This window comes from Trachypithecus francoisi, unplaced genomic scaffold (assembly GCF_009764315.1).
Source record: "Trachypithecus francoisi isolate TF-2019V2 unplaced genomic scaffold, Tfra_2.0 Lachesis_group15, whole genome shotgun sequence".
NCBI classification, from domain to species: Eukaryota; Metazoa; Chordata; class Mammalia; order Primates; family Cercopithecidae; genus Trachypithecus; species Trachypithecus francoisi.
Window position 1 is genome coordinate 27,137,136 of NW_022681460.1, and position 144,179 is coordinate 27,281,314.

The following is a 144,179-nucleotide window of genomic DNA, read 5'->3' on the forward strand; positions in this document are numbered from 1 at the left end:
CTCCAGGTTCAAATTATTCCACTGGAGAATACTACCAAATATTTAAGTAAGAATTAGTATTAATTTCAATTCTACATAATGTCTTTGAGAAAACAGAAGTGGAGGAAACACTTCCCAACTCTTTTTTTTTTTGAGACAGGGTCTCACTCTGTTGCCCAGGCCGTAGTGCAGTGGCACGATTTGGGCTCACTACACCCTCTGCCTTCTGAGCACAAACAATCCTACCATTTCAACCTCCCAAGTAGCTGGGACTACAGGTGTGCCCCATCATGCCCGGCCAATTTTTGTATTTTTTTGTAGACATAGGGTTTTGCCATTTTGCCCAAGCTGGTCTCGAAATCCTGGACTCAAGAGATCCTCCTGCCTTAGCCTCCCAAGGTGCTGGGATTACAGGCATGAGCACTGCTTTCAGTCCCAACTCATTTTATGAAGCCAGTAGTATGCTAATGCCAAAACCACATAGCACAAAGAAGGAAAACAACCAACTGATCAGTATCTCTCAATCTCTCAAGAATTTAGACACAATAATCCTGAACTACATACTAGCACACTGAATCTAGTGGTGTGTGTGTGTGTATATATGTGGTATTATATATAAATGATATTTTATACATATTAATATATATAATGTATATATATGTAAAATGACCAAGTAGGGTTTGTTCCAGAAATACAAGGCTGGTTCAATATTAAAAGTTAATAAATATATCTATAATATAATAACAAAAGATACATTTATATCACTAGAGCCCTATAAAATAAGACTGGATACTAAAGATTATTCAAAGAAATAATGGCTGAAAACTTCCTAAAGTTAGTGAAAGACATAAACCTACCAGTTCAAAATATTGAGTGAAACTCAAACAAGATAAACTTATTAAAGAAATCTATGCCAAGACATATCATAATGAAACTTCTGAGAGCTAAATAAAAACAAAATGAAATAAAATCTTAGAACACACTGTAGAGAAGGACTGTGTTATCTATAGAGGGAAATTATTAAAGTTAATTGTTTTATCTGAACCTGAGAAAGCAAGGAGAAAGTGGTACAACGTTGTTCTGGTTTCAACCTCAGTAAAAATATCCACAGGAAGGAAGAAGTAAAGACATTCTCAGATGAAAGTAACCTAAGAAAGTTTCTTGCCAGAAGAACTACCCTTAAAAAATGTCTAAAAGGGTCCAGGCGCGGTGGCTCACACCTGTAATCCCAGCAAGATCGAGACCGTCCTGACTAACACGGTGAAACCCCGTTTCTACTAAAAATACAAAAAATATTAGCCGGGCGTGATGGCGGGCGCCTGTAGTCCCAGTTACTTGGGAGACTGAGGCAGGAGAATGGCTTGAACCTGGGAGGTGGAGCTTGCAGTGAGCCGAGATCGCATCACTGCACTCCAGCCTGGGGGACAGAGTAAGACTCCGTCTCAAAAAAAAAAAAAAAAAAAAATATATATATATAATATATGGGTGTTCTCTAAGGAGAAAGGAAACACTAACAGAAGGAGGCTGGGATTTCAGGAGGAAGGAATTTAAAAAGGAAATGGCTAAAAATAGGGGTAAAAATTATAGACTGTATTTTTGTCTCATGAGTTTTTAAACCATGTTTGAAGTTGAAATGAGAATTATAACATCATCTGATTTGGTACTTAAAATATATAGAGAAAATTTTGAAGACATTTATATTTAAAAACATGGTGAGCAAAATAATCTAAATAAAGGTATGGTTCCTACACTTCACTCAAAGTGATAGGATGTTGATACTAGTAGACTATAACAAGCGATGTCTGAACATGCCAATGAGAGCAACCATTGAAAACTATACAAAGAGATACATTGAGAAACATCCTCGATAAACTAAAGTCGTGTTCTAAAATATGTGAAGAGAACAAGAAATGTGAAAAAGAGGAATAAGAATAAGAAAAAAATGAAACTCAATCTAAACTTCACAACTTAAAGAAATTAACTCAAAATGGATGATAGATTTAAATACAAAATATGAAACTATAAAACTTTTAGAATATAATATAGGAGAAAATGTTTGGGACCTGTGGCAAGGGGAAAGGTTCTCAGACTTGACACTAGAAACATGATTCATAAGTGAAAAAAATTAATAAATTGGACTTCATTAAATTAAAATCTTTTCCCCCACAAAACACTGTGTGAAGAGGTTGAAAAGACAGACTACAGATTGGAATAAAATAACGGCAGGTCACATATCTGACAAAGGCCTTATATCAAGAATCTATAAATAACTCTCAAAAGTCAACATTAAAAAAATCCCATTTGAAAATGGGCAAAAGATATGTAAAAGCATTTTGTAAAAAATGACACATGAATTGCATGCAAATGAGCACATTTAAAGATGTTCAACATCATTAGCCATTAGGAAATGCAAATTAAAACCACAATGAGATAATATTATATATCTCTCAGAACATCTAAAATACAAAATAATTATATAGTTGGCCCTCCATATGCGACACTTCTCATTTTATATAAGGGACTTGAACATCAGTGGATATGGTATCAGTCAGAGGAGAAGTCCTGGAACCAATCTCCTGTGAATAGGAAAGGCAGACTGTAATAACAAATATCACTGAGGATGAGGAGAAACTGAATTTCTCATGCATTGCTGTTGGGAATGGAAAATGGTGCAGTCACTCTGAAAAATAGTCTGCCAGATTTTACAAACCTAAACATGTAGTTATAGTACAACTAGGAATTATTTTGGGGGCATTTATCCCAGAGAAATTAAAACATGTTCACACATTTATTTGAATGTTAATAACAGTTTATATAGTAAAATACTGGAAATTACACAAATGTCTTTAAATGAGTATGGTTGAAAAAGTTCTGGTACATCCATACAATAGAATACTACTCAGCAATAAAAAGTAATGAGCTATTGATACTATGTAATAATCTGAATGAACTCCAAGGGCATTTTGGTTACTGAAAAAAATTAATTTCAAAATATTACATACTGTATGGTTCCATTCACATAATAACCTCTAAACTACAGAGATGGTGACCAGATCAGTGGCTGCCATAGCACAGGAACATAGTGGGGAAGAGGAGACACAAAGAGGTAGTAGAAGGGAGTTCTTTTGTGGTGGTCAACAAATCTGTATTTTGACTATAGTGGCAATTACACAAATTTGTACATGGAAAAGGGTGCATAGAAACACACACACATGGCCGGGCGCGGTGGCTCAAGCCTGTAATCCCAGCACTTTGGGAGGCCGAGACGGGCGGATCACGAGGTCAGGAGATCGAGACCATCCTGGCTAACATGGTGAAACCCCGTCTCTACTAAAAAAAAAAAAATACAAAAAACTAGCCGGGCGAGGTGGCGGGCGCCTGTAGTCCCAGCTACTCGGGAGGCTGAGGCGGGAGAATGGCGTAAACTCGGGAGGCAGAGCTTGCAGTGAGCTGAGATCCGGCCACTGCACTCCAGCCTGGGCGACAGAGCGAGACTCCGTCTCAAAAAAAAAAAAGAAACACACACACATGCACACACACACACAATGAATGCAGATTTTTAAACACTAATGTGTTAATGTTTATTTCCCAGTTTTGAGTTTTTACTACACTGATAAAAGATGTCATCATCAAAGGAAGCTGAGTGAAGGCTGCATGGGACTTTTCCATTTTTACAACCTCCCATGAGTTTATTCTCAGTTCACAACAAAAGGTTTAAAAAATGTGTTTGGTATATGCCAACTCAATGAACCTAAGAAAATTTTATTTTCTTTCTTGGTGAATATTGTGTTGTTTTTATTTAAGCCTGGAAAGCATAAATTTTTTTTTTTGAAATGGAGTCTTGCTCTGTCGCCCAGGCTGGAGTGCAGTGGCGCGATCTGGACTCACTGCAAGCTCCGCCTCCTGGGTTCACGCCATTCTCCTGCCTCAGCCTCCGGAGTAGCTGGGACTACAGGCACCCACCACCACGCCCAGCTAATTTTTTCTGTATTTTTAGTAGAGACGGGGTTTCACCGTGTTAGCCAGGATGGTCTCCATCTCCTAACCTCGTGATCCGCTCGCCTCGGCCTCCCAAAGTGCTGCGATTACAGGCGGAAACCATAAATTTCTATGTGCAATTGCCGATTAGAAAATTTGGCACTTCTGTGCTTGGAGAATAAAGTGGCATTAACCTTGCACTTCCAAACAGTTGATGTGGGCAAGCTACTAGGGGAAGAACAGCATGTGCTGAGGTTGCTTATGGCACTGGCTACCAGAGTAAAAGAGCTGAAAATTGTGATGTCTTCATATAAACTCAGAGACCCATACAGCCAGTGTTTTGATAAATTATTTTCCTACTGCAGGAATCACTGTTTTAGATTACACCCCTCCAGAAGTCATGGATTCCAAAATGGAGCTTAAACGTTTTTAGGTTACTCTCATTGTATACGTTGTTTACAAGCATGTGATTCCCATTAGTTCTCCTTCCTACTAATAGCAGATAAGTAATCACCCTTGCCACCCACTAAATATTCTGTTTTGTGTGTAGTTACCATTTTTTTCTATTTATACATTTAAAGTGTAATAATTTTAAAATTATATTTCCAATGGGAAACACATATTGTGATTTAATACAGAAAGTTTGAATCATAAATTTGATATTGGGTAAAATAGGAAAGATAATTTAAAAATTTCAGTACAATCAGAAATCTGCAAAGATTGGAGAGATAAGGCTTTCCCAAAGAAATTGATGGTGAAAAACATCACAGACAATTTTCTTTACTACTGGTAGTAGGTGGATGCCATCTAAAAATAGTAGATATACTGAGAGGCATATTTAAAATAGCTTTATTATTGTGTAACTGCCAAAGGTTTGATACTTTATATCTTTCAGTGGATAAAATCCTGAGAATATTACATAAATCTTCATTGTTTTTTGTGAGTAACATAAAAACAAACTATTCAAACAACCAGAAAACATTGTATTAACAAAAGAAAAAAATATTCGCTAGGAATGAAAACCACAATTGAAAAGCCAAAATTACTTGATAATTAACTTAAAGTCTATTTACACTAACAACAACAACAAACCCCAATCAAGCAAAAACTTGGTAAATTCCACACTGAAGTTAAGGTCAAACTTGTGTGAAGCTTAACAATAAACTGACAAAGGCAGGGTGTGGTGGCTCATGCCTGTAATCCCAGCACTTTGGGAGGCTGAGAAGCGGCAGATCACGAGGTCAGGAGATTGAGACCATCCTGGCTAACACAGTGAAAACCTGTCTCTACTAAAAATACAAAAAAAAAAAAAAAAAAAATTAGCTGGGCATGGTGGCAGGCGCCTGTAGTCCCAGTTACTCAGGAGGCTGAGGCAGGAGAATGGCGGCAGGAGGAGCTTGCAGTGAGCAGAGACCGTGCCACTACACTCCAGCCTGGGGGACAGAGCTAGACTGTGTCTCAAAAAAATAAAAAATAATTAAAAATAAATAAAAAATAAACGGGTAAACTGAAAAAGTCATACTTATTAAATGATACCCAACGAAACAATTCTAACATTGAAGAAGGATAACCTGGAATGATTGGCTGAGAGAAGAATCATAACCTTGCTATTTATTTTACATTGGAAATAATGGACACAAATAATTTAGGAATGTAGTTATTGATCTCTGTCCACTAATTTTAAAGTGATAATTTATACTGATATAACTGGTAAAAATCATTTTTTAAAGATAAATGAGATTTTAAAAATGAATGTAATAACGCATATAGATGGGTGTATGCATGGAAACAAATCTGTGATGCTGACATTGGCGGGAAAGGTGGCATTTCTGTATCCTGCATGAGTCAGCAGCCCCGCAGTCACTCACTAATAATATCTCCTCTCAAAGAGTTTGTCTCTTAGTTTTCTTGTTTTTTTCTTTTTTCTTTCTTTTTTTTTTTTTAATCTTTTTTTTTTTGAGATGGAGTCTTGCTCTGTTGCCCAGGCTGGAGTGCAATGGTGTGATCTCAGCTCACTGCAACCTCCAGCTCCCAGGTTCAAGTGATTCTCCTGCCTTAGCCTCCCAAGTAGCTGGGATTACTGGCGCCCACGACTAACTACGCCTGGCTAATTTTTGTATTTTTAGTAGAGGCTGGGTTTCACCATGTTAGTTAGGCTGGTCACAAATGTCTCTTGGTTTTCTGTGTGCTTTACTGAGCTGGAAAGAAATGCTGGATTTCGTTTAATATTAGTAGAAAAAAACATTTAGATGTTTATCTTTTTAGATTAATCCATAAGGAAATGGGAGATGAGGCCAGGCATGGTGGCTCATGCCTGTAATCCCAGCACTTTGGGAGGCTGAGGCGGGCGGATCACTTGAGGTCAGAAGTTCAGGACCAGCCTGACCGACACGGTGAAACCCCGTCTCTACTAAAAATACAAAAAATTAGTCAGATGTAGTGGCTGGAGCCTGTAATCCCAGTTATTCAGGAGGCTGAGGTGGAAGAATCGCTTGAATCTGGGAGGTGGAGGTTGCAATGAACTGAAATCCAGCCACTGCACTACAGCCCGGGCAACAGAGCAAGACTGTCTCAAAAAAAAAAAAAAAAAGAAAGAAAGAAAGAAATGGGAGATGAGTTTGAAAACTTGCTCTTTGACATATGTATTTGCTGGTTTAGGCAGAGAAAAACACTGATCAGATTTTCAATTATTGGAATTACTCTTTTTAAAGTGGAGAACTAAAAAACTTTCCATAACAATGCCTAAAACATAGGTTAAAATGCCTAATTATTGTTTTGCCTAATGGCAAACTGGTTCTCAAAGTTGGCTTACTCAGCCAAGACATTTTAAGGGTAACTTCTCTGTGAAAGCGAAATTGTGAAAGATTTCATTAGTGAATTACATTTCACTTTTAATTCTGTGCAATAAGATTGCAACAGAATTAAAGTGTGAGAGCTGTGAAGTTTTTATCAACAATAAAATTTTGAACACTTAATTCAACTACACAAAATTAAAGTCTATGTAATTTGTTATTTTTCCTCCTTCAAAAAGGCCCTTCAACTATTGTTTTCCTAGGACAATAGAAGAGACAGCCTTATGATATTTCACATGTTGCAAGTCCTTTGGCCTTTCGTTATTAATTTAATAATAAAATTCATATTATTTTATTATTAATAAATATTAAATAAATATTTAACAAGATTAAAATCTTTAATTCTTCTTTAATTCTGTTAAATAACAGAATTTCTACCAGCAGTCATCTGAAATATTACAGTATGCTATATCTTTAGTAGTATTCTGGTCATCTTGTCTTAGTGATTATATTATAAAAATTTCAAAACAACAAGAAAACAGTTTCAATTTGTGTGCACATTTTTCAGTGGATTCAGGTTCTGAAAATATACTGACACCAGAACAGAAATTACTGTACCATATATATTCAGGTCAGCTCAAGGTTTTGAAATAAGTAAATTTAGTGGAGCTAAAATCCTGCACTCTTAATCCAGCTGTGACTAAATGAAGAGTCAGAGAAGAAAAACAATTTTTTTTTTTTTTTGCTGATAACGAGTAATTAAAATATGTAAAAATTTCATTAATTCACTCTTCCCCTAAGTGGCCTGAGGTGATCTATGAAAATGGTTTGTTACTCACTTGACCCAGAAAACTCCACAAAATCATGCAAACCAAGACGTTCAAATCTTTGTGTTCATTTTAAGAACACTCGTAAGTCTGGCCAGGCCATCAAGGGCATGCACATACAAAAAGCCACTAAATATGTCACTTTATAGAAACAGTGTTCGCTATTCTGATGTTACAAGGGTGGAGTTGATAGCTGTGTCCAGGACAAACAGTGGGCTTGGACACAGGGTCAGTGGTCCAAAAAGAGTGCTGAATTTTTGCTGCACGTGCTTTAAAATGCAGAGTTATGCTAAGTGAACCTAAGATTGTAGCAGAGATTCTCTGGTCATCGAGCATATCTAGGTGAACAAAGCACTCAGGGTGCACCGTTGGACTTACAGAGCTCATGGTCTGATTAAATCCATGCATTAACTCCTCTGCCACACTGGGATGATCCTTACATAAAAGAAACAGATTGTTCCTAAACCAGAAGAGGAGGATCCACTGGAGAAAAAGATATCCCAGAAGAAACTGTAGCAACAAAAACTTATGGTGTGAGAATAATAAAATAAAATACATGCAGACAAAAGTTAAAAAGAAAAAAAGAAATCTTGTTAATTTTTTTTTTTTTTTTAGACAGTTTCAGGCTGGAGTGCAGTGGCGTGATCTTGGCTCATTGCAACCTCCCTCTCCCGGGTTCAAGTGATTCTCATGCCTCAACCTTCCGAGTAGCTGGGATTACAGGTGTGTGCCACCACACTTGGCTAATTTTTGTATTTTTAGCAGAGATGGGGATTCAGCATTTTGGCCAGGCTGGTCTCGAACTCCCGACTTCAAGTGATCCACCCACCTCTGCCTTCCAAAGTGCTCAGATTACAGAGGTAAGCCACCGTGCCTGGCTGAAATCTTAATTCATGCAACGTAATCTCTGCTGGCATTTTTCTAAGTGCTTGGCATAATCAGTGAATGAAGCAGATAGAATCCTGGTTTGTTTATAAACATTTTCAAGTTGAAACCCTTCAAAGTTAAAGAATTTTCTCTTAACAATGGACTGCTTTAGATACTATCAGAGACCTTTGGAGGACTATTTTTCTCTCCAGTTAGAAAAAACTTTCTGGAAACAGTCAAGAAACACTGATTTAGATGCTCTTTAATTTCTCTAAGGACCTAAGTAGTTAATCTGAGAATCAGAAGGCTCTTAGGATGAGTGTGAAAGAAGTCAGTTGATAGAATTGGGTGACCTCCAGTGATACCTGTCTGGCACAGATCCATCTGGAGGCATCTCCTCTTCCCACAACAGAAGGAAGTAGCTGTGTGGCAGAAAGTTTCTGTTCTCAGAGCCTGACCTTTCTCACTGGACAATAGAGGGTCAACACTGGATATTCTTGCTCTTGGGGTTCCTTTTCCTGTGCTGCATGCAGCCCATCACCCCACCTGTAGCTGGAGCTCAGGATAGGTCGATTCCATTTCACTGCCTTTACTTATACTCACATGGCATTTCTTTCTCCATGAGACTGTATTTATTCTTACCAGTGCAGTACAGGTGTTCCCTATGCTACTCTACCTCATATTTATAATGGCAATTTTGAGTAATTTTGTAAGTTATAAAAATGGTCCTACTCTTTAATAATGTGCCCATTTTTTATTTTAATTGAAGAAAAATATATTTTCTAATTTTTGTTTTTATTGTCAATTATATGAAAGTATAGATGGTTTATTTTATTTATTATATTATCAGGTAAAGTTTTAGGTTCTGGGGATAGAGTCACAAGAAAATGACAATAAATGGAAAGTGGAGAGAAAAGAGAGGATCAGTCCCCACCTCATCATCTTTGTATCTTTTCCAGTCTCTCACAGTGAGGCCTCTGATGGTTTCCTATAATTTTTTTTTTTCTGAAAATATCCCAGATGAGAGCTCAAGCTGCATGGAGCCTCCATTTATTTCAGCTTAGTGGTGATTACTCTTCTAGTTGCCTACCAGAGGGTCCTCATTTGCCACTGTAGTCTTTAGGTTCCAACTTTAGTAAAGATGTGATGTGCTGGTAAAGACCTCTCAATTCCTATTTCCAATGGGCCTACCTCCATATCTCAGGCTGTATCTCTTTTCCTACATGCTGGTCCCTAGGACCGGGATTCTTGATCTTGGATCTTGCATTTGCCAATTTTCCCTTCCCCCACCCCCCGCCCCGGAACTCTTTATTTCTACCCTGGCCTCTGCAGAGTCAGGTCTCTGCTGTCTTAGGAAGAGATCTCCTTGAGGACAGACTGCGTGTCTGACCTTTGAGCGCTGTCCACCCTGGAGTCCTTGATGTAGTGCTCTTCCTAGCCCCTGAATCTGTCTGGGAAGCCTAGATGCTTGCTTTTGCTAAGTAGGATACCTCATAAATTCATTTAGCTCTGGCTCCATGGGCTACATGGCCACCATCTTTAACTAGGTGGCATGCCAGGTCTCAGTATCTCTCTCATTACTTCTGCTTTTCTAGGAAGAGTCTTTATTCCCAATCATTTACCTCCTGATTTTTCATAGATGGAGACTTTTGCCCCCTACATGTAGCTTCCTCTAAAGAATATTGTGGGTGCTTCTCTGGCTTTCATTACAAATGAAGTATTTTACTACAGATATCATTAACTCAAAAAATCCTTTACTGGGTTAATTTTAAACATAAAATTTTAATAAAATATTTAAATAAACAAATATATAATTCAGGTTAGCCAATTTGGTATTGAGACTGATCAGCATTATGTAAGAAAAAATCTGCAGATCCCAAATAGCTGGATGAAATTTGTTTAATGATACTTCTAAAATTGCCATGAGTAAGTAATTGAAAAATAAAGCTTCAAAAAGAAACTGGCAGCAGAACACAATTACAGTCACATTGCTTAACAACAGGGATCTGATCTGAGAAACGTGTACTCAGGCGATTTCATCACTGAGCGAAAAACCTAGATGGTATAGCCCAGTACACACCTAGGCTTGACTGTATTATCTATTGCTCCCAGGCTACAAACCTGTACAGCATGTTACTGTACTGAATACTAAAGGCAATTGTAACACAATGCTATCTGTATATGTAAACATAGAAAAAGCATAGCAAAAATGTTGTATGATAATCTGATCATCATATATGTGCATTGAAATTGTTTTGTGCAGCATGTGACTATAATTTTGAGTGAGGTTTATATTGGAAATTACTGTATGCTTGCTATGGTTTGAATACGTACCTCCAAAATTCATGTTGAAACTTAATCTCCAATATTAAGAGGTAGGGCCTTTAGGAGGTAATTGGATTATGAAGGCTCCTCGCTCATGAATGGGATTTAAGGCCCTTATAAAAGAAGCATCACACAGCATTCAGCTGCTTCTTGCTATTCTGCTGTTTCTCCATTGTTGGCCCCTTCTGCCATATAAAGACATAGCAATGAGGCACCACCTTGAAAGCACACAGCAGCCCTCACCAGACACCGAATCTGCTTGCAGCTTGATCTTGGACTTCCCAGCCTCCAAAACTGTAGAGAAATAAATTTTCGTTCTTCTACAAGTAACCCAGTCTCAGGTGTTTTGTTATAGCAGCACAAATGAGTCTAGATAATATTTCAAGCGAACTGCTCTTATTTATTCTGGAGTATATGTAACTTATGAAGTGTGAAACTATTCTCTGATTCTTTTGAAGATCGAGGTCAGGATTCAGTTGATGCTATAGACGAATATTGCTTGGTTATTTATTGGTTTTACTTCAACATCATGTCCTACCTAAAAATTTATATAAAATCAGAGCATAGGCATTAAAAGTGGAAATATTTTGTTAAAGCCTTGTTCACAACTTCCTGAATTTCATGAAACCATTTAAGTCAGGGGTGATGACTTTTAATGATCATTGAAAGATGAAATCAACAGAAACTCTCAATGAGAGCAAGATAAACATTTGTGTCATGTATAAAATGAACAAAACAAAACTGAAAAAGAGCTGGTCAATTGTTTTTTTTGTTGTTTTTTTTTTGTTTTTGTTTTTTTTCCTTGTCTTCTCTTCCTTGGGAAAAGAAGGCTGGAAAAAGAGCCTGAGCTAGGAGTCTGAAGAGCCATCTATTTAACTATTATCTTTAAAAATATTTATTCTAAATATTATCTTGACTACTTAATTTTTCCTTCTTACTTAGAAATCACAATGCCTGCCTTGAAATTTGTTAAAAGAAGCAGACAAGTCATGGAATATTAATGTGCTTTGCAAACAATAAAGTCATAGATGCACAGGGGACATTTATACAGGAGAGCAGAACATGAGTGAGCCCAGGCTTGGATTCTGTCCCTGTAACCTTGGCAGTCATGCAGACCTCTTTGAATCTCAGGTTTCCCACCTCGAAATGAACTTGTTCTGTGTTCGTAGGTCCCTCAAAATCTAGACCGTTACCTACTTTCTAGATTTCTCCATAGCTTCATATAAACAGATTTTTTTTCTAAGAATTTGTTAATTTAACCTATTGGATTACTAAGATCATTGAAATGTGTATCAGATTTTAAGTATCATGATTTTATTCCTACTAAAACAAAAGAATTATTTTTTGTGATGAATATGCATACAGTAAAAATGACGAGAAATCATTTTCGATACTTGTCTGAAGAACCTCCCATCCCCAATTTTTGCCTTTTTTGCTTTGCAAAGTACATTTTCTTGTAGGAACATATTTCCAGGGTAAGATGAACAAGTCATAGTTATGAGTTCTTTTTTTTTTTTGAGACAGAGTTTCACTCCGTCACCCAGGCTAGAGTGCAGGGGCTTGATCTCGGCTCACTGCAAACTCTGCCTCCCAGGTTCACGCCATTCTCCTGCCTCAGCCTCTCGAGTAGCTGGGTGTCCAGACGCCTGCCACCACGCCTGGCTAATTTTTTGTATTTTTAGCAGAGACGGGGTTTCACCGTGTTAGCCAGGATGGTCTCGATCTCCTGACCTCGTGATCCGCCCACCTTGGCCTCCCAAAGTGCTGGGATTACAGGCATGAGCTACCGCGCCCAGCCAGTTGTAAGTTCTGATACATATACTTGCCATTTAAGAAAAACATGCCGAATTTAAAGCAAATAGTACTATAATAAAAAAATCTGGTTTTCCTGAAAATAATTTTATGATGTAAATGCAATTCTTAGAAGTGAAAACTTTTTTCAAATAAGACTTTTATCAGACTCGATTAACAGTTACATGGGTGCAGAGAGGATATCAGTGTACGAGAAGCCATATGGAGTTTTGGGTGGCCAGGAGCAGGAAGTCAGGCAGGTTTGGCTTCAATTCTACTATCTAGGGATATTTTGGAAGAGGCTAGAGTGAACTGTGTACATATTTGAGTTTAGATTTCATAATACACTCAACTTTACTGGAGTTCACTGCAGAAAAGGAGATAGAGAAAAATGTTCTCGATGTATACAAATGCCACAGACTGTTGTTTTTACGCCTACTTTATTTGATAGCTTCTAATGGTTGAAGATTTCAATATCAAGTAATTGTTTATCACAAATGTGCCTAAAAATAATTTTAAAGATCTTTGTAGGGAAGCAGAAACTCTTTGAAGTCCAGATGTTTTCTCAAGATAACTAAATCTGGTAAAATCACCTATGTAGAAGTAAATAATATTTTATGGCCACATCTGCAAAATGAAATATGATCATCTTCATTGTCGATATAAAAACAAATGAAAGTTTTGGGTAATTTTTGATAAAATGAATTACACAAAGCATCATTTATATTTTTATATTTGGCTTTGGGACATAAGGCAATATGGAGAACTTATGTGACACTGACACAAACACAAACACACACTCGCACACACACACATACACACACAGAAACTCAAGTACTCCTCTCTGCCTCATTCTTATTCCTTTCCGAGATCAGCCCATAATATCAGTAATCCTCTGCTGAACTAAAATAATATTTTTGCTCCAAAAGTCTGCTAGGGAAAACATCTATTAATATATGTTTTTAAATCAAATATTTCCAGAAATGCTTAGAAGTTCCTTTAAATCTAGCAATGATAGCATAATAAAGGGTATATTCTAGGGAAGAAAATGCCCACCTAAAGTAGAAAGTTACCAGTTAAAAATCACAAAACATCAAAAAATATTTTCAAAGATTATTTCCATTTACCCAATAGGTTTTTCTATTTAAAAATTATAAAATATTTAAAAAGAGAAAACAGAACATTCAAATAATCTTAATCCAGTTTTACAATCAACGAGTTGGACTAGATGCTTTTTTTTTTTTTCTCAGCTCTAACTATAACTTTAGTCAACATAAAAAGATGTTAAAATGTGTCCCACTGGTTCATTCAACTGTTAGTAGAAAAAAGTGGCTTAAAATTGTGAAGCCTAAAAGTATAGCCGTTCTAATTTACAGACAACAAAGGCAAGTCCTAGGAAGAAAAGTGACCATCCGAGGGCATCCATCCATTCAGAGATCAATCATTGTCACTGTTTTCAAATCTGCCTGATCATCAATATTTTGCTTTGTTTTGTTTTATTTTATTAATGGTTCTGGAGTCCCCATCCCTTCCCCTGGAAATTTTGCTTTAGTAGTTATGGGGTGAGATCAGAAATTTCATTTTTTAAAAGAGATCCTCAATATCCTAAGGAAATAAGATCATACCAGACTATTTGGGAAACAGTGGTGGAGAGGAACAGATAGGTTGCACAGTCCTTGGGCAGGCTCTCCACTGTCACACAACAGCATTTTCCTAACACATCCGTCATTTTATGACCCAGGGTTCCACTTTCCTGGTGTTTTCTCCCCTCTAGCTGGAAAGCATATTGTGAGAGTGATATTACTTGGTGTCTAGTTTACTTTTCTTTGATAGCTTCCTGTGGAAAAGGATCTTCCTGAAGGAAATGAGAATTAAAAGAGTAGATTTATAGACCTTAGTTACCATCCGATCCAAATCACTCTAGACCTTTAATTCCACTTAAGTTCCGAAACTGTCCTTACAGTAAAGTATGAATCTAGACATCACCATGCTATAGTCTTGAACCTTTCCAGGAAGTCTGCAATTTGAAAATTATTTTCTTTACCTCAGGTCATGGGGTACAATGAAGTGAATTTCTCTAAATGGTTCGAATACATCATAAGGAGATGGCTCTTGGAATACGTTTGGCATAAGAATTTCTTAGTAAAAGAAAAGCTTAAATAGAATTATTATCTAATAACAAAACATAATTGGTTTTACATAGTGACAGTAGAGAGCAAAGTTCCTTCTAAAATCTTCCATTTAGAATTCCAAGCTCCTCAACATTCATATTTCTGTCAGTTTTCAATATAGATTTTATGTGTTCGCTGTACGCAAACTGTAGCCAAAATATACATTTCTATTCCTGATGCTACTGTGGATGTCAAGGTTTAGTTTAAGCCTTTTTTTGTAGCAAATTATGAGAAGTATAATTCAGCTCTCAATGAAATATTATTCCTGATCTTCCTTGTTAGTAAAAAAGTAAATTAGTTTGTTATCTATTAATTTTAAGGAAAAGTTTAGAAAAAAGAAGAAAATAATAAATGACTTACCTCTAAGTATGTATGACTCCATGTTAAAGCAGCTAAACTAAAAGCTTACCACAACTTTAAGAAAAACTAAAATTCAACATAATTCAGTTTCTTTTTGCATCCCATTTAGGAAATGTTTGTTACTGAGGCTGACAAAATAAATTCATTATTTAATCATGTCATTTATAATGCAGTCTCATGATACTGTCTCTGAGGATCAAATATTCAGTTAAAGCCATACTAGACTACCAAATAATATATAAAAATTTATGAACATTTTATGCTTGCTTTACAAGGCTGATCTATTAAACTGTGACATTTTTATTTAAAAAGAATAAACAAGGATATCAATGGTATTATTTTATCCTTATATGGTTTTATGTGTGCCATAATCTACCAATGTTAGATGTGTGCATAATTCTTCTTTTTCAATGTAGCTGGGGGCCAAGGAAGTGGTTAATTAATATTTGTACTGCAAATGCCTTAAGTGGATACCTATTAAAAGGTATACAAAATATAAACAGTACTGTATATTTTCAAAACTTTTAAATAAACACAAAGAATATATAGGTATACATGTTATAATTTCAAAGTCAACACTAGCACATAAGTTTTTCCTATCTAAATACATACTAGGATACTTCCTATTTCAACACATGCACCTACAAACACATGGCCATGCACATAACCTTACTTTCTGCCACTTGCAAGAAAGAATATACAATATTGTACATTGTTTCAACTTATATCGTATCAGAAAATTAATGAGGATGGTATTAAAAAATTCTGACCTAAGAAATCAAAATACAGGAAGATAATTATTCCTTAGATTAAAAACACTGAAGACTGATGGAAAGTTAAGATTTAAATTGCTTGTCGGAAGAGAACAGGTCTGCCTATAAACACTCAGAATGCTCTGTTTGACAAGTGGACTAGAACTTCTGCAATATAGTAGTCCAGGCCAAAGACTTAAGCCATCGATGCTTCGGATCGCAGAGAAATGGGGTAGTTGTGGGTAGATCTTCGCAAGGCAGGGGGTGCAGATGGAGATCTGGATGCCCATCTGGAGGGGAGACGACGATGTGCTGGTCTAGCAGGTCGGGAAAATCCTTTTCCATGTGAGGCGTTCACTGACATGGATTCCTAGGACGCAAGTGAAAACATTCCTCACTCTCTGACGACCAACAATAGGCTTCATATATGATGAGTCTCAACTATAAAATTAGTCTCTTAGTAAATTTATAAGAAAGAAAAAGTATTGAAAACTAAAGAAGGTACTTGTCTAATATTTGTGGTTTTGAATGTTTTAAAGCAATTCAATTTTAATACGGAATATGACATTTGATAATCTTGTCCCTTTCCTCACACTGACAAATTTTAATACAGTTAATCTCTTTGTAGAACTAATGATGAGCTCAGGATTTAAAATTTCAAGTTATGTAACTTGAATATCATGGAAATACAGATGTTTCTTACTGGGCGATGAGGATGTTACAGTGTTATTTAAAAATAAAAAGAAAATTTATAGAAGAAACCATTCATGTCAAGTTATTGACACTTTTAGAGGTGATAAGCAAAAGGCACACAAACCAAATGATTAATCTGATGCTTTTTTTCACTGGCACTACCAAAACCTTAAAATTATCATTAAAATACTTTTAAATACGTCTTCATTCTAATTACTAATACAAAATTGCTATCTCTTGGGCATGTTCTGATGAGAGAAAACCTTTTCCTTCACTTTTCTTCTTTTTCTTTTATTTCCTTCCTTCTTTCCTTTTATTTTAATGGAAAAAAAAGCCTTCCTTGGTCCTTAAAATTAAAACAAAAGTACAAAGCTTCCATGACACACTTTATACACTTGGTTCTTATTGACCCTTCTTAGATCCCACAAAGCCTGTGCTCTTTCATATGAGCTAGGCAGTGAGGATGGCCTCCTATTTCTACTATTTTAGCCATGGTCTGACAGTAACCTGCAGTTTCTTTTTCTTTTTGGAGACCTATTTTTTAGATTTGTTCCCACAGGGGGAAGAACAAAAAACGAAAACAAAAGCTGCTCCTATGGATCTATAGTAGAGGACCGCCCTGCCAAACTCCCAAAGAATGCAAAAAGAGAAATCAATTCGTATTATTTCTTGTTAGTTAACGAGAATTTTGTTTGGTTATCGTACAGCTATATCTATTTCCCATCTTGAGCTACAGGACCTTGAAGGCATTGATGGGCTCAACTAAAAAGCAGAGAAATATAAAAGCAGGATACTTTTTGCACCTTATAAAGACAGGCAAGATTTCTCATAAGATGGATGATAACTGATATTTTTGCAGAGTTTGAAATCCACATAGTAATTTTTTACACCAGAAGGAAGCAACTTGCATAATAGTTTAAAACCATGCTGCATACCCACTGCATTCTATGAAACTAGGAGTTTTGAAGTATTGGTTAATAATAACAATATATCACCTCGTAACTTTTTGTTAGGTTCTTAAACATTATATGAGTAAAACAGAGTGTTGTATAACTCTTCTTTGTAAATACCAATTTCTTTGACTTCTTTTTCTCCTATAACTAATGAAGATTAAACTCATAAATAGACAAAAAAGATAACAGTTTACTTAAAATGTCCATTTGAGTGGGGTTTTTTGGTCAATGTCTATGCTAAGAATACATAGAAATAAGAATAACCTTATTTATATATACTATCTTTTAGTTTCACAGATAAGAGGACTCTATTAGGTCCTGTTAAATGATGTGTATTTCCCATATTCATATTAATGTGACTAATCCTATGAGAAAGAACATGAGTCAAATGCTGAGAATGACTGAACCAATCATAGTTAATAACTGAAAAGTGAAAACGATTTTTAAAATATTTTCCATACACTTAAAAAGAACCTTTAAAAGAATGAAATTCTACAAATCAAGAAATGTCCATTCTGAATATTTTTTCAAGAAAGAACAAACATTTGATCTTCTTCAGTTTCCTAAATCCACTTACTGTATTTATGTTATCTCATTTCAGAATTTTTCAAAAGTTACAATGTACTATTCTCAGTCTTAAAAACTATACCTTCAAGGTTCATGTTGAGTTACATTTATTTACAAACAGGGTCAAGAGGCTAAGAAGAGTCCAAAACTTGTGCCCCCATTCTGTTTATATGAATGGGACATATAAACAGAATTCAGAGCCATTGCTAATATGGATGCTACCAAATTATGTTATTTGCTTTCTCACCTCTGTTATCTTTTTCCGATCTATTCCTTGCTTCACTTCCTGTTCCCCCCACACAGCTGTCTTTTGCTGAAACTCTTGTTCCATTTGGAGCATTTCTAAATGCTGACTTAATGTGACACCACCACTGCCATCAGAATTACATTTGGTCCAGTTATCCCGGAAGCACTTAGAATTTTGCAGTGCAGACTCTGTTGCTGTCTCATAAGTTTTCAGCAGCTTTTCCACAACACCATAATTTGACCTGGGATCAGCTGACCTTGGACGGCCAGACAAATTACTCGGTCTCCAGTCATGCTCGTGGAGCATATTCCGATAACTGCGAGGACTTAGGTGTCCCTGCATTTGTCTTACTAGGCCTGTTGTGGATTTCTTGGTGGGATTATCAGGCACATTTTCCATGGGCACAGGCATGCGGGCATTGGTTTTCCAAATACCAGTCAGATCATTACTTTGTGATATGCTACCTGTGTGAGTAGATGAAGTATCACAGGGCTTGAGATCCTCCGACGATTCTGAGCAGCTTTGATTTTGCTGTATTGCCTGACAATTTCTATCTGTTCTAAATACAGTTCTGTTAAATTCATCAGTCTTTGCTGCCAGCTTCTCGTTCCTTGTAGTCCTTTCAAAGCCACAGCTGAAGTTTCTAAGTGGGCTACTGCTGTCTGCCACTGAGGAGTTACAGTCATTACTTACATGAAGATCGGGATGAGATTTAGCAGGGTGATCTGGGATCACCATTTCATATTTTGGATTACTGGGGGTAGAGCAGGTTTTCTGAAACCATGAAGTAGAGGGGCTCCTTTTTGCACCTATCCCAATGTCATATGACCACATGCTAAGTCCAACATCCTCATTACTTGGAGGCTTGCTATCTATTTTGACTTCTGGTACCAAAGAGGAAAAGATGATACCATCTTTCAAAGTTTTCCCTTCGTTTGGATACAAAATAGACATCTCACGTTGTCTCAAAGGGAAGTGAGGGTTGTAATTTCTTTCACTTTGACCCTCATGGGGCACCCAGCTGTTGTGGTCTAACCTTTCCTTCCATTTTTCATAGGCTTGTTCAGAATCCGAGCTGGGAATATTTCGAGAAGTACTTCTTGGAGGAGGAATTGGTGGAGTTTCATTTCTTTTCAAATCGATTGTATCAATTCCACATTTTTTCGCAGAATTGCTCCCGAGCATATTGGTACAGCTCAGATTCTTCCTATTTTTCTGTTTTTCTTTTTCTAAACTATTTGGAAGAATGCACGGGTCATTGTTGATCGTGGGGTCCCCATGAGGTATATCAGTTACATTTGGCATTTCCTGGAGAAAAGAATCTGACTTCATCCTAAACAACAATAAAACATGGTGTATTAGTTATAACTTTATTTAGAATATGCTCTCGAAAGCAACCATGGCTAAAGCAATGAGTTTCTGCTATAAGAAAAGGATTCACAACTCCCTCATACATCATTTTTATATAAATCTCCCAGTTAAAAACTTCAAGTCCTTTTATGGTAGAATGAAGTCTACCTTTCAGTGTTATATTCAATGCTCTACATACTCTGACTCAAACTCTTTCCAAACTCCTCTTTCATTTTCACTATTACCTGAGACTTCATCTACCCTCAGATTAAACTATGTAGTCTCCTGGGTTTCTGCTACTGGCATTTCCCTTTCTGTAGCTTTTATCTTGCCATTCCCTTACCTCCTCTCTGCCTGCTGAATTCTTATTCATTATGTAATGTGAGCTCAAGTTCTTCTCCTTGAATGTGAAATAACATTTTAAGTAGTCAGATAGAAATCTGAATAAAAGTGCAATGAGACATGAGTAATTCCAAATGGAAAGTGTCATTTAGGCTTGAAAAAAAAGTAAAAATTTTTTGGATGACTTGAGTAAAAAGCATATAGGATTAAAGTAAAAGGCAAAAGGAGTAAATACTATGGCTATTCGAAGGAAAATGAGTACTTTGATATGGATGAATTATAAAGCAGAGAGGGGAGGATAATGAAAAATGAGAGAGAAACATTAGGTCATGTCAAATTGTAATGTCTCTGAGTTACAAATATCTTGAACCTTGTTCTGAAGTTCATGGGGTGACAATAAGAACTTTATATTAGGTGTGATTTGTAAAAGAAAATTGTTAAGTCTTTTCTGGGTTATATTAAATAAGCTAAATATCACAATTCAAACTTAATCACATTGATAAATATAAATCATATTTATACCTCTTCAAATTATAAAAGATTATGGTATAGCCTACAATAAAATGTGGATAAACACCTGTTAACAGAGAATAGAAACAAAACTAAATGGCCAAATAGAGGACAAAGTTACGTTTAAAACAAGACTGGCTAAAAAAATCTACTGCAAGTCAGCACAAAAATTCTTTCTGAGCTTCCTAACAACTAATGAAAAATAAGGGAATGCATTTGTGTAGCTTTCTAACTGAAGCATACTGCCCCACGAGGAGAGATAAATGTTGATCCTAGAATAATCCATCTTTACTTAACTTGTAGAGAATTCCAATGTATTTGTTAATTTGGCCAAAACGTACTGTTATAAGTATATATTGTTTCCAAATGGAAACAGCATTTTTTGTGGCATGTGTACATGTGTACATATTTATAATATGTTGTTCTGAAAAGTATGTAGGCCTCCATTATATAAATACTAATTGAAATAAAATAAAGTGCTCTTAAGCATAAATATTTTAGTAGAACATGATTATATAAGCAAAATGCCACACTTTTAAATCTGACATCGTTCAATGATACATTTAACTGAATAAGCCCAGTTGCACACTCTCATTGCTCAAATGCTCAGAATGAGTAAGAACTACTTTAGAGGTTACTTAACTGATTTTTTATAGAGGGTCTTCCCTAATTAAACAGCAAAAAGAGTAAAGTATTACTAATAGATTACAAAGGGAATTGGAAGATTTGCTTTAAGAATTAGTGAACAGAAATATACAATTACAGTTTCTGGCCTGGTGTAGTGGCTCATAGCCCAGCCTGTCGGTAACACCCACCGTCCTGTGGCCTATCTATCCAAACAGCTAGACCCAACTGTACAAGGCTGGCAACCCTGTCTGCGTGCGTTAGCAGCGGCAGCCTGCCTAACCCAGGAAGCAAAAAAGCTCATTAGAGGCAGTAATCTAACAGTCTTCTCCACACACCGTCTTCAGGATCTCATCTCTCATAAAAGTATTAGCCACTTAACTCCATCCCGGCTCCAACTTTTCCATCTCTTATTCATAGAAGACCCCACTGTTACTTTAGAAGTTTGCTCCTCTCTAAATCCAGCCACTTTACTGCCAGACTCTCTTAAACCACCCCATACTAAACATTCTTGTCCTGAGGTTCTGGAGGCTCAACCCCCCAGCCACCTACACTTGCATGACCAGCCCCTTCAGAATGCACAACTAACCCTATTTGTGGATGGCAGCTCCTTTATCAACCCTCAAGGAAACAGACAGGCAGGATATGCAGTAGTTACCTCCTCCACAGTTTTAGAGGTAAAACCCCTACCACAAGGGACCACATCACAGCAGGCAGAACTCACTGCACTAACCAAGGCACTCCTACTATCAAAAGGAAAAACAGTAAACATATACACAGATTCTAAATATGCTTTTCTAATCGCACACACCCATTCAGTCATCTGGAAAGAGAGAGGGTTTTTAACCACCGGCGGTACCCCTATTATTAACAAAAACCAAATACTCAAACTACTAGATGCACTGTCAGCACCTTCCAAGGTAGCCATTATACATTGTAAAGGGCACCAAACTTCATCTAACCCGGTAGCAGCTGGCAACAATTTCGCTGATGTCACTGCCAAGTCAGCCGCCGGATTTTCCACCCCTAAGCCTCCTTCTGCCTGTTTTCTCTCCCCCCAGTATGCCCCTAATTACATTCAGGAAGAAAAGGCTAAGCTATTACAAAATCCAACAGCCAAACTAACTACAGGTGACTGGATATATATTGATAACAAACTAGTTATTCCTGAAACACAACTCCATACCATTCTAACAAACATACATAATTCTTTACATATAGGACCCAAAGCCTTATATGATTTCCTAAATCCCCTCCTTCACTGTCCAACACTACAAAAACACTTACTTACAATCAACCAGCAGTGCTCTACCTGCCTAAAGGCAAATCCTCAAGGCGCATTGCGTAATCCCCATCCCAGCCATCAACTCAGAGGACACCAACCAGGTGAAGATTGGCAAATTGATTTCACACATATGCCAAGACATAAAAAATTCAAATACCTCTTAACCCTTGTGGACACCTTTTCAGGGTGGATCGAGGCCTATCCTACCACAGGAGAAACCGCTAACATTGTTGCCTCTATACTCACTGAACATATTATTCCTAGGTTTGGCCTCCCGGTCACTCTTCAATCCGACAATGGTCCAGCATTCATCTCTAAGGTAGTCCAACAGGTGGCAGCCCTCCTACACATCACCTGGAAACTCCACATCCCTTATAGGCCTCAGTCTTCTGGTAAGGTAGAAAAGGCTAACGGACTCATCAAACAGCAGCTCACCAAACTCTCAATCGAAACCCGGCAGTCGTGGGTAACTCTCCTTCCCTTAGCCCTGACCCGGCTGCGGGCAGCACCTCAAAGCCCAACAGGCCTCAGTCCGTTCGAATTAGTCTACGGACGGCCCCTAACCCTCCAACAAATACCTTCCCTGCCAGCCCCTTTGGCGAACTACCTCCCATATCTCACTCTTCTCAGACAACTCCTAAGACAACATGCTGAGTTAGCACACCCTCCTCCAACAGACGCCTACAACCCACATCTCTCCCTCAGTCCCGGAGACCAAGTATACATAAAAGATATCCAAGCCAAAGACTTACAGCCCAGGTGGAAAGGCCCATACATTGTCCTCCTGTCTACACATACAGCAGCAAAACTCCTAGGACACACGCATTGGATTCATATTTCCCAGCTAAAAAGGGCCCCCACCGGGAACAATCAGTGGACATCAGTTCAACTTTCCCCCACTCGCCTCAAACTTACAAAACTTTCTTAACTAGTTCATGCTCCCTGACCCCTGGGGCTTAGCTCGCTTTCTCACCATCCTCTACATAAACCTGTCAGACTTTCAATACATAACCCCAGACCCATATCTACCTCCAGGCAATAGTCCAGAGCAGTGGTTTTCCCGTCTCCTAACCTTCATTGAACATCTCCAGTGGCAAGGGACACTCCGTGACTACACTGAAAATGAAGTCTCATTTTATACTTATATTGCTGTTTCACTCATACACTCAGACCTTTGCTATTCCGCCTACTGTATTGCAATTTTTTTCTCATCACTGAAACTTGACCACAAGACAGCCGAACACACTCAGTAGTACATAGTTCTGCCAGTTGTCTTCCTTAAGGCTATCAAACTTCTCTCCGCACAATAGAGACCCCCTTCTCATGGCTCACACTTATCCGCCAAAGGCTAAACTTAACCTACACTGTGAATATAACCAATCTCTCCCACTGCTTCCTCTGTGAGGCTTTAGAAGGCCCCCGCCTAGTGGTAGCCCCCTGCCCATGGCCTTCAACACAACTCGTCTCTCTCTAAAACTCTTAACCATACAGCCATTAACTGATCCCTCTATGTCCCCGTGTCCTTGCTCCCCAGTCTAACTTTATACAGCCAGGCAGAAGTAGCAGGGCTTTTCCAGCAACTTTCCATGCCATTACGCCACTTCCGTCAAAAACGGGCTGTTTTCCTCCCTCTAGTTATTGGAATCAGCTGAAAGCCTGGCCTCCCTGCAGCGCCGAACTACCTCAATAGCCCAAGTAGCTGCCCAAAACAGGCGAGCCCTAGGCTTGTTTACAGCTGAAAAAGGAGGCACTTGTCTCTTCCTTGGAGAAGAGTGCTGCTATTATGTTAGCAAGTCAGGCCTAGTAGACACTAACATTCAAACCCTCAATAAAATAAAAAACTGAGATACAGAACCTTAATACCTCAACCTTGCTGGGACCCTCCTTCTGGGTTTTGCCCCTATTCCAACAAATGCTTCCATTCCTCGTTCCTATACTAATACTGTGCCTTATTTTATTCTTCATCCGTACGTCCAAATGCCAACCATGGGCCCCGACCTTAACAGCGCCCCTTAACAGCAGGAAGTAGCCAGACAGACCACGGCGCCCCTTTATCAGTATTACCAATAAAAGGTTGGACTGTTTGGATGAACGGAGGCAAGATGGTGCACTTCCGGGTTCTTCATCCCCCCAACTTTTCCCGCCCGCGCGAAAATGCAGCTGGCGACCCGGGAAGGTGCAGACCAACTAGGCATGCGCCAGGTGATGTCAATCCGAAGAGACCAAGATTTACCTGGTCGCACCTGTGGAACACCCCCTGACACGCCCGTGCCCCGCCTATTGCCCTCCCACTCCTAGAAAAGCCACTCCGGACGAGTGCCACGCACGGACTTCCCAGCTTCCCCACTGCGGTCGGGACTGTCGGAACTCCATCCGAGAGCTCCACGGGCGACTCTGTGGGCCTCATTTGCCGGAGGCGGACAGACCTCTCCCTACCCACCTTCTCCCCCTGAAGCTAGGTGACCAAAATAAACTTGCAGTTTTGCTCCTACACTTGCCTAATCGCTGGTTCTTTTGTGCCCGCTCTGGTGGTCTTAGAAAAACAAGTCAGTATTACTAATAGATTACAAAGGGAACTGGAAGATTTGCTTTAAGAATTAGTGAACAGAGAAATATACAATTACAGTTTCTGGCCTGGTGTAGTGGCTCATGTCTATAATCCCAGCACTTTGCGAGGCTGAGGCAGGGGGATTATTTGCGATCAGGAGTTCGAGACCATGCTGGCCAACATGGTGAAATCCCATCTCTATTAAAAATACAAAAAAACTAGCTAGGCATGGTAGTGTGTGCCTGTAGTCCCAGCTACGTGGGAGGCTGAGGTAGGGGAATCGCTTGAACCTGGGAGGCAGAGGCTGCAGTGAGCTGCGACCACACCACTGCTCTCCAGCCTGGGAGACAGAGCGAGATTCCATCTCAAAAATAAGCAAAAAAAAAGAAATTAAAGTTTCTATCTCCCACCCTAGATAATACATTTTGATAACTCATTAATTCTTACATGTAAGGAGGAGGCAGTTTGGATTCATTAACTAAAAACAATATTCTTTTTTATTTACCCATTTAAAATAATAATATGTACCAGCCTACCTTCTATGGTTAGACCGCTTTCGAATTTCCTCTTGAAAGCTGCATAATTCTTCACTAACCTTCGCAAGTTCTTCAAGAGCCTTTACACATATAAGCAACAGCCTGTTAGCACTTTGAAATGTAAATATTTCTTTAGAAACAGTTCTAGGCCAATCACATCTTACTTACTGTATTGAGGGCGCCAGAACAGCTCTTACTCTCTTCCTCAGAAGTCCTCAGGACAGGCCAGGCCTCACATTCCTTTTGGTTGTCTGTAGCCAAAGCATCCAAAAACGCTACTTTTGATTTTTTTGTTGCTTTTTGTTCCTTACACATTTGATTTCCCCCACTGACTAAGCTCTGCTCTGTTTTATTTTCTTTTCTCAGACCATCTTCGTGATTTATCCTTATAAATTCACATTGTCCTAAATCGGGGTAATTTGGGGAAGATTCTATCATTTTGTCTGGAATGGTCTTCTCTTGGTAAAGATCAATGATCTTAGCCCGTTCATTCATATTGATTTTCCTCCGAAGCTTTACTTCCTGGCAAAGCTGTAAGAAAAAGAAAACAAAATTAAAACTTCTTTTCCCTTAATTCACTTTGTTAATATTCTTGATACTAAGCAAACCACTTTGAGTTCTCTTTGCCATATTAAAATATACTTCCTAGGTATTAATGCTTCGGCCTCTAAATAGTGCCTCTAAAATATGGATTAGCTGGAACAAGTTTGATGAAACATAAAGGCTACTTTTAGTAGGGCAACACATGGATGCTAATTCTTTCTGACTAGCAATCATTCATTCAAAAAAATGAAATAAAACTGTATTTGTATATAAATACAGAAACACTGTCACAAAATTAGAATGATCTGAATCAATTACTGGCCATACTATATAATTGTTTTCAGAGAGAATCAAGAATTTAACATTCAAGTCATAGTTTCCAAATGTCTGGTCCCACTTGTACACTAACATTTAATTGCCTAAATGCTTGACAATCTCATATAGTAAGTCAACTTATTCTGTTCCTTAAATAGTCACTTGTCAGTCAAAAGATGTTTCCTTTGGTTGGTCAATTACATTGGTGAGGGCTAGATATTACTGAGATTTAAAAAAAAATGTCAAGGTGATACACATTTTTAAAAAGTTTCTCATCCAGATTAAAACAAATATGACAATACACCACGTGATATAATAGTATTGCAAAGCTTTGATCATATATTAGTCTGTATTAAAGTAGAACCCAGATTACTTCTTTATGAGATCTTAGTTAAACCTGCACACATTCATTCAGTTCACTTCTGAACAGAGGAAAGAAATGGCTTTCTCTTTAGGCTTGAGTCATGTAAAAGCTTGTCAAACTTCAAAAGAGACTGTCAAATGACTATCAAAGCAAATGACTCTATATTTAACAGCCGCAATCAATATCTACACTACATGTATTATTCAAGTAATATAACAGATTTATTGCTGCTTAATACATACCAGTAACTCAGCTGAGAGAAGCACTAGAGTTGATGCCTGAAATATATACAGTGCATTTATTTTTCTTATGCTTATAAATTTATTAGTACTTATTGTATGAAGTCAGGATAGCATCAAACTGCAGCCATGAATCGATTGTTTGGTCCCTGCCAAATTATTTGTACTGAACTTCTGTGGGCATTATGGTTTGAGCTGACCTTGAGGGTTATACGAAGCCACCCTAAAAAGTACTTTTTTTTTTTTTTTTTGAGACGGAGTCTCACTCTGTTGCCCAGGCTGGACTGCAGTGGCCGGATCTCAGCTCACTGCAAGCTCCACCTCCCGGGTTTACGCCATTCTCCTGCCTCAGCCTCCCGAGTAGCTGGGACTACAGGGGCCCACCACCTCGCCCGGCTAGTTTTTTGTATTTTTTAGTAGAGACGGGGTTTCACCAGGTTAGCCAGGATGGTCTCGATCTCCTGACCTCGTGATCCACCCGTCTCGGCCTCCCAAAGTGCTGGGATTACAGGCTTGAGCCACTGCACCCGGCCTAAAAAGTGACATGTTAAATTTAAGGATGTTGTTGGTGAAACTGTCCTGGTTTTGAGAAGTCATGAGTGAAAACAAAATTGCTTTAGTTGCAAAACCAGGGGAAAATGTGCTCTTCCTGGGGAATAAGTTTGCCTTATCATTTGAATTTGAAAGTATATGCACCTGATAATTTTTGTTAGCTACTAGAAAGATTCACTGGTACATTTCATATACGATCCTTCCTCCTGTCTTCAGCTCATCTTTCTATTTTTGTTTTTGCATATTTTATGTTATACCTAATTTTATGCCATCTTAAATTTTCTTGGGGACTTACACGAGGTATGAATAAACAAATAACAATGTTATTGATGGAAAACTATTTTGTACAAAAGTAATCTAAGTTACCTGGCACTCAGCCCTTGTCAATGGTTATCTATTTATTCTACCAACGGATACAGGCAGGAGACTACAGTGTGGGGAAAAAAAAAAAAAAAGTCGGCCGGGCGCGGTGGCTCAAGCCTGTAATCCCAGCACTTTGGGAGGCCGAGACGGGCGGATCACGAGGTCAGGAGATCGAGACCATCCTGGCTAACACGGTGAAACCCCGTCTCTACTAAAAATACAAAAACTAGCCGGGCGACGTGGCGGGCGCCTGTAGTCCCAGCTACTGGGGAGGCTGAGGCAGGAGAATGGCGTAAACCCGGGAGGCGGAGCTTGCAGTGAGCTGAGAACCGGCCACTGCACACCAGCCTGGGCGACAGAGCGAGACTCCGCCTCAAAAAAAAAAAAAAAAAAAAAGTCCCAGATGTCTATAAGTTCTATCCAGAATTTCTATCTGGATTATTTCAAATTTCACATGATCCAAGTATGAACATCTTGGCTTTGCCATAGCAAATACAGTGACTGTGGATAGTAGCTGAACAGTGAACTATGAGCATTTTAATAGCCAATACTATATTCTCTCATTAGATATTATCACTTAAAATCACTGAAGATATATGTGCATACCTGGGAATCTACAAATCTCTAGTACATGACTTAATAATTTACATCTGATGTAACATATAGAACTTTGTGATAAATGTTAAACAAATACAGTCTTTTATGCTTGCGGCATGAGATTATTTTTCCGAGTGTTGATTTCTTAATTTTAGTTTAAAAAATTATCTTGATTCTCTGTGCCATGTGAAGAAACTTTCCCCTTGTTTTCCTTGATCTTTCTACCTCAGCTTTGAAGCCTGTAAGAAGGTACCTTTTATACATGTTTGGCATATATATATTAGTATGTAAGGGTAGCACAGTGCTGGTATTCAAGTCTTTATTGAAAAGCATCATCTGTAGGCATTAGGGGTAAGCACATTATCTAAACAAATTCCCAGCTATGGAGCTGTATAGCACAGGCAGCAAAACATAAACAGCAGTACAGCTACTCTCCAAGATAAAAAAAAAAATGACAGCCCTTCTGTCTCCCTGATACAGAAAGAGATGTTATCTCTATGAGGTATAATTTGATGTTTAAAACATATTTCATGCCTGCTAATTGATAAGGCTAATATTTAGCTTAGATGAACTCTATAGAATTGTCAGAATAATTATTGGACAGTAATAAATTTAATCAGTCAGCAGCTTCTTTTAACTACATGGCTTTAAAAATTGGCTAGACTAATCCTGCATCCCTTAGTTATTTCGCTTGGATGCTAGAATTGTCTGAGACTGTTACCAACTGAACTTCCCAAACATTTGGGAGGCAATGACCTAGGACTACGGGTCAGTTTCTGATTGAACTCGAGTTTTGAATTCTGAGTTGACCAGGGAATCTCTTTGTTGATCCAATCTGAGTATGGGTAGAGGGGTTAAAGGAGCAAGTAGAACACATTTTCCAAACTATAGAGGGACAAGAAGTATATATTCTCCTATAATCCCTAATCATACACTACATGCCTGCCTTCTCAGCTCTATTTTAGAGGAAGGGCTTAATAGTTACTTTTCTTCAGCTTTCTTCCTACTATGCCAATTCATATTTTATTCACAGTCAATTACACGGCTGTTAATAAGAAACATGACAGAACTATAAACACATAAAGCACTTACTTTGCCTGCAAAAAAGGTCAAGAAGTCTTAAAGTAACAACTTTGGTAACGTGCATAAAACCATATAAAGTCAATACTATGTATGCTACCAAAAGAAAGCAAGATAAGCATAAATTATTTCCAGTTGGTGCAAAAGCTTGAATATACATCAATCCAAATGCTTGAAGGAAATATTTCAGGGTCAACGGACTGAGGGAGGGTTAACGGAAACAAAATGATTGTGTCAGAGTCATGATATGTTATTTTTCATAACCCCTTTTCCAATAAATATGCCATTAAATGTGCACACCTTAATAGAATAAATCGCATGTCTACTGCCATTTTCTGTTTGATATATGATACTCCTTTTGATTATACTGAGATATCTAACATGTAATTTCCTTTAATAGACATTACTCATAAATCTTCTTAGGAAAGATCTATGTTCTAATGCCCAATTATAATTTTGCTAATCTATGTCCCACCAAGTATATCTTTCTTGCATTTTAGTCCTGGCGCTGGTATTTGAAAAATCATACAAAATACATACCTCACTTTCGATAAAAAAGCTCTCTAGTCAGAAAATAATAAGTTGAAACATTTTAGAGTGACATTTCAAATGCTTAATTTTCATGCAATGATATAAAATAATCCTTACAATGCCACTGGATAAGATTATGCTATTTTTGTTCTAGTAAATATCACTGAGAAATGCACCTCTTAGGTGGAATAAGGAAAACAAGAGTTTCCAATACAAAACAGTCAACAGAATTTTCAACCTGCACTTCAACATTACAGTACATCCACAACAAATTAAAGTGTACCTCTTCTATTTTCTTCTGCATAATCTTCCATTGACTTTCCCATTCCTTTCTTTCATTGTCAAACTGGTCCAGTAATTCCATCTTTTCCTTATGCCAGTTAGTCTCTGTGTTCTCCCACTGCTTATGTAGGTCCATGGCAACAGTGTAAGTGTCGGTGAAGAAGTGTTTCTGCTCTTCTCTGCCTCCTCTTAACCGTTTCTTGGAAGCTTGAAGTTGTTTTATTTGAAGCAGTCTCACTTGCCTTTAAAATAAAGCCTAATATAAACATAACAAGAGAGAGTTCCAAATCCATGTGCTTTCTGGAAATATATTTATCATTTTGTCGAGCCATTCATATAAACAAACTATAGGAAAATTGGACTCGAAAGAAAAGAGATGACAACAGTCTACTTAAGAAGAAGAAACTAACACAGTCAATAAAGTAAAAAGTATCGTCCAAAGTTTTTTCCCTTTCTGAGACCAGACAGCAAAATTATAGTGGACAAGATAATTAAGTACACATGTGAGATATAATCATCCCTTTAACCACTTACTCTAAAAGTAGATTTTTTCTTGAATATCTAAGAGTAGAAGTATACAATTCAAATGTATGGTCACATCTACAGACTGTGACAGATTCTGCTGCAATAAAATTATTATTTCTGTTCTGATGCAACCATACTCTTATGACTGAAATTCCTGAAACAGAGCTGGGTTGCAGTCTTAATTCTATATTCAGAGATCAAGCCTATGCCAAATGTCATTACTGTGTTACTTATTAAGACCCCAAAGTTGGTAGTCAACTTGGGACTGATGTATCATCCAGAAACTAATTTAAATTATAAAAAATATATTCATTATGTCACTTCATCAAGGAAAATCTAGAAGCATCAAAACTATCCTGTGAAATATATGTTAAAATTTATCCATGCTCTCTTTTCCTTTGAATAGACTATATACTATAAACTGCTTAGGATATCGAATACAGAGAATTGAAGAAAACATTTTGCTCGGTTTTCAGGGAATCCTCTAATACATTAAGTAGTTACTGAAATAATTAATTTTCTAGCCTTCAGGGATGTGCATTTAAGGTTTGAAGTCACAATTTAAAATATCAGCTATGTAACTCTGGTATAAGTCTAAAATTTCTGAGATTTAGTTTTTTGCATTAAAATGGGGATAGTCATAGAACTGTTAAAAAGATTAAATGGCATACTGAATGCAGAGTAGTTTGAGAAATTTAAGAAAGTTTTCTATTTTTGCTTTACAAAATTTCATTTTGACTTCAAATACTTTTGTATTAAATAAGTCATGTGCCTTTTTAGGAGGTAGAAAAACATGTTTAAAATGTTCGAATCTCTGTTTAAGATAATTGTGCCTATAAGATGTCCTAACTCTTCAGTCACTAGGCCATTATCAAAATGCTATAACTTACTGGTGGCAGCTAATGCTAATTATGGACAAAGATCCCAACAATCAATAGCTTTGTGGGTGCTGGCATTGCCAAATTAAGCCCACATACCCAAGCAGCAAGCGCCAATTTTGTATTCACAGAAGATAATTGCATATTTCATAGCCTAAAAATAAGATAAATATCGAAGACTAATTTTATTTTTGTCAGACTGTTGTAAACATACATATCTGAGTGGTAAACAGTTTTGAACATATATTTTTTGAGTCACAATCAATGAATTAGAATAGAGTAAGAATGAAAAATGTTAGCTATACATGCAGGGTTCTGCCTTCAAAACACCCTAATAATTTAGGGATCTATATTGTTACTCTATTCTCAAACTATTTACTAAAGATACTTTGATAATTTTTTCCTATGTCTTTGGCAATAGTACTATTATGATTAATTCAGTCAAGAAAAATACATAATTTTAGATCTGGCTATTAAAGGTGCTATCATGTCTCGCTTGTCTTGAAACTAGCAGACTGCTTTAAAACTGTATGTAATTAACTGTGTGGTGAAACTACCTTGCTGACTAGAAAGTATTTGCCACTGTAATTTCTTAGGAAGAATGGTGTGGTCTGAGATAATAAGAGATAACTGCAGATTTAACCAAAGAAGCTAAAAAAGGATGCAGACTAATTTCAAGCTACCTGGAAAAGAGGAGCTATGAGAAATCCATGTTTTATCCCAACTGTCTTTAAACACTGGAAATGTTCCGAAATCACCGTAAAGTCTTTTCTACAATTGTTTAGCAAATGGCTCCAATTTTTCCTTCTATTCCTAACTCTTCTCGAATCGTTTCCATACTACTGTTGAAAGATGCCAGGCCTTTCTCTTTTTAACCTACCAGAAGATCATTCAGGAATACCCTAAATCAGTCTTGCTCTTGATAACAAGACTATATCTAAACCCAGGTAACAGTCCTGAAGCAGAATGAATCTTGGACCTATCTGCAAAGAGCCAAACTCATCGCTTAATATGGAGAAGGGCCAATGTATGGAGCTTTTCCTTTCCAGGCCCAGAGCAATTGCTAGTGCCAAAATATGTAATAGTTATGGATCAGAAACAAGCCTTTAGAAGAACATTTCTATAGAGCAATATCTGTGCCAATTTTTTGTGGAAGGATTTGGCCTCCTTAGCATCTCAGTCTTGTCGTAAATATAATGTTAGATGTTAACGTAGCCAAACATATACCTCTAAATATAAAGGGGGAGGGGCATAAAATTGTTTTGGAGATTAAGTGAGCAAAAGGGAAAAATGCTTAAAAGAAGTGCCTAAACCCTGCTCTGGATCATAGCAAATGCCTGATAAATACTTGCTTCTTGTTTTCTTCCTTCTGTCCCTTGTTCCCTCCCTTCCTCTTCTTGTCTTTCCTCCCTCCTTCCCTTTCTCCTCTCTTTTCTTCATCTATCCCTCTCCCTGTTGTTCTCTGGGAAAAAACCTGATTATTTTGATCTTTATTTAAAAATGAGATAGAAGCAAGTGTAATTGTGTGAACTCTCGTATTCTCCATGATCTTCTTTTGCATTTTTTCAAGTATTTTAAAGATACACGTCAAGTATTTAAAGAAAAAGTTTTATTGTTAGTAAAAATGTGAACAAATCTTATGTAAAACTGCTTTTGTTATAAATCTGACTTAAATATTACAAAAAAAATCATACTGAAGCGGCAACTTTGTAGAGACAGAATGTTTTGTAATGAGAAGTTATGGGGTAAAGTGGTTCAGCAGATTCAAAAACTCAATTTAAATGCTCTCTACTGGGGCAAAAATAAAAGTTCTTTTTGTTCCTAGTTGTCATTCATTTTCTCCCACAGATACTGGCATCTATGTGGGAGAGAAGGAAGGATTTCTGCTGTCTGTGTCCCCTACCCCATATCTCTTTGGCTCTCCAGTTTATGTTGTTCCTTCTAGAATTCCATTTCAGAATAAAAATTTATTAGAGCAAATGTAAGAGGACAGAGTGAGCTGCAATACTTAGTCACACACCCCAACTCTAAACCAGCATTGCATAATCCCTTTTAACTGACTTCCCCTTTCCAGGGCTGAAAGCCAGAATTATAAAGAGTTGTGAGTGGGTTGCATAAGTATGGTGATGGGAGGCAAATAGTTTTGCTAGCCTTCCGGCCCTACCAGTAAGCAAAGTTTAAGAGTAACACACAAGTCTCACAAGAAATTTTCATTCCCCAAGTTAGCCTCCGTCTGGTCATGGCAGCAATTGTTTCTCTGAGGGGTGCTCCATTCTTAGGAGACCTTGGTCACTACCCTTTCAACCTCCATCTTGCCCATTGAAAACTGGATTGCAGTCAAACAAACTCAACGGCGTTCCTTAGGGGCAGCTGCTCCATTTCTACTTCTCTCTTTTTAGATTATTGTTTAGAGTACTTGTTTCTTGCTCTCTTTATTTCCTTTTGCTAAACATATCACTTTTCATATAATTAAAGATTTTTCATTTATAAGAGGTTACATATTCCAATAGAAATGCCACACACAGTAGGTACTGCTAATCTCACAATTCCTAGAAGACTCATTTGGCCTGAAGATGCTTTGCTTCTGATTAACTTTGATGGATTAGGAATTCCCCATGCTTATAACCTATCAGAGTAATGTACCATTTACCTCCTAAATTCTCTATCCCTTTCTCCAGGCTATTATAATCACTTGAATTATTTCAATGAATTAATAAATCTCATTCCTTTCTATTGTTCACTTGCAATTGAGTCTTTCCAAAGACCGCCGTGATCTGACTTTGTTACAGGGTAAAAGGGAAATTTTTTTCATTGCTGTTTATTGCTGTTTTAGCACATTCCTCATGCTCCAACAACGTCAAAGAGACACTACCACAATTCCGAATGAATCAACTTTACAGTCTCATTTAATAATCTTCTTTCTTGTTTTCTTTACAGTTATTTACTCAAATTAGAAAACATGCAAGCTGTATGCACACTGATTTTACTTAACTCATAAAATGCAAACTTTAAAGCAAACATTTGGTTTGAGTAAACAATGTCTAAAACTAACCATCGTGAACAAAAGACATAGTGGTAAGTTTCCCTCCTAACTGTAGATTATTCAATTATGAATGGCATAGACTTCAGCTCAAATTATAGAAACACTAACTCTACAGAGAGTCCACCACCACCTTAGATAAAAATAAAATTTATTTTTCACCACAATTTACCAACAATCTCAAGGATTGTGAACTTTAATTTGCAAATGTTAAAAGTCTTTATATGAATAAAAAAATCACATTTGAATAAATATACTTAGTGAAAATCAATGATGGGCAAAGTGCTTTTCAAACAACCGAGAAGCAGTGTTGGAAAAACAGTCTCAAAGAGCGGATGGTACTGTCAGTCCAGAGTTGGGAAATCTACCCTGAGCAGCTGAACAGCCTTTTTCCTAGGAGTCAGTACAATCTGTTATGCACCCCGCCCACTGTTTTTAAGCCCAGACACAGACAACAGCAGAGACAGATGTTGAAATTACACTCCATTTAAACAGTATCCATAGTTCAAAACATCTCACCAGCAGCCCCTCTGTAGCCTGCCATAATTAGTCACTTGCTTGTAAACTTGCCGGAAAGAAACATACCTTTCACACTGGGGAGAAATCCTATGGATGCTCGACCACTGGTCAGTCTAGCAATGGAAGGAAGTGGATGGCTAGCTGTCTTAAAGAGAAAAGTCTCAACTTGGTGAATCTCAATTCTTTACAAGAAAAGGGGATGCAAAATAAGTCCAACTATTCCACAGAGCAGTACTGGCAAGTCCCTTTGAAACCTTCACCACTTTTACAAGTCAAAAAGCTGCTCAGCTTAGTGTCACAGCAGCAGCTGAGACTACAGTGACGTCAGTTACTTGGAGGCGGCCTTCAAGCCACCTCTTCCAACCAGAGCTCTGTAACTTTAGAGCAGCTCCTGCTCTGGGTAAACAACTCCAGGTCCAGGACATTTTTAGCTTTTATAATGGAGCCCAGTATTTTCAAACTTGCCGAAAGAGCTGGTTGTTAACATCATACGATGACAATGGCCAATTTTAGATTTATTTTATTAGGAAAGTAAACTTATTTTTTTTATAGGCAAGAATTATCTCGCTCCTTCCATACTTCTTTCTCCTTCTCAGCTGGTGGTAGGATGTACTCTGCTGTGCCTTTAGAAGTTTGCATCTGGATGTGGCAGAACAACATGTGTAGCATAATTATAAATACTACATACTCTCAAAAGATCTGTGAAAGTTATCAAACTTCTATCTTCAAATAAAATAGAAATGGGACATAAAGTCCAACCTCTTAGCTCTCTGTGATTCTGATAGTGTGTTGCTTTTATCTACAATAGTAGCGATGTCTTTACATTAGAGAAAATCAGAGCCCACAGGAAAGGATGAGATTTCTTACTGTGGGAGGACAACACACACACACACACACACACACACATACACACACCCCAAATATGAGACACTTACGGGCTTCTTTTCCACTGAAGTGTGCTGCAGACATAGGAAAAGAAAGCAGCCTAAGCATATGGAAAAGTTCTCTAAATCATGATCAAATCAGCCTGTTCTGAAATGCTAGGAGATCTTGCCTCCCCAGTGACATTTCCAGGTTTATTGTGGTTTTGTACACACACCCATCTGATGATATTTGGTTTAATTTAGTCAAAAAAGTCTCTAGAGCAATTTTGTGCCTAACTTAGCAAATATACAAGTTTAAACAATAAGGTCTTCAGGTCTGAAGAGCGTCCCTGGTGTGGTCTTTAAAGTAATACATATTTACTGATATTATTTTCACCTGCTTCCAGATAAACATTTCATGAGGAACTAAAGTTTAATAATAGTAACCTGTTCATAGTAGGACTTTAATACATGTAGGACAATCAAATGAAACCCTACTCTGTGTCTGGAAAGCCTGACATCATAATCTCAATAGCAAAAACAACAACAACAACAGTGATAGTTACAGTAATAATAGTAATTATTCACTGAGGGGCAACTCTCTACAAGGTTCTGTGCTAAGTACTTTGAATAGACCTTTATCTGAATTCACTCTCATAGCAATTCTGTCTGTAGATACTGATAATCTGATCTTACTGATAAAACCCAAGGCTCATAGTGGTAAAGCATCCTGCAAAAGTTCATAGAAACGCACCCATGTGGAGGAAAAGGGTTTGAAACTGTTTTTTTTTTTTTTTTTTTTTTATTGCAAACCATGGAATTTTGTCATAGAAATCTAGGTTTCAGTTCTACTGCCACCACTTATCTGTGTGATCTTGTAGACCCTGATTCTTCCTTAAAGAGATAATTATATTTACTTTAAGAGGCCATAAGAATATGAAGGAATATATATAGCGCCAAGCACACAATAAAGGGTAGTTCATGTCTACCTCCATACTTATGAGGCTAGGAAGAAGAGTCTTTGAGAGAGGGAGAGGCAGGAGGGAGTTGCACAAAAACATCAATACAGAATTATCTTAACATTGTTTCCGGTCGGGCGCGGTTGCTCACGCCTGTAATCCTAGCACTTCTGGAGGCAGAGGCACGTGGATCACTCAAGGTCAGAAGTTCAAGACAAGCCTGGACAACATGGTGAAACCCTGTGTCTACTAAAACTAAAAAAAATTAGCCAGGCATGGTGGCGCAGGCCTGTAATCCTAGCTACTAGTGAGGCTGAGGCAGAATTGCTCGAATCTGGGAGGTGGAGGTTGTAGTGAGCAGAGATGGCCTCACTGCACTCCAGCCTGGTTGACAGAGCAAGACTCTGTCTCAGAAAAACAAAACAAAAAACATTGTTTCCTTTACCTTTTCTTCTACTCCAAACGTCTTAACTTCTATGTATCACTTGTAAATCAAATTAAGACCATTTTCTAAATCCTATTGAAAATTCAGATAGTATGTATCTAAGTTACAAGAGATGTTACGTTGGACTATACTTCCTAAGTGTCACTCAGTAGTACCCATTTCAATCTCTTTCTTCATGGATGTCCCAGTGTGATTGTCCCAGGGCAATCACAAATAATTGCCCTATGTTTTAGAAAGAATTACATCATTCATACCTGATGACATACTAATCTTATTTCAACGTATAACAGATTCAAGTGCTTCATCTGCTTCTTGTCACAGTAAAGCTCATCTTAAATTGTACACAGAATCAAATACTAGTGAAAGTCTTTGACAAAAAGTTTACTCCAAGTTTACCACTTTTTCTAGTATTTACCAACCTTTTCTGTTGAATTATATATATATATGTAAAATGTATATTATGTTATTTATGTATAATACATAATTTCCATGCCATATTTCATATCCCAAAGACAGAAAGTAAGTCAATTAGCTGATACAGTGCAAAGTCAAGAAATGTTCAGCACAGCTTTTGAGATTTTCCCTTGAAAACTTTTTGTTTTTTAGGAAAACTTTTAAAAGAAAAGTTCCCACAATGATGTTCATAAAATGAACAGATTTAAAAGTCTGACGCTGGCATACTCAGCCCTAACAGTTATATTCAGACATCTCAAACTGCCTGAGGTTTTCAAGCAGGTGTCAGAATGACTGAAAACCTTATGGAAAAAAAATGCAATTTGTTTTGTAATGCAGTTTATCTCTAAACCATTTGAACATTTAAATCTTCAAATATGAAATTCACAAATGATTGTCCTATGTTTTAGAATTACATCATTCATACCTGATGACATACTAATCTTATTTCAACATATAACAGATATGTAAAGAAATGTACATAATACCACTTAATGGAAAATAAATGTAGAAACATCACCTGCTGTCAAGAAACAAAAAAGAAAATTCTAAAAACAATTGGAAAAGATCTATATTAATAATAATAATAAGGCACAATCAAAAACATTTTGAAAAGGGTAAAAGAGAAATAATGCGTGCATAAATGTCACTAGCAGGTGTTTCCAGACTTACAGAATTTTAGAGTCAGAAAGAACTTCTGAAATCATCTAGCTAACCTTCTCATTTTACAGTTGAGGGAAGAGGCCCTCAGGGTTACTCATCTGCTCAAGGTCACAAAGCCACTTACTGGCCATTCCAAGAATAGAATCCCGGTCTCCTCATTCCTGGTGGAGAGCCTTGAAGTTCAAAATTCCAAGAAGTGCAAGGGAAGAAAATTGAAATAAGAATGCTGGATATGAGAGGAGACTGAGAAGTTGACTTCTGGCTTTGGCAAATTTTAAATTCAGTTTTCTTCTATGTCCAAATGAGAGAGATGATACTCTGTCTTCCAAGTATGACATAAGAATCCTATAGCTGAGTATTTATTTATTTTTGAGATGGAGTCTCACTCTGTCGTCCAGGCTGGAGTGCAGTGACGCGATCTCGGCTCACTGCAACCTCCGCCTCCCAGGTTCAAGTGATCCTTCTGCCTCAGCCTCCTGAGTAACTGGAACTACAGGAGAACGCCACCATGCCCAGCTAATTTTTGTATTTTTAGCAGAGACAGGGTGTCACCATATTGGCCAATCTGGTCTTGAACTCCTGACCTCATGATCCGCCCACCTCAGCGTCCCAAAGTGCTGGGATTACAGGCGTGAGCCACTGTGCCTGGCCAGCTGAGTTATTTATTACTATCTAAAGAGGCTTGTGTCCTTAGCTAATTGTAAACACTGGGTCAAAATAAAAAGGCAAATGGATTTTATCTTAGCAGTTAAAAAGATCTGAAGAGCCGGGCTCGGTGGCTCAAGCCTGTAATCCCAGCACTTTGGGAGGCGGAGACAGGCGGATCACGAGGTCAGGAGATCGAGACCATCCTGGCTAACACGGTGAAACCCCGTCTCTACTAAAAAAATACAAAAAACTAGCCGGGCGTGGTGGCGGGCGCCTGTAGTCCCAGCTACTGGGGAGGCTGAGGCAGGAGAATGGCGTGAACCCGGGAGGCGGAGCTTGCAGTGAGCTGAGATCACGCCACTGCACTCCAGCCTGGGAGACAGAGCGAGACTCCGTCTCAAAAAAAAAAAAAAAAAAAAAAGATCTGAAGATAAACACAGCAACATGGCCTTAAGCATGCCAGTACATATTTAATCTATAGTTTCGTTTGCAGAATGATCCTGAAGTATTACAAAGCAGTTACTCATTTGTTCTCTTTATGCTATGACAACCTGGTTGTTATGAGACTGGAGAGCTGCTGATTTCTTGCTTACATCATTTTTCCATTGCTTATTCTTTTACCCTTTAAACATATTTAACAAAAAAAGGGGTACTGTGTTTCTATTTTCATTAGAAAGAAGATAGAAAAGATTTAAAAAACTAAACTTGTTATTTTTTGTTTGTTTTAGTTTTGTTTTTGAGATGGTCTTGTTCTGTTACCCAGGCTGGAGTATAGTGGTGTGATCATGGCTCACTACAACCTCAACTTCTGGGGCTCAAGCAATCTTCCAGCTTCAGACTCCTGAATAGGGGACCACAGGCACTTGCCACCATGCCCAGCTAATTTTTTGATTTTTTTTTTTTTTTTTTTTTGAGATAAGGTCTTGTTATGTTGCCCAGGATGGTCTTGAACTTCTGAGCTCAAATGATCCTCCCTCCTTGGCCTCCCAAAGTGCTGAGATTATAGGTCTGAAACACTATGCCCAGCCTAAACTCATTCTTGTGCATGTTAAAGTTCAAAGGCTACTATAAGGGATGTAGTTTAAGTAATTCTTTCTTGAATAATGTCTTCCTCTTGCAATTTTGAAATTACTTTAAGATCATGAGATCTCAGTTGTTTAGCAGAACTCTTGAATCTCAAATTATCTTCAATTCCTAAGGTCTTGGGTACTTTAATTAACATTCCATTTAACAAATATTTGTGAATACCAATTCTATGCCTCGTTAGACCAAGAAGACTCAAAGAAGAGTAAGAAGTCCTTGTCTTCAACAGGTCTGGTCAGCTCTGAAGATTCCCTGAAATGTGACATGTAGCGTGACTGTTTACATTCTGAGTATCCCACTACACTGGTATAAATTCACAAATTTGGAGAGTCTCTCCTAGGAGTACCCACAGCATTCCACCAAGGAGATCACGGTTTAGTGCTACTCTCACGCAGCCCTAGCTGCACACGATAATCACACAGAGAATGAAAAAGAAAAATAGCCATGCTGGAACTCTCCCCAGACTTCTGACTCAGACCATCCAGTGGTGAGGTCCTGGCTTCAGACTTTTGATAAAGTTCCACAGCCGATTCTGTCAAATTTGGTCCTGTGTTATTTGAGTTCTAGAATGGCAATTTCAACTGTATGTTAATAAATATAATTTTGATCCTACTAAAGTACTGTTTTGGGATATAAAATTATGAGGATAACACACAGAATATTTACTATGCATAGAAGTTACATGTTTGGACTATTACTTGCCAGCTAATGCACTATTTTTCCAGTGGGGGATGTTTATCCTTAGAATCATGGGACACTGGCTTTCTCTTCTATTCTGAAGGCTGCACGTCAATAGGTTTTTTAGCCAAGCACATCCATCATGGGGCTTATGCACAGGCATTTCCAGATGACAGAAATATTCAAAAGACACACGTTTGAATGATCTGTTCTTTTCAAGTCGTGGTCCAAATTCTGAACCAAACAGTAACATATTTGAGAAATGTGGGCTATTTTAAAACTAGAAACAGAGCTTGCTCACATTTTTCAAATTTGCTTTTAGCATCTCACTGCATTATTTACAGATTCTTGACTTGGAGGATACTGATAATGATGAGAATAGAATCAAAATAATAAAAAGGACTGTTCGAGGGCTACCTTTTCTTTAGTGACCAGAAGAGTCCTGGGAATGCTTGTCCACCACAAGAGGGCCACCCTGAGCCACTTCTCTCTGCTGCGCTGTTTCAGCAGTAACGCACGGCTCAGGCTTGGTGAGTGTAATTTGAAGGACAGAGGAACTAATCCATATTCCCCCAGGGAGTAACTAATCCACCTATATCTTCTACGAGAAATGTTAGATTTATCACTACCAGGTGACAGCATTCTATTTCCAATAATTGCCTAGTAAAATACCACTGATAAAGGAAATAACTATTGGCTAGTCACACTTCGGCACAGAAAAGGAGAAGAGGTAGCACATACTAAGGACTAGAAGGAATAAATCAGTATGCGTAGGCTTTGATTAGAGGTCGGGAAAGTCATCTGTTTCATTCACAGGGCATGGAGTGGGGAAAGAGGTGGAAGATCTGAATGGGGAACAGCATGAGTGGGTGTTAGATTTTGAGCACTTGGAGTTCAGGTCAAAAGAAATGTGGCATCATGACATGAGAGGGATACGGTAAAGGATTTGGAGGTAAAATTACAGAAAGGAAGGCCTAAATTCACACTTCGGTGTAGCCCCCAGGCCCACTCTAATCAGATGATTTCTGCAGAACCAGCCAGACCCATTTTCCATGGCCAAGGTTCCTCAGTAAGTCCATATTAGCCTATAAGCACAATACCTTGATGGGTAATTTGTCCATGAACATCTCAAAAATTCATAAAGGAAAAGGGTTTAGGAAAAGAGAGTTGCAAAATGGTGATATCATGCAGGGCAAAAGCTATTCAAATGCAGGAAGGAAGCAGTAGGTATTTAGTACATCCCCAAAAGCAGCTGTGTCTGACCCTTCCACTGTATTCTGTTGTTGTTGACGCCATCAATATATATTGCAAAATAAGATTTCTGTAACCTCACTTTTTTTTTTTTTTTTTTTGAGACGGAGTTTCGTTCTTGTCGCCCAGGCTGGAGTACAATGTCACGATCTCAGCTCACTGCAACCTCCACCTCCCGGGTTCAAGTGATTCTTCTGCCTCAGTCACCCAAGTAGCTGGGATTACAGGCGTCCACCACCATGTCCAGCTAATTTCTGTATTTTTAGTAGATACAGGGTTTTGCCATGTTGGCCAGACTGGTCTCGAACTCCCAACCTCAGATAATCCACCCAACTTGGCCTCTCGAAGTGCTGGGATTACAGACGTGAGCCACTGTGCCTGGCCAACCTCACCCTTTTTTACCCAACTCTTTTTAATCCCCGCTACTATTTTGAATCCAGTCACTTTCTACAAATATCAGGTATCTTCAAACTAATAGCTGCATCTGAATCAAGTACATTCCCTCTGAAGTAAGGAGGCTGAACAGAGGCTTCGGTTTCCCCTCTTGGACAGTTTTTCCACATCAAGATGAAGTCCAAGGCCAGGCAGTCCTCATTTTCCTTGACTACCTCAACTAGCTTCACTGTGGCTTTTTCCACTAGATGTAATCTAAGCTTGTTCACAAATGCTAAGGCCCTTTATGCAGTGGCCCGACAGCCTCAGCAGGTACACATTTCCTTTCAGGCAAAGGCTCAGAAGACACACATTTCCTTTCCTGCTTGTATTCCCAGGAGTCACCTAATGCCCGGAAAAAAATTAATTTCAGTACCTTGTCATGTTGAAACCCAGTTATAAATGACTGATCTAGGCCAATATACAGGATGTTCTATTTAAGAAGTCTCACTCTATTTTGTCTGTTCAGGAGTCAGAGATACAAAAAGAGTAACAAAGAATGTGAAAAAAACTGTTTATAAGAAAGAAGGAAGGGAGTTATAAACTACGAACTAAACTGAATGTTCTGACTTTAAGAAATAAGAGTATATAAGTCATTTCTTTAAAAAAGCTCTAAATTACCTTCCCTTACTAAATCACTTGAGGCAAGTAAGTAAACTGATGAGTTGCTCTCTGCCCCTCATACTCTCTTAATATTTGAATGCACAGGTTAAGGCAGGTACTTTTGACATAAACTTAAAGAGCTGGCTTTAAAGGTACATCATGTTGGCAACCTCAAAAAGAAGTGATGCCGTTTCCCAGCCGTCAGTAATCACTTATGCATCATGCTTGTTAACACAAGCAGCTCAACTAAAAACATTCAGAAGAGACTACAGAAAATAAACGCATAAAGCACACTTTTTCAGAGTCAACAATTTCCACAGTTCCATATCTGGAGTATGCACGATATTACGACTCTTCAAACAGTCAAGATATTGCACCACTCATGAATACCTCAGGGTGGTTCGCCATTTTCTTTTTTTTATTTTTATTTTTTGAGACGGAGTTTCACACTGTCGCCCAGGCTGGAGTGCAGTGGCACGATCTCGGCTCACTGCAAGCTCCGCCTCCCGGGTTCATGCCATTCTCCTGCCTCAGTCTCCCAAGTAGCTGGGACTACAGGAGCTGCTACACCCGGCTAATTTTTCGTATTTTTAGTAGAGATGGGGTTTCACTGTGTTAGCCAGGATGGTCTCAATCTCCTGACCTCATGATCCACTCTCCCTGGCCTCCCAAAGTGCTGGGATTACAAGCGTGAGCCACCGCGCCTGGCCTGCAATTTTCTTAAGTGAGTTGGTGTTCTAAACTTTTCTGAAAAGTGCTAGTTTTTAAATTAGTGTAATGCTCTACACTGTTAATGTTTATTTAATGCTTATTTTCCTAAAAAACAAAAGTCACTTAAAATCATTTTTAAAATATATCTAAAACTTTACTGATAATTTAAATAAAAATCATCAAAACAAAGGCAAGTTTTTATTATCTGAGTTTAATATATGCTAAATAGGAATTTGGATTCAAAAACATTGAAAAACACCAAATATGCAAGTCAATAAAATTTTATGAACATTTTTGTAAAGGCTGCATAACTGCTAACAACCACTGATTATGTATTATCTTAAAATAAATGTTTGCAATTTTATCTTCAGATGTTGGGTTTTGTTGGTACCTTATTTTGAAAAATAGCTACAGAAAAATACGTTCAACTCTGAACTAAAAACGTTTTATAATGGTAACAGTGAAATTGAATAATCAGGAAATGTCAATAGACTTAAGTTTATTAATCATAAATATGTGGGATATAAAAAGATCAGATGGGGCTCTTTAGGACAACATGGCCTGGCTTAACAGTGAGCAGTGCAAGGTAGAGGTTTCTGAGGTTTCTCTTTACATCTAAAAACTGTTATATTTGCTGCTCTTATTTTTTGATCAAGTGGTTTATAACAGTACTCTACTCAAAAGGTTCCCCAGAAATATTTAAAATACTACCCACAACTTCACTAGGACAGACACAGGCTAGAACTGCCAGTGAGTACAGAAAATACACCTTTAAGCAGGGAAGACATGGATGAAAATGTATTTAAGTTACATGGAAAGGACCTTTAGAGATTGTGATTTGCACACACTTTCAAAATGGCAAGCATGAAAAACAGCCACTACCACTTTCCCTTCTCTCAACTGATCAACACAAAAGTACAGTTTAGAAGCATTTAAGATATTCCCACATTTATTACTGTAACTACAAAGGTGTTCTGCCATCTCCAGGCCATGAAATATTCCATTTTGTATGAGTTTTTATCTGAAATTCTACAAGTAGACTGCTGAGAATGTCAGGACCTACCCATGAAATGTGTTTCATCAAAATGTGAATGACATTACTTTACCTATCGAAAATCAGATCAAAATTAAAACCGCAGAAAGAAATCTATCTTTCATTAGACCTAATTGGTTTACAACTAGGGTTTAAGCAGTTATGTCTTCATGCATACTATGTTTTAACTATACCATATCCCAGTAGTTTAATAAATGGTCGACTTTTCTTACTTTCTGGTACTATTCTCCACTACCTTCTCTTCAATCTCTACATTCACTTATGGTGTCTGACACAAAGTATGACTCTGCTAGATGAACTGGACTGTAGTTCTATCAGAATGCAGTTACAAACACTGCATGAATATTTGGAATTAAGGCTGAGCTACCAAATTGACAGTCCAAATGTCATCAGCAGCTAATTAAATAAGCATATCCCATTCTACCACACAAACTAAAGTTGAAGATTAGAGCATACAGGCCAAAACACATTCCAGGCTCAGGACTGAATTTTCCTTTGTTTTATGAGTTTAGTTACTTATGCTTAAAAATAGCCAACTGAATTCCTTTTTTCTTAGATCTAGGCCAAATTAACAAGAAGACACTTCTTCCTATGGCCAAGAATGTGCATACAAGGGAATTTTCTAGAATAAGGCTTGCTCTGTTGAGTTTAGTTTGGTGTGATGTTTAAATAGCACAGCTTCAAAGGTCCAAACAAAAGACGACGCCTTGTCTTAATAATTGAGGGTCTTTTCTCTCTTGCTGAATCAAGAAGCGTGGTTGTTCCTCTTTCAGAAACAGCTTAATACAACAAAAATAATGCAAGCAACAGGATCAAAGGGGAAGACGCTGGGGATTCTCTTTCTGAGGTTTTGGGCACCATCTTTGTTAACTTATATTCCCAAGTTTATGTTCTATGCTTTAAGAGATAAGTGCATCCTGGATATTGGGTGCCCGCTGAACAGCTTTAAGTTACAGGGAAAAGACGGCAAGGAAAAAGGTCACTTCATGCCTACTGGCAATTTTCTGACCCCACCTTCCACCAACTGGTCCCCAGCATGTTCCTAAGACAGAGGCAGGTCTGAATGCCCTGACCCTGCATGCATTTCTCATTATACACCGCAGTGTGATGGATCTGTGTGTACACACAGGCACAACTGGGAACCTGGTCTATGCAGTGAGTGGGGCAGAGTGGAAAAGAGCCTCCCTGGAATTCAACTGTTCAGTAAAGTTGATTCACTAACTTCAGAGGAGCTGTTGGAATGATCCCATAGCCCCCAGAATCTGTGAGCAGTAGTCAAGTCAGTCCTGCTTCAGCCTACTTTCCTCTCCCCAATATTTCACAGGAGTTTCACATATGGAGGATCTGGATGAGGTTCAAGAGTCTCATGAAATTCTATAAAATCACTGCCTGTATTAGTCTACTTTCAAACTGCTATAAAGAGCTTCCCTGAGACTGGGTAATTAATAAAGGAAAGAGGTTTGACTCACAGTTCTGTATAGTTAGGGAGGCCTCAGGAAACTTGCAATCATGGTGGAAGGGGAAGCAGGCACTTTCTTCACGAGGCAGCAGTGGACAGGAGTGAAGGAGGAACTTCTAAACATTTATAAAACCATCAAATCTTGTGAGGACTCACTTGTTATCATGAGAACAGCATGGGGAAAACCACTCCCATGGTCCAATCACCTGCCTCCCTCTACTTGTGGAGATTACAGGTCCCTCCCTCAACCCATGGGGATTACAATTCAAGATGAGATTTGAGTGGGACACAGAGTCAAACCTTATCACTGTTTTAGGAATTCACAGGTAAGATTAATACCACTGTTGCCAGAAGGGCAACATAAGGAACACGACCACAGTTCCTAAAATGAGATATATAGTTGAGGCTGGTGTTTTGGTTAGTCCAGACAGCTCTCCTTCCCTATTCAGGTCACAAGTTATCACTGAGGTGTTTGCACCACCCTTGCATATATTTATGGTGTCAGTCCACCTAAGAATGCCTAGGGATTTTATTGTAATAACATGTTACATCACTGTTGGATCATCTTGAGTCTTGAATTCAGTGTGCACACGTGCCTGTCTCTCTCAGTGAGTGTATGACGCTGTGCCCACACACTATTCACCTTGGTTCTCTTTTCTGTTAGGTATTATTCCTATTTACCTTTAATTTTGTGTTTTTGAGAACTTGTATAAATGCAAGCCAAGTTTCCTGGCACCACCACCAGTGCAGAAATATAACTGCTTTATCACTGGAGGTGATATCTCTTCTGGCAAAGGCTATACAACTAAGTGGAAATGCTCTAGAGAGAATTCAGACATCCACTGAGCAGCTGAAACTTTAAAGTCTACTCAAACCTAGAAAACTAATGATCCTATATCTTAGTATCACATAGTTTACTGTAAGCTTTGTTGGGGCTATATCGAACATGTATTTTAGACAATTCAAATATCTAAAAGTAGTGGTTCTGGGGCGTTTTTAAAAATACAGATGCCTAGGTCTGTACATTTTATTTCAATTAGTATGGATTATGTCCCCAATTAAAAACTTCCCAGAAATTCTGATGTGCAGCTAGCATTGAGAACTACGATCTAGTTATTTCATTTTTGATTAATCTCATGATAAAACTAAAATCTAAAGCCAGTTTCTTAAAGTCACACATGGTAGTGAATATGCATGATGCTTCTGAAGTGAATGAGTGTATACCACATGACATTTATCTGCAAAGATAACATCAGCAGTTTGGACAGGACAATTCTTTGTGATGTGGGATTTCAGGGACCTTGAAGTTTTGATCCCTTCCTCCTAAATGCCAGCAAACTTCCCAGTCATTGCAATAACCTGCAACACTCCACACACTTCCAAATGCTCTGTAGGTGGCTGAGAGCCTTTTAACAGGTGTAACTGGCTCCAAAGACAATACATATTTCAGCTAAATTTCAGCTCTCAAACATTTACTTTCAGTTCCTGAAATGGTGGCCTGGAAACTTATCACGGATCTAACAGACAAACTTTAGGTTTTAAAGTGTTTGTTATCCCTGAGATGAAAAATTTTTAAAAGTAAACACCTGAATTATATATAATTGATTAAACATGGTATTTATCGCATTTCATTCATTTTTGTAATGAAGTTTTACCTAGCTCTCTGAATCGCTAAAATGAAAAGCCAGAAGTGCATACTGACAGATTCCGTCGGTTAACCACTCCTCACTCCAAGTCTCTCCTCCCCCTATCAAAAAACAAACAGAACCAAAAACCAAAACCAAACAAACCCTGTAGAGAGTAAGAGCAGTTATTCTAAACTAAAGTTTTAGATTGTTGTGAAGGTTTTTTGTTTGTTTGTTTGTTTAATTAATACTCGAATGTGTGGGAGGATGTGACGATAAATCAGAGTCCCTTTAAAGTTAAATTCCTGGAGATTCCAAGGGCCATTACCAATAGCAACTTTTAGAACAAAGTTTTTCCACATATTCTTTTTGCAGACATGCAAGATACTTCACTTTCCACAGATTTTCATATCCATCAACCCAACCTGTGAGTATTTACAAGTATGTGACCTCAACAAGTGCGGAGATTGCTGACTCTTGGATGGTACTGGATAAACTATCAATGAGATGGACAGAATAGGTCTTGTGGGTAGACGGAGTCTATCCAGGCCACTTTAGGTATGAGGAGAAAGGGGGATGCTCAGGTTTACTGAAGTTAGTTTATATCTTGAGAGCAACTCCCGCCAGAACTATGTTACCAGTCTTGGATTGTGGTCTAATGAATTCGAGAAAATGACCATATTTTAATGAAATTCTAGAGAATGACTGTATTTTTTCCCTATTCAAAACAATTCACATATCATATTTATAGAGCATTTTCCTGCTTTGGAGGCATTCTATTATGGAGGATAGGACTCCAAGTATCCAAATTGAACTCCAAGTTCAATTAGCAATACATGACTTCAAGTATAAAAAGTAAAAGCAGGAATGGCAGGTTTGGTGGGAATCTGGTCAAACAGAGTAGGATGGGGATAACTATTTCCTAAATGAACTAAGACCTAATCCAATCTCATGCTTCCAAGCATATCTCTGTAGACAAAACACATTGGCATTACAACACATTACTTAGCTTCCATGAGGGTCACATTTATTTCCTGTATTTTTTTTTTCAGGTATTTATTGGATGTCAAAATTATCTTGCTAGTTTGATGTAACCTGGCAAAGGTACTTTACAAATGTATGTAGTTTTTGGAAATGTGACCAAATTGTGAATGTTCGTCCAGCTTTTGAATAATAATAGTGAGCTACTGAGAAATAATTACGAGACATGTAGTCCATTTTTATATTCAATATGCCAATTATTTATCAAGAGGAGACAAACAGGATGAAAAAAAGCAGCAAAATTAAAACAATTCATACAGAAAAATGTCACACTTACTTTCTTACCTGAAATATTTTAGTGCTTGGGCTTCTTATTGAATTTGGTCGTGGTAAGATGGTTGTGTCTTTTTAAAGAAATAAGCAGTCTTCAGTGTTTTTATAGCATTGGTTACTACAGAAATTATACTTCTTTTACTTCTTGTCTTGAAGGATGAACAAAATAAACAAACTGAAAATACTACAATGAATGGTAGATGATGAAAAATTTACAGTACAAAAAACAGTGTAAAAAGGAAGACAAGTTTAAATATTGTTGTGTAAGAAAGTGATGAAAATAATACAAGAATGAGAATAAGTAAAATGATAGGCTGGAACATCTGGGAAGGTAAATGCAAAGACAAAGAGAAGAGTTAATTAATAATAATCTTTAAAACTTAAATTCACATCAACTAATTTAAGCATTCATTCAACTTAAGATACAAAAGAACCCCCACCCTCCCTTAAGCCTATATCTGTAAAATCTGAAAGCCTAATTTTATACACAGCACTTTCTCTCACTCTAATTTCTATTATTTTCCCTGAGGGTATAACTGAATACATATCAAAATTCAACAAGTTTTATCATAAAACGGTATTTTTCATAGCAAAGCGGAGCAACATGCAAGATAAATAAGCGATAGGGTTGCAATTTTTCTAGCTGTACCAACAGGCAGTTAATCTAAAATCATGCTTCTGTACATAAACTGGCTTTTAAATGTCTTGCGTGTCTTAAAAGCCATGCATGCTGTTGTACTTCCGTGGATTCTCCAATGGATACAGGACACCAGGCTTGCCAGAGGAAACAGCATTGCCTGTTTTATTTCATAAATTATCTTTCATGTGGTTAATTCTGATAAAATGCATTGGTCTTTAAATGGCCACCATACCTGGCCAAAGCAGCTCAGTCCAATTCATCCGGTGTGCCTCTACAAATCAGGATGGAGGAAAAATGCTGGTTTTCCCTGTTCTGGAATGGTTATTACTATTTCTCTGAAGTAGTGTTGCCTTCAAGCTACCGTATAGACTCCTTCCCCAGTACTGAGATTCTCCACTATACAACTGAGAGTGATTTTTCTCTGGAAATAATGATCATATTATTTAAACTTATGGTAAAAAAAAAAGTGGCTTTCATTTGCTCCTTTCCGGGGGCTGCAGACACAAAATCATGTCCCTTTACCACTGGTTTCTACATTTACCAATAGTTATCCATCAGTTCTGTTTTATTTAATTAAATTATTATTATTTTTTTGTTGAGACAGAGTCTCCCTCTCTCACCGAGGCTAGAGTGCAGTGGTGCAATCTTGGCTCACTGCAACCTCCCTCTCCCTGGTTCAAGCGATTCTCCCGCTTCAGCCTTCCGAGTAGCTGGGATTACAGGAGTGCGCCACCACACCAGGCTAACTTTTATATTTTTAGTATACACGGGGTTTCACCATGTTGGCCAGGCTGGTCTCCAACTTCTGACCTCCCACCCGCCTCAGCCTCTGGGATTACAGGCATGAGCCACAGTGACCGGCCATCAATTCTGTTTTAGCTTTTTTCTTTCTTTTGAGACAAGGTTTCACTCTTGCCCAGGCTGGAGTGCAGTAGTGCAATCACCACTCACTGCAGTCTCCATCTGCCTGGGCTCAGGAGATCCTCCCACTTCAGCCTCCTGAGTAGCTTGGATTACAGGTGCATGCCACCACACCCGTCTAATTTTTCGTGTTTTGGAGAGACGAATCTCGCCTTGCTGACCAGGCTGGACTCAAACTCCTGAGCTCAAGCGATCCGCCCTCCTCGGTCTACCAGTCTAGTCATTTTTTTAAAATCCTAAACTCAATATGGATTTTGACTCGAAAACCACAAATCAGCAGCTAAATATTCCTATTCAGGACCATCTTGCAGTTCATCTGCTAGCAGAGTAACAGAAAAATATTGACCTTCTAAAATAATAACGTGCCTCAAAAATCTCAAAATCCTTTACTCTTTCCACAAAAATTGAGGGTAATGAATGGTGTTGTTTTCCTTTTAAACAAAACACAGGAAGAAATGATGACTACATGATGGAGTCACAAAAACCTCAGCCCTGCAGGACCGTGTGGAAGAACGGGTGGACCGGCGGGGGGTTTCAGGCCCCAGTGCGGCCCTGAGCCGGGGCTTCCCTCAAGCGGGGCGCGGCAGTCCGGGCGCCGAGACGCCCCCCTGGGACGCGGCTCCGCGGGCCAGCCTGGCCACCGCCGTGGCTCGCAATAGGCAGAACTGTACCTGACTCACGGAAATGGGCTCCTCGGCGCCGCGGTCGTCCGCAGACTTGGGCACCTCGAGACGGTCAATGAAGGTCTGCAGCTCCTTGCGGAAGGCCTTCATCTGCGCGTTGATACGGTAGAGCAGCTCGTGCTCGCGGATGCGGCTGCCGTCGTCCTCCTCGTCCATGAGTCCGAACAGGTCCCCGTTGGCCACGTAGATGCGCGCCTCGGTGATGATGGTGCTCGTGTCGGCGATGAGCCGGTCGATGGTCTTGCCCAGGCGCTCGGCCTCCGACCGGATGTCCTTCATCTGCTGCCGATCGGAGAAGCTCTTGGGCCAGGGCCCGGGCGCGGGGTAGAAGGAGCGCGTGGGCGTGAGGCAGCGGATGTTGCGCACCTCCTCCGAGTCGCTCTCGCCACCGATGGGCCCTTCGCGCTTGCGGTGCGGCGGCCGCGAGTCGTCGTCGCTCTCCTTCTTGCCCGCGTCGCTCTCGGCGTCGCTGTCGCGGGGGCTACCGCGGATGCCCAGGTGCGAGGCCAGGTCGTAGCGCTGCATGTTGGACATAAGCACGCGATTCTCGTACTGCAGCTGCATGACCTTGCCGCTGAGCTCGTTGATCTGCAGGCGCGCTGCCTTCAGCTCCTCCTGCAGGGCCTCCGTCTTCGCGTTGTCGTGGTGCCGCGCGCTGTCGTGACCGCCGGACTTGTACTTGTACTTGTTGAGCTCCGCAGTGATGCGCTTGTTCTGCTCCTCCAGGTCGGCCACGTTCCTCCGCAGCAGCTCCGTCTCGTCTTCCACCAGCTGCAGGTGCTGCCGCAGCTCCGACAGGGATTCGCTCTGCTCCCTCATGAGCGGGTTGGCGGAGCCGTTGAAATCATCACCCCTAAGGTCGTCCAGTTCCGCCTTCAGGCCTCTGTTCTCCACCTCCAGTTCGACGATTTTCCTGCCCAGGATGTTGGCTTCTTCCTCCACCAGCCTTAGCCGTAGCTTGAGCTCGGCCTCCCTGGTGCTGGGAGGGCCTCCAGCTTCTCCTTTGGGCAAAGGACTGTCCAAATCCCCATAAAAGGATCTGTACTTCTGAAGCTCGTGTTCAAATCTGTCCTTTTCTTTATCAATCTTGGCCATTTTCTTTCTCATCAAAGCGGCTTCTTCCTTAACGAACTGCAGCTGGCACTTCAGATCTTCATTGTCCTCCTCATTTGGGGGAAAAGAGGGACAAGGATAGGACATCATTTTTATGTAAATCAAGGAAACAACCAAAAGAGGACACCTGGAAAAATAATTTCTTTTTCTTGCAATACAGATTTAATGACAGAGAAACAGAAGCAGACACTGAGTATTTTCTTCAGATCACTTCAATTCTTTGGCAAATTAAAGATTAGAACAATGTTACATCCTGGAAGCAAAAAGGAAAAGGAATATGAAAAGAGACAAACTGTGGTTATCACTATTCAGAGATTATTATATGTTTTAACTGCATACAACTGTTTGGTGATCATTTCAGCAATGTTTCTTTTTTTGTTGTTTCATTATTGCAGTAATAAATATAACATCTGCTCAAGGAGCATGTGGTTCCTTTGCATTCGCTGCCACGTTTTTGTCACTTACACTGAGCCAAGTGCTGAAAAGTGTTTTACAAATATGAACCTAATTTAATATTCAGAGTAAATTTAGGAGTAGGCATTAAAGTTCCTGATTTACAGATGTTCAGTAACTCTTTGAAGGTTACACAGCTAATGAACAGCAAAGGACAAAGGTGAAATTTGAATCCAGTTCTGTCTGAAACTAATGCTCAGGCTCTTGATTTCTGTGTCACTTAGAATAATCTGTCCCCTGTTTTTATTCAAAGGAGAATTGTTTTAGAGGCCTGTAAGTCAGGAAAGTTTGACACTGGAATGGTCCATCCAAGGAGAAACTGTTAGTTTTTCCATCAAGATCACATTTTAAATAGGATGTACTCCCATGAGTCTGAAATGGATAAAGCTGGTGCAGCCTGGCGAAAGGATAGTGGAACTATAGAAGTTCTTCTCACACATTCTTATGACAGCCTCAGAGCCCAGTCATTAACTAAACTGAAAAGTACAAAAGGACTAGTGGAAATCTTTCTCTGAGGGATATTACCGAAGCATGTTATTATGTCTACGGACATTTCTCCCAAGGACAATTGCTCAAAATTCTCTTTTAAGTATGTATTCTGAGCCAGTCATGTAACTTCTGTGAACTTTGGTTTCTTCATTTAAAAAAATGAAAATAAAAATTCTTTCCTTACCTAGTACTTAGTCATCTGTGTTTGAGATGCATTCTGGTAAAAAAGGAGCAACCACTGGTGAGAAGGTGAGGAGAATAATGAGCTTCTGCCAGAGACGCTCAGTAAATACCAGACAGAGCCTTTGAGATGGAAGAGATGGAGAACAGGGCACAGATCTCCTGTCTTCCTATCTACTAATGGGAATATGAAGGGTTTGAGAGCTGCTGGGTGTGCAGAACCTGAACATTACATTCCATATAGTATTGAATCCTTGTATCAGCCCTTCAAGATAGGTGATGCGATCTCCCCTTTACCGATGGGAGAGATTTATTAATATTGCAGTGCACAAGTTAATAAGTGACAGAGCACAGTCTATATTCTGGCTGAGTCCCAAACTCATATTCCTTCTACTGCACATGCTGCCTCTAGAAAAGAAGCATAAAGTAAAAAAAAAAAATAGAGCAATGTGGTAAAAGCAAAGAAATAAGATGTGTTGTCTTGTACACTTTCCTCTAGAAGAGGTTTAGAAGAAAGAAGAGAAGGACTACCAGGAGAGATGAGACAGCCTTAGTAGCATCCAGAGAGGAGGAGAAGAGGGTATGTCATGGAAGGCTTTGATGGAAGAACTCATTTCACAAGGGAAGAGAGAAGCTGCATACAATATATTATACTATGTGCTGGGACCCTCCCACTAATTTAGTGAGGATGAGACCAAGGATATGTTGCAATGTTTTGGATCACATCAGCAGAGGAATCAAAGATGACACTGAATTTTTAAGTTGAGGGGTCTCATTTGATTGTATGGCCAATAGCAAGGATAGAGAATGAACAAAGAGAAGCATTCCATTTAAATCACTTTTAAAATAGGATGTACTCCCATCAGTCTAAAATGGATAATGTTGGTTCTGCCTGCTGAAAGGATAGTGGAATGAAACTGACAGAAGTTCTTCTCATACATTCTCATGACATTCTCAGGACAACCTCAAAGCCCAGTCATTAACCAAATTGAAAAGTACAAAAGGAGAAATGGAAATGGTTTTGTGTGAAGAATATGGGTTTAAGGTTTTAAGAATGCTGTCTGTTAGGTGTTCTGGTGGAGGGACACGGGGTGGAAACATCCATCAACAGTCATGTAGAATGTCAGGTTCATGATTAGATTACTAAGATTACATCTTGGCACTTAGAGCTCAGGTCTAGAAGTGAGGACGTGTGGATGAGATGCATAGAGGTGATGGTTGAACCTATCATAATGGTCACAGACACAACCAATGAGAAGAAGAAAAGAAAGGGATACAGATGGCTGGAGGCAGTGGCTCGTGCCTCTAATCCCAGCACTTTGGGAGGCTGAGGTGGGTGGATCACGAGGTCAGGAGCTCGAGACCAGCCTGGCCAATATGGTGAAACCCCGTCTTTCTTAAAAATACAAAAATTAGCTGGGATAGTGGCATGCACCTGTAGTCCCAGCTGCTCAGGAGACTGAGGCAAGAGAATTGCTTAAACCTGGGAGGTGGAGGTTGCAGTAAGCTGAGATTGCACCACTGCACTCCAGCCTGGGTGATGGAGTGATAGAGCGAGACTCCATCTAAAAAAAATCTAAAAAAAAAGGAAGGGAGACAGGTCAGAGGTTTGGGAGGGGAAATCTAAGGTCATGTAGGCCAATAATTAGAGCAATATTTGAACAGAAACGTGATCAACAATGTCAAATATGCTTTTATATAGGCTAGGTTTTATTTGACATGCAAGAGTAGATGAGACTGGGAAGCCAGGTAGGGTTGCATGTGTGGTGGAAGTCCTTGATTGCAAGGCAAGGCCTTTATTTGCTAGTATAGTTGGCATATACTGCAAATTGAGTCTAACCAAAACAGCAGTGGCTGTGATACAAGGCACAAACTGAAGCAGAATAACACTTCAATGGGTTATATTAACCAAATAAAAAAGAGAATATCTGATGAGTGTGTATGTAAGCTCTCCTGCCCAAAGGAATGAAAACAACAATTATTTTAACACTTGGACAAAGACTGCATGTAATAGAGGCATTATGAGGGAAGGAATTGCATCAAGGGCTAATGGGTATGGTAATTATTTTATTTATTTAAAAATAAATCTTTTCAAGATACATAATGTGCAGTTTCTGCAATGCCAAGAGTTTACAACCCTGTATGCCAATATGCCTTGCATCCTCATCTTGTAACCCAACTATTGTAGGCTGCATTGGAAACTTGGCATAGAAATATCATACATAATTATCAAAAAAGACAGGAGATTGCATGCAAAGTGCCTGGTCTACAGTAATTGAGCAGTAAATACTTGCTCCTATTTCCCACAGTGAACAGTAGGCAAGAAAAATTAAAATGCTCTGAGGTGTGAAGCAAGTTATTTGTTATTTTTGTGTATGTTAAAGACTCATTCAATTTAAGATGCAAATTACATGTGAAGAAGTGAACATAAAGATATGGTGAAGGCCAGTAATAAATGAGCTAAGCCTGGTTTGACTTTAAGAGCCACTGCTAGAAACTAAATTGCATTCTAATTGATTACATATATTAACTCATTTAGTCTGTGCAACAACTCTCTATTATGATTCCCATTTTATACATGAGGAAATAGAGGCACAAAAAGAATAAGTAATGGACCCAAGTTCATACATTCGATATATGCCATAGACTTCAACCTAGGCAACCTGGCCCTAGAGATACAGTTCTTAATTGCCGTGCAATATAAATTCTCTGTAAATAAAGTCACTGTGCTGCTGGAGGAACATGTGAGGAAGAGATCAAAGATGCTGAAGCAAATTAACAAAATGAAATACAAAGCTAAATGAATAATAGAGGTTTGGACCATATACAGTTGCCATTGTTGGCAATTTTGTGTGGTTTAACATAGAAAAAGGAGACATGGGAATATTTAAAAGCATGTATTGAACATGTGCAGAGTGCCAATCACTAGACACAGATGATTCAAAGCTGAATAAGATGAGTCCTGTCTACAAAAATGCCCTGGCTAAGTAGGAGCGATGAATGCATAAACAAGAATTACAATAGAATGGTATATTTTCAGTAATACAAATATGTGGATCGATGGCTTGCAATCTTGACTGAACATTGGAATCACGTTATAATTTTGTAAAAATGGACCATTTGATAATTGAGATATCCCATCGGAGACAGCCTGATCCATCTCCTGGGGTAGGTTTTTGAAAAGTGACAGGTCATAAGCTCTGAAAATAAATGTGTTGGAAATGATAGCAGAAACTTCAAATGCTGCAGTATATATAAATAAGGAAGTTTTTGCCCATGAAAACTGGGTGAACTGGGCAAACTGGTGGATTGCATGGCATCCTGACTTTTGTAAGGTCCCAGGCCTCACTGAGAAACTGATTAAAGTTGTGGATGTTTTTGCAGAAAGTTGCCCACATGCATAGCGAGTGGAGGTCCATAAAGCCAAGACTAAACAGTTAAGAATTCCTGCATCAGAGACTGGTGGAAGTCCTTGACTATGGTTGAAAAGAATAAATAAACTTTTAACGCAGAAAGTGTAAGAATAGGACAAATGTAGATACAGTGTCTACTCCATAAACAAGGTAGGAAAGAAGATTCATGGCAACACGTGAAATGATTCACAACAAAATATTTCGAGTAAGTTGAATAAAGTGACAGCAAAGACAGAGTGGAAAAGCTGTAGTGACAGAGTATATTTGGACTTACTAAGAGAACAGAGAGAAAGGTAGAAAAAAATGATATCATGGTCTTGGCTGTGAGACTCTCTGGGATTCTAAAAGTGCTGAGGTCTATACACATTCTGGTGCAAGTACCAGGAGAAAACAGAGCAGGAACACAGCAGGTACAGAGAGGAAAAAGGAAAATAATATACAGTTAACATGTTATGCTTTAAAAAATGTCTGAGATCAACTTTTTCAAATTTTGAATATTTAAAATCACTTTAGTTAAATTATCTATCGAATGTGAAAAAAACCTTGTAATCATAAAAGTATACTACAGTACCATAGAATCCAACGGACATAGTTTAAAGGTTAATATCTAGCCAAGTGCTTTTGGAGAGTCGTAATATCAAAGACATGTGACCCAGAACAACTACATCTTGAATAGGAGTTGGGTAAAATGAGGCTGAAACCTACTGGGCTGCATTCCCAGATGGTTAAGGATTCTGAGTCACAGGATGAGATACGAGGTCGCCACAAGATTCAGGTCATAAAGACCTTGCTGATAAAATGCGTTCCACTAAAAACGCCAGCTAAAACTCACCAAAACCAAGATGGCCACAAGAGTGACCTCTGGTCATCTTCACTGCTACAATCCCACCAGTGCCATGACAATTTACAAATGCCATGACAACATCAGGAAGTTACCCTATATGATCTAAAAAGGGGAGGCATGAATAATCCACCCTTGTTTAGCGTATCATCAAGAAATAACCATAAAATGGGTAACCAGCAGCAGCCCGCAGGGCTGCTCTGTCTATGGAGTAGCCATTCTTTTCTTCCTTTATTTTCCTAATAAACTTGTTTTCACTTTACTGTGTGGGCTCGCCCTGAATTTTTTCTTGCCTGAGATCTAAGAACCCTCTCTTGGGGTCTGGATCGGGATCCCTTTCCTTAACAATAGTGTCACTTTTATCCCACGTTTCCCCTTCCATTTTAAAATCTTCTTCATTACAACCATTGGCACCTCTTTTTTACCTTGGAAGCAGAGCTAGTCTTTACTGTGGCTGTGTTTCTAAGGTTTTTAACAAGCCCATGTTGAGTACATCTTTCATTTTTATTCCTTTTTCTCCTTTATTTGGCTTCTCCAATCACTGGTATGGAGAATTACTTCATTCCAGGGCTCTCTAAAGATATAATGAGCCTTTCTCTCCCTTCTGACTTCCCTCTGCAACATTCCTTTCTTTACTTTCTCCTGACACTATAGGAACAGCCTTTCTATTGACCTTATTAATATAAAAGGACAAGATTAGCATCATGAGTATAGTTCTCAAATACAGCAGCATACAAAGTACGAATGACATTTTTCTGTGTGCTTACAATGTAAAGCAATTATAATAGGGATATTACGGCTGGCTTTATTAGTAAACATTCTGATTTATACTGCCTGTATCCACGACTACATAATTGATACGCAAATTTGACTTTGTTTTCCATAAGTTTATCTGGACATTATATCTATTTATAAATGTAGCTTATTATTATATACACTTAGAGGTACTTGATGTACTAGTTGAAATGTTATTTCCACATACCTCTGTGGGAGTCTGTTGAGCCTTTTTTTCAGATTTTGGCAAATCTTTGCTTCCTCTTCTTTTTAAGGATAACTGAAACAAAGCACGAATATATTTAGTTGGATAAACCATAATTTTAATTCAATTTTATGTTTTTAAGTATTCTAGTCTCAAATGACAAAACCAAGACAAATAAAAAGAATTAGTTCAGTAATCATAAAGGGAGGAAAAGAATCCTAAACCAGATAGATTTAGATATATTTTTACTTTGGGCTAGGATACACATTACAGTAGAATGTAGCTGGCAATTATTTAATTTGAGAAATACAAGAAACCTACTGTGAAAATGCAGAAAAACAACAGACAAAATTTAGATTGTTTACTCAATATGATATATAGTTCAAATGTAAACAAATGCTTGTTAGCATTCCACATCACTGAAGGAAAAAAGTAAGTTATTATCTACAATGTTGGGAGTTAGGTTGCTATAAGCTTATGAACGCACACTTTCAGTGAATTTATGTAGAATTGGAAGAACTTCATTCTCCCATCACCACACATCACCCCCCTGCCCCTCCCCGACATGTGCAAAATGATAGGGTATGGTAAGGGTTGTAGTGAAATGGAGAAGGCATGCCCCATCTCAAGAAGCAGGTGGACCAGCCACAGCTTCAGCTCATTGTGTGATACAGGAATGTGGGCTTTTACAAGAGAAGCTGGAAATCTGGATTCTTATGTAAAATCTCCCACATTTTACTGGCTGATCCTAATTAAAATTCAAACTAACACTTTGGAAGTCAAAGAATACACAGCTCGTGCCAAACTGTTTCAAGGACAAGCATTATATGATCTCTGGTGCTCAGTTCCATTTCTCACACCAATATAATGAAGGGTCTCTGTAGGTAAATAATAATTATCCATAGATATGAATGTCTACCATATACTAGACATTGAGGGGGAGACTCAAAGTTCAATTAGACACTGCATCTACCATCAGGAGGCTGAAACTTAGCAGGGGAGGAGACAGAGAAGCAAACAATTACAGTGCAAGTCGATAAATGCTATGCTTTAGGTTCTGTGAAGCAGGGGTTTTGTTTTAGTGTGGCATCACCACCATAAAAATAGTGCTTGCCACATGGCAGGTGGTGAAAAAAATACCTGCCGAACTAATAATGTATGAATACCAAATACGAGGTTCTGAGGTCAAAGGGGTATAGACTGACAGTAAAAATAGGAAAGGCTTTTCCAAAGAGGAGGCTTCATAAATTTGCAAAGAAATGAAAGTTAAATTCTTCACATGTTAATTTCTAACCCATATCCACTGTTAAGTAAAGGCATATGTTCAAGCACAGAAGGCAGGGGAATACTTTTATGAACTGCTTTCATTCAGTATGAAACTGAAACTACAGAGACAAATGAATAGCCCACGTGGTTATTCATTTCTAGTTCTTTACAGGAAGAAGTTCTTTCTGTTGCTTGTATAATCTTCTTAGAAAGGAAAGCTTGGGGACTGCCTCACCATAACCAAAAAGTAATTTAGGAAATAATCAACAGAACAGTCCCAAGAATACCAAGAATAAAGTGAGCTAAAAGGAGAAATCTGGAACATTCTAGGTAGGGGCTATCTACAAGAAGCATTAAATTTGTTTCACTAAATACTTATTGAATGCTTGTAATTTGAATTCACTCCATTGTATGTTTATTTACTGACTACTAACACACTTCATAAGACACCTGTGACACAATAATAATAAAACCAATCTTTGTTCTTTTGGGGGTTCTCAGCTTACTTGGCACGATCTGTCCGGTTTGGAATTCAACACAGTGTTATGAAAGCAATGATAAAACAAAAACAATATTAACTGTCATTGAGCCCTAATTCATGTCAACCCCTTCACATACGTTATCTCAACTAATTTTTAAACACGCCTTTTAGCCTCACTTTGCAGATGCTGAAACTAAAGTTTACAGGGGTAAACAAAAGTAGATGAATAAATTATCGAAAGCATCAGTTATCTCTGTGCTCCTCAGAATAGCATCATCAGTGTCACCCAGAAAGCTGTTGGAAAAGTACATTCTGGAGATTCATCCCAGACCCACTGATTCAGAGACTCTGAGGATGGGGCCCAGTGATCTATGATTTAATAAGCTAAAGTTTGCAAATGTCTAAAATCTATGACTTAATAAGCTAAAATTTGCAAATGTCTAAAATTACTACTAACAATAGCTTCAGATCTTGACCCAAGTCTTTCTGATATCTAACTGTTAGCTGTTAGATCACTAAGGAGACAGAATTTATCTAATCTAGGGCTGGAGATGGTGTGGGAAGCTAGGGATAATTTCCAAAATGAGCAACATCTTATCTAGAATCTGGTGCATGAGTAGCCAGCCAATGGAAGATGAAGAGGAAGAAAAGGGAAAAACAAGGCATTCCACATAGAAAACCCATTTCTGGGACAGAAAGTTCGTATGGGTGTTACAGAGTGAGAGGAGAGGAGTGACATGAGATTTGCTGATGGCATAAGTCAGATCTTTTTTTTTTTTTTTTTTTTTTTTTGAGGCGGAGTCTCGCTCTGTCGCCCAGACTGGAGTGCAGTGGCCAGATCTCAGCTCACTGCAAGCTCCGCCTCCCGGGTTTCCGCCATTCTCCTGCCTCAGCCTCCCGAGTAGCTGGGACTACAGGCGCCCGCCACCTCGCCCGGCTAGTTTTTTTGTATTTTTAGTAGAGACGGGGTTTCACCGTATTAGCCAGGATGGTCTCGATCTCCTGACCTCGTGATCCGCCCGTCTCGGCCTCCCAAAGTGCTGGGATTACAGGCTTGAGCCACCGCGCCCGGCCATAAGTCAGATCTTGAAGGACATTGAATAAAGATTGAATTTTATCTCATTCAGGTCAAATTATTGTCCTAGGGTCAACTTGGAGCAGTAAATGCTCCTAATTGAGCAAGAAATGTCATAATTAGACTGTCATAGAAGACATACAAAGAAGGGTGGCAGTACAAATGGCTGTGAGATAAAGAGGTGATATGCAGGGATTTTGAGAAAAGTACATTCTAGTTCTGGAAATGTTTTTTGGTCTTTGTGTTTCATTCATTTCACAGGTATTTAGTTTCTGGTTTATATGCGGTACTGTATATATGCCAAACACATATGACTAAGAAATATTGTACTCTTTCCCCAAAGAGCTAACTGTTTATTACGATAAAAGGATGATAAACAGTGGGCAGAACTAACTCAGGGAAATAAATGAAGAACAAGGGACTGAGAGAGCAAAGGAAGAAGCTATAATTCCAGACCTGGGGAATCAGAGAAAATCATCCAAGAGAACTGACTTTTGAAGGATATGCAAAATTTCAACAGAAATAAAACTGAACAAACTGTTTTAGGAGTAAAGATATAGAGAAATGAGTGTGCCTTTCAGATGCACTAACTCCTGAAAAGAAGTGATGGAGGTAGGGCCACTGTAGAGATGGGTAGAAGAAGATGCAGAAACGATTGAGGTCAGCTTGTGCAGCTGAGAAATTTAGACTTTATCCTGTGGGCAATGTTAAAATGAGACCTCTAAATTAATATAAGAGAAATGCTGAAATTAGGGCATTCTTTCCTAAGAGGCATTTTCTATTTCACTTTTATTTAGATATCACTGAAGTGGGGTGTTAAGCTCAAATAAAGCTCTGAAGTAAAGCCTTCCCCTTGAATAAAGATACGTTAGCTTTCCGGTTCCTTTAGGGCTACTAGTAACTGTAAGTATCACATTTGCATTTTCAATAAATATTTCATCATATTTTCATATTCCAGTAAGTTTTTATTAGCTTTCTGAATCCTATGAAACAAAGATGAGACATTTCTATGGATACAGAAAGTTTGAGAAATAATGTGAGTCCAAGTAGTCCCTTTCCTGTGAGGATGAAACTGTGTAACCTCCCCCCTTGTCATCCTCTCCCACCATCATCCACTAAATCTTGTAACCTCTGCTAGGGGAGCAGTTTGGGAGGCCACAATGAAATCTCAGATTTTCATCTTTGCTGGCAAAGCAGGCACTTCTCTAGATGGTTCTCTAGATAAATATGTTGAAAACATTTCTTGTCCACTTCTTAATTCTTTACATTCCCAGCCTCAGCTTGTCCAAAAGAGGCGGCTGTTCTTTTTGACCATGAGAAGGCCAGGAATTAGAGAGTTTTGCCAGTAATTATTTTTGCACAGCAATGATATAAAATGGGTTGTTTGTTTTCTAAAAATGTTTTGAAATTACCTTCCTTTTCTCAATTAAAATTTACTCCACTTAATACGAAGCATCTTTATGTTTTCAGCAATTAAACAACAGAGAAGAATGTGCCTAACATGCTACCAAAAGACGTATTGTGCATATAGAAGTCTCCTATGCTGTTGATAAAATTAAAGAGAGATTCATTTGTGTGGTAATTAAATCAAGAAGGAAACTATAGACACATTAATATTTAGATTTTTTGAGCCCTAAATATGTGTCATGCACTTTTCTAAGCACTTTATATGTATCTACTCATTCAGACTGACAACAGCCTTATTGACACCATTGTCTGAAGCACACAATGGATTTGTCACTCAGCTAGCTAGTGTTAGAACCAGGATGCAAATTAGCCAGTTTCAGAGTTCCCACTCTGAACAACTACATTATACTGTTACTTCAAAGGATAAAAGGTGCAATTTAGATAGCAGGCTTATATTATTTCTGAGCATATCTTTTATGGTAACAGAGCATGACTACAAGGTTTGGGGTACTAGGTTACATATATGACGTATGTGCAGAAGTTTTAATATTTTCAACATAGGGATCAGCAGAAGTGACATACACCACTTACTGGTTCTTAAATCAATCTGTAAATACTGTGACTATAGGGTAACACTGGGAGGGAGGCCCAGGGATTGCCTGCTGGAAGCAAACTGAAAAAGGTAAGAGCTCTGTCTCCAACTTGTCTTGGAAGGGGACAGGAGGGGCTCTTGTTCCTAGAAGTCTTCCTCTTTTCCTTCTATTACATCCTTGACACTTACCCAGACAGCCTGGCAGAGGCAGAACAGGTGAAGTGCCCAGAGAGCTTGCTTCGGTCACATTCACTCTCTTCCCTAAAAGGGTGAGGCAGGATCCCAAGCTTCATACTAAGGCATGATTGTAAGGTCCAGAGGGGAATGTGGGTGAGGAAGAGGCACATGCCAGGGTGATCAAGCTGTGTCATTCTGTGCAAAATCTTTCAGTGGCTTCCCCTCTCACTCAGAGTCAGAGCCATGCTTTACTAAGCTATACCAGACCCTGACTACACACTAGATTTATTCTGGTAACGTTTTATAAAGACTTGACCAGATTTCAACCCAGACCTATTAAAACAGATTTTGGGATTGGGCCCAGACATTTTTTCAAAGCTCCCAGAGTGACTAGAATGTGTAGCTGGCTCTGTCAACCACCAGCGCACTCTATGTGGTCACCCCACCCGCCAACTCCACATCCCAAACAAGCCCTTCGACCTCATCTCCCATCACACTCCTCACTGCTTTCTTTGCTGTAGTGTCACAGGCATCCTTGCAGTTCCTCAAACATGCCAAGCATGCCCCTGTTTGGGGCCTTTGGACTATGGCTTCCTCTGCCTGCAACATTCTTCCCTCATACACTCTCATGACCCACTTCCATAGTCTCTTCAGGTTCCCTAATCAGAGAGACCTTCCCAGGCCATTTCATATCAAAAAGCAAATCCTTCCCCCATTCTCTTCCTCTGCACATTCCTTGTCTTCCTAATTCTGCTTTTCTTTTTCCCCATAGCTCCTCTAATCTCACCAACTGACTTGTATATTTGTTTGTTTCATGTCTGTTTTCTCATTCTGCAATGTGAGCTCCACAAGAGCAGGCTCCTAGAATTGGTCTCTGTTAGAGCTCCTGCTCTTGGAAATATACCTGACACAAAGTAGGTGCTCAGTGTATGTCAGTCCAATGAGGAAACAGCTACTGTAGCTTTATTTCTTACCTAGATTTGTTTTGGAAACAAATTTGTTTTGGAAGCATTATTAAAAGTTGATAAATGATAAAAATGGGTAAACAAATAAAAGCCCATTTGAAAAGATCAACTTTAAAAGTAGACCTTTAAAAAGCTGGAATATAAAATGGAAAGAAGCTAGAAAAATAAAAATGTCTTAGGCTTTTCAACAAAAAGACTAAAGAGTAAAAATTGTATGAGCTGAAAAGTATTTAAAACAAGACATATCACATATAGCTGACCCTCTGTATCTACAGGGTTCACATCTGTGGATTCAACCAACCATAGATTGAATTTTTTTTAAGTACAATAATAAAAAGTAATGCAAACTTAAAAATGATATAGTAAAACCACTATTCACATAACATTTACATTGTATTAGGTATCATCAGTAATCTAGAGTTGATATAAAGCACAGGCACACCTTGATTTATTGAGCTTCACTCAATTACACTTTTCACTCAAGTACAAAAAGTATTGTACTTCACAGATACCACAATTTTTACAAATTTAAGGTTTGTGGAAACTGCATTGAGCAGGTCTATTGGTGCAATTTTTCTAAAAGCATGTGCTCATTTTGTGTCTCTGTTACATTTTGGTAATTCTCCCAGTGTCTCAGACTTTCTCAATATTATTATATCCATTATAATAATCTGTGAATGATCTTTGATGTTACTCTTGGAATCGTTTTGGGGCACGATGAACTGCACTGATATAAATTGGTTAACTTAAATGTGTGTGTTCTATCTGCTCCACCAACTGGCTGTTCTCCCATCTCTCTCCCTCTCAGGCCTCTCTATTCCCTAAGACACAACAGTATTGAAATTAGGCCAATTAATAACCCTATAATGGCCTCTAAGTTTTCAAGTGAAAGTAAGAGTCATATGTCTCTCACTTTAAATCAAAAGCTAGAAATAATTAAGTTTGGTGAGGTAGGAATGTCCAAAGCTAAGATAAACCAAAAGCTAGGCCTCTTGTGACAAACACCTAGGCCTCTTAGCCAAGTTGTGAATGCAAATAAGAAGTTCTATAAATAAATTAAAAATGCCACTCTAGTGAACACACAAATAATAAGAAAGCAAAACAGCCTTATTGCTGATATGCAAAAAGTTTTAGTGGTCTGGATGAAAGATCAAACAACCCACAACATCCCCCAGGGCAAAGCCCTAACTCTTCAGTTCTATGAGAGTGAAGGAAGAGAGTTGGGGAAGCTGCAGAAGAAATGTTAGAAGCTAGTGGACATTGGTACACAAGGTTTAAGAAAAGAAGCCACCTCCATAGCACAAAAGTGCAAGGTTCAGCAGCAAGTGCTGATATAGAAGCTGCAGATGCTATTCAGAAGATCTAGGTAAGATGATCGGTGAAGGTGGCTACACTAAATAATAGATTTTCAATGCAGATAAAACAGGCTTCTATTGGAAGAAGATGCCATCTAGAACTTTCATAGCTAAAAAGGAGAAGTCAAGGCCTAACTTCAAAGCTTCAAAGACAGGCTCTCTTGTTGGGGGCCAATGTGGCTGATAACTTTAAGTTGAAACCAGTGCTCATTTACCATTCTGAAAATCCTAGGGTCATTAAGAATTATGTTAAACCTATTCTGCCTCTGTTCTATAAATGAAAGAACAAAGGCTTTATGATAGCATATCAATTTATAGCATACTTTTACCAAGTATTTTAAGCCCACTTTTGAGACCTACTGCTCAAAAGAAAGGATCCCTTTCGAAAGATTATTGCTCATTGATAATGCACTTGGTCAAACAGGAGCTCTGATGGAGATATGCAAGGAGACTAACGTTGTTTTCATGCCTGCTAACACAAAATCCATTCTGCAGCGCATAGATCAGGGAGTAACTTTAACTTTCAAGTCTTATTATTTTAAAAATGTATTTCGTAAGGCTATAGCTGCCAGGTAGTGATTCTTATGATAAATCTGGGCAAAGTAATTGAAAGTCTTCTGGAAAGAAATGGCATTCTAGATGCCATTAAGAATATTCATGATTGGGCCAGATGCCGTAGCTCACGCCTGTAATCCAAGCACTTTGGGAGACTGAGGCGGGCACATCATGAGGTCAAGAGATCGAGACAATCCTGGCCTACCTGGTGAAACCCTGTCTCTACTAAAAATACAAAAAATTAGCCTAGTGTAGTGGTGCGTGCCTGTAGTCCCAGCTACTCAGGAGGCTGAGGAAGGAGAATTGCTAGAACCTGGGAGGTGGAGGTTGCAGTGAGGTCAGATCATGCCACTACACTCCAGCCTGGGTGACAGAGTGAGACTCCATCTCAAACAAACACACACACACACACACAAATAATATTCATGATTGATTGGAGAAGGTAAAAACATTAACAGGAGTTTGGAAGAAGTTGATTCTAACCCTCAGGGGTGACTTGAGGGGTTCAAGACATCAGTTGAGGAAATAAATGCAAACGTGGTGACAATAGCAAGAGAACTACAAGTATAGCCTGATTGTGACTGACTTGCTGCAAGCTTGTGATAAAACTTCAATGGATGAGGAGCTGTTTCTTATGGATAAGCAAGTGATTTCTTGAAATGAACTGTATTCCTTGTGAAGATGCTATGAACTTTGTTGAAATGACAACAAAAGATTTAGAATATTCTATAAACTTCCTTCATAAAACAGTGGCAAGGTTTGCAAGAATTTACTCCAATTTTGAAAGAGATTCTACTGTGGGTAAAATGCTGTCAAACAGCATTGCAGGCAATCTTTCATAAAAGGAGTCAACTGATGTGGCAAATAACATTGCTGCCTTATTTTAGGGAATTGTCATAGCCACCCTAACCTTTGGCAACCACTACCCTGGGCAGTCAGCAGCCATCAACATCCAGGGAAGACCTGCCACCCAACAAGATGATGACTCGCTGAAGGCTCAGATGATCCTTAGGATGTTTTAGCAATAAAGTATTTTAAAATTAAGGTACATACTTTTTTAATATATATATATCATGCTATTGTACACTTAACAGACTACAGTATAGTATAAACATAACTTTTATATGTACTGGGAAATCAAACAACAGTGTGACTTGCTTTATTGCTGTGGTCTAGAACAGAGTCTGCAATATCTCTGAGGTATGCCTGTAAATGGGAATATGTGAATAAACCAGCCTGGGCAATACAGTGAGACTTTATCTCTACAAAAATTTTTTAAAAGTTAGCCAGTCATGGTGGCATGCAGCTAGTCCTAGCTACTTAGGAAGTTGAACCAGGAGGATAGCTTGAGCCCAGGAGTTTCAGGCTGTGGTAAACTATAAACCCACCACATACTCCAATCTAGGTGATGCTAGACTCCAGCAAGACCCTGTCTAAAAAAAAAAAAAGGTGGAGTCTACTTCTGTACCTCTTCTAACTGAGCTGGCCTCGTGACTTGCTTTGACCTGTAAAATGTGGTGGCAGAAATGGCATGCTGGTTCTGAGTCTATCCTTGAGAGATTATACAATTCTGCTCACTCTCTCTTGGAAATCTGCTACCCTGTGTTTTAAGTCTGGGCTGGCCTGCTCCATGAAAAGTCATGTGGCCCAGTTGCTTCTATTGCCCTAGTGAACAGCCAGTTAATCCTCAGTGCAGAGCCTTCTAGCTGTTAGCTGACCATAAATACATGCATGGACCTACCTGAGACCAGAATGGACCACAGAATTATGAGCCACATAAATATTGTTTTAAGCCACAAAGTTTTGGGATGGTTTGCTAACAGCAAAAAAACACTGACACATCTACCAAACATTTTTCACCACTGGGATTAAAAAATACATTAAGCTAATGAATTTAGTTCATATTTATTAAAAAATCCCTTATTCAAATTCCATAAAAGCAAAAAACATGAATGTAAAAGGCTAAGAGGAAGAGTTGAGAAGGTTATCAAACATAAAAAAAAAAGCTTAATGTATTTTCCTTGTTTCTATTTCTCCCCTGCCTTTGCCACTATTTTGATTCCAGAAAAAAATTTTAATGAAACTGAGCTTAAAGAAATTATTTTTAGGCAGGGCGCGGTTGCTCATGCCTGTAATCCCAGCACTTTAGGAGGCTGAGGCAGGTAGTTCACAAGGTCAGGAGATTGAGACTATCCTGGCTAATACAGTGAAACTCCGTCTCTACAAAAAAATACAAAAAATTAGCTGGACGCAGTGGTGGCCGCCTGTAGTCCCAGCTACTGGGGAGGCTGAGGCAGGAGAATGGCGTGAACCCGGGAGGTGGAGCTTGCAGTGAGCCGAGATCGTGCCACTGCACTCCAGCCTGGGCGACAGAGCAAGACTCTGTCTCAAAAAAAAAAAAAAAAAAAAGGAATTATTATTATTATTATTATTATTATTATTATTATTGAGACGGAGTCTCGCTCTGTCGCCCAGGCTGGAGTGCAGTGGCGTGATCTCAGCTCACTGCAAGCTCCGCCTCCCAGGTTCACGCCATTCTCCTGCCTCAACCTCCCAAGTAGCTGGGACTACAGGCGCCCGCCACCTCGCCCAGCTAGTTTTTTGTATTTTTTAGCAGAGACGGGGTTTCACCGTGTTAGCCAGGATGGTCTCCATCTCCTGACCTCGTGATCCACCCGTCTCGGCCTCCCAAAGTGCTGGGATTACAGGCTTGAGCCACCGCGCCCGGCCAGAAATTATTTTTAAAGTTCACTTTTCCAGTTCTAAATTGCAGATACTTCCCTTAATAATAGCAGGTGTTCAATTAGCACTAAAGGTATATATGAGTTAAAAGCTAATATATTTCATTCTAACATTTAAGCTTATTATTGGGTGTGAATCAGCACATTTTTGAAGTATTTCTTCTATTTGAACTTAGCTTTTATTCTTCATTTTTAGGAAGAAGTCATCTTCACAATGCCTTTATCTATGCTTCTGATTTATATTTGTCCATCCCACCCTTAGTTTTAGCAAATTTTATCATTCTGTTTCTATAGTTTTTCTAGGCAAGAGAAGAAAAATAACTTTAAATTTTCCAAAATTCCCTACTTATGTAAATTTATAGAGTTGAAGCACAAAGACAAATACAAAGGGAACTATACCCAGGAAATTCTCAATTTTAATTTAAGAATTAGATTTTCCAAACTTACAGTGATAGTTTAAAAAGCCAGACTTTAGAAAAGAGTAGAAGCTGGGAGTGGTGGCTCATGCCTGTAGTCCCAGCACTTTGAGAGGCCGAGGTGGGTGGATCACGAGGTCAAGAGATTGAGACTATCTTGGCTAATACAGTGAAACCCCGTCTCTACTAAAAATACAAAACATTAGCCAGGCGTGGTGGCGGGCGCCTGTAGTCCCAGCTACTCAGGAGGCTGAGGCAGGAGAATGGCTGGAACGCGGGAGGCAGAGCTGATACTCCGTCTCAAAAAAAAAAAAAAAAAAAAGAATAGACAAAGGAAGAAAAGAAACATTATTAGTTCATTGATTCTAATAAATAATATTGGAAGATATGGGAAGGAAAGTTGACTGGCAATTTAAATCTGGAAATTGTTTCCAGACGTAATAATAAATTCTAAAAGTCCTGGATTTTTCACTCTGACTCCCTTTTAAAGATGATCATAGAGGCACATATCAGAGGTTAGGAGGTATATCTGGCACACAGATGTTTATGTCATGAAGGCAGAGATCTGAATTTGCCAATAAATCAACCAACCCTCTTCTGCTAGACAGCGAAACCCTTTCTCCATCCCTTAAGTACAGATACCATTCCTATCTTCTGAGTTATGAGGCTGCCAAACTTATTTTATCCTACCTCCAGTGAATGCCTAAATAAAAGCAAATTTTAAAAGCCAAGAAAACTATTTTTCTGCTCTAAAAACTGATACAATGCCAAACTAAAATAGCTGTGATCATGGTATTATTATTATTTTTTCAAACTAAAGAATGCAATAAATTTTCCTTTTCTTAGTTCCTCTATTCTTTTCCCATGTGATAAAGTAGATATGTACAGCAGAGGTCAGATTGACGACAGAGTTGTGTGAATTCTTTATTGTTAAGGAATATTAATGAGTCAATTTGTAAAGCATACCCTTGAATCAGGCTACAAATAAAAGAGAAAACTTTTAATTCTCTTTCGGTGTGGGAATTAGAATTGTCTTCACAGGGTCAAATAGGTTTGAATGGCCCTTCAATTGTACAGTGTCTTTTTAAGCCATTCTTTGGTGCCAGTAATTACTTTAAAACATCTCTGCCCTTTTCCTAATGTATTATTTGGTAATAATGCTTAAATATCTTTAAACTGGAACCCATGTTTTGTAACTATTAGTGGCATTAAACATTAAAATGGCAAAACCACAATTACTTTTGCACCAACCTAAGAGTACAGTGAAATTTAGGCACATCAGAAACTTAGAAAGTAAAATGCTGAACTTAACTCCAGAAAATCTAAGACAGCCTAAAAACCATGGGATATCAGAAAGAAGAAAAAAAAAAATAGAAGCTTCTCTTGTTAATGGGATGTGGTTACAATAGAACTGGAGGAGATAGCATTGATCAGAAACTGTAATAGTTGAGGCCTACAAGATCTTTGTGAAAACATACCCTTTAAAAGTCAGGTTAGAACTCAGTATTGGCTGCCTTCCATTATGTAGTTCATATCATATGATGAAAACATTTCCTGGATCCTTAGGAAGAATTGGCCTCTGTATTTACTAAGCTTCTCTGGGATTTGTCAAGGGACTCAAGCTACCACTGAAATAGTCTATGATACAAGCAATCCTTTCATCATTGTAGAACCTTCTTTTGGAGCAGGGTATGTGTTATTAGAGGGTCTGTCAAACTGCCAATAATAAACTGATCACAAAGCAACATCACCTTGCTTTAAAAAATCAAAGCCAACATGCTAAGTGCTTCTTTAATATATCATGTATTACACTTGGATGGCACCATGCAAAAGCCTCAGAGAACTCCACCCAAGCAAATGGATTTAAGACTGGGATATTTATCAGCTTACAGTTTAAAAAATCTGAGAACCTGGTGGTTCACACCTGTAATCCCAGCACTTTAGGAGGCCGAAGTGGGTGGATCATGAGGTCAGGAGATCAAGACCATCCTGACTAACACAGTGAAACCCTGTTTATACTAAAAATACAAAAATGTAGCCAGGCGTGGTGGTGGGCGCCTGTAGTCCCAGCTACTCGGGAGGCTGAGGCAGGAGAATGGCATGAACCCGGGAGGTGGAGCTTGCAGTGAGCCGAGATCAAGCCCCTGCACTCCAGCCTGGGCAATAGAGCAAGACTCCGTCTCAAAAAAAAAAAAAAAATTATTTTATATCTTAGATCCACAGTAAAGATATGTTTATTAAACTATGGATGATAACAACAAATGCAGATATGTATTCTAATTCACTCTTGTTAATGGATTGGGTTCTAACCATTATTGCATTGAGTAATTAAAAGACATTTAGAAAATTATGTCTGGGTAGTGACCACAGTTCCTTAAGGCCTTTGCTTATAATTGAGGCAAAGAAAAAAACTGTGGCCAACATGTATAAGGTGAAAGGATGAGCTGTCCAGTCTATTCTATACTGCCTCTCAACCAGCTTCAAACTCATTAATGCAGTGAAATTAGCAACATTGTTCTATCAGGTTTAAAATCTTGTAAGAAATATGCTTGAATGTGCCATTACAAGATGGCAGGACACTAAGGGGTGGGCATTACGTGAGTGTTTAAAAATTGTTCTTTACACAATTATATAATTAAGATATTTCACAATACAAGTTTAAAGGTCAGAGTATTCATTAATTTCCAAAATGCACTAAAAGGATGCAGACGCAAGTTTCTGAGGGTAATTCCTGGACTAGGTTAAATGTGATAGCCCACAATTATGTTTTAAAATTTTTGGAATTAGTTACCAAATTTAAAAATGTAAACCATTTACATTTGAAAAATCCAAATTTCCAGTTTCACTCGAAACATTTGAAGAACGGAATTTGGGTTGAGATTATGGCACGGCAACACTGGGTTAAAATTGAATATTAAGACATACACTCTTGGCTGGGCATGGTGGCTCATGCCTGTAATCCTAGCACTTTGGGAGGCTGAGGTGGGTAGACTGCCTGAGCTCAGGAGTTTGAGACCAGCCTGGACAACATGGTGAAATTCTGCCTCTACTAAAATACAAAAAAAATAGCTGGACAATGAGATCACTTGGACACAGGAAGGGGAACATCACATACCGGGGCCTATTGTGGGGAGGGGACGGGGGGAGGGATAGCATTAGGAGATATACCTAATGTAAATGATGAGTTAATGGGTACAACACACCAACATGGCACATGTATACATATGTAACAAACCTGCACGTTGTGCACATGTACCCTAGAACTTAAAGTATAATTAAAAAAAAAAAAAATAGCTGGGCGTGGTGGTGGACACTTGTAATCCCAGCTACTCGGGAGGCTGAGGTACAAGAACTACTTGAACCTGGGAGGTGGAGGTTGCAGTGAGCCAGGATCATGCCACTGCACTCCAGCCTAGGTGACAGAGTGAGAGTCTGTCTCAAAAAAAAAAGACACACACAACATACACTCTCCAGTTCGCCCCATCACTTCCAATGTAGACAGCTTCACTCATTCATATACACTGCTTGGCCCCTAGTGACACTGGAATGTTCAAACTCTGCCCTGGACTGCTAAGGTCATGTATGTGGAAAGAGTCCAAGAAACACAACCTTCCATATAGAGCCTTACAAGAATCTTTCCTACACTACCTACACCCTACCTGTGTTTTCCCGTAACCAGGAGCTTGCTTCTCTATGAGGCAAGTGATGTATTCCCTTTACAGATGGCTCTAATGAATAACAAAGTCTTTATTTTGATCACAAATCTACTTAAAGTTAAAAACTACTTAAAGTGATTTTAAAAATCTAATTTATCTTCTATACATGGTACATCTCTTCAAACACTGGAAGAGAGCAATCACATCTCAAATATTTTCTTCTTCAGGCCATAAACACTCCCCAGTTCTTTCAAACATTCCTCATATAATATGAATTAGTACCTAGTTTATGGTCAACTAAACTTCCTAAGCCTTTTTTTGTGTAAATACCTATGAATATATTTCACTCTCCTGTATTTGTATAAATTAAAAAAAAACAAATTTCAAGACATTGCATTAATTCATATTAAATTTCATTTTGTAAATTCAGGTTTATCACTCTAGTATGTTGACAACATTTTGATTTTTTGTTCTATCCTTTCTTGTATGTTCCTTGGTTCCTAGTAAGAAGAATCCTGCCTAGATATTTCTAAATTAGCGTTTAGTAGGTATTTACTAGGGACATAACTGAACTAAGCTGAAAAAAAAAATCACAAAAAGAAAGACTGAGTTAACTTTTTGTTACAAATGTATGAAAACATCATCAATAAAGCATGACAATCACAACTTCTGTAATCTCTATCCATGTACCATTAAGTAAAAATCATGAATAAAGTAAGATGATAGAATATTTTCTCTGCAATCTTAAATGGATTAAAAAAATTTTCTCTTCATGATTTGATTCTATGCTAATTAACTATTCTTGGGGATAGTTGATCTTCTTTGGCCTTTTCCTATTTTTATGACAAGGAAAGTAGAGACAGAAGTAATTAGCTTTATTTTTTTGTTTGTTTGTTTTTTTGAGAATACCAGGAAATTTTTTTTTTAACTTATTTAAGCCATATTTTATTTTGGATCTCTGTCACATGCACTGAACCTACATCCCAACTAACAGAAATCATTCTAGTTCTAACATGTTTTTTCTTTTTTTATACTTTAAGTTCTAGGGTACATGTGCATAACATGCAGGTTTGTTACATATGCATACTCGTGCCATGTTGGTGTGCTGCACCCATCAACTCGTCAGCACCCATCAATTCATCATTTATATCAGGTATAACTCCCAATGCAATCCCTCCCCCCTACCCCCTCCCCATGATAGGCCCCAGTGTGTGATGTTCCCCTTCCCGAGTCCAAGTGATCTCATTGTTCAGTTCCCACCTATGAGTGAGAACATGCGGTGTTTGGTTTTCTGTTCTTGTGATAGTTTGCTAAGAATGATGGTTTCCGGCTGCATCCATGTCCCTACAAAGGATGCAAACTCATCCTTTTTTATGGCTGCATAGTATTCCATGGTGTATATATGCCACATTTTCTTAATCCAGTCTGTCACAGATGGACATTTGGGTTGATTCCAAGTCTTTGCTATTGTGAATAGTGCCACAATAAACATACGTGTGCATGTGTCTTTATAGCAGCATGATTTTTAATCCTTTGGGTATATACCCAGTAGTGGGATGGCTGGGTCATATGGTACATCTAGTTCTAGATCCTTGAGGAATTGCCATACTGTTTTCCATAATGGTTGAACTAGTTTACAATCCCACCAACAGTGTAAAAGTGTTCCTATTTCTCCACATCCTCTACAACACCTGTTGTTTCCTGACTTTTGAATGATTGCCATTCTAACTGGTGTGAGATGGTATCTCATTGTGGTTTGGATTTGCATTTCTCTGATGGCCAGTGATGATGAGCATTTTTTCATGTGTCTGTTGGCTGTATGAATGTCTTCTTTTGAGAAATGTCTGTTCATATCCTTTGCCCACTTTTTGATGGGGTTGTTTGTTTTTTTCTTGTATATTTCTTTGAGTTCTTTGTAGATTCTGGATATTAGCCCTTTGTCAGATGAGTAGATTGCAAAAATTTTCTCCCATTCTGTAGGTTGCCTATTCACTCTGATGGTAGTTTCTTTTGCTGTGCAGAAGCTCTTTAGTTTAATTAGATCCCATTTGTCAATTTTGACTTTTGCTGCCGTTGCTTTTGGTGTTTTAGACATGAAGTCCTTGCCCATGCCTATGTCCTGAATGGTACTACCTAGGTTTTCTTCTAGGGTTTTTATGGTATTAGGTCTAACAGTTAAGTCTCTAATCCATCTTGAATTAATCTTCGTATAAGGAGTAAGGAAAGGATCCAGCTTCAGCTTTCTACTTATGGCTAGCCAATTTTCCCAGCACCATTTATTAAATAGGGAATCCTTTCCCCATTTCTTGTTTTTCTCAGGTTTGTCAAAGATCAGATGGATGTAGCTGTGTGGTATTATTTCTGAGGACTCTGTCTGTTCCATTGGTCTATATCTCTGTTTTGGTACCAGTACCATGCTGTTTTGGTTACTGTAGCCTTGTAGTATAGTTTGAAGTCAGGTAGCGTGATGCCTCCAGCTTTGTCCTTTTGACTTAGGATTGTCTTGGCAATGCGGGCTCTTTTTTGGTTCCATATGAACTTTAAAGCCGTTTTTTCCAATTCTGTGAAGAAACTCATTGGTAGCTTGATGGGGATGACATTGAATCTATAAATAACCTTGGGCAGTATGGCCATTTTCACGATATTGATTCTTCCTATCCATGAGCATGGTATGTTCTTCCGTTTGTTTGTGTCCTCTTTTATTTCACTGAGCAGTGGTTGTAGTTCTCTTTGAAGAAGTCCTTTACATCCCTTGTAAGTTGGATTCCTAGGTATTTTATTCTCTTTGAAGCAATTGTGAATGGAAGTTCATTCATGATTGGCTCTCTGTTTGTCTGTTACTGGTGTATAAGAATGCTTGTGATTTAGCTTTATTTTAAAAATTGAGAGTACATTTAAAAGGGCAAAGAACAAAGCCCATCTTTTAAAAGCAAGTAACACATCCATGGAGTGTGTTTGCTTATGTGTACATTCATAGAGCAAATGTGCATGAGTGTCTGTGCCTGTCTATGTGCATGTGTCTGCATGTGAAAATCATATATGTATGCTGAAGCATATATGTGTCTGTGAATGTGTATATATGTATGTGTTTTAGGTTCTGAAAAGAATTTCAGCGCACTTTAAAAACTGCTTAGCAAATTCTAAAACAAAAGGGCAATCAGAATCTCTGACACCTCTATCCATATACCAAACAGGTAATTTTGAAATGTATCACAAATATTAGAAGACATGCCCACTGAAATAAGTTATAATTTGATTTTACTTCATGTTAACAGGCATCTTGATATCCTCTGGAATTGTACTGGCATGTGTTCAAGTCAGTTGGCTCATTTCTAAGTTATTTTAGAATAAATGGACAATCACTAAGTTTCTGAAAATTTAACTTGAACAAAAATAAGTACCATATTCTAGGCTAAGGAAATTCCTTAGTCTCTTGATATAATGCTAAAGAATACACATACATGCACATGCATCTTTTTTAGACATGAGAGCAACTTAAGAACTACACATATAGTAGTGCCTTAATACATAATAAATAAGTACCTGGGGGAAATAAATGCATGTACATAAGAGCATGAGATATCACTGCCATAGGAATAAAGTATTCCACATATTAATGAAGTTAAGGAAAGTAACCAAAGATGAATCAGACTTATTTCCTAAAGTATTATTTTTTAAAGAAAATTTACCCCATTCATATTGTTACTCAAATTGACAGAATTCTGAGTTAATATACTATGAAGCTATCATTTACTTCTGATTAAAATATATCTGAAGGCAAAGACAAAAATGTAAACACAGTAATATCAAAAACTAAGGTGGCAATCAAGCATTAACCAGAATCTGAGAAAATTTTCTTTTAACAATAACATCAGTGGAATTCAAACGAGAAATATAAGCCATCTAATATATAGCCTTCAATGTCTGAAACAGAAGGATTGGCCATGCAGACCAATAAAAACTAGACATCCTTTTTCTTAAAAGGTTAAATGTAAATTTGCTATATAACCCAGCAATTCTAATCTTAGGTACATACCCAAGAGAAATAAAAATGTATATCCACAAAGGACTTGCACAGTACTATTCCTAGCAACATTGTTCATAATAACCAAAAGTTGGAAACAACCCAAAATTCCATCTACTGGTGAATGAATAGATAAAATATGATATCTGTCCAGTGGAATATTATTGGGCAATTTACAAAAGGAATGAACTACTGATACATGATATGACACAGATGAACTTGAAAAACAGTATATTAAGTAAAAGAAGCCAAACCTAAGAGACCACATACAGTGTAATTCTAGACATTATATGAAATGTCTAGAAAAGGTAAACTCATAGATACAAGAAGTAGATTAGTAATTGCCTGGAGGTAGTCAAAGGGAAGGAAGAAATAGGAATTAACAGTAAATGGGCGCCATCAGAGAAATGCAAATCAAAACCACAATGAGATACCATCTCACACCAGTTAGAATGGCAATCATTAAGAAGTCAGGAAACAATAGATGTTGGAGAGGATGTGGAGAAATAGGAACACTTTTACACTGTTGGTGGGATTGTAAACTAGTTCAACCATTATGGAAAACAGTATGGCGATTCCTCAAGGATCTAGAACTAGATGTACCATATGACCCAGCCATCCCACTACTGGGTATATACCCAAAGGATTATAAATTACTCTACTACAAAGACACATGCACACGTATGTTTATTGCGGCACTATTCACAATAGCAAAGACTTGGAATCAACCCAAATGTCCATCTGTGACAGACTGGATTCAGAAAATGTGGCACATATACACCATGGAATACTATGCAGCCATCAAAAAGGATGAGTTTGCGTCCTTTGTAGGGACATGGATGCAGCTGGAAACCATCATTCTTAGCAAACTATCACAAGAAGAGAAAACCAAACACCGCATGTTCTCACTCATAGGTGGGAACTGAACAATGAGATCACTTGGACTCGGGAAGGGGAACATCACACACTGGGGCCTATCATGGGGAGGGGGGAGGAGGGAGGGATTGCATTGGGGAGTTATACATGATATAAACGTTATGCACATGTACCCTAGAACTTAAAGTATAATAAAAAATAAAAAATAAATAAAAAAATAAAAAATAAAAAATAAAAAATAAAAAAAAAAAAAAAAAGAAAAAAAAAAAAAACAGTAAATGGGCATGAAGAATCTTACTACTATGGTAATGAAAATGTACTAAAACTGATTTCTGGTCATTGTTGCACAACTTGGAAGTTTACTACAAAATCACTGAATTGTACCATTGGAATGGATTAATTATATTATATATAAAATATGATTCAACAAAGTTATTTAAAAAATCAGGCAGCTAAAACGTCTGCATCCCAATCCTATTTTCCCCAATACATAAGTAAGTATTGCACAGACAATACTGTAGCTCTCTGGTGGTTAAATATTCAAACAAGTAGGAATTAGGCAAGGAAAAAAAGCTAGGTGACTAGCTGTGCAATGAATCATGAGATATATTCTTTCCTTATCCAAACATTCAAGGGAAGAAACGTAGGTAGAAAAGGCTTGGGAGCACCCATGTTGAGGTTTATTGTTTTTCATATATTAAAGGTAGGTAAAGAACAACTACAAACTGCTTCAAATATTTCTAAGATATGTCTTCCTCAGAGTCAGTGTACCTGAGTGCTGCAGTAGCAGCCTTTCCTACTTCAAACAGGCCAGAACTAGCTGAATGTTTACAATCATCAGTAACTGAGCTGGAATTGTGCACATCAAGCTGTTCTATACCTTTGGCTCTGAGAAGGGACAACTAATAGCAAGTGAATAGTGAGAAGGACTAAGAAAAAAAGTTACATAGTGAGTATATAAAGCCAACATTGAATCTATAAAGAGTGTTTGACATTCAATGATGATATTTTCTAAGAGAAAGAAAAAGAGGAAAAAACAATTCAAAGAGGAAAGGATAGTCTTTCTGACAAACGGTGCTGGGGCAATTCGAGATCCACATGCAAAGGATGAATTTAGACCCCCAACTCACTCTATACATGAAAATGACTCAATTTGGATTGTAGATCTGAAAGTAAGAGCTAAATCCACAAAAGTCTTAGGAAAAAAACATTGAAGTGAATTTTCCTGTAGGTTAGGCAAAGATATCTTAGATGTGACACCAAAAGCATAAGTGATAAAACAAAAAATATATAAATTGAACTTCATCAAAATTGAAAACTTTTGCACTTCAAAAGACACTATTAAGAAAGTAAAAAGACAAGCCTAGGAAGACAACATTTCCAAATCATGTATCTGATAAAAGACTTATATCCAAAATACAGATGGAGCTTAAATTGGAACTCAAAAATAAGCAGACAACCCAATTAAATATGGGCCAAACACTGTGAATACCATTGCACAAAATAAGCAATATAAGTGCACAATAAGCAGATGAAAAGATATGCAATATCATTAGGGAAACAAATTAAAACCACAATGATGTATCATTTGATACCAAGTAGACTAACAATAATAATAATAAAAAAGATATACAATCAGTATTGACAAGGATGTGGATAAATTGGAACCCTCATCCATTGCTGGTGGGAATGTAAAATGATGCAACCCCTTTGGAAAACAGTTGGCAGTTTCTTTAAAAAGTCAAACACAAATTCACCATATGACCCCCAAATTCTAATCTTAGCTATCTACCCAATAGAAATGAAAACATATATACACACAAAAACTTGCATGTGTATGTTTATAACAGCATTATTTATAAAATTAGAAAGTATCCAATGTCCAAAAGCTGCTGAATGAATAAACAACATGTGGTATATATATGCAATTGAATATTACTTGGAAATAAAAAGAAATGAATTACTGATACACGCTACAGGGATGAACCTCAAAAACACTGGTCTAGGTGAAAGAAGCCAGATACAAAATGTGACATATTTTATGATTGTAATTATATGAGATATTCAGAAAACAAAAGCTATAGATTCCAAAAATAGATTAGTAGCTGATTGGGGTTAGAGCTAAGAACAGAAGGTGACTACAATTGGACATGAAAGATCTTTACGAAATGATGGAAATGTCCTAAATTTGGGTTATGGTGATGGTTGCATAACTCTGCATATGTACTAAAAAACCATTAAATTGTACAATTAAGTGAATTTATGGTATGTAAATCAAACTTCAAAGCTGTAAAAGTAAAATGCATCAGGATGACTTAAAAAGTCAGCTAAAAAAAGAAAAAGAGCCCCCAAATATTTCTGAAAACTATTTGCTATGAGAAACAGAAGATAGTTTTATAAAATATTGTATTCTTAAAAAGATAACAAAGATGGCCTCTATGAACTAACAAGAAAGTTATAAGAGGAGATTAAGCTCTAAAGACTAGGAAGGTGTCAGGAATAAGAAAACTCAAAAAGGTCACTAAAATTCAACGCAAGAATGAAATTTTGCACTGACATCTTTAAGGAGCACAACTGACATAGCAGAAAATTGATTCAATAATATTGAAAACAAACTTGAAAATTATCTAAGACCACAGAGGAAAAGGACTAAAAAATGAAAGGATGAGAAGGTAGTAAGGAATACAAAGCGAAGAAAATGCTACGAAGAAAAAATAGACCACATGATTATCAAATCTATAATACAAGAAAGCTTTTCTGAAATAATGAATAAACAAGTGTTAATTTTCTGTATGTTCTGGACATGTTATAAACAAAGACCATCACTTAGATATGCCCAGGTGGTATTTCTGAACTGGGTATTCTTCTTTAGCTACTAAGATTCATGCTCGCTCCTTCTCTGCCCTGCTCTGTGCTCCAGGAGGCTGACTTCTGCAAACTTTACCCAGGCTTTCTCCCCACCAGTTAACTCCTCCTTGGGTTTGGCCAATAGAAGGCACTGGCAGGCACGCTGAGGGATGGAAGGTGGGAGAAGAGATGGTTCAGAGTATTTCTCCTCACTTCCTTTCTTTAATAACACCACATTTTTAGGCAGCAGCTAAGTCCCCTTCAGGCGACAGATCCCACTGGGAGGACCCTACTCCACTGGCCTCTACAATACTATTTCCTTAGCTATGTCTTCATTTCTCAGGGTGGTGATGGTTTCCAAGAGCAGCAAGTTTTTTCTGAATGCCTTGCCAGCCCTGGTTTGTTCCCATAATCCTGCCCACACTGCTGTAACAATCTCTTTTCATTTGAACCATCTTGGGTGAACCCTGTTTCCCACTGGGGAACTCAGATTAATATAAATGATGAAGAAAAATATCCATAAATACATAGAGAGAAAATAATCTGACCTACAAAGGAATACAAGTCAGACTGATCTCATACTTCTCCATTGCAAAATGAATGCCATGGCTAATATATAATAAGACAGATTTTTTGACTCAATAATTTTATTCTGCCATTCCTGTGTGAAATCAATCAAAGGCTATTTTCAAAAGTGCAAAAGTTCAGAAAATATTTATAAGCTTTTCTCCTGAAAAATAATGTCAAGTATTATCTAATCAATGAAAGATTATTTAAAACTATGATCTCAGAATTGTAGAAGTTGTGGTTTAAAATCATTGATAGCATTGAATTGTTTGAATACCTATAATTTTAAAAAAATTTTTTTAACTTTTGTTTTAAGTTCAGTTGTACATACGCAGGTTTGTTACATAGGTAAACTTGTGTCATGGGGGTTTGTTGTAAAGATTATTTTATCACCCAGGTATTAAGCCTAGTGCCCATTAATTATTTCTCCTGATCCTCTCCCTTCTCCCACCTTTTACCTTCCCACAGGCTTTAAAATGGAAAGTATATACTATAACAATGAAACATTTAGTATTAATAATTTTGTCTATAATCTCACATTAAATTAACAATGAACAGGCTGTAGTGTAAGGAGTTAAACTAACTGAAAGATTTCTTTTTTTTTTTTTTTTTTGAGATGAAGTCTCACTCTGTCGCCAGCCCGGAGTGCAATGGTGCAATCTTGGCTCACTGCAACCTCCACCTCCTGGGCTCAAGCAATTCTCCTGGGCTCAAGAAATCCTTCTGCCTCAGCCTCCCAAGTAGCTGGGATTACAGGCGCATGCCATCACACCTGGCTAATTCTTTTGTATTTTTAGTAGAGACAGGGTTTCACCATGTTAGCCAGAATGGTCTCGATCTCCTGACCTCGTGATCTGCCCGCCTTGGCTTCCCACAGTGTTGGGATTACAAGCATGAGCCACTGCTCCCAGGCAATAATTTTTTAAGTTTCATTTTTGATTTTAACAGTTGGGAAAATTGAGAATTGTATATGTATTACAGAATATAATTAACACTAGTAGAATTAAAAATAGGATATCTACTTTCAGAATGACTCTAGAACACAATTATTCTAATTTAAACTTAGCCATACCACTAAATGAATAAACCCAATAGCTATATTTTACCCTTGATGGATAATACTTTCCATATAACAGATATTCCTAAATACACACAAATGGTCACTTGATAAAGTTCTATGAAAATTTTTCTTTTCTTCATATGCAAAGAGGCAGTGGATACAACCACATACTAATGTATTAGTTGGTCATTATATACCTGGATAAGTAAGCAATTGGTCTAGTTATTTCTACTATTATTCAAGGTTCTTGGGTAATGTAATGGTAAGAAACTCTTACTTTGTGAAGGAAAGAGAAAATTAACAGTTAATTGTATTAACCACTTACCCCCATGATTAATTGGCTACACAAACTTAAATAACTGAGCTAGCCAGCAGATCAATGTAGAATACTCCGAATTTTTAATTTTAAGTGCTTCTAAGTTGAATCATGCTGAATATAAATGCTCCAATTAAGTGAAATATGTAAGTATAAAATAGAAAATGTCAGGAAAGGCTAAATGACAACTTCAAATGTCATTTACCATTTGGATAAAGATCAATTTAACTGACCCTGAAATGTAAAAATGGAATTAGGACAGAAGCATCAAATAAATAATTGTATTTCCATTCAAATTCAGTCAAGTCTAAGGTCTTCCACATATAACTGAAATTTTAATTTGGAAAATACTTTCCAATATACAGCAAAATTGCACATTATATTTACTCAAAAGTAATACCACAAGTATTTGAAAACAAAAGAACTGAGTAAATTATAATTTAAGAAGCTAAAGATGAGATCCTATGACAGTAATCTTATCTTTCTAAAGCTCTTCTCTTGCCCAAACTTTTATTGATAATTTTTATACGTATCACTGTGTGTGTATTTGAATTAAATAGAAATATAGTTCTTAAATTCAGGGAACATTAAATTTAGCTGTGGAGTCAAAAAAACTACAATGCAATCTAAATTATCTTGTGCTTGACCACTTTTGATCAAAGAACAGTTCTTCTTTCTCTGCTACTCTGCTTCTTTTCAGGAAGCATATTTATCTAGCAGTACGGTAAGAGAGAGCCATTTAATAGGACAAATCAACATAGTCAGCCCTGTTGCCCTGTTGATGAATGCAGTGGCAGGTAATGCAGCCAGATTATCTCCCTGTCCATCAAAACACTTGCAAATGGATCATGAAGCAGTAAGGACTAAATACAGGCCTAGTGGAAGAGGCAATGGATCAGATGGAAGAAGTTAGCATGGCTTTATAATGAATTGAGATTTAAAGGAGAATTTCAGAGACTAATAGACATTCATGAAAAAATGGAAAGCAAAAGCATTTCAAAGTTCTGTAGAAAAAAATGGGGTCCTAGATAGCTCCAAAATTTTATTCTGATAGACTTCAAAATTCTTTCTAGGAATTTTCTTAATCAGCCAACCTACAGCTAAGTGATAATAATATCAATAACATCTGATATGGTACTGTTCAATTTATAAAGCACCTTCACATATGTTATCTCATGTTACCCTTGTGAATAGACTTGATAGGAAAAATATTTATTTTCCTATAAAAGGTGATTAAATTGAGAGTCAGCTATTACGTGGCTTCTCTGAAGTAACATAGCTATTACATTTGTAAAAAGTGAGATAGAATTGACAGACCTGAAAACATTTTTCTAGCCCTATGTTTCTAGTTTTTTCTCCAAAGATTCCTTTTCTGTGAGATAAAATAGAATTTTCCCTACAGCCACCTTGGAAGTCTTCTCTCAGTGTTTAATCAAAACATTCTCTGATAGACCCTAGAGTATTATAGAGGATTATAGATTCTAGGAGTATTGAGGTTCCCTAAAGAGGGTATGTTATTTGTGGGTCAGGAAGAACATGAAACTGGCAGTGGAGGGGTAGCCTGAGTCCTTGCAGTGAGGCCACGCAGCACTGACTACTGGAGACCACGCATTGGACGCAGACAGACTTAGGTGTGGGCCTGGCCTACTAACTGGTGACATTAACCTCTCTGAGCCTTGGAGTCTTCATCTCTAAAATGAGGCTATTAGCAACATAATTATACATAAACTATCTAGTTCAGCCACTGGCATGTAATTAGCACTCAACACTGGTGGCTACTGAACCACTGCAGCCCTGGGGTAATTTTCCATATCTCTCCAGCCAAATTAGCTGCTAAATCAATTGTCTCAGACATTGAAGATATAAAGCAAATTCCAACGGATAGTCTTTGGGAGTGACAGGATCTGCAGTCTTCTCTCATTCCTTAAACCCGCATTTTACATTTTTTCACCAAAGCACAAAGAAGTTAAACTGCAGAGCTGATGCCCAAGATGTCAGAGTCATCTTCTTGTTCTTGGGTTCCCATCCTCATTCCCTTTCTCAAGAATCCAATGGTACCTTGTTTCAGGGAAGACCTGTTGTTTCTGGGGGATAAATGGAATCTGAGAGATGCAAAGTGAGTGCTAGAAGTTTCTAGAAGGTAGTAAGGTCTTGGGAGACTTCTACTTCTGGAAGTGGGGTGAGGCTGGAGTTACCCATCCACTTCCTTTTCATCATGTTTGGATTGCACTAGGCACCATGGAAACAGCCCTGGTTCACAGCCACCTTTTTTTTTTTTTTTCTTTCTGCAAAATCAGGCATGAACACCTTGCTTAATTACCATTTATTCTCTTTTCAAAATTACTTATTGTTTATCAACTTTGTGCCCTGTTCTCTTTTGGTTGTTATAGACACAATTAATAACATGGACTCAGTCTTTAGTCTCAAGGAGTTTACAGTCAAATGCAGGAAAAAAGTTATACACAAATCAAGTAAGAAATAATTATTGTAATATTACGGAAGAAGGTGGTCTCATTGCCTATATGCTGGGAACTGAACTAGATGCTGAGGGTGACACAGTGACCAATGCAAGAGGGGCTCTTGTCCTCTTAGAACTCACAGTCTGGTTGGTCTTGTGCGGACTTCATGAGAAGTATTTGGTACAGTAATGTATATGTGCAGCTATAGTCGAAGTACTTTAGCTGTCTTTCCTATTAGAAAATAATAAACTTGTGGGCAAGGACTACCCACCTGGTGACATTATCTGTTATTCCTTATACACATTATATATATGCTTCATAAATAGTTGCTAAGTGAAAGTCAGATCCAAGTTTATATGTTTTTATTTTTTTGTAAAAGGCTGAGACGCAAATAAGATGTTATTTCTGCCACTAGTGGGAGCAATGTCATTCACAGGCAGCCAAGGGTGGCCACAGTAGAGGGCAGTGGTGGAGAATAGTGTCGTTTATTACTGCCCCAAAGCCTGAATGCACCACATGGACTATTTAAGTTACAACTGTGCCCTGAGAATCTCGTAATGAAGGGATTGAGGTTGTTTAATTGATGTCTTTTCTGCATGAGGTTGATGTCTGTCACACATACAAAGGCCAAGTAATCTCAAAAAAATTTTTTATTATGCTCTTGAAAACATAAAGACTTGCATCTTCAAAAAACATCAGAGAAGTTATAGGGAATAAAAATAAATTTCAATAATAACAAAATACAAACATTTGGATGTTTAGCTGAGGATCAGCGCTGGTTAACGGCCACATTCTGTGGTGACAGCCTGGCAGCCTTCCAGGGGCAGGAAGCATGGGCAGATTTCATCCTAAGAATCGTATGGTTAAAAACCCCACCTCAAGACTTTCTGCAGAAATTAGAATGTTTAGGGGCCATCATTCAACACACTGGTTTATTTACTGGAATAGATGATGAATTCTTTGGTTACCACATGGTCTTTATAGCTTCCTAGCGTGTAGAGCCAAGGCCACATCAAAAGGCATGGCTAGATTATTAGAGAGGTTCAACTTGTACTCATTCCCACATATCACGTCTTCAGTTGTAATTTCTACAGCACTAGCACAGGCCCTGAATGCTGAGTAGCAACAGAGAGATAACTGTGTGTCTTACTTCCTGTGTTAAAAAATGGAATCAACCTAAATGCCTATCAATTATAGACTGGATAAAGAAAATGTGGTACATATATACCATGGAATACTATGCAGCCATAAAAAAAAACAGATCACATCCTTTGCAGGGACATGAATGGAGCCGGAGGCCGTTAGCCTTAGCAAACTAACGCAGGAACAGAAAACCAAATACTGCATGTTCTCACTTACAAGTAGCACTAAATGATGAGAATACCTGGACACATGGAGGAGAACAACACTCATTGGGGCTTTTCAGAGGATGGAGGGTGGGAGGAGGCAGAGGATCAGGAAAAATAACTAATAGGCACTAGACTTAATACCTGCATGATGAAATAATCTGTACAACAAACCCCCATGGCACAAGTTTACCTATGTAACAAACTTGCATTTGTACCCCTACACTTAAAAGTTAAAAAAAAGACACATGTTCCTCAAATGTCCACTTTTTTCAATTAAAAAATGTGTTATCTGGAAAAAAAAAAATTTCAGTAGGGACCTTCAGTGGGTGCAAACTTGGAGTTTAATGCAACACTTTGCCATCTATATCTTTATATCCTCTGTGTTATCTACATGGCCACACTACACCAGGCATTAAAAAAATAGCTGTTGACTGACTATATGAAAAAATAATTATAGTATTTAAATAATAGTAATGAAACTGAATTTTATAGCTGACTATGAAACGTTCAGGGAGAACAGAGATGGATAACCGACAAAGTAGAAAATGGTATATTTATAGGAAGCTTCGAGAGCACTCAGTTTAATTTCTGCATTTACATATTAAAAACTGAGGCCTATAAATTTTAAGTCGTTTCTTCAAGGTCATAGGGAATGACAGATGAGGTCTCAAAGCTAGTTTCTAGACTCCAAGATATGTGTACTTTCTAACAATCACACTCAAATTCATGGCTAATGAAAAACTGACTATTTTCTTTTCTGTAAAATTTTAACTCATAATTTGTTAATTCTATAGAAAAGAGCTGTCAAGTATTTAGAAGGTTCATTTATCCATGATGGTTGCACGTAAAGTCTGTGTATAACTGCAACATTTTGTTGTACTATATTGATTTTCTTCATGATTGCACCAGAGGCCTCACATAAAACTCAGTGTTGCTTCTATATCTGGTCACAGCTAGGAAATGACTTCTTTCAATATTTGGTCCCCAGGCTTGAGTGATACTAAACTCAGAGCTGTTTCATAACAATGTACATCCCTTGGATTAAGTTTTTCTTCATCTTTCCAGCATTTTAACCTAATTTGAAAACCCTTATTTCAATAGTTTTATGGCTTTATTGTGAACCATTTCAAATTCCCCCCACTCCCCCGCCTTTATTTTACTTTATTTTATTTTATTTTTTGAGATGGAGTCTCTCTCTGTCCCCCAGGCTGGAGTGCAGTGGCACAATCTCAGCTCACTGCAAGCTCCGCCTCCCGGGTTCATATCATTCTCCTACCTCAGCCTCCTGAGTAGCTGGGACTACAGGCACCCGCCACCATGCCTGGCTCAGTTTTTGTATTTTTAGTAGAGACGGGGTTTCACCGTGTTAGCCAGGATGGTCTCGATCTCCTGACTTCGTAATCCGCCTGCCTCGGCCTCCCAAAGTACTGGGATTACAGGCGTGAGCCACCATGCCCGGCCTCAACTCCTCTTTTAAGGTAGGTTGGATATAGAAGTCAGAGAAATAAACAACACTTCAGTAACCATATAAGTAATATACTTCCATGGAGTTACTTAACATGGATAAATTGCTAATCTCACAGAGGTGAGTCACTCAAAGTTCAGCCTTGAGCCCTTGGACCAAGTTAAACTGGCCTCTAAGAGTTCAGGGTTGGAGACTTAACTATTATTAATATGCTTCATCAGCAAAAGCAACAAAAATTTAAATATACATGTATTAAACAATTTTTTTTTAGAAAGCCCATTACATTGCAAACATCCAAATCAATAGATATTTTAGATGCAAACTGGAAATGTACTCAATAGGAGATGCTTAATCAGGTAAAAGCCTGTATTTGTTCTGCACTTTACAGTTTCAATAATATGAAGTGCAAAATTTCAGCCGACAAAGGAACTGGAATCTGATCAACAATGTGGGGGTGTGTCATGCTGTCCTGTATTTTTATGTAAATAAGAAATTTGAAGTTTATAATAAAAGTTCATTATATTGCACAAAAATAATCCACCAATTTCTGACCTGTGTACTACTTTGCTTCTGATGGGGGCTTGGCATCTGGGTAAAAGAGTCATTTACATGTGACTGAATATTAAAGATCACTTCAGAGTACATGGATCTGTATATCTAATTTCATTTAAAAATCCAATAAAATTTATAATGCCTACATAAATACATCTTTAAAATGCATTCATAACACATGGCAACTTCCTGGAAGACAAGCTTTTCTATGCTTACCTGACACACTCTTCCTTGTTTTTAATTTAGTCTCTTATTCCTGCCCATGTTATTCAACAAACTATTGGCTCTGAGAAGATATGACTAAAATAATAATTTTAATTGATGCATCTAAATATATGTATGGCCATTTCATTTTAAAATACCAATGACTAATGTTTTATTTTAAAATGTTAAGTAAACTACCAGAACCAGGGGAAAATATTTGCAAGAAATGCCCCATTAAACTGTCTCTTGAACTGCTTCTTCACTGATTTATCATTCAACATTTCTTTTTCACATTTTATTATTCAGGAAAACATGCCCTATTAGAACCAAGTGTGGTTATGATCAGTTCTTTATTTTATATAAGAAAATAAATAGGTAATTATAAACATGTAGTACAGAATTTGCCTATTAAAGTTTTCCATTTGTAAAGATAATCTGGATATACAGATATACTCTCAAGGGACTCTAAAAAACAAAAAATCAGAGATGCTGTTAAATTTATAGTACTAATTACTTTTGTGTTCTAGAATGAAAGTTCATTGTAATAGATAAGATCTATTATACCAAGTGCACAAAAAATTAAAGTCCAAGATAGATGGTGCTATTTCAGTAGGCCAGTTAAGAACCTTCTGGAGCACAGACTAAGAAAAGTTAAGAAAATTATTTTCTTTTAAGAATCTTGTGTATGGGTGTGGGTGTATGGGTGAGGTATGAGACAATATAAGGAGTACAGATTCTGAAAAGAAAAAAGATCTGATAAACGGTTCTCATCATCGTCATCTTACTCTTTCTTTTCTTTGCTCCTCTATTGGTGATTCTTTGCTCAAATATCTGTTATCAACACTTCACCAAGCAGCAGGCCTTAAAAGTGACACAACATGACCCTTCTTCTGTTGATGATTACAAGGAGCTTCAAAGCTTTGAAAATAAAGTTCATTGCTACAGCAGCAGAACCTCATGACAGACAGTGATCCTCAATTTAACTGGAGCAAAAACTCACCTCTCACAGAGAATGCATTGTCTAAAGCCTCCTTCACAACCTCACTTTATCCTATTTGCACATGAACCCATTCTGGCATTCAAAGAGCTACTTGTTGTTTACATGACATAACTTTAACAAAAACCTCTGTCTCTTTGATCATTTCCAATGTTGAAAGATAGATTACCATTTTCTACAGGTTACAGAAAGGTAAAGGCATTCTTCTACAGTAAGAAAGCATACTGCTGGTAGCAATCAATGTTTTATAATTGGGATGAAAATGCTATTAAGATTCAAAGGCAGCATTTGAAGAGGTCCCTCCTATTTGTAGTTGGTCAAACATCAGCTATTTCAATACAAGCAATGATATGCAACAGATGCCACTAATTACCTCCATTCTGCTTCTACTCAATTCTTCTTACTCCCAGGTGCCTACTCCATCCTCTCAGGGGGAGAAGATAGGCAGATAGATGTGAGGAGTTGCACAGGACCTTGTGCAGCCACCAATCCTGAGAGCAATTGGTCAATACCTTTGAAGCTAGTTAAATTTTTAGTAAACAGTTCTAAACTCTAGCAGATGGTCTATTGGTCCCAGTGGTGCTGTTCAACATCTATATGACTCCATATAAAGATCTAAAATCTTGGAATTGGAGGATTGCTTCTCTCAAGTATATTCTACTTAATATTTTATGATTTTACTCTATAACTATTGTCTTTTCTCTTAATGGAGAGCTTGGCCTGGTTCTACTTTTCTCCTTTAAAAGAATGACATGAAGGGATGACAATTCATCTCTGACCAAATTAACCAAGTTGGTTAACACTCACCAAGGGCTTGAATATGTTTTCATTTTACAACCAATGAAGCAGATGGTTAACTGAAGTTGTTGCAAGTCATCCAAGGAGAAACTTACAACCCTTATCTACAGAGTAAGCCAGTTATAATTGCAGCTCAGTTTTAATATTTATCTTCTTAGAGCATTATAAAATTACCATTGCAAAAATCTTATCTGAATGGAACATTTCTGATTTCTAAACATGTTGTTAAACTACTCTTTCTATTTCTGACATTTTTCTGAACACTATGAAGGTCAACCTCAAATGAGTAATTATAGAGCACTCCTACAAGAATATTATTTGGTTTTCCTTTATTATGTTTAGTATCCTCCAGATCTTTATCTTCCACTCTTTCTCCCTTCCTCTGTTTTTTTTTTTTTTAATTTCTGTTCCCCACCACCTTCCATCTTCTCAAATCATGAATGCCATTTTCTTAATAAAAGATTACTTTAAAGGCTGATGTTCTGCATATATACTCCTAAATTATTTTTACTTTTATTGTTGTATTCCCTAATCAGGCATTGGCATTTGGTATTTTATAACTCTAAGGAGAATTAAATTTCCTCTTTGTTATGAACTTCTATACCCACATTGCTTGGTGCTGGAATAGCATTTTCCCAACCCAGAATTAGAGCCCTGAAGGAAACAGTCACCGGGAAGAGTGTGAGCAAACGAATCAAGGAAATGCATCTTTACAATCTCCTGAGGACATTCCCAAGTTCTACCCTTTCCTCCTGGTGGCCAGATTATTTTGGCTTTTATTTTAAGATGGGAGAGGTCCCATCATTCTGGCTAACGGATAGACAATCTACGCATATTTTCCCCTTTAATAGATGTAAAATGAAAATCAGAAACCTCTTATGCCATTCTTAAGTACAATTTTCTAGGTATCCACTTAAAACATTCACATGACACCAAATTACAAGGCATTTCTTTTTTATCTCTGGTAATCAAGCAAAGTTTGTTTGTTCTTGAATGTTTTAAATTGTATAAACAAGGAATATGAGAGAGCACAGTAACGTATGAACAGGGAATGGCGCCTATGAGACAGATGATGAACTTTCTCTTTGCTTGCTCACAGGAAGCTATCAGATTGTTGCTGCTGTGGGTTGAATTCTGTTCTCTCCTTCTACCTTCCCTGTCAAATTCATATATGGAAGTCCTAACCCCCAGTTGCTCAGGATGAAATCTCATTTGGAGACAGGGTATTTAGAGGTAATCAAATTAAAATGAGGGTTGGGTGCCACGGTTCATGCCTGTAATCCCAGCTCTTAGGGAGGCAGAGGTGGGAGAATAGCTTGAGCCTAGGCAGGTCAAATGAGGTTCTTAGGGAGGACCCTAATCTAATATCACTGATATTCTTACAAAAAAGGGGGAGTCTGGAAACAGAGAGCTACAGGGAGAAAGGCATGTGACCACGAAGATGGTCATCTACAAGCCATAGAGGGAGGCCTGGAACATATCCTGTCTTCACAGCCCTCAGAAAGGACCAACCCTACTAACGTCTTGATTCCGGACTTCTAACTACAGAACTGTGAGACAATTCATTTTTTCTGCTGTTTAAGCCACCCAGTTTTTGGTATTTTGTTACAGCTACCCTAGAGAACTAATACAGTTACCTACTTTACTTTTTTTCTATAAATGAAAGTCAATTTTTGACATATCTTCAACTGTACATTATTGTTGAAGAAATATATACTTATATCTGTATTAATTTCATATTTGATCTCTTAACGTCACGGAAAAATCTTTGCCATTCCTTAAATGGCAATGTTCTGAATTTCATGAGAAAAAGTCTTATATACCAGAAAAAACATGTTGAGAATCATCAAAAACAACCTTTCAGTGTAGAACTGGATAAAAGTAGACAAGTAGAAGTTACAGGTCTTTTAAAGTCATCCAGTTACTGGTGAAAACAGATCACACAGTTCCCAGTCTCCATATTTTTCTACTATAGCACAGAGCAACTCCTAGCTAGTAGCCAAGGATTTCATATCATTAAAAATTTTTTTAAATATTTTGTTATGTTAAAAAATGTTTAAAGTCAGGATAATATAAGTAGACAGATGACAAAAAAATAGTTCACTCCACTGAAACTGTATTCTGCAAAGTCCTAACACATATTCTTAATCAGACTGTTGATATTTTCACTGCTACATGGTAGATATTTTTTTGTACCATTTTGAGATAAGCACACCAATGACAGGTGGGTCAATACCTCAGTCTGTGGAAAGATTAGAATTTTCTTTAGAATTCTGCTTATTCAAGCAAAGGAAATTTTTCGGAAGACAACTTGTACATTTGCTAATTCTCAATGGTAGTTTTCACAAGTTGCATTGTACATGTTCAGGTAGCTATCAAAGAAAAGTATAATTTAATTCTAATTAAATTGCTATTTATCTTAAAGCTAATCATTTCTTGATAGATGTTTCTGTCTCTTTTCTTCTCCATTTCTTTATCCTGATTCTATTCTTTTAGAAGACTCATGGTAAATACATTTGGAATCTTTGAATAGCTGACATGAAGGAGAACTTTGACTCTCCTACCCTAAAGGGTATAACTAAGATGAACTGGCTAAAGTTACAATTAAATATATCTCATGTAAAAAAAGAAAAAAAGACAATCTTTAAACAGAGCTATGATATGATACAGTTGGCTGCTGTGAAATATCTTCAGGGATAGTCGTGGTGATATTCTAAGCATTAGAACATTGTGGGAAGGGGTGGCTTTGCTATAGACAGACTTCAAGCAATGACTGAATTAGATCAAATGGACCTTAGAGTCTTTTCCATCCTAAAAATTCATGGTTCTTTGAACTCAATAGTAATCTCATGGGGCTAATTATTTCCCTCAACTATCACAAGGCTCACTCCTTGACACTCTTGACACCCTTTGCATTTAGTATGCTCTGGAATTTATTTAATTAACATACATTTAGAAGACACAGAGATGAAATACAGAGATCAGTCAAAGCTCGTACATGTCGAGTTAGATACAGTGTTTAGGTCAGAATCTTTTGTCACTACTCATTTATTGGTATGAAATGATGTATTTTTTACTGTTTGGAAAAGAGTAAAAAATTGTCCTGCAATCATAAAATAAATTTTTTAACAGTCATATTAGTCCTTGGGATTCTTTTCTAACGGGCTACAAATACATAGTACACCATGAAATAATTAAATACTAACCTCTTTCATTTTTTCCAGTTCATTCTGTAAAGCTTGCTTTGCAATTTCAACTTCTATGAGCTGTTGCCTCAGTTTCTCATTTTCATCTTCTGTTGTTGTTCTCTTTTCTTCCACATTTTCTAATTCATGATGAAGTCTCACAGATACATCCTTTGCAACCTGAATTAAGGTGTTTGTAACAATAAAATATAATTAATGACTATATAATAAGGGCTAAAATTTTATTCCTATTGAAAGCATTAAAACCCAATATTTATATAGTGCTTACCATGTGCCAGGCATTATTCTACAAACTATACATATAAGCCATTTGCATATATCAATCATTTAACCCTATAAAAATCCGATGAGATAGGTACTATTATTACTCCTATTTTGTAGATGAGGAAACTGAGTCTCAGAGAGGTCAAGGTCACACAGCTAACGAGTAGACACTGCGGGGCTAAGAGGCCTAGCAATCTGGCTCTAAATTTTGTTCCCTTAACTTCTGCACTACCCTGTGGTAACAAATGTTGTACTGGATTTTATCACATGTAGAGAAATTTCACAAATCTCCTTTACTTCAACCAAACTATAAGGTAGATGTTTCTATTATAATCTATGTTAAAGAATGAAAAATTGAAGCTTTTACAAGTAGTGGGTTGGGCTTGAATTTCAATCTTATAACTAGAATTCCAGTTGCTTAATGTTAGGAAACATTTTAGTCCTTGCGATTATTACTTTTTGAATGACTGTGCATTTTTGCCTCATGTTTTGAGATTATCCTGGAAATTCTAGGGTTTGGAAGGAAAGTGGAGCAGCCTGGTATAGAGGCTTAGGACACAGGTTGTGATTTTGGACTGAGTGGAGAGTGAGCCTGGAACCTATTAGCTGTTTTCCAGGCCTGGGCACTTAACATCTTTAAAAGGTGTAGCTTCTGCAGCTGGAAAATGGTGACTTAATAATCCCTATATTGTAGGATTTTTTTCCCTTGCGAATTACATGAAATAATAATGTATGTAACAGTATTTGCTGCAGTGCTTGGTACATACTAAACACTCAACAAATGTTAAGAAAAAAGTGGCCGGGCGCGGTGGCTCAAGCCTGTAATCCCAGCATTTTGGGAGGCCGAGTCGGGCGGATCACAAGGTCAGGAGATCGAGACCATCCTGGCTAACACGGTGAAACCCCGTCTCTACTAAAAAATACAAAAAACTAGCCGGGCGAGGTGGCGGCCGCCTGTAGTCCCAGCTACTCGGGAGGCTGAGGCAGGAGAATGGCGTAAAAAACCCGGGAGGCAGAGCTTGCAGTGAGCTGAGATCCGGCCACTGCAGTCCAGCCTGGGTGACAGAGCGAGACTCCGTCTCAAAAAAAAAAAAAAAAAGAAAAGAAAAGAAAAAAGTAATACGTCTTTCATAAAATGTTTACACATAGCTTTCTTTAAAACAAAGAAAAATTACACTTGATCTTTAAATCTTGATGAAGTTAATGCAATGAACAGTATACTTATTTGGTGCAAGGAGATTAAGTTTGCATTGTCAATGAATCTGCCTACAGTCAGACTGAACTGGAGACCACACCTGTCTAGAAAATGCACTTGAAGGTTGAGATTTTTCTGCTGGAAGAAATTCTGAAGGAGCGACTTCACTTTAAAAAATGAAATTCTTTCATTTACCTCACACCAAACAAGCTCCAAGTTGGTTAGTTGGGGGGTTTTTTTGTTTGTTTTTGTTGTTGTTTTTATTTTCTCAGGGAGTCACCTAAGTGGCAAGTGCAGAAAAGAAGTAGTCCTGGAAGAAGGAGGTGGAGTGTCCACTTGCTGAAATAAATCTTAACTCTAGAATCTCCCTAGTGCAGTACCTATTTTGGGTTTCAACTCCCCCAGAGGAGTCCTTTTAGTGGCTCCTGACTACCCGATTCCACCGGTATTCTCTCAGTAGACAGACTAGGGCAGATCAAAGGCTAGAGCCTGCGCTCTGCCACGCCCTTGCTTCAGCCCAGAAGGGAGCCTTCTTCTCATCACCTCTTGGAGAGCCACCGTTGCTCCCAGGAGTGCACACTTAGCTCGTTTGCTGCCAGGCCCTCCACACACTGTGCACTCTTTAGAGCCACCTGTCAGTTCTCTCCCTTCTGAGACCCTAGTATTTCGTGGTTAGCGCTACAAAACTGTGTCCCTAAGACTCCTTGCCAGTCGCCAATGAAGACTTCTCAGCCTAAAGAGCCCTTGGCCAAAGTCCCCACCCGCCGCCCCTGCCGCGCGCCACTGAGCCCCCGCGCCGCAGACCTTGAGGTCCTGCTCCAGGCTGCGCAACAGCTCCCCGTCGATTTCCCCGGTCTGGGCGTAGCGGAGCCTTTTGCGCTCGGCTTTGCGGAGGCGGTACTGCAGGATCCGGCAGTTTTTGTTGGCTCTCTCCAACTCGTGGCGCATTTCCTGCAGTTGACAGGCATCCTCCTCGAAGAAAGTGTCCCTCATCTCATCCATCTCGGTTCTCAGCTCATCGATCTCGTTCTGAGGCGGTGACAGACCGCGTGTCAAAATCAAACTCGCTTCCAGCCCTTTCGACACACACCACGCACACCCCATTCCAATTCCAAATTCTCAGCTTTAATTGCCCTCTCTCCACGAGACAGGAGTGACAAGGAGCTAAGTGTAGAAGAGGAAACTGGGGGAAAAGGCCCACTTTAGGCCCTCTCTCATTCTCTTACTCTATCTCTCTCCAGGAAAAAGTGTGACAAACCATTATAATTAAAGAAACGGAGGCCCAGATTAGAATTTAAATGAAAACCTCGCGTTACTGAGAGCAGATTCAGTTTCAAATTTGGACAAGGCCTAGGAAACCCCCTCCCTCCTTTCTTATTCTCCTCCCTCTTCAAGGCTCTCTAACAGGTTAGCAGCCTCTCACCCCCGCCGGGACACGCCCTAATCCTCCCAGGCCCACTCTTCCCATCCCCCAGCCGGGTACCCCCACCCTCCTCACCTTCAGAGTCTCGTTTTCCTCTCGCAGCTTCTCCATCTCCTCCTGCATTTCTTCCTGCTCTTGGAGCTGCTGCGGGTGCGGCTGCGACGAAGGGGGCGCTGCCGCTTGCATGCCCCCGCCGCTCGCACTGCCCTCTGCGCTCTGCTGGGGGCCCTCCGCCGCCGCCGCCATTGGGGAGGCGGAGGGGACTGCCAGGGTCTCACAAATGGAAGGGGCACCAGAGACCGGAGAGCTGCGGCTACTGCTGCCGCCGCCGTTCTTAGCGTGCATCTGAGCCGCGGCCGCCGCCGCTGCTGCCCGCTCCTTCTTGAGATGGAACTGGATGAGCTCAGACTGCAGACATCCTTCCTTCCAGTAGCTCCCTCCACTACTGCTGCCGCCCCCCGCAACGCCGCTTCCGGAGTTTCTGCTGCCGGGTCCTGGGGTTTTGCCCGCAGAAGAGGAGGATGGCGAAGGGGAGGCCCCCTCCCCACCGCTGCCGCCCCTCTGCTGAGCGCGTACGCCTTTCCCTCGCCAGCCCCTGGGCGGCGGCGGCTGGGGAGCGCCCCCCTCCCTTTCCCCGGAGCCGCCGCCGGCTCCTCCTCCTTCCCCGCCCCCTCCTCCCCCTTCTCCTAGCGGAAGGGGTTCCCCGAGTTTCGAGGGCACGGACTCTAGCTCCCGAGGCAGCTCCTCGGGCGGTCCGGGCCTCTTGCCGCCCAAAGCGGCCAGGGTCGCGGCTGGGGCCGCTTCAGCACCAGCCACGGACTGGACAGCTCCCGGAGCGGCCCCTTTGGGCGCCAGGGGCGTCGCCTTGTCTGCCCCGCCTCCGCTTCCTCGGGCGCCGGCGGGCGGTCCCGTGCGGCTCCCGGGCTTGTTACCCTGCTGTTGCTGCTGCTGCAGCTGCTGCTGCCGAACAGAATTGAGTTTAGTGCCGGCCCCCACTGGGGACCTGGTGGCCGCGGTTGTCTGTCGCAGCGAATTGTCCCTCGGTCTAGCGGGTGACTGAGCTCGCTGCTGCTTTCTGCTGCTGCCCTCCGGGTGCAGACGAGCCTCAGTGGCTGCTGCGGCGGGAGGAGCTGCTGCTGTGGCAGGGGCAGCGCCCCCAGTCGGTGGCTGACTCATGGCTAAGAAGAACCTACCAGATGCGATTTGGAATAGCCCATTACTAGATCATCCTCTTCCCTCTTCACTGCCGCCAACCTTCCTTCCTAAGCTGGGACAGAAACAAAAGGAGAGAAGAACACAACGTGTCTGCGTTGTTGCACAGCAAAGGGTGATATTGCTGTACAAGAGATCTCAGCCCTCAGAAAATGATGAGATTTGGATGGCGCTTAGTAGAAGCTTTGACTTTAGGAATAGGACACAGGGCTGTCTTTAGGAATAGGTTGCAGGTATGTCAATTCTCATTTTGCCCAGGGTGGCGCTGTCTCCATCTCACTCCACCTTAGCAAAATGACGGATCTGAAAGCAGCTGAACCTTACATTCTCATGGTAGCAGGCTTTGGAAAGGGTGAGGTACAGAGTGAGACAGGAATTTGTGGGAAGGGAGATATAAAAGAAAAGAGATAAAGTCGAAAAGGGGCTTCAGAAAGAAAAGATGTCCATATATTAGAGTTGTCAAATCTCTGCTTTTACAACGTTGGCTTTCCTCACCATCAAATCCATATGTAAAGCCTAGTTTAGTGGAGAAAGTTTTCATTTAATTAGTATTCCCAAGTTCAATTAGAGGAAAAGAATTATGATGTAGGGCTCCTAGAGAAAATTTTCTACGGATAAATGACACTTTCCCCAGGCAGCGCCAACGTTGTTTTTGGGGAAATGCACCCAATTTCCTTTGTAATAGAACTAAAAGAAAATATAAATAATGAATGCCTTTAAATCAATCTCAGTTTCAAGAAAACAACAGCATTAAGAATTGTCTATATGGGTTAGTTATTAGCAACCCCAAAGCATATCTTTTCCCTTTGGGGAAATAATTTTTAAAATACATTTGGAAAAGTTGATGGTCAGTTCTGCAGTTTCCTAAGTTTCTGGTGATGAATTTTCCTATGCTCATCCACTTTTGTAGTCCTTATGAATCACTTTAGTTTTAAGTGTAATTGCTAGATAGAAAATATTTTCGTTCTTAGCCATCTTCTTACATTGCATATCATAGGCAAAGTTGTACTTTTTAAAGTGCCCATTCCCTCCTATGTAGCCATATTCTGAGACAGAACCCAGAAGGCTGGTGCATCTTCCCTCATGGTGGTAAGATCAATTTCCAGGATATATATTTCCAAGATAAATCCATCACTAGCTTCTTTAATCTGAAAAACAGCAAGCTACTGCCTCATGGGTTCTTCTCCCTAGGGATCCAGGCAGCTAATCAATTAGTTGCCTTTTCCTTAAAATTATTTCTGTCTAAAGCAGTGAAAGAGGCATGACTAGGCATAAATTTCTGCTTTAAAAATATTTGTCCTATACAGAAAGGAGGTTACCCTACTGCCAGTTATTTTACTTGCATAATTCTTGTTAACATCTATTTTTAGCATCACAACTTAGCATGCAGTAATTCCTCATTTTATAAAGAAATATTACCAGAGGATTCCTAATCCACCTCCCTTTCTGTTTCTGGCATCTCCTTCCAACTCACTTTGAAATATAAAGGTGAACAAAGAAGACATCAGGGGAGAAATTTGCCCATCAACTTATTTTCTACATCTTCTCTCCCAGCCACAATAATACTAGAACGTCTGGCCTAGTTTATCATCTTGGGTGACACTAACATGGGCTATCTAACTGATTTCTATTGCCAATGCAAACTTATTTTTGTTTTTAATCAGGCAGAATAATTCCAGAACTAAGAAGCCAATGTTTAAACTCAGCTCCCAGACAGCATTAACCCAGGTGAAAGCTTGTGTTCCAGTAACTGGGCTCCACAATCAAAGGTATCCGGCTGCTGTCACGTGGTTCCCACAAAGTGACAAGATGCTGCATCTCTTCAAGGCTTTCCCGGTGAAAATTGCCACCCAACCAACCCTGGCACGACTTAGACCAACACTTTTAATCTCAAGTTTTATCCGCCCGCTGACCCACCCCATCATTCATCCCTAACCCTTTAGAAATCCAGAACTTGCTCACTTCTCAGCAGAGGCGAGGTTTCCAAGTAGTTGAGCAAATCAACAGCACTTTCCTTCTGATATTCCGGGGATCTCAGGGTTTATTATTGTGCTTTTCTGCGCTGAGGGAAGTTCAACTTCATTTTATTGTATGCGACTTTCCGGGTGAGCATGACTTTGGGCTCGCTCGCCGCAGTTCCACACCCACTCGATTTCTCCAAACAATGGCGGTAACGTCGAGATTCAGCTGCCCCCAGAGCTGGTGTCTTCCCGGAGGTCCGTCGCTGGACTGGAGCTGCAGCTCTCAGCAGGCTAACACGCGAGGTACCAAGCTGGGCCAGACGCTCCCCAGGAAGTGCAGAGATATTCATGAGCTGATCTCACCGAACTGGGCAGGGGAGAGGGCGGGATTGCAAGGGACGATAGGGTAGAAGTAACCAAAGAGAGGTTACTTTCAAGAGGAAAGAGAAGGCGGCGGGGAGGGGGACGGGGTCCGGGGGTGGGGAGTGGCGTGATAAAGAGACAAAAAGGCCAGAGCCACGCCCGAGATGGAAAATTGGCAGCAGTGCTCAAAGTCCTTGCTCTATTCTCTTATCCCGTACTTGGCAGAGGATTCCAAAACCGCTCCAACACGGATGCACTGGTTTTCTGCAAAGCTTTGTCCTGGATTCCGTCAATCTCCATCAATTATTTACTTGAGCTCCTTTTCCAAGGAGGCGGACTCGAACAGCTTTCCGGGCGTGACTGACGTCTCCTGATGCAGCTGCGAGACGCTGGCAGGCGGCTGCTGGGAATTCTCTTTGTTCACTCACTTTAATTCTCAGTCGAGCTCTCCACGCGGTGCTCTCTCCCCACCCCCAGCCCGGGCGGAGTCAGCAGATGTCGTTTCCACGAATAGATAATGGTTGCCATGATGGGACCCACCGTCCCACAGACAAAGGGTTCTTGCGAAGCCACGACTAATTTAGTGCAAACCGAAATAAATATCGGCCCACAGAGATCCTTTACAGACGGGTTTGCCCTCTGTACATTTTCCTGTTTCCTATTGAGTGCCGGTTTCTACAGTGAAAATAAGGAGTAACTGCTGGAATCCATAATCTTTATAGTAGTGCATGCGAACAATAACAGAAAGCAGAAAGAATATATTATATCAGCGTAAAAGGGAATTCATTTAAAAAGGAGTTCAGAACATACTTGTCTTTACAATTTACACTAACCCATACTGTTTCACAGTAATAATATTTTTAAAAGTTAAGTGGAAATTTCTCTCTTTCTTTTCAATTTCTTTTTTGAGTGAGGGTGCAGGGGGCATGGGAGCCTCCCTTCTACCTCTAAGAATTCCTTTGTGAGCTTGAGTATGAGAATAAAAGTAAGTACTGCTTTTGAAGGAGCATTTTACAATTTAATTTGTGTTACATTTATATGGTGATTTTGTAAGTAAAATGAAGAAGATATCTTGAAATAATAATAATTTTTGTGCTAACATGAATTTTAGCTTAAGAGATTCAATTTTCCAAGTGTTGATCTTGCATTAAAAGTGAAATAAAAACAATTTAGGAGTAGTTTGCATAAAAGCAATTATTACAGCAAAATAAAAACATGCTCAAGCTCTGGTGGTTGTTATCTTTAGAGACATATAAAACAATTATGATATCACGACAAAATCATTCATGTTCCAAAATAGGTATTAAAAGCCAATTTTGAGCCTGCCACTGTCCAAGGTGCTGGGATGCAAAGCTGAATCAAGAAATTCCCTGTGCTGGGGACACTCAAGCATACTGGTGAAAACTGAGATAATTTCCTTATTTTCTTTCAAATACCTTTGGGAAAAGGAAAAGTGACATCTGTGATGTTTATAATAAAAAACTCACACCTCGAAGAGCATACCAAAAATAAAGGAAAAAAAAAAAAAGCAAGCGAAAATGTAATCACAAGTTGGTTTGAATTTATATTAGAAAATTTCTTATTATGTACCAAAACTTGAGCTGTAATACCCTTAAGAAATATCAAGATGCACATGTCTCATCCAATCAAAATGGATAAAGTAGATACAAATATTTTTCAGCTCAATCTTTACCAATAAAATATTGATATTGTAAACATAGTCTAAAGACACAAAACATACATAGTTCTGCTTCTCTAAGAATTTTTACTCTGCTCAGGCATCTATGTTTTGTTTTTTTTCCTAAAGCGATATCATTTATTTCAATGCAAATAGTAACTTTAAAAAGTAAAAGAAAAACTAAAAATGGATTATTATGTATCCTTAAATCAATGTGTCTAAATATTTCATTTTATAATTTAGTGTTATGCAATTTTAAGGCTTGAAACTGTAATAATACAGAATAAGTATAAGCAATATTTAACATGCTTGTTTGCCCATAAGTATGCCATAAGAAAAATAACTTTTGAATTGGAGATTTTTCTGATTTATTCCTTTATTTGTTGGTTAAAATTATATTGCTGCAATTAAGCAAAACCCAAAGATGATTATTCAAAGGCTTTTCCAAGATTTAGAAAGATTTCAGCGGTATTTTTACTGTGTTTCAGAAGCAGACCGGCCAATCAGCCTTCTAATGTTCACTTATGATGAGGAGTTATCCACTTCATAGCACAGCAAAATGTGGATCTTCAATCAAGGGAAGAAGGCTAAAGTCTCAACTTGGAAACCCTTAAGAAATATGTAGTTTAAAATCTCCAACCTTCCATTCTCGTGACTTTACATCACACTATCTTAATTTATATAGCTGTATATTTTGCAAGGTCCTTTCACTTTGTGTGCTCAAAACAAAGTGTGTGAAGTAGACACTATCTTCTCCACTAAACACAGAATAACTGAGTTTCAGAGATGTTGTGACTTCCTCTAGTTAAATTTCATAATCACAACTTAAACTTGGTTCCACTTCTCCATCAGTTGTGCTTATTATATTGGTCTAAAGTGCCTCACCTCTTTTTCATAGCATGTTGTAAAACTCTGCATCTCAAAGCCAGATTTCGCACCTGTATCCTAGTTCAATCTTTTCACCAGTGCATAGAATATCTACATTTGAAGATAACACTATCACCTCACTCATATAATTTTTTTTCTTTTTTCCACCTCTTAACTATTTCTATTTATCTTTTAGTAAAGTAAAACAATATATTCTATATCTATTTTTCTTTTAGTGAAACTATCATTTGATATACTTTCCCACTAAACATGGGCTTATTCATTGCTTTATCTTTTCCCTTCACTTCTGTAGTCATATTTTCTTTCAAAATATCTTATATTCATTATTTCTTCTTTATCTCCTTTGCAATCAGCTATCAAAATGCAGACCCTCATAATTCTAGTTTAGACTTACAAATGCTTCCTATGTTAATGATAGACTTTTTCTGTCAGATCTGCACTGCTTAATGCTGCCTGTTTACACCTTTATTAAACAACACTTTCCTCATGTCATTCTGTTTACAGTCATGTCTACATTGTTACATCATATCTAAACTCTTCTTCCTAGACTGCAAGGAACTGTACTGTCCACATTCTATAAGATGTACTGTCTAATACCTCACTCCCTATCCTAGTCAGACTTACTGTCTCTTTTTCCCATTAACATCCAGGCTTATTCTGCTTCTGCACCTTTCCTCTTTCCAGTCCGGATACTTGGTATTTCCCTCTTCCTCTCTAGCCACAAATCTGCTCCTATTTTCAGATTTAGCTTAAGTTTCAAATCTTTCTGTCTCATGAACTTAGGCAAGTTATTTAAACTTTCCGAGCCCCAGTTTTTTTCACTTACTACTTCATTTGTTTATCATACATGTATGATATATTGTTGACTTTTCGTCATTAATAATACCTAGTTTATGTGATTATTATTATGAAGTGGTGACGTTAATTTTTATCACAGTGCATGGAACATAGTAATCATAACTAATGGTAAGTGATGATTACTATGTGCCTGGCATTGTAGGCTATCAGTATGAAATAACTATTATTGTAGTTATTAATTGTTATTATTAATTTAACCAAATTTTACCATTCCTGAATTTCTACAAAACTATGTCACACTATTTAAAAATACTTGGTTAGTCTTGGCTCATGTTACAATTTTTCATCCAGAGAGTAAATATTTTAAGACAATATTTCTGTTTTTCTCATTATCTCCAGCAGAGAATTGGACACATAGAAGCTAGTCAATACAAATTGATTAGTAGAGTCATAACTGGGAAAAGCTGATGTGTTTGGGTTCATCTTATTTTTAGAGAGTAACTTAGCTTGGAGATGTGCCATTGTCCTGACCTTTATTGATATATGTATGCAGTCACACACTGTATTTGTTTTCTGGATGACACTTTAGATAATCATCAGTGAATCATAGAGTCCTCGAGCTATAAACATCATGATTCATCTTTTTATCACTAGGCAGGGTGCCCAAACCATATTATACATTGGGATTAGCCTAATTTCAACTGTCTCAGTAAAGACTATTCTACAATCTCTCTGAGTACATGTACACATGTTATAACTTAACTTTATGAGCAATAACTTATGGTTTAATTCATGTATTGGATTAAGGATGTTTTGTGAATGACAGAAATTGCTATTTTATCATGGCTGCCTTAGTTATTCATGCCTTTACTGTTGTATAAATTTGCAGTTAGGTTTTGAATAGACTTCTGTTCAAGACTGTTGAGTATTATTGAATAACTTCTGTTGCATGAAATCTGTAAGTACTCTTGGTAATTCAACCCAATGTCTAGCCACTCATTATAGCCAACATATTGTTGGATTCCTGATTTCAATCTAACTCATGCTCACTCAAGTCTTCATCTTAGTGAAAACTTTTAAAAACTCTGGTACTTACTATATAAATGTAATATACGTATTTAGAATCACCATTAAACTTCCCCCTAATATCTCTAATAACTCATAATCATTAAATTGTCTATATCTGCATTTTAATAATCTTTTATCTTACCTATTGTGGATCCTCTTGCTAGTTTTAGAATTCATCACTAATTATTATGCCTTAAAATGAGCACAGTAGATCAAGTTTCATTATGTCAGACCAACAAGGATGGCATCCTAAGTTACAAACTTTACGTTTCTAGTTCCTCTCTTCTCACGTGCTGTCTGAAAAAAAGTCAAATAGTCCTCTGCATAGACATAATCTAAGGAAGATCCTAGTAACTGTAAATGGATCTGACAGATATTTGTATTATTATATACTGAATATCTGTTAAGCAAACTTCAAATGTAAGGTCTTGATATTTGGTTAATCAAGTTATGAAAATGTAAGCAAACTGCCACTTATATGTTATACTTTAATATCTTGCTTTTCTTGTTATTGTTCTTAAATATCAGTAGGATTTAAATTCAATTTGTAGTCACTAAAGTTTTGGATATCATAACATGCTATGCAAAATAAGAGTACTTTTTTCTGACAGGATGCTAGATTGCTTTGACTTGATTCATTCGTCACCCAGTGATATTTATTATACATAAGTAATTTTTAGGGTCCTTCAAGGAAATACATAGCGCATTCAATGTAAAATAATTTGAAAAAGGTTTATTTTACAAAGGGACTACTTCCAAGATGTGGATCAGATGTTGGTGAAATCACAATGGAGAGTTCAGTAAACTGGAGTTAAGTACTAGGATGGTGCTATCACCACACTTACACAGAAGAAGAAGACACTATTGACAATGGGATTAAAAATATGAGAGAACAGAGTGGTCACTGTACCCAGAAAAAGATGTGTAGAGCATGCTACTTTGAGAAGGGTGATTTCCTATCCGATGACATAGCTAGTCCAAGATTATCTTGCTGTGAGGGATTCAGTGTTACAATTGTCATTACTGCAATTCTCATCCCTGTCTCTGGTGTCCTGCTGGAACTGTCCATTGCTTGGTCCCTTGAAGTCCAGAAGGCTATAGAACCATCTGATGTGGCCCATAAAGGCCACCTCCTGGTTTGAGATTAGATATTAAGATGTGAAATGTAAAATATTCAGCGCAATAAACAACAATATGATCGATAATGTAAAGTCTTTAAATTTACAATGTCCCTCACAAACTAATTTTTATATATGGTGGTGATCTAAAAATTTCAGTAAAAGGAGGAATGTTGAGCTATTTCTTAAAATTCTGATAATGAATTTTCTCTGTGAATATTTTCATTGGAACTGCACATTAATCAATTGGAGAATTACAATTTTATGGTATTAAATTTATCTGTATATCCACATGATACATCTTTTTATTTAATTAGGTTGTCTTTCTAAATATCAATATTTTTTCCCAAAGATCTGGCACATCCTTTGCTAGATTTGTTCCTAGGTGTTTGATATTTTTATGCTGTTGTCAAAGGTGTCTTTTAAAGCACGTTTGTTAATTATTTCTTGTTAGCATATAGAATCACACTGGACTTCTTTGCAATGATCTTATGTCCACTAATCTTGCTTTATTCCTTGATCATCTCTGGTAATTTTCCTGAAGATTAATTTTTAAGTAGATAATTATATCATGTGAAAATAATGACATCCATTTCCTCCTTTCCAAATTTTTTGTCTTAAATATGTGTTTCTTATTTTATGGTACTAGATAGGATCTTTGGTACCATATGTATAGAAATGGTAGCAATTGTCTGTATTAGTCTGTTCTCATGCTGCTAATAAAGACATACCTGAGACTGGGTGATTTATAAAGGAAAGAGAGTTTCAATGGACTCACAGTTCCACATGGGCTGAGGAGGCCTCACAATCATGGTGGAAGGTGAAGGAGGAGCAAAAGCACGACCTACATTGCAGCAGGCAAGAGAAGTGCTGAGCAAAAGGGGAAAAACCCCTTATAAAACCATCAGATCTCATGAGAATTCACTCACTATCATAAGGACAGCATGAGGCTAACCACCCCCATGATTTAATTACTTCCCACCAGGTCTCTCCCATGACACATGGGGATTATGAGAACTACAATTCAAGATGAAATTTGAGTGGGGATACAGCCAAACTATATCACTGGTTATTTAGTAATAAGAATACATGAGAACTTTCTTATCATAAAACAATATATCCACTAAAAGTATCCAGAGTAAGCCGCATACTTTATGATTGATTAGAAACATGCAGTTTAAAATTAGAACCAAACATGGACACATACTCTCACTACTTTTATTCAATATTGTGCTGAAGGTTCTAGATGGAAACAATGAAAATAAAAGTTTAAGGATGGAAATGGAAACAAAATTGGTTTTTATTTTAGATGCTATATTGGTATGATTAACTATCAAAAATCTTAAGGATCTGCAGATAAATTATGAACACTAGAGTAAGGAAATACTGTTATATAATAAAAAACCAACTTATAAGTCATGCCAACACACCAGTAAGAAACAAAAATATGGTTTTAAAAGATATATTATCATAACTACAAAACAGTTAATGTATCTATAAAAATCTCTAACAAGAAATGTATGTTTTTGAAGAAAAAAATAAACCCTTATTCAGAAAAGTTAAACAAGGCCTAAGTCAACTAAGAAATTGATGTGAATAGATGTTATTAAGAGAACTTGTTATCCAAAAGGTGTCCATTTTTTCCTAGTTGATTGATAGGTTCAAATAATACCAATCAAAATCTCACAGGTTTATTTTTTGAACTTTAGTATATGAGTATTAGTTTTGTACATAAGTCTCAAAGGCCAATGATAGCCATAACACAAAATGAGTTAACAGGCTGTACCAGACATTTATATTTAAACTGTAACACTTAGTATATGTATATGCCTCAGGGATAGAGAACCTAAAGAAATAGAGATGGTAAAGTAACATGGCACCTTAAAATCACCAGAGAAATGATGGATTATTCAATAAATAGTGTTAAGACAAATGGTTAAGTCTATGAAAAGAAAAGAAAAGAAAAGAAATCGAGTCACTATGTTACATCATAAAATACTATTTGACAATGGATTTGTGGCTTAACATGAAGGACAAAACTTTAAAACAGTTAACAGGAAGATCAGGAGAAAAATATTTTTTGGTCTCAAATAAAGAAGGAAGTTTTAAAAAATAAAATTCAAAAATTGTATAAGACAAATGGGGACATTAAGCTATCAGACTTTACTAAATATAATTTATATTCATCAAAAGATAATTTTTTAAAAGTGCAAATATGGAAGGGTAGCTTTAAATTTGTAACAACAAAGGATTAATATCCAGAAAATCTCAGTGTTCCTACTAATCAATAAAAAATTAACAGCATAACAAAAAATTATCAAAAGACATAAATAAGCAATGGATGTCTCACAAAGATAGAAAATATTTTCAATCTTATTAGTAAAAAAGGAAATATTAATAAAAATACTTGAACTAACATATTCCCATCATATTTTCAAGATATTAAAAAGTCTGATAAAACTAAATGTTGAAATGGATATGGAGCAACATTAAGCCTTTGTATGGCTGGTAGGATTACATATTTGTGCAATCACTTTGGGAAATATTGTAATGTTATGCAGAAATATTAAAGGCAATAGGTTCTTACAATCTGGGATCTTCAATCACAGGGATAGAATTTCTTCCGTGTTTTCCAGTGTGTGTGTGTGTTCATGAAGACATTTGTAATATCAAAAACCCAGGAATTACATGAGTAATAAAATTGTGACATATTTATTCAATGGATTGCTATATAACAGTCAAAATGAATGAACAGTAGCTACAAACAATGTAAATAGTTCTCAATATTGCTAAGTAAAATAAGTCATTCATAAAATACATGAACAAAACATTTACTCACATAATTTTAAAACATGAAAAATTAGGCTGGGTGCTATGGCTCAAGCCTGTAATCCTAGCACTTTGCGAGGCCAAGGCAGGCAGATCACGAGGTCAGGAGATCGAGACCATCCTGGCTAGCACAGTGAAACCTCGTCTCTACTAAAAATACAAAAAATTAGCCCAGCGTGGTGGCGGGCACCTGTAGTCCCAGCTACTTGGGAGGATGAGGCAGGAGAATAGTGTGAATAGGGAGGCAGAGCTTGCAGTGAGCCGAGACTGCATCACTGTACTCCAGCCTGGGCAACAGAGCGAGACTCTTTCTCAAAAAAAAAAAAAAAAAGCAAAATTCAAAATTAAGCAATATTATTTAGGGATGCATGCATAGAAGTGAATCTAGAATGAAAAGCAAGGAAATAATAACTAAATTCAGAATAGTAGTTAACTCTGAGTGCAAGAAAAAAGTAGCTCCAAGGTAGAACTGGCTTTAGTGACACCTGATAAAGCTGAATTTCAGCGTTCAAAGCACATCTTCAATTTGTCATTTTCCCACTGTATGTCTGCTTTCCTCTGTGTTGGCTTCAATCTCAGACAGGCTCTTCATCTGTGGGGAAACACCCGCATTTCCAGGCTTATCAACCTCAGAAAAATAAGAACATCTGTCTTTTTTTTTTTTTTTCAGTTAGCTTTAGTGGAATTCCAGACACTACTCTCCTTGTTCCACGTTGGGTCTTAAGTTCACCCTCCAGTGGTCCTGGGAATGTGTAATTATCACTACTAGATCTAGACCATGTGTCAGATGCTTAAGCTAGGTTGTAGGGTAAATCTCATCAGTCCATATGGCAGGATGGAAGATTCAGGTCTTCCAAAGGAAAGTTAAGTCTTTGTTATCAAAGGAATGAGATACTGATGCTGAGATGCCCAAACAGTAGATGTGTACTTCAGTCTCGAGGCAAACAATAACTGTCTCTGAATCAAGGGTCAAACAACCTTCAAATGGTGATTGATTATGTGGAGAGTCTCTAAGATGCCTAGTTGAGTTCTGACCAGAAATTAGCAGATGGGAGGAAAGATCACTATATATGTTTAAAAAGACACCATGCCACTGTGCAATACCCTCTGGAAAGTCTGATTCTTTTTTTTTTTTTTTTTTTTTTTTTTTTGAGACGGAGTCTCGCTCTGTCGCCCAGGCTGGAGTGCAGTGGCCGGATCTCAGCTCACTGCAAGCTCCGCCTCCCGGGTTTATGCCATTCTCTCGCCTCAGCCTCCCGAGTAGCTGGGACTACAGGCGCCCGCCACATCGCCCGGCTAATTTTTTGTATTTTTTTAGTAGAGACGGGGTTTCACCGTGTTAGCCAGGATGGTCTCGATCTCCTGACCTCGTGATCCGCCCGTCTCGGCCGAAAGTCTGATTCTTTTGGGGCAACTTATGGGTAAAATTTGCACCAACTTGTTACTGAGGAAGCTGAGACTTCATTAAAGATCCAAAGGACAACCCCAAATTCTCACCATTTATGTAGTTATTACTGTAAGAAAGGAAACCAAATTGGATGCTCTCAGATAACGGAACTAAATTATGGAGTCAGATTTGAGTTATAAATTCATGTTTGGAAAACTGGAGCTGATACAACCTCTACAAGTCGAATTCCTGATAAGCGTAGGCCCAAGGAGTGGACACTGCTAATAAGAAGGGTCCTGAATGGAGACTTTCAGAGTGGGGGGTCTGGGACTCAGCCAGACAGCTGGGGCCACTTAAACACACACTTCTAGCTTTCCCCATCTCTCTTATCCACATAGAGCAGGGATAGAAAAAAAAAACATTCAATATAATGTTTTAACTTTAAACCTGTTCATTGAAAATACCACATGCTGATTTGTTTTGGTTATGGTGGTGTGTGTGTGTGTATATACATGTATATATAACTATCCCTGGGACTGCTTAACCCTGGAAATCTACAGATAAAAAATATTCTAATGTATATAAAATATGTTTATATATTAGCATATTATATATTAATATATTAGGTTATTCTATCATATATTAGTTATATTAATATATGAATATATAATTAAATATTAGTTATATTAATATGTTATATTAATACATATATAATACATATTACATGTTAATATAACTAATATATTAATATATTAGTTAGATATGAATATGTATTTATTATATATTAATTTATTATATATTAAAGAAATATCTATTTTCTATTGCTATATAACTAACAAATTAATATATACATATATAGTATGTTTATACACTAGTGTATAACAAATATATTAATATGTATTATGATATTTTTTACCTGTAGATTTCCAGAGTTAGGCAGTCTAGGGAAAATTTTATAGCTCAACAATGTTAAGGTTTTGATTCCCATTTTCTAATATTTCCTTGGCTTTACATCTTGAGGTAGTGGACCGTTGTCCTGGCTTAAAGTGTCATGTCCTCATAGTACAAAATCTAAAAGGAAAGGAAGTGAGTTAAGGGTTCTTCAGTGGGTAGTCTATTATAAACGTATAATGTTAGTGGTACCAAGACACCTTCAGTGTAGTTATGAGACATCTCAACCAAATGCTTTTAAACAAGGGATTATACTACAACTCTGTATTTTCACACATTGGATTTCGAGTACAAAATGGGGCAAAGTTCAATTGTTCTGCATTATAGTTGGCAGAGGAGGGAGGTTAAAGCTCCTTGGGTGGTAGAAAATCTTAGAGAAATAGAAATCAGTGAGGCTGGGCATTCTGTGGTGTATTAGTTCATTTTCTGTTGCTTATTATGTAATACCTAATACTGGATAATTTATAAAGAAAAGGAATTTATTTCTTATAGTTATGAAAGCTGAGAAGCCTAAGGTTGAGTGAGTGCATCTGGCTGAGGGCCTTCTTGCTGGTACGGACCCTTTGCAGAGTCCCAACGATGCACAAGGCATCACATGCTGAGGGAGTTGAGCTTGCTAGTTCGGGTCTCTCTTTTCTCATAAGGCCACTAGTCCCATTCCCATGATAACCCATGAATCTGTTAGTCTATGAATGGATTAATTTATTCTTGAGGGCAGAACCCTTATGACTCAATCACTTCTCATGACTCAGTCACCTTTACGAGGTCCCACGTCTTGGGCTGGGTGCATGGTGGCTCACACCTGTAATCCCAGCACTTTGGGAGGCCAAGGTGGGTGGATCACCTGAGGTCAGGAGTTCAAGACCAGCCCGACCAACATGGTGAAACTCTGTCTCTACAAAAAATACAAAAAATTAACTGGGCATGGTGGCAGGTGCCTGTAATCCCAGATACTCGGGAGACTGAGGCAGGAAAATCGCTTGAACCAGGGAGGCGGAGGTAGCAGTGAGCCGAGATCATGCCATTGTACTCCAGCCTGGGCAACAAGAGGGAAATTCTGTCTCAAAAAAAAAAAAAAAAAAAGATCCCACGTCTCAATACTGCTACATTGGGGATTAAGCTTCAGTATGAATTTTGGAGGGGACAAAAATTCAAACCATAGCAAAACATCATATAATTGACTGAAAAGGAGCCTCCTGTGATAGGGGTGTCTACTATGGATTCTTTATTTTATTTACATAAGTGATGCCTACATATTTTACTGTGAAACATTTTTAAAATAGAGAAATATAGATTAAAAACTGAAAGTCTACTTTCACATCTCTCTTGTTTCATTATTCAACACAGAATTGATCATTGTTTAGAGTTTAGTGCGTGCACTTGCTGGCCTTTCCTATGAATTTGTATTAGAAGTAAATGAATTAAATATAAAATGTGAGCATATCACTTCTATAGTCCTGCAATATGTTTTTTTTTAACTTAACAATATGAGTTGGGTATCTTCTCCTATGAGTCATACTAATTTGCCTTATTCTCTAGTTGCTGCTTAGTACACCACACTAGAAATATTCCAATATATTTAAGACATTTATATTGTTTATGGCTTTTTATTGTACGTAAAAATATAAGAAGCCCACTTTGTACATATGCCCTTGTGCACCTCTGTTTTTCTGTAGAGTAGACATTCAGAAATGAATTACTGATTGAAGTATATGCTCCTTTAATATTTTAAGAATTTGCCCTTTTACTTTCTGGAGCATTATTAATGAATTTTCCTACTAACAGTGCATGACAGGACTTGTTTTTCCTCTTTTTGTCAAAACTAGGTATCTTTTAAATAGTTTACAATATATTTGATCAAAAACTATACGTAGTGGGTGTGAAGCAAGGGGAGGGAGAGCATTAGTAAAAATACCTAATGCACGCAGGGCCTAAAACCTAGATGACAAGTTGATAGGTGCAGCAAACCACCATGGCACATGTATACCTATGTAACAAACCTGCACATTCTGCACATGCATCCCAGAACTTAAGAAAAAGTAAAAAAATACTATATATAATTTTTATTCAATATATGTTTTCCTGATTATTAGTGATATTGGGCATCTTTTTATATCTCATTTGTAGTTGAATTGCTCTTCATCGCCTTTGCTTATTTTTCAATTAGATTCAAGTTTTCTTATTAATATTTAGGATTTTAAAAATACTCTAGATAATATACCTTTCTATAGTCTACTCATAATTTTTTCTCCAGACTCTCCTTTGCTCCTTGACTTTACAGTGTTTTGGATGAAATTTAAAATTCATATGCAAGCACTTTTCAAATCATTATATTTATAGTGCTTAAGTTTGCATCTAGCTTAGAAAGGTCTTCTCAATAAAAAAAAAAAGCTTAATTTTATAAATGGGTAGATACTGTTATATCTCATTTTTATAATATCAAAATTTAGGTTGAGATTAAATAATTTTTTCAAGGTGACACAGCCAATTAGTGTCAGGATTAAATTTGAACACAGGCACTCTGGCTCCATAATACATGCTCTTAACTGTATACTAATTATTTAATATTCTAAATTCCAATATTAATACGAGTCTTTTTCATACTATTTAGTCTGTTGATTAATCTATTACTATGCTAACATATGGTATTCTAATTACCATGAATTCATACACAATGTTGATATCTGGTAGGGCATTCCCTCTTATTTCTTTAAATCTTTTCTTGTCTATTTTCATTTTATCTTACAAATGAACTTTAAAGTTGGTTGTCAAGTTTCATGAAAATCCTGCTGTGATTATCTGACTTTATACATTTGTTTAGGAAAATTCATGTCCTTAAAATATTAGAGTATTTTTGCTTAGGAATATAATCTATACATTGATTTTGGCTTTTAAAAAAATGGTCCTTAATAATGTTTCAGGTTTTTTTGTTATAGTGTTGCACTTTTCTTCTAGTTTTATGTCCAATATTCCAGAATGTTTGTTTAAATGATAAGCAACCTATTTTTCAGCTTTATTTTCCAATTATGTATTGCTAAGTATGGAAACTAAAGCTAGTTGATTTTTGTCTCTATCACATAGCTGAATGCTTTTATAAATTCTAATTCTAATTATTTCATGTATTATATTAAATTTCTTTTACAAATAAAGAATATTAAAAGCCTTTTATACTTCCTTTAGAAATGAAGAATATAAAATGGTTACAAAAATGAATAAACAAAGGAAGAAGGCAAAGAGAACTATATTGTTCACTGAATCTACCCATCAAAGTAACTAACTACATTTTTTGTATTTTCAGCTATTTGATCTGTGTTTGAAGCAATTTCTTTCACTTCAATGTTTTTCTCTTTGTTATCTTTTTTTGGCTTTCTCTTTTCCTTTTGCATAAAAAGTACTATAAAAATGATATGTCAATTTACATTATGATAATCTCAAATATTGCTTAAGAAAGTCAAGTGTGGCTGACAAATGGAAAACATCAGCATTGTGCAATAATTTCTTTCATCATGTTTTGTCAATCTTGGCATCTTTAAAAACAAAAACTTCATACTACGAATGCCACCGATGACTTGAGACAACTAAAGGATATTTTGTTTGAAATGCACACACACAATTCCTAAAGTATGAGAAACAAAATCAGCAAAGTAACAAACTGCTGTCCGCCATTTTAGATAAATGCCCCATTTTGACCAAAAGCATCTCGCCAGAAGACAGAACTGGCATATTAGCAGGTTTTACTGGTAAACAAAAATATTCTACTTTTGTAGAATGCTTCACGATTGATAGTGTTTCCACAGATGGTTATTATTATTTTTAAAATTTTCAACACCATCTAGTGCTATGTGACATAGGCAGGGATTAGTAGAGCTCTGTGTAATAGATGAGAGAGCAAATCTACTAGTCTGAGTTAACCAGGCATGCAGATGAATGAGCCACAGAGTTGGAACAAAATATAGATCTGACTTCACATCAACTGTAGTTTTCACTCCCACTGAAGAGGCTTAGAAAAATCAATCTTCAGTGGGAGTTTAAATTAGAAATATTTTAGAAGAAATTAATATAACTTGCAGTTCCTGATGAAAGGAATCTTTACATCACACATCTCACAATTGATTGAAATTGTACACAATATGTGGAAATAGTACCACTTCCTGGATTAAAATCTGACAACTAAAATTAGGGAATAAGTACTTGATGGATTCTCTCGAACATCGAGTGGATTCTTATCTTGGGCTGCAAAAGATATATATTCCAAAAGAAAGAAGTTTTCTAGACTTTTGGAAAGACTCCCTACTCCTTCCCCCTTTTCCAAAAGCTATTTTAAGTAATGTAAAACATTTTGTAATATTCAAGTATGTGTTGTAACTTTTTCACAATATTTATTTAGCTTCTCTAAAGCTCAAAGGGAATTAAATAAGATGAAGCTCCTGACATCAAATGGATATTCTAGAGCATAACTAATGTGTACTTCTAAGCAAACATAAACATAAGTGAAAATCAGACTGGTACTGATTGTATGTAAGTATAGAGGAAATTTGCTGGAGAAGCATTTAGTTAGAGACAGCATCATGAAACAGTAAGATGCAAGCTGGTATTGCAGGAACTGCAGGTTTGACCTATTTATTTAATTCCCCTGGCTGGCAATGATCTCTTCCCACTTTAGTTCTGGTGTTCCATTTTTTCATTTAATGCATTTTGAAAAACTGTTACATTTCAACCAGGAAACATGGATATCACTTATTGAACTTATATCATATGTTACAAACTTCTTAAGAGCAGTCATTTCTTGTTCATAGTTATATCCCTACTGTATGTCTGTGGCTGTTCACTAATTTTTGCTTATAAAAGACTATTTATCCAGATAATTTTGCATATGTGAATTATATTTTTATATTATTACAGGCAAACATTATTTTTCTCACATAGATTCTTAGAAACTTGTGGAGTCACATAATATATTTTGAAGTCCTTTTCAGTTTCTAATGCAGGGCTTTGAAAATTATGAGTGGCTTATAAATGTTCTTAATTGATTGAGAGTGTTGTGGGTGGGCAGATGAATTTTACCAAAGGAAATGAGACATGTAGAGTAAGTCCAGGAAGGAGGCCAAACTGAAACACATAGAATCTTTCTATTAAGGAATAGTTTGATATCTTCTGTAGTTCTCCAACATCAGTTAGTGAAAACACCATCTTTCCAATTATTCAGTTAAAAATGTCTGGCCTCTCTCTTTCTTTTCATATCCTACTTCAGTTATTCAGGAAATCTTGCCTGCCCTATATGCAAAATAATTCTCTAATAGAAGAGTTCCTTTTTGCACCACTTTCACTGTTACCACCACAGTCCAAGGGGAAATCTTATGGTGCCTGTAAAAGTCACCCCGCTTCTAACTTTGCCCTCTTTCTCATATAAGTGAAGCTTATATGGTGGCCAAAGTCATCTTGTCAAAGGTTAGTCAGATCATGTTGTTCATAGCTCAGCCTGCACAATGGCTTGGGATCTCTCCCATAGCAAACTCAAGGTATATATGTTCCTCATAAAGCCCTCCACATTGGTATATATATTGCTCATTAAGCCCTACAAATTCTGGCCCCTGTGCTCTCTCTGACCTTCTCTGGTCTTCCTTCACAGTGACCTCCTTCCTGTTCCTCAAATACTAGATGCACACTCATGACTCAGGATTTTTGAAACATCGTTTCCCATTTGATAGGAATTCTCTTTCCCCAAATAGTTGTTTGCTTCAACTTCACACTTCCTTATGTTCTTTTTTCAAATGTCACCTTCTCTGATTGTCAGGATATAATCTTAATTCTTTACATACATTTCCACCCATTCAATAATCTCTACCCTTCTTACATTGCTTTATATTTTTCCTCATAGCAGTAATCTCCACCTGACATACTGTTTCTTATCTGCTTCTTCACCTTACAGTGGGAACTCCATGATGGTGGAGTTTGTTTTTCTTCACTGCTGTATCCCTAAGACTCAGGATAGAGGATCTTAGTAAGCAATAAAAATGTGTTTACTTATTTGAATAAATGAATGCATCCATGAGTAAAGCATAAATATATGAATAAATAAAAAACATTGATGGAGATTTCAAATGCCAAAAGGAGTTTTATTTTGGTATGAAAATCAGCAAGAACACACTGCAGATACCTGAGGAAGGCAATAGAGATTATCTTCCATCAAAAAACTGCATAAATCTGAGGAAGACAAGAAAGAGTAAAGAAGGGACGGCTATAACCCAAACTGAGATCAAGTTTAAAGAAATAGTTGTGGAAATGATGAAAATTTTATAATTTTCATGTGGGAGAAAATGTGAATTGGCCAGATTAACTATAGTGGGTGGATGAAAATGGTATTTCATAGATATTCCCAATACTGAGATCTTTGAGAACTGGAAAATGTGAGTCCACTCACAGCAAGGAGACCTTGGGAAGTTCCGTTTCTTTGGGGAAAATGACACTGTTGTGAATGGGAGTGGGGTGGGCAGCCATGGTTTATTGATAATTTCTTATTTAATCATTTCAAACCCATAGTATTCTTTATTTCAATGACTTAGTGAAGGGTGAATGGACACAATGGTAAAAGACTGCCCCTTTTAAACCATGTTCTTACTTTTTATACTTCAAATTTCTCCTCCACATATCAGGCAGCTGCCATTTGATCTGTATACTAGCTAGCAGAGGAGTGGCTCTGTACAGATCCAAAATAGCTTAGGGTATGTTCTTGCTGGGTCTAAAGGAGTCATAAAACTAATAAATGAATCCTGAGGCTCTCTGTGGCCCTACTCTGCTAGCTGTGTCTCCATTTTAGGATTCTGCTCTCATAAGCAGCTTATTGCCATAACGGACTCCAAAATCCAACATTTTTCCAGAGAGAGAGAGAGAAAAGACAGAGAGATAGAAACATTGAGAAAGAGAAAGAGGTAGAGAGAGGAAGGGAGAGAGAAGACAGACAGAGAGGGGGGAGAGGAAAAGAGAGAGAAAGAGAGGGGAAAGAAGACAAAGAGATTGAGAGAGGTAGGAGTATCTCCAAATTGGCTTATTGCTTTGAGGTTCTGTACCAGTTTAGAACCCCTGGTAATTTTTGCTAGGTACTTTAGTCTTGGATATCTGAAAATCTAGGTACCTGGGAAATATATGTTAACACTATCAGTTTATTCTATTTTTAAAAATGTTTAATTAACATAGTTTTAGTTTCATTATTATTATTTTTTGAGACAGAGTCTCATGCCACTGCACTCCAGATGCCTTGCCCAGGCTGGAGTACAGTGGCATGATCTTGGCTCAATGTAACCTCTGCCTCCCAGATTTAAATGATTCTCGTGTCTCCGTCTCCCGAGTAGCTGGGACGACAGGCGCATGCCACCACGCCAAGCTAATTTTTATATTTTTAGTAGAGACAGGGTTTTGCCATGTTGGCCAGACTGGTCTTGAAATCCTGGCTTCAAGTGATCTGCCTGCCTCAGCCTCTCAAATTGCTGGGATTACAGGCGTGAGCCACTGCATCCAGTCAACAATATCAGTTTATAATCATCAAATGAGGACCTCTATAAGTTAATAGAATAAAGTTATACCACTCACCTACCCTCCAAAACTGTTAAAATCCCCGCTAGTAAAATGTCTGGAAGGACTGAAGTATCTAGATTTTTAGGATTGAAGTTATGGTCTTAAAAGGCAATATCCATTTGTAAAGTGCTTGAGTTTTCTGTCTCTCTCTCTCTCTCTTTCTCTCTCTCTCTCTCTCTCTCTCTCTCTCTCTCTCTCTCTCTCTCTCTCTCTCTGGAGTTTCGCTCTTGTCGCCTAAGCAAGAGTACAATGGCGCGATCTCAGCTCACTGCAACCTCCTCCTCCTGGGTTCAAGCGATTCTCCTGCCTCAGACTCCTGAGTAGCTAGGAATATAGGCATGCGCCACCATGACCAGCCAATTTTTGTGTTTTTCGTAGAGAGGGGGTTTCACCATGTTGGCCAGGCTGGTCTCCAACTCCTGATCTCAGGTGATCCGCCCGCCTTGGCCTCCCAAAGTACAGGGATTACAGGCGTGAATCACTGCATCCGGCCCGTGTATCTCTTTAAGATTCTCGCTCCTATAATCCCAGCACTTTGGGAGGCCAAAGCACGCGGATCACCTGAGGTCAGGAGTTGGAGACTACCTGGTTAACATGGCGAAACCCCATCTCTACTAAAAATACAAAAATTACCCTTGGCGTGGTGGCGGGTGCTCTGTAATACCAACTACTCAGGAGGCTGAGGCAGCAGAATCGCTGGTGCCCAGAAATCAGAGGCTGCAGTGAACTGAGAGCTTGCCACTGCGTTCTAGCCTGGGCGACAGAGCAAGATTCTGTCTCAAAAAAAAAAACCAAAACAAAACAAAAAAAGGTTCTAATTAGTTCTAATGAGCCGAAACTTTGAACTTCTCCTTATTTTGTCTTCTACCTTCTTTGCATTTTTCCTCTTTTGGTGTTAAATGTATAGCTGGGAGTTAAACTTGAAATAGACCACGTGGGTAAGGACTTAAACAGCTCCACTATTCCTCAATAGACAGAATGAGTGAGCAGCTTCCATCAGCCCTTAGCTTGTCAATGTGAATTAAACTGCTCCCATGCTGGCATTTGATACAGGAATGGGAAATTAAACTAATTTTTAAGAGCTACAGTAGTATCTCTTTCTCACCTGGGGAAGAATTGGTAAGAATTGCATTGATTACAGTAACTAATCCTAGTCAAAGTAGCTGGGGCAAAAGTGAATATTTATTGGAGAAACGCCTTATTATCAAGTTTGATTAAAGAAGTACAGGAATGTGGCCCCTCGCGGTGGCTCACGCCTGTAATCCCAGCACTTTGAAAGGCCAAGGCAGATGGATCACCTGAGGTCAGTAGTTCAAGTCTAGCCTGGGCAATATGGTGAAACCCTGTCTCTACTAAAAATACAAAAATTTTCTGGGTGTGGTGGCGCGTGGCTGTAGTCCCAGCTACTCGGGAGTCTAGGCAGGAGAATCGCTTGAGCCCAGGAGGCAGAGGTGCAGTGAGCCAAGATTTTGCCATTGCACTCCAGCCTGGGCAACAGAGCGAGACTCCATCAGAGAGAGAGAGGAAGGAAAGAAGGAAGGAAGGAAGGAAGGAAGGAAGGAAGGAAGGAAGGAAGGAAGGAAGGAAATGAATGAATAATCAACTCCTGGAAGCAAGACATCATGGCTTCCAGGAATAGCTGGAACCAGGGACATCAACCTGGTCAGGACTCTCTTCCACTGAACCCTCCCCTCTCTACCTCAGTATACTGTCTGTGCTCCTCTCTGCTTTTCAGTTTCTTTTCTTTTCTTTTTTTTTTCTACTCAAGGGCAGCTTCCTGCCCTGCTTCCTCCAGCACCTGCATTTTACATCTTGCTGCTCCCACTACAAGGGATGTACTAGCTACTCCTAGGTACAGTTTGAAAAACCCTGGGGAAAGATTCTGAGTCACTTTTTAGGTTATAGACTTACCTTTGGTATATTCAGGGGACATCAAGAGGCTACAAGGGGAATTGTGCACTGCACTTCATAGATGAGAAAACTGAGGCACAGAGAGGATAAGAGACTTGTCCCAGATCACTCAGTTACTATAATATTATTTGATCAGTGTCTAGAAAGATATTAAATATTAGTTGTAATTAAATCTGTGATCATTAAAAAGCCATTTGGAAAGAGCTTGAAGCAGAGAACAGCACGATCGGGGGAATAGAGCATATTGAATGTTATATACTACCATCTAGTGATAATCTAGAGAATTTCAGCATTATACATTAAATATGTATTTAATATTTGAAGTTTTATTTTTCTTAATGTAATATTTACAAATGTATCATAAATTGGCAATAAATGTATAACCACATATTTACATATTTTATGGGCCCAGTAAGAGAATAGCAGCCATTTAAAGGATCATTTCAATTAATGTTTTCAAAACCCACCTTTTTAATGTTGATGTCACAATAACTTTGAAATTTAGAAAATTTGGGATAAATTCTCTTGCATAAAATATTCATTTACTCTCATATAATGGTATGACATGAACCAGACGTCAAGGTTTGCAACAGATAGTCTGGTATATGATCTTTCTTCCTAGGAGACAAACAGGTGCTTTTGAGAACGAGGCGAAATATAGTTAAGTAAGTGGTCTCATTAGCCTAGCATCTGGAGGGCATGCTTGCTTACTCCGGGGCCATCCCTGAGAGCTGCTGTGCCACTTTGGTACTACGACAGGAAAAATGGGAGTCACAGGGCTCTGAGCTGGCAGTCAGCCTGGTTCTGAATCCACATGTTCACTCTGTACCCACCAGATATTTTAATACAATGTATTAAAATACATTTTATTTTCTTTCTTTTATAAATGTGTGATTTACAACAGCGGGATTCTAGCATTTATTAGGTCTACATAGCACAGTATAATTTTAATGTGAGGGATTCCTGCAGGCTTATATATTAAAAAATTGAGCCCTCAACCATGAATATTTTAAAGACTATATTTAGTCCAACATTATTTGATGTTGCTTAGTATAAACTGACATTCACTTAGCAAGTATAATATTTCATAGTGCATGTGATAATAAACTTGTACTGGGAGCACTAGACATGTACCAAGGTCTTTTACATATCTTTAGAAAATTCATCATATCATGACCCATATGCCCGGGATCTGGCTAATATTTACAAATCCTCAGTTATTTGATGAAGTTTTTCAAATCTTGATATGATCAACAAGGGAAAAAGTCATGAGAAAAGAGGTAATTTGAACATATTTTCTTCCCTCGATGTAACAATATTTCCTGGTGTGTGGGAATATTATTCTATCCATCCTCAGGTGAGAAAAGACTGTTACTCCAGCTTGTTAAAAATTAGTTTAATTTCCCGTTTCTGTATCAAATGCCACCATGGGAGCAGTTTTTAGTCACATTGTAAACTAAAGACTGATGAGTGCAGTCCATTGAGTGGTAAGATTTAAAATCAGATATATTTTGAATATAAATCACAGTTTTACTGAGGTAAAAGGGTTTTTTAAATGGAGTCTTAAAATATAAAATGTATATGTGTAGTCATTAACATATTTTCTTTAGTATAGATGTGTGGGCGATGTATTTTAAGTATATCTGGAATATTTATTGAAATCATCTGGCTTCTTAGCAGTTATTTAAAAATGTACCACATTAATGGCAATTCTAAGAATGTTTCACTGGAATATAGAAAGCAATATTGCTCCCCTCCACCTCATTCCTTCCTTCTAGAGTAATCCAGAGGTGACCTAGAAATCAAGATTCATCAAGAATCAACATTCACACACGTGAGGCTCAAGATCTGGGGGAGCCTGAAAGAGTGGCATTGGCATTTGGTCACAGTCCCCTGTTTGAGGAAAGTATACTGGGGGGTTTTCCTACATCCAAGCAGGATACAGGATTCCTGGGCCTCCTGTAGGCGTATTTCCATGGGCTTGCATATTACAACCGAATGAACTCTATTATTCACCAATTCTTCATGACAAGACATAACTTACACTGTTCTTGGCAGTAACCCAGAACAGCTTTGCAAATTATTCAGAGATGCTAAGAGATAAATCAGCTCAGGTGTTGCTAGAGCATTATTCAAGCAGATATACTTAAGGCAAGAGTATGTCTGCTCATCTTTGCCATACTGTAAAGGGTCCTCCCCTACCAAGATCTAATGCAGTGAAATCATCTTCCCCAGGTCAGCCTGGGAAAGCGGTGGCTAGGCTTGTTTATTTGAAAGCACAACAGCCTTCATGAAACTTCTACCTCAGGGGTAACCTATAAAACGAGAGATGAATCTCCGGTGCCCAGAGGACCCTGGCCCTTAGTAGACTTGGGTTTATAATGAAAATCAGATAAACCAGAACAGTCTTGTTTCACAGAGCCTATCTAGAGTAATTTAAAGAAGGGAAATGGGGTGGAGAAGATGTGCTTTAATCCATTTTATGGACCAAATCTTTGGTTCCATGTAGTTTTTTATCCCCTCCATGGAGGACCATCCCAATAAGTGAACTTTTCAAATGGATGCCTTCTGAAGGAGCCTCTAATACTGACAACATCCTCCACCCTCACCCTATGGACTTTGCATAAGAATCAACTCCAAACTGCCATGTTCTCTACATACATTTCCCACATTTTCTTCAATCATCAGCTTCCTGCTGAAAACACACAGAACCAACACCCACTGGAGAACTTGCCACTATAAATTTGCACACACCTATCCAAGCTTTCTGCAGGACCACAGATTTCTATTCCACTCTATTACCTCTTCTCTCTCTTTCCCCTTATTTGGCATCTGGATTCCTTTCTAAATGTGTCGTTTACCAATAAGTGAACCCACCAAACCTCTTCCTTACCTGGGGAGTGTTGCCGATGGAGAGACAAGTCTCTTTGTTAAACTGTTGTTTCCACTCCCTGAGCCTGAGATTGGTATTTTTGAAATCCTTGATGACAATGTTTCCTGTATCTACCCTTCTTTCTAGGGCTAAGTTTAAGACAAATCTTGGATAAAACGCCAGCTTTTGGAAATACAACATAAATCACAGGAAGAGGCAAAGACAACTTTAGCTTAACAACCCCAGGAGACATGACAGGAAGAGGGCCTCTTAGGTTCTCACTTTCTACTCACAACTTCACTCCTATCTCTAGGATCTTGGAGATGGATGATATCAGAACACTTGACAATCTGAAGCAGGGCACACTGAAGGGAAGAGAACCTGTGGCAGGAGCAAGAGGGATCAAGGGACACATGGAGTTGAGAGCAGAGGAGAGAAGAGATAGTGGGCCAAGAGGGAACATTTACTTATTGCCTACTAGTCACAGGGTAGTGGCCATGCTTAGCAGCCCTAAGGCCTTAGCTGAGAGGCCCTGGACCCCTTGAAGATTTGGACATGATTCGTATATGGCAGGAAAAAGTATTTCTGATACTTCTAGTATAGTTTAGAAGATGTAATTTAAACCTAAATCATATTATTGTTTTACATATTCTTCTGGCCTCCTAGTGAGTGTGATGAGGAAAGAGAAGTTCAATATGGAACTCCATTACTCTCTTTTCTACCATGCATAGTCCCAGGTTGTATGTCTACCTCTATGCAACACCGTGTCAATCACATGCCATCAGTCTCCTCTGGGGCTTATCCAGTGCATGTTATGAAGAAGAAAATTGGATAACTACATTTCCAACATGTTTTCTTCAGCCTTAATGCATGGCCATGAGAGACCACTACTAACATTTATCAGTCCCTTCCTAGCCCTGATCTCCACAAAGCCAGAGCTTTGGAGGACATACATATCTGAGAAATAAATGAAGAGAAACACATTTTCAGAGATTCATGAGTAACACAAATTTCTACTTATGTCTTTTATATTCTGGTTTCTTCTGACAACTGATACACTAGAATCTGCACAACCTTGTGAAACAGTCAGTATCATTAGTTACATACATAATATATTCCGCTAATCTGTTTTGCATTGTCTCAGGTCCAAGTATTTCGGGGCAGATTATAGCAATACCATATTTATTCCAAAGCTGAGAAACATGTATATGGAGGCCTGTAGTAGAATTTCCTAGAAGTGTTTCATCTGCTAAGGTCACCTGCAGAGCACCAGGCTTCATCATTTACTCTGAATGGGAGGGGCCCCAACATTAAAGACATCCACTAAAGTCTAGATTTCAGTGGGTTTCCCTATCCCATTTTCCCACCTTCACTTAGTGTGTATGTGTGTGTGTGTATGTGTGTGTGTGCAATATACATATGTGTATATGTATATATATTTGGCTGGGTAAGGTAATCCCAGCACTTTAGGAAGCTGAGGAGGGCGGATCACCTGCAGTCAGGAGTTCAAGACCAGCCTGGCCAACATAGTGAAACCCCGTCTCCACTAAAAATACAAAAATTAGCTGGCAGTGGTGGTGAGCTCTTGTAGTCCCAGCTACTCGGGAGGCTGAGGCAGGAGAATTGCTTGAACCCAGGATGCAGAGGTTGCAGTGAGCCGAGATCATGCCACTTAATTCCAGCCTGGGTGGCAGAGAGAGACTCCCTCTCAAACAAAAACAAAAACAAAACAAAACAAAACAAAAACAATTTTTTTTTTAACGAAAAAGAATCTTCTTTACAAATTAATTATTGGTTTCTGTGTTTGGTTACATAACTGGGATAGTTTTCTCCCCAATCTGGGATTATTCATCAATATTTTATTCTAGCATTTTATTTTATATTTACATGTTTTCATTAACTCATTAACATGGGTTTTTCTTTTCTTTTTAAACACCTTTCAATTTTCTGCTATGATGTAGAATATATTTCTCTGAGGTAGTGGTCTGCTTTGATGTTTAGTCACTTAGCCCAATGCATTATTTGAAAGTCAAACTGATTTAAAATTATACTTCTTTTTTTTTTTTTTTTTTTGAGACGGAGTCTTGCTCTGCCGCCCAGGCTGGAGTGCAGTGGCGGGTCTCAGCTCACTGCAAGCTCGCCTCCTGGGTTTACGCCATTCTCCTGCCTCAGCCTCCCAAGCAGCTGGACTACAGGCGCCCGCCATGTCGCCCGGCTAGTTTTTTTTGTATTTTTTAGTAGAGACGGGGTTTCACCATGTTAGCCAGGATGGTCTCGATCTCCTGACTCGTGATCCGCCCGTCTCGGCCTCCCAAAGTGCTGGGATTACAGGCTTGAGCCACCGCGCCCGGCCTAAAATTATACTTCTAACATATACCAATTATTTCAAATGCTTGAGTGAATTCCTTGTCTTTTTTCTTCTTCTATTTATCTGTTTGTTTTTAAACTATTAACAAATGTCTTGTTTACTTTTCTAGTTTCTTTCCTTTGTTTTGTTTTGTTTAGGGAGACAGGCTCTCACTCTGCCACTCAGGCTGGAGTGCAGTGGCATGATTATGGTTCACTGCAATCTCGAACTCCTGATCTCAAGTGATCCTCCTGCCTTGGCCTCCCAAGTAGCTGGGATTGCAGGCATGAGCCACCACACCTGGCACCTCTTTCTTTATTTTTCTCAAACATAGAAAAGTCTTTTATTTTCTATTTTTTTTTCCAGAAACACCTTGCCTTTCTAAATTCTCTCATAGACACTGACAATTCTTTATTTGATTATCTTGGATTTTCTAAATAAATAATCTTATTGCTTGTACATAATAATAAATTTGCCTTTTTTTTTTTTTTTTTTTTTTTAGATGGTGTCTCGCTTTGTTGCGAGACTGGAGTGCAGTAGCACGATCTTGGCTCACTGTGGTCTCCGCCTCCCAGGTTCAAGCAATTCTCCTGCCTCAGCCTCCCAAGTAGCTGAGACTACAGGCATGCGCTGCCACACCTGACTAAGTTTTTCGTATTTTTAGTAGAGACGGGGTTTCACCATGTTGGCCAGGATGGTCTTAATCTCCTGACCTCGTGATCCGCCCGCCTCGGCCTCCCAAAGTGCTGGGATTACAGGCATAAGCCACCGCGCCTGGCCTACTCTTATTTTCATAATTATACTCTATTGATTTCCTTTCTGTTTCCATTCCTCCCCACCCTTTCTTCTATCCCTGTTTCTCTTTTTCTCTTTCTCTCCCTCTCTCTCTTTCTCTAGGTTAAAGCTTTCTAAACAATGCTGAAAAAGATTAGGTAATGGTGCAGTGTCATTTATATCACATTCTTCATGACTCTAATGGAAATAGTGGGGTTTGGCTTTGCTTTTGTTTTTCAATCAAACGTAATAGTTGCTATGAATTGACTGCCAATACACTATTTGGGCCAAGTGCAGGACAGGATGATAGCCTGTGAATAAGCCTCCATGCACTTTCATAAGATGGATGTAAGGTAAGATTGAGAACTCCCTTTCCCTTTCTCACCCATCATCCCCTTCTTTAGGCTAGGCTTGCCTATATCCCTTGTCAAGTAGAACTTCACTGTGTTTTCAGATCTTTCTAAAAACTGTCCATTGGCTTTCCAGGTGTGTTAGTAAACTGCTGGGTGGTTTGCTATTCATTAAGTTTAATCTCATCAGTATCATGTCTTCCAGAAATCGCTTGAAGTCACTCTTCTCTGATTTCCCTTAACTTTTTGGCAGTTCTTTTGAATTTCAGTGAGAACTAAGTAAAAACAAAAATCAGCTCAGCCAACCAACTTGAAATAGTTCCTTTAAAAATAAAAATTATCATTTTTAAATCTCAAGTGTTAAAATATAAGTGAATCCTCCCTTAAGTAATAATGACAGATGGAAATACTATATTAAAACTCAGCTCCTATCACATATCTGCAATGGTAACTCATTTAAAAATGTTATCCTGCATTGGATTAAGTGGTTTCAAAATGAAAATATGAATATGAATAAACTGTCCTTTTCCAAAATAACTGAAAACTAGCACATATACTGAAAAAGTGCTTCTTCAAATTAATCTATGAATTATTTTTATTTTTTATGTTGACAAAGAATCTTGCTTAGAAACAATGTTGAATTTTGTATCAACACTGAATACTAATTAGGAAAAGAAAGCACCCTTATTATTCTCTCTGAATAACAAGTATTTTTCCAGTTGGATCACTGTACGTTTGCGCATGTTAATGACTTATTTTTCAAAAGATTTACCACTCTGATGTATGTTTTGCAGTAGTAGATTTCCTCATGTCCCCCACAGTGAAATATCATCATTGTTTGAATCACATTTTTGGCAGGATGATGTTCTTTAACATTTTGGGGGAATCATAGGAGCCTGAGAGAGGAGGGAGACAAATCTTATCTATAAAACTTATTCATGAATTTTTGTTTGGGCGTGGGAAATTTGCCCCTGTGTATAACAAGGGCATTTAACAAAATCTGTAATACTTCTTTGAACTAAATTAGTTTCTTACAGCAAAGCTGTAAGAAGCTCTTTTTTCAGTTGTTAACATGCTTTTAGACTAAGTTCCAAATTCAAAATGAATTTGAATGCCGCCTCCAATCTACACCACTTGCACCTCATCTTTGTTCTTTTTTCTTCCTTTCCCAGACACCTTATATTCTCATTTTATTTCTTCAGTGGACATCCATTAGCACTTTAGTCCCTAACCCAGATTGGTTCGTCAGCACCTCATGCTTGGACTCTTTCTTATTTTCATTGTTTCACTCAACTAGTCCTCTGATTTCCCTGACCCACTTCCCTGATTTCCAAGGTAAAAGCTGACTGATCTGTCAGACCAATTCTAAATCTGTCCATAGTCTTTTTCTCTATGCTATACTCTCACATCAACTCATTATTATGACTCTGTGTTAAAGATATGATCGAATGAAAGGTTACGTTATTTTTCAGGAACTGAATACTTGGTTTAACATGACTCTGCCCTGGACAGCCTGGCCAATTACCCTGACTCCCCTACTTTCTTTCTTTCTTTCTTTTTTTTTTTTTTGAGACGGAGTCTCACTCTGTCGCCCAGGCTGGAGTGCAGTGGCCGGATCTCAGCTCACTGCAAGCTCCGCCTCCCGGGTTTAAGCCATTCTCCTGCCTCAGCCTCCCGAGTAGCTGGGACTACAGGCGCCCGCCACCTCGCCCGGCTAGTTTTTTGTATTTTTTAGTAGAGACGGGGTTTCACCGTGTTAGCCAGGAGGGTCTCGATCTCCTGACTGTTTTGACGAACGGAGGCAAGATGGTGCATTTCCGGGTTTTTCATCACCAACTTTTCCCCGTGTGCGCGAGGATGCAGCTGGCGCCAGGGAAGGTGCAGACCAACCAGGTATGCGCCAGGTGATGTCAATCCGAAGAGATCAAGATTTACCTGGTGGCACCTACGGCGCCTTCCCCCCCCCTCCCCTGACGCGTCCGTGCCCCGCCTATTGCCCTTCCACTCCTAGAAAAGCCACTCCCGGCAGATGCACAGGGCAGGCTTCCTCAGCCCCTACCTTTGTCGGGACTGCATTAGGAACTCTGCCCGAGAGCTCTACTGGGTGACTCTCTCGGCCTCCTTTGCCGGAGGCCAACAGACTTCACCCCCATACCTTTTTCTCTGGAGCTAGATGACCAAAGAATAAATTTGCAGTTTTGCTTTTAGCCTTGCCTACTCGCTGGTTCTTTTGTGCCCGCTCTGGTGGTCTTAGAAAAACAAATCAGTTGGTGCCGAAGACCCGGAGGAGACCCCTCCTCAGGCCTCTAAGGGTTGAGGAACCTCCTCCTGCTCCCACGCGGCAGACGGACCAGGACCTGAGACCCGCTTCCCTCACTCTCACGGCCTTTCTGGGGTAAGTGCCCTTGTCTCCTCTTTACCTCCCTCGGCCAGAAATCCTGCGCAGGTCCGAGGTCCATTTGGAGCCACCATGTGGCTCGGGAGACCCGTTCAGGAGGGAGAAGTCCGCCTGAAGGTAATCTCCATTTTGGCTTCAAGAGCCTCCAGTTTGTCTCTGCTGGTTCCAAAGGACGCTTTGAAGCCAGGCAGGGATCCATTTCCATTTCCATTGTGTCCATTGTGTAAGTAAAGAGGAAACAAACGGGAAACCCCCAGTCCAAATTTCCAAAAAGCACCCCCTTAGGGTGCCTCCTAGCCAACTTAAAAAACCTTACAGCTTGAACAAGACCTTAGGAGGAAGCGATTAATTTTCCTTTCCACTGTGGCGTGATCGACCTCAGCAATTTCTGCCAGCGGCTAGGCAAGTGGTCCGAAATTAATTACGTACAAGGCTTTGGGCCTTATGCTCTCGTCCCGACCTGCCCTATATTCCTCCTTCTCTCCCCTCTCTCTCCAACCCCTCCCTTCCTGCCCAGACTCCTCCTTCCTCCTCCTTATCTACTAGTAATCCACTCGTCCCGTGCCTCCTTCGGGGCCCCCAACTGGCTGTCTTGAGTCCCCTATCTCTGCCCACACCCTCCTACAGTGTTAGCACCTTTGTGAGAGGTGGCTGGGGCAGAGGGGGTAGTCAGAGTACATGTCCCTTTTTCATTGGCCGATCTTTTCAAAATTGAGAAGTGTTTAGGGGATTTCTCAGCTAATCCTACCATCTACATAAAGGAATTTAGATACCTTTGTCAGGCCTATGACTTAACTTGGCATGACCTCCAGGTTATCCTAACCTCTACCCTAAACTGACTGAGGTTCTAACCCAGTATACCCGGTTGGATCCGGCCTCCCCCACAGGGGCCACTATTTTGGCGTCTTATTTCATTTCTCAATCAGCTCCTGACATTGGTAAGAAACTTCAAAAGGTAGAGGATGGTCCTCAGGCACCAATACAAGACCTGGTTAAATTAGCCTTTAAGGTCTATAACTCCAGAGAGGAGACGGCAAGCTCGCCTTGAACAGAAGTTACAGCTCCTAGCAGCGGCTTTACAGCCCAGTTGTAACCCCAGGCCAGAGAGTACACACTCCGCAGACTCCAAGGCTACAAAAGGAGCCTGCTATAAGTGCGGCAAAGCAGGACACTATGCCAACAGGTGTCCGCAAGGTCCCGAGCCCCAACGCAGCCTTGCTATAAGTGCAAGGCATCAGGACATTGGACCAGTGAATGTCCTAACCCTCGTCCACCAGCAACCCCCTGCCCTGCTTGCCAGCAGGGAGGACACTGGAAGTCTGATTGCCCCACCCTGAGAACAGGTGCTGCGTCTCCACGTGACCCCCTTTCCCAGGATCCTGGGAGCTCCTTCCAGCTCCTACATCTAGACGACAACTGAAGGTGCCGAGACTCGGGGACCCCCATCACCCTCGCCGAGCCGCGGGTAACTCTCCTGGTAGCGGGTAAGACAATCAATTTTTTAATCAACAGCGAGGCTACCTATTCTGTTTTGCCGTCCTTCTCTGGACCTAGCCTTCCATCCAATATCTCTGTAGTAGGAGTAAGCGGAAAGCCATCCACTCCACAAAAACTCCACTCCTTAATTGCTGCCTGGCCAACAACTACTCTGCGCACTCGTTCCTCATTCTCAGCTAAAAAGGGCCCCTACCGAAAGCAATCAGTGGAAATCAGTTTGGCTTTCCCCCACTCGCCTCAAACTTACTAAATTTTCTTAACTATCTCATACTCCTCAACCTTGCTGGGACCTTCCTTCTGGGTTTTGCCCCTATTCCAACAAATGCTTCCATTCCTCATTCCTATACTAATACTGTGCCTTATTTTATTCTTCATCCGTACGTCCAAATGCCAACCATGGGCCCCGACCTTGACGACGCCCCTTAACAGCAGGAAGTAGCCAGACAGACCACGGCGCCCCTTATCACTATTACCAATAAAAGGTTGGAATGTTTTGACTAACGGAGGCAAGATGGTGCATTTCCGGGTTTTTCTTTTTTTTTTTTTTTTTTTTTTTTGAGACGGAGTCTCGCTCTGCCGCCCAGGCTGGAGTGCAGTGGCCAGGTCTCAGCTCACTGCAAGCTCCGCCTCCTGGGTTTACGCCATTCTCCTGCCTCAGCCTCCCAAGTAGCTGGGACTACAGGCGCCCGCCATGTCGCCCGGCTAGTTTTTTGTATCCGGGTTTTTCATCACCAACTTTTCCCCGTGTGCGCGAGGATGCAGCTGGCGCCAGGGAAGGTGCAGACCAACCAGGTATGCGCCAGGTGATGTCAATCCGAAGAGATCAAGATTTACCTGGTGGCACCTGCAGCGCCTTCCCCCCCCCCCCCCCACGCGTCCGTGCCCCACCTATTGCCCTTCCACTCCTAGAAAAGCCACTCCCGGCAGATGCACGGGGCGGGCTTCCTCAGCCCCTACCTTTGTCGGGACTGCATTAGGAACTCTGCCGGAGAGCTCTACTGGGTGACTCTCTCGGCCTCCTTTGCCGGAGGCCAACAGACTTCACCCCCATACCTTTTTCTCTGGAGCTAGATGACCAAAGAATAAATTTGCAGTTTTGCTTTTAGCCTTGCCTACTCGCTGGTTCTTTTGTGCTCGCTCTGGTGGTCTTAGAAAAACAAATCACTGACCTCTTGATCCGCCTGTCTCGGCCTCCCAAAGTGCTGGGATTACAGGCTTGAGCCACCGCGCCCGGCCAACTCCCCTACTTTCAATCATACTGAAGATGTTATATAACGAACGTGTTATTAAATATATTTTTAATGTCTGCAAATGCCCTTCCTCTATGGCTGTCAAATCGAAAAAAGTTATCTCAGAATTCTGCAAAGCTTCAGAACAGATAGTCTTCAATGACACACACTGTGGATGCTAAGATTTACCAACTCATTAATTTCTTGGACTGACTGAATTTTTTTTCAAGAAGGCAGCTGTGCACCTCCTGCTGGTGGGTTGATTGCCTCACTGGTGCAGCCACTCTGCTGGTGGAAAGGCCCACGTGTTCCTTAGAACAGTTTCTTCTACTATATGGCCAGAACAATCCTCTGCTCACCCTCCTAATTGGTACACTGATGCAACCATTTATTTATTTATATTTTTTAAGACTGGACTGTGGCAGAGGGTAGGGGACTGGCTTTGCTGTGTTGCCCAGCCTGAACTCAAACTCCTGGGCTGAGGTTATCCTCCTGTCTTAGCCTTCCGAGTACCTGGGACTATAGGCTTGTGCCCCAGCACAGGGTTGATGCAGTCTTCTACACACAGGGCACTACCCTTGCAAATAAAAGTGCCAGATAAAAGAACTGTACAATCTACATTCTAGGTCTGGTTCTATTCCTGATCCAATATGCGATTCTGGGCAAACTGTCTCTAGGCTGGACCTCAGTATTCTAGGAAGTAAAATGAGTGTTTTGGATTATATATTTAATGACATTTCCTGTTCTAAAATTTAAAACCCTCACTCATCTCAAGGTTACCTTTCTGTTTGTCTATGACTTGCTGTCCTGGCCCATTGGCTGTTGAGAGAAGTAATGAGGCAAGTCGGGTATCAGAAACTCAAGGTTTCTAGGAAATTAAGTCCTTGCGCAAGTATGCATTTCATTTTTCTCCATGTAACTTATCCCCACCTAGTGGTTAATAGTTAAAATAGCAACTCATACTTGGAGAGAAAAGGGATTTTATTTATCACAAGCAAATGAAGTTTTCTTAGGGGAAATGATACACGGTGTATATATGTAGGCCATGTGTTTTAACATCAGGTTCAAGATGATGGCTGACAATCCTCCTGTATCCACCCTGCATGATAATTACAAGGGCTGTAGTTACCAGAAAGGCAGAAAAAGAATTTTTAAAAGGTTGTTTCTAGACGCTGCTTTGAAGACCTTTATACCTCAAATGACTAGGAATTTTTTGTGTGCCTTGATTTTTTACAGTTACTTTGAGTAATGAGATTTGAAGACAACTAATCCCTGACAAAATCAGATACCATATCAGAGAACAAGAGTCATTTGTTTAAAGTTGACACACAGGCAGGGCAAAGTTTATTTATTCATTTTTCAATCCTGGAAGGTGTATGCAAAAGGGAACTGTAATACCCGATTGTCTGGAACACACCCCATCTGAACAGTTGAGTGGAGTTTCTGTTTTTCACCGCTTCTTCTCATTTGTTCAGGCTGCCCCTGTGGGCCACGGAACAAGCAGGCTAGTTATAGAGCCTCTGGGAAGTTCAGGAATCTAGGTGAAATTTTGGAAAAAGGCAGTAGCATAAAATAAGGTCCCAGGAAACAGATGTACTACTCAGAATTCTGAAGCATAAAACACCTTGTTATAATAGTTGTGCTTAGGCTTTTTGTTACAGATGAGGATAAAAAAGTGGAGTAGGAATCTTTGCTATTACTCAGAGTCTTCGTGTTTGAATTCTTCTAATACTGTTAGGGCACTTTTGTTAGACCAGTTTTAATCAGAAGCCAACAGTTAAAATTTAGGCCAGGATCTGTGAGATCATTTAAATTCCATGTAATTCACCAATTTGAAGAAAGAGTTACAATAATTTTCACCCAAACTATTACATAAAAGATTCTTTATAAATTAATGATATGACTTGGAATTCACTCTTTTACTTTGTCTTGGTTACGCTTGCTAGAAGTTTATGCATTTTATTGATCTTATCAGAGAATCAGCTTTTGTCACTGTTTATTTTCTGGAGTGCTTTCCCATTTTCAATGTTTTAAATTCATGTTCTTATTTTTCTTATTTTTTTCACTTCTACTTTCTAAATTTAATTTGTTAATCTTTCTCTAGCTTTCTAAAGTGGAATAGATTATTAATTTTAACTTTTTCTAACTTCTTTTTAAATATGTGTATTAAAAGTCAAACATTTCCTTTGAAGCACTACTTTTACTAGCTATAATTTCATTCAAAATATATTTTAGTGCTTTTCAAGGCTTATTCTTTGACCCTAGTTTTATTTAGAGATGTTTTGTTTAATGTCCAAATATTTGTAGATTTTCCAGTCAACTTTCTGTTATTACAATGAACAAGTAAGATAGTTATAGAGTCGCTGGGAAGTTCAGAAGCCTAGGTGAAATTTTGGAAAAAGGCAGTAGCATAAAATAAGGGCTCAGGAAACAGCTTAATTCCACTGTGGTGTGAGAACATACTTTGTCTTAAATCTATTACTATAAATTTGCCATGTAGGGAAATAATAAAAATTTGAGGATCAATTTGTTTTCTCATTTTCATAAAGTTGAAAATGAGAAAACAGGATGGGTTGGGTGGCTCACACCTGTAATCTCAGCATTTCAGGATACCACAGAGAGGCGACTGCTTGAGGCTAGAAATTTGATGCCAGCCTGAGCAACACAGCAAGACCCAATTTCTTCAAAAAATAAAAAATAATTCAGGTGTGGTGGCAGGTGCCTGCAGTTCCAGCTATTCAGAAGGCTGAAGTGGAAGGATTGCTTGAGCCTAGGAGTTTGAGGTTACAGTGAGCCATAATCATGCCTGGTTGATAGAGCAAGATCCTGTCTCAAATAAAATAAAATAAAATGAAAAAACAATATAGAAAATACCTAACACCAAAGGTAGTTATTTGAAAAGATCAGTAAAATAGGTAAACCTCCAGCAAGGCTTACCAACACACACAAATGTAGGGAGAAGACACGAATTACCATTTCACAAATGAAAGAAGGATCATTACAACTGACTTCATGGACACTCAAAGAAGAAAGAGGGAACTGAATAAATGTGTGCCCACAAATTTGATAAGTAGATGAAATGATGAAATGGACCAATTTTTTAAGAGACACACACTAGCAATATTTACTCAAAGGGAAGAATAATGACCTTAATCTCTCAGTATATATATTAAAGAAATTAAATCAAAAATTAAAAAATTAAAGCACCAGGGCAAGATGACTTTTTAGGTGAATTCTATGCAGCAATTAATGAAGAAATAATTATTTGCATTTCTTCCCAAAATAGTAGTAAATACTTCGTAATTCATTTTATGATGCCAGCATCACTCTAATACCAAAACAAGATAAAGACATTGCTGGAGAAAATAACCTAGAGGCCAATATTTCTTGTGAATATAACACAACAGTTTCTTAACAAAATATCAACAAACTGAACTCTACTGGATTTCTGAACTTACTCCAATAGAGTGAGTAATTAAGTAACTGGATGGCAGATCATGAGTCAGATTTCTCATTTATGGAGTGGGAGGTTACAGACCAGCAAAAAATGAAGGCTAGAAAGTCTAAGTTGCAATAGATTAGAATTGGAGACATCAATATGAACTCATGTTCAGCTTAATATAGGTATAGATGGCCATTTATAGCAATATTTATAAAAACATAGGTTAGTATATATACATATTTGAGAAGGTCTAGAACCAATGATTCCCCAGTAGTAATGAACACACCCAGTACTCAGATCTTGGTTTCCAATACCATTTTCCAATACAAACCATCAGGGCTCTTTAGAGAAATGGCTGGTTCTAAGACCAGGACACAAGTCTAAGAGATGAGCCTGGAGCATTATGTGGTGCCAGAAAGCAAGAAAGTGCTGAAAACAAATAAAATATCAAACTAATGCACACACACACACACACACACACAAACAAAAACAAAAAAGCTTGCATAAAACATAAAACACTACAACGGGGTACGTCCACGAGGCGTGAAATCCCACCAAAAGAGCTCTCTATGGCCAAAGCTGGAATAATCTGAGCAGCAAAATAGCATGGTGTTGGAGTAAATGCAAAGTATAAAACAAATATCCATGATTCCACACTGATATAAATAAGTGATTGAATAACTAACTTCCCACACCATCAGTGTAGGCTGTGCACAGCAACTTTCACAGAGAGCAATAGGGAAGGGGGAAAATAATAATTTACATTGGAGAAGTCTGACAAGCACGATCTCAGCCAGGTGATCCCAGTTAACATCAAGAGTGATGTCATGTTCCAATAATAAGTAATGAGACTGAAGCCGTAATGAAAAGCCTCCCATCAAAGAAAAGCCCAGGACCAAATGGGTTCACTGTGAATTCTACCAAACTTTTAAAGAAGAACTAACACCAATTCTACTCCAACTATTCTAAAAAATAGAGGGGGTGGGAACACTTCCAAACTAATTCTGTGAGGCCAATATCACCCTGATACTAAAACCACACTAAGACACATCAAAAAAAGAAAGCTACAAGTCAATAAACAATAGGATGTGTTTTACCTAGTTATGTGCAGATTTACATACTAATCCTCCCCTTTGCAGGATACAATTTCAATTTTTTAATGAACTTAACTACAATAAACATTTCCTTTCTCTCACATAAATGCTTCTATCCATCAGAGGGCCACTCAGGGAAGTTCTTCACTGGGCTACTTTGTCTTGCCTGAGCAAGCAAGGAAATTCAGTGTTTATATTATTGATGGAATGTCTTTGACACTCTTTTAAAAAAGACATCCTACTGAATGAACCTGTTAGCTTTCCTTCATCTAGATTAAAGTTTCTCTCTCTCTCTCTATATATATATATTTTTTTGAGACAGAGTCTTGCTCTGTCGCTAGGCTGGAGTGCAGTGGCGACCTTGGCTTACTGCAACGTCCGACTCCCGGGTTCAAGCAATTCTCCTGCCTCAGCATCCTGAGTAGCTGGAATTACAGGTGCGTGCCACCACGCCCGGGTAATTTTTGTATTTTTAGTAGAGATGGGGTTTCACTATGTTTGCCAGACTGGTCTCGATCTCCTGACCTCATGATCTGCCTGCCTCAGCCTCCCAAAGAGCTAGGATTATAGGCATGAGCCACCATGCCCAGCCTGAAGTTTCTCAACCTTGGCACTATTGATGTTTCAGGCTACATAATTCTTTGTTGAGGGTGGGGGTGCTGCTATGTGCACTGTAGGATAATTAGCCTCCTCCCTGATCTCTGCCCTCTAAACATCAGTAACACCTTCCTTTCCAGTTGTGACAATAGAAAATGTTTCCAGACATTGCCAAATGCCCTCTGATAGGCAAAATTATCCCTAGTTGAGAACCTGATGTTTAGATCAGCAAAGGACTTGAAGGTCATGTGAGGCCCTCTTGAGTTTATGTTCCTGGGGTCTACTGTTTCCAGTAGTCAGTAACTCAACGACAGAGTTTTTACTGTCCTCACTTACCTTGGTTTGTATTGTAGCCAGCAGTCTTCCGTGAGTGGTACACAACGGCCACTATGTTGTGCCCAGAGCTGGTTGATTGAGCTCCCATTCATTGTTTGTGCTCTGTTTGTCCACTACATTTCTACAGAAAATGAGAAGTATTTGTTGTCAAGATTTGGAATACATAGTTAATTGGATCTTCACTGAATCTGTACCTCATCTACCTGTCCTTTGTGTCTTTTCCTTTATGTCAATTCCTTAAGAAAAAACTGTTTTGCTAAAATTTATAGTACAAATAGAAAGACTTTAACTTTGAGTCAAGTTAATGGCCACGCCTACAATGTTACTATGTAAGAGTTTATGTCAAACTAGAAAAAAAGACCTGCTAACAGAACTGAAGGCATTTAGAACAATTTAAACAATTGTAGTAGGTGGCATATAAATGTAACAAAAGTTCAAGAAATATCCTAAAATTTGGTAAATACTTAGCCATTAGGGTTAATATCTTCTTTATTTTATCATAGTTTCAAAATAATATTAACATAAAGGTTAGCACAAAAACATAATATTAACATAATAGTATAGTTTATGCAAGGCATGAATTTGCTTACTATGAAATTCCTAGACAGATAGGCTAACATTAATTTGGCAGAATTTTATAATTATGAACATGCCAACAGCTGTTCAAGCAAACTAAATTATAGTACCCAATATCCTTATGAAATGGTTTGATTCATTTAATTTGTCTAATATTTTTAAATAATAATTATTCTTTTATTTTTTGACATCTTAATTCTCTAAGAAACTATTTATATAATAAATTTACATGTCAAATTTAATGAAGACATAATTGCATCAGAAAAATTTAATAATCCTTGTAGTTAAGTCAACATAATCCAAGTTGAAATATTTGTCTCATATTACAGAGAAAATTTTAATGTCCAGACCATGTTTTGTAAATGGGTTTTATAAATCATTAAGAAAAAGAAATAACAGAAAAATAGTAAACAGAGTGAACAGTCAATCTGAGAGAGAGAAACCTGCTAAAAATAATTTGTAAAGACTGTGGATCTCACTAAAGGAAGAATACAAAAGAAAACAACTAAAATTTTATTTTATCAGGCAAACATTAGAGTGATTTGTAATAGAATTGTTGAGAGTTATTGAGATGTGCAAATTTATTTCATAAGAGAGGTAGTACAAATTAATATATCCTTCTTGGAATTTCACGTGTTAAAGTCTCTCAAAATTTAATTTCAAGTGATATATATTTTAACCCAAAGAAAGTTTTTCTAATGTAGATGCACATGTTTTCTTAAGTAAACATTCATGGTCACCTTTTATGTGCCAGGCACTATGTGAGATACTGGGAATAAAATAGCAAATAATATTTACTTACTGCAGGATTATTTTAAATACAAAAATTTGCAACCAATTAAAATTTCCATGCTAAGGGGTTGATTATACAAACTTACAATGTAGCATTGTGTCAACCTTGGAAGAACAAAATAAGTCTGTAAGAACTGGCATTTTAAAAAAGTTATCAATATCTCTGGATAAAACATAAAGGCTTAAATTATGTGTAAATAAATGTTGACAAACTGTATGATATATTTCCTTTCTGGTAAAAGAAATTTAAACATGCATAGAAAGAATACAGAAGGCTATCTACCAAAATTTTACCACTAAATTGTTAAATTGTTGATTTTGTCTTGAATCATTAGGGTCACTTGCCTAAGTCAATAAATCAATGAATAAGAAAGTAAACTAATCAAGGTTAGATCGTCAAACATTTAACTACCTAATTTTTATATTGTATTATTCTTTACATGTTTTTCCCCAATAGCATGAGCAGAAAACTTCATTAATCAAAACTATTAATGGAAAGACACTAGCGTATAAAAATTCTTATAATTTATTTCAGTGATTTTTACAATGAAGTAAACCTAAAATGAAAAGAACTCCCTCAAAACATAAAATTATGTCAGCCTCTTTATGTTTCCCCTCTCTGCCTTTTACCTGGGACCTGGTGCCTATTTTCTTTAGCTGAATGGTGGCAACATTTGAACACTGTTACTCATTGCCTGCTGGGCATGTGCCCTGATTAGGCATAACCAGGGTTGGTATGATATGCTTAGATAGGCATGGCTAAATGAGACCTCTATGCTGAGACCATATCAGCAGGCTCCACAGTGCCTTTGTATGAAAATACGTCAAAGAAGAAAATAATATCTAACCTTTGATTGCCATGTATGAAAATTATACATATTTTAGAATGTTTTAATTTTTAGAAAGACCTTAATATAAATTAAATAACTTGAGAAATAGTATTAGTGCTAGTAGTGCTTTTCACAATTAATCATATATATTTTTTTACTTACACTCTTGTAAAAAGGACACAGTAATTCTGAGTCTTAAATTACTCCTGCTTCTCTTATTAAAAGAAAAGTAAAACATGTTTAATGTGTTTTCTGGAGAATGGTGAAGAGCTTTTTTAAAGCAGTCTATTTCAGTTTTAGGAAATTAGATTGTCACCATGTGAATGTGCTTATTGGCATGATGGTACATAGTTTTCACATTCACCATTCTCTTGGATCCTAACACTTTGTCTGAAATGAATAAATAAATGATGGTCTAATTTACCACCTGATGATTAAATTCTGGGAGTTCCTGTTCTGGTTAATATCATCATAAAATAATAGTAACATTTGTTCATAAAATATAATTTTATGAATTTGCATTTTTAAAGTATCTAGAGCACAAATATTTAACATGAATGTTAAAACATCTTTAAGACTTTTACATTGCTTTTCTTGCAGTGTGTGAGTGTGGTTTGGTAAGCAGTTTTAAAAAATCACCTTTAAAATTTGTGGTTCATAGCAAAAACATTGAATGAGATACTGAAATGTTCATATGACATCAATAAAAAACTATTGTGTCAAGTCTCAGCAATTCTATTATAAATTAAGAAAATATGTCTTCTGTTTAGCTATTCCAAATCCATGTTTAACCACATACTCACCTAAATCTTGCACAAAGACTTAAACTCTTTAAAGTTCTGCTTCCTCATCATAAAGTGAGGATGAAAATACATCTGTTATCTTAGGAATATTCATTATTTGGGAAGATTCAATATGATAATGTATGTAAAGCACCTAGTATAGGGCCTGGAACATACTGAGTTTTATAGAGAATGCTCTAGTTTATTGTGACTACGGAGTATACTTCTGGAAGTGTGAAATTTCTGGATTAGAGCAACACAGTGTAGCAATGGTAAATGGGGTAGACTTTGCATAGAGATTCATCTCCAATTATAGGCATGGCTTACTGTGTGAAAGCATTTGTGTGTGTGTGTGTGTATGTGTGTGTGTGTGTGTGTGTGTGTATTAACCTGTCTCCAGTAGATGGAATCGATCATTGTCAATATTCAGCCTCATTCTGGTCTATGATTTTTATTACTGCAGATATATTTCTATCTTGTGTTCTAAAAATGTATTTGAAAAGCTTCACCAGTGGAAATTGTAAAACAATTTTTTGGTGTGTAACTTTTATATTTTAGAAATTTTTGGCCATGATTGTTTTCTATCATGAATTTTAGAATCTCTGACCAAGTTCCCAAACGATAACTTTTGGATTTGTTGGGATTGAATTACATTCATCAGTCATTAAATATGCTTCTAAAGTAAAACCTGAACAAGTCAGTGAAAAATTCCAAAATTGGAGTGACATCAGCAAGAGGGCAGAATAGAAGTTCTCCACCTCCACTATCTCCCCATAGAAATCCAACTAGTAACTGCCCACAGACAAGAATAACTGTGGGAAATCCCAGAACTCAGAAGTGAGGCTGAGAGATCTGCTTGGACCACTCTAGTGAGAAAAACCATGTTCAGGGGATCAGAGGAATGGTTCTCTTTGACTGCACCACCCAAATCCCAAAACAGTACAGTGCCACACACAGATAATTCCCATGGACTCATGGTTTCTACAGTGAGAAAAATGAGTTGGAAGTAGACATTCAGTTTCCACACAATTATGGGACCTTTCATAGAAAGCTCACTCCTGTTGGCCTATGGGAAGCATTGGAAGTACCAGCAGGATTACACCATGACTAGCCAACAGCATAGTGCTACAGGAACACAGTCCACGAGTTTGTCAGGCTTGAGTCCCTAGCCAGCTATTCCATACAGCCTTGGTACTCACAGAGAGAGCATGTGGCCACACTCAATGTAAGCTGAAGAGCAGTGACTCCAAAAAGCCTTGGTGCTCTGCTTAAGCCCACCATAGAAAGGAGGCAAGACTACATGCATATCTGTGAAACATGGCCTCTGGCCCTGCTCATCTTATGTGGTAGAGCAGCTACCCCAGCTACTTCATCCAGTCTCAGAGCCCAGCATATAATCCTGCACAACTACAGATTCTGAGCAACAGAATCACCCAGCCAAGGAAGAAAATCTACAACCCTGCCCATTCAGAGACAATCATAGAGTCCAGCCAGAAGCCCCACTTGACAGTAGAGTCCAGTTAGTGATCTCACCAAACCACAGAGTACAACAAGCAGTACCATTGGACCGCAGAGCACAGGAAGTGACGCAGCCCAATTAGGACACCTGAACCATGGTTAGCCTGTCTGAGGTTGCTATTAGCTGATTACTCCAGATCCCAGGCTGGAGTATATAGTTAAGGTCTATCACCACCAAAGAACACTGGAAAAGGCTGGAAGAAGTGGCTGTCTGCTAAAACACACAGGTGTCAATATAAGGACACAAGGATTATGAAAAATCAGGAAAATATATGATACCACCAAAACAAAACAAAACAAAAAAACTAATAAAGCTCCAATAATAGACCTGGAAGAAATGGAGATCAATGAAATGACAAAAAAAAATTCCAAATAACCAACCTATAAAGAAATTCAGAAAGCTCTAAGAAAATTTAAATAGAAACATAAAATTTGGAAAGCAATGCATCAACAAAATTGAAATTTAACAAAGAAATGTAAAAATAAAAAATAAAAATCCTAGAGATAAAGAATATAACAATTGAGAAAAATCTAATAGGTAGCTTAAATAGCAGACTTGATCCAGCAGAAGAAAGAGTAACGATCTCAAAGACAGGGCATTTGAAATTATCCAGTCAGAGAAATGAAAAGAAAAAAAGAATGAAAAATAATAAAGAAGACTTACACAAATTATGGGACACCATCAAGCAAAAACTCCACCACATAATAGGAGCGTCAGAAGGAGAAGGGAGATATAAAGGCCTAGAAGGCATACTTAAGAAAATAATGATTGAAAAATCTCCAAATCTATGGAAAGATGATAATATTCAGATATAGAAGCTCAGAGACTGCCAGTAAACTTCAACCCAAAGAGAAGTTCACCAAGACATATTACAATCAAATTGTCAAAATGTAGATGAAGAAAGAATACTAAAAATAGCAAAAGATAAGAAACAGATCACATTCAAAGCTTTCAGCAGATTTCAGATGTTGTGTGCAGCCTAGGGACTTAGTGCCCTGCATTCCAGCTGCTTCAGCCTAGCTAAAAGGGGCCAAAGTACACCTCAATCCATGGCTTCAGATGGCACAGATGCCAAGCCTTGGTGGCACCCATGTGGTGTTGAGCCTGTGGGTCCACAGAAGTCGAGAATTGCGGTTTGGGAACCTCTGCCTAGGTTTCCGAGGATGTATGGAAATGCCTGGATGTCCAGGAAGACGTTTTTGGCAGGGGTGCAGCCCTCATGAAGAACCTCTGCTAGGTTAGTGTGGAAGGAAAATGTGGGCTCAGAGGGCCCATACAGAGTCCCCACTGGGGCACTATCTAGTGAAGCTGTGAAAAGAGGGTCACTGTCCTCCAGACCCTGGAATGATAGATTCACTGACAGCTTGTTCCGTGCACTGGAAAAGCTACAGTCGATGGGGGCTGTACACTGGAAAAGCTGCAGACACTCATCACCAGTCCAT

At 38.4% G+C, this 144,179-nt stretch overlaps 2 protein-coding genes across 2 annotated transcripts; both read right to left on the minus strand.

Annotated features, from left to right (window-relative positions):
* Nucleotides 1-12,982: 12,982 nt before the first annotated feature.
* KIAA0408 (KIAA0408 ortholog) lies at nucleotides 12,983-49,710 on the minus strand. The gene is made up of 6 exons (XM_033234502.1): nucleotides 49,579-49,710; nucleotides 30,365-30,619; nucleotides 25,666-26,028; nucleotides 25,498-25,577; nucleotides 18,303-19,635; nucleotides 12,983-16,212 (listed from the first exon to the last, which is right to left on the minus strand). The coding sequence occupies exons 2-6, from the start codon at nucleotides 30,497-30,499 to the stop codon at nucleotides 16,039-16,041; spliced, it is 2,085 nt and encodes a 694-aa protein (XP_033090393.1). The 5' UTR covers nucleotides 30,500-30,619; nucleotides 49,579-49,710; the 3' UTR covers nucleotides 12,983-16,038.
* On the minus strand, nucleotides 49,672-98,833 carry SOGA3 (SOGA family member 3). The gene is made up of 6 exons (XM_033234501.1): nucleotides 97,642-98,833; nucleotides 96,948-97,172; nucleotides 94,685-94,843; nucleotides 59,282-59,353; nucleotides 51,799-52,974; nucleotides 49,672-49,889 (listed from the first exon to the last, which is right to left on the minus strand). Exons 1-6 carry the CDS (start codon nucleotides 98,740-98,742, stop codon nucleotides 49,779-49,781), a joined length of 2,844 nt encoding a protein of 947 aa, XP_033090392.1. The 5' UTR covers nucleotides 98,743-98,833; the 3' UTR covers nucleotides 49,672-49,778.
* Between the last annotated feature and the right edge of the window lie 45,346 nt (nucleotides 98,834-144,179).

Bases quoted from the DNA above. Each gene is read 5' to 3' on its own strand.
- KIAA0408 (XM_033234502.1), bottom strand. From the start codon at position 30,499: ATGGACCTACATAAGCAGTGGGAGAACACAGAGACTAACTGGCATAAG. The intron at 25,578-25,665 runs GTAAGTAAGATG...ATATGTGTAAAG, and splicing joins GTTCTGGCGCCCTCAATACA to GCTCTTGAAGAACTTGCGAA. The intron at 16,213-18,302 runs GTGAGAAAGCAA...CTTGCGTCCTAG, and splicing joins ATCGGAAAAAGATAACAGAG to GAATCCATGTCAGTGAACGC.
- SOGA3 (XM_033234501.1), bottom strand. From the start codon at position 98,742: ATGAGTCAGCCACCGACTGGGGGCGCTGCCCCTGCCACAGCAGCAGCT. The intron at 97,173-97,641 runs GTGAGGAGGGTG...TCACCGCCTCAG, and splicing joins AGGAAAACGAGACTCTGAAG to AACGAGATCGATGAGCTGAG. The intron at 59,354-94,684 runs GTTAGTATTTAA...GCTTTGTTTCAG, and splicing joins AACTGGAAAAAATGAAAGAG to TTATCCTTAAAAAGAAGAGG.